We start from the raw sequence: 123,928 nt of genomic DNA, 5'->3' as shown, positions 1-123,928 counted from the left end.
AAAAAAACTTATTTTACTGTATATTTTAGATACATGTTTAAAATTAGGAGCCATTTTCTCATAGACAGCAGTTGTAATAGTAGTAGTAATAGTAATAGTAACAGTAGGAGTAACTGCAATCGTTATTTGACTGGACCCAATAAGCAAAGACTGCAATTTTCGAAGTACCATCATTTCCGCCACAAACGACAAAATGTCCTGTCTTACTCTGCATAAAAATTGCTAACCCTGCAGTTCAGAGCTGTACACACATGTTCTGAAACATGATTATTGTATTAGTCTGTCAGTTCATATTTAAGTCTGTTTGTTCATTCTTCTGGACATGTTTAAAATATTCACTTTTATTTGCTAAAATTTATATATATATGTTCATGGGACTATCTCAGGCAAACAGTGTGCATGACCAGCCAGAACCACACAAGCTTTGACAAAACTTTACAAAGATGAGTGAATCTGGAGTTGTATCCTGTCTCCCTGATTTCACAGGGTGTGATTGACAGGTCGATTAACCAATCAGAGAGACGCATGTTCCATTCACGTCAAAACCAAACATGGCTGCTTACACATAAAGCAGATTTTTTTCAGAATCAACAATCGAAGCACCAAACTATTACTTATCTCAGGTAAAAGAAGTTATATATTATGTTCTGATTGTTAGGGGAGGTTTTGAGAGGAGGTGTCTTCTGCATTTGAGAGACACGTGTTATAAATGTGCAGCTGTGGTTGAGCCGTCTCTTTCAATTCCAGAAGAAAAAGTAGAAGTAGAAGTAGAAGGAGAAGGAGAAGAAGGAGAAGAAGAAGTAGAACATGGATCTATAACAAAAACTGGATAAGGTATTCCCCTTCTGTCCCGGCTCAAGACAGACTAGTGGCCAATCCGGGTACTGCAGAGCGTGGGCCATGGACCTATTAAAATAACTGGATAGGGTATTGCTGGTTGTAGCTGCCTCCAGTTGACGTAGTGACCACTCACTGGTACTTCAGTGGAAAAAATCCCCTGGGCTGAGAAAGGATTTTTCTCATAGAGCACAGTGTAATCACAAACTGCTCGTGTTTAGCTGACAGGGCAACTACAACTTTAAAACATTTTTAGATCATAAACTTTTTTCTCAGCTCAAAATCCTTCAGTTGTCTTAAAAAATGCTTTATAATTGTTAGCTCCAGCTCCGCTCTAGCTCCTCTCGCTCTGATTGGTCAAAGCGATCACGTGAAACAAAAGACCACGCTCTGTGCGTGTGCTCGTGTGCATTCACATGAGCACACTGGAGAAAAGACAACGCTCAATTGGCCCACAGCCACTGGAAGTACCTCACCAGGCTAAAGGTAAATCTGGATTCATGCGCCACTGAGGCGTCTCGGCCCATTGAGTAGAATGGGCGGCCATTTTGAAATCCCAGGGCTTGACTTGGGCCCACAAAGAATTCTCCCATAGAAGCACAATGCATTTTTTGGGAATTCAATCTTCCCGTGTTTTGCTGACACAAAGGCTGGGTTTTGTAGGGATTTGTTTTTATTTTCACAACATAAACACATAAAAGAATGAGAAATTTGCACATAAATTACTTGAGACGGGTGCGTTGGAGGAGAGGGAGCAGCCCAAGAACATAGAGAAAAATCCCACACACCGTCTTACTTGCAAAATATGAGATTTATTAGAACATGCAGTACGTTTCATTTGCCTGATGAAGGACTAGTGTCGAAACATTGTACTGTGTGTCCTAACAAATCTCACATTTTGCAAGTAAGACGGTGTGCCTGATTTTTCTTTATACACAACATCCTTAAAGCTCCTAAAAGTTAGCTTTGTAAGAGTTATCCTCGCCCTGCTCTGAGCCCGTACTAGCTCTGCTCTAGCAGCTCTCGCTCTGATTGGTCCAAACGCTCCACGCCGTGCACATTACAGACGTCACAGGAGTGGGAGGCACTCACCCGGGTTGAGGAAGTAAATATGGAAGATAAAATTATTTTTGTGCCCGTGCGCCAATGAGCACAGGGCATTAAACAATATGACTCCATCTTGGGTTCACCTTCCAGATTTTATTATAGTTCTATGAAGTAGAAGAACAAAAAGAAGTAGAAGTAGAAGAAGAAAAATAGTATAATTGTATAGTACTAATAGCAGGATGGTTGGCTTATGGTACAAATGTAATCTATCAGTTATTGATGTATTACTGCAATAGATCCTTGACTTTTACCTGTCAAACGAGAATCCACTTTGTCATAGGTAGCTTTGTTGTCTCCTCAGTCCTTTTTGAGAACGCAACAGTTTCTGCATCTTCGATCTTTAAAATGATCCAAACGTTGTCTTTTAGTCCTTGTTTTGGGTGAAAAATCCATCAAAATGTTTACTCTTCCTCTTGGATCCCATTGCTGTGTTGCTGTTTCATAATAAAATGTGATCATGTATAATTCTTCTGTAATTTCATAGGTTTATGTCACAATTTTCAGTTGTAAGTTTTTCCACTATCTTGCTTGCGTTGCTGTTGGCATCTTCCATTGCACACTTGGGTCCTTCCTTACTCTCACTCCTTGCTTCCTAACTCCTCTCCTCTCTTGTTCCCTAAACCCTTGTGTCCTTTCCTTGTCCTCGTGGCTCCTCAGTCCTCGGTTGGCGAATGTTTACTGCAGCACAGGCTCGTGTCCATATAGGGTCGTTCCTGTCAAACAAATACAGAACAGTTAGACTCAACAGAAAAGGAGGAAGGAAAGGAGAGAAGATGAGAAAGGAGGAGAGGAGATGAGTTAAGGAAGTAATCTTACATCTTAAAGGGGCAGTATGTCATTTTTCTTTTATTGTTTGCAGATTTAATAATCTGTAATATTTAACAGTGTGGAATTAAAGTTATCTGTCTCCATGGAGACAAGCAAATGACAGTGACAGGTCAGATCTGTGGAGAAGCAATCCCACTCAGAGGAGAACTTATGTTTTTCAAGGAATTTTGAGCCATGAAAACAGGTAATAAAAAGTTAACGATATACATAAAACAAAGTACTAAAATCTTCATGGAAAAGCACGCAGCACCTCCCCCTAACCAGAAAAGTTACGAAGTGCACCTTTAACCCCTTAACGCCTGAATTTATATGGATGTATATAAAAAAAAAGTTTTGTGTTTTTTTGTCTTAAAGTAGATGGTAAATTAAGTTGAGATTATTAATTTGACTACAGCAAATAAAATAAATTGAAATTTGGGTATGTTGCAAATTTGTGACAATTAGAAACAAGTGCTTGCCAAAGGTTTCCTAGGAAGGTCCTGCCACTATCTCGGCTTATATGTAGAGCCAAATGGTTTGGTGTATATTTGTGACGGTTGGCATTAAGGGGTTAAATCTCACTAAGTCGTGTGTTTACACTTGGCCTGGTTTGGTCCTAGTTTGAGCCCAGTTTGATCCTGATATACTAGTAGACTTTGGTTTAGTTCTAATTTTGAGTGGTGAAAATGTGCCATCAATGAGTGCTCTTTCTACAATCCACAGTGCCTTCTTCAAATTAAATCTCTACTTTTTCCTGACAAACAAAGGTCCTCCTATGTTACACAAAATTGACTTGTGGGTTTTAAGCCATGTTATAATGTTATTACCTCCTCAAAAGATACCTAGAGTTGTGTTTTGTTTCATCCACACATTTGAGTAATCCTTTCTTATTAGTCCATCTACATCTCCAAAGCTCAAAATGCTCTGTTTTAACATCTACATTTTATCTTTAGTTCAGTAGAGATTGGCAATTCCAGGACTGAAATCATCCAAATGATTCTAGTGAAGGTGATTATTTTGATTTATTTTTGAGAGAAGAACTCAGCCTAAATATGCAGGGTTTGTGTGTTAAACATGTGTGAATGAAACAAAACACAAGTCCAGGTAAGTTTTTGATGAGAAAACAACATTATAATGTTGATCAGAGAATAGTGTAATAAGTTCCCTTTAAGTCACTATAGAAGCCGTTCCTATGGGCCTGAGGAGGGAGGAAGTCGAGCGGACCGTGACCTACAGAATATGGGAGAACAGGAGAGGCAGAGGTGGGAGCGTTTGGTAAATCCTCTGTAGATTGTGAATAATTTATTTCTTCTTTTCACTTGTGCCTGTGTCAGCGCCGCCATATTCTGGTCCACTCTCACTTAACGGAAAACAAACAGCCTGGAGCGGTAGTTCAGTGGGGAGGGAAGGACAGTCACTCAGGCCTGAAGGTTGGTGGTTCAATCCCTGTTACCAGCATTGCTACTTACTTATGTTACTGCATTCTTAGACAAGGCTGGGCTGCAGTGTGTAATCTGGTGACTTCTGTGACTGCTGAAAGACTTCTACAACTCATACTAGTTATATTAGTATCCCTTCATTTTTGAAGATGAACAAAAATAGAATATTGACAAAATAATGTAAAATGAGAAAACTGCAAGAAAAAGGCTGCACTTTATTTCTCACAGAAAACACAGTGAGCTGTTCTGTCATATATTTGTAATCTAGATTATTACTTTATATTTTGTTGATATTAAAACACATCATAGATCTAAAATAACAGCTGCTCCTTTATGATAAGTTACTGTAAATGTCATCACAACAAAGTGGTCTGCCCCTGTCGTCCCTGCCGAGAACCCTGTCTGTGTGTAGCTGCAGCAGGTCACAGTAGTACACAGTGGGTTTTTAAAATTGTCCCAAATGTTTATGCAATGATGTTGAACCTTACAATAATAACAAAGCATTGGTCTTTTAGACCAGACGCTCAATGTCACTTTACAGTTTGGTGCATTATTCATTTACCCCACACACTATGGTGGTAAGTTACTGCTGCCCTGAGGCAGACTAACAAAAGTGAGGCTGCCAATGTGCGTCATCCACCCCTCTGTCCATCATCATCACTCACACACACCACATTCACACTAAATGTCTTGCCTTGCCCAGCGACTGTTTTTGCCACTGATGCCCCACTCTGGCACCTGGAATTCCCAAAGGTCTCACATCCAAGTACTGATCAGGCTCAGCCCTGTTTACCTTCTGAGATCTGACAAGATCAGGCGAAATCTGGTGAGTATCAACATTTTTATGCGTACAGCGCGATTTTATACTCCATTCATATCTGTGTGAAACGTGAACTTCAACTCAGGCACCTTCAGGCACATTTGTGATAATCCTCACAAATTTGCCACTATCACCAACCTTATTTATATAATAGTAATATAAACCTGTCTTAGATCTGGTTTATTCCTGGAATGGTCCTTTTTTAGCCCAGTATAACTTTTATCCCTCCACCCAACATTCTTAATTCTCGTTAATCGTTAAAGTTTTTCATAAATAATGAGCTGAAGCCTGTGACGCTGCGCTGTGATTGGTCGGTGGGGATCCCTGCTGACATCATGTGTTTCCAGGCGGATCCTAGGTCAGCGTTTCTGTGAGTTGAGGGCTCTAATGCAGCTTTTATGGATTTATGGGGTTGATATTATTATGATGGAGGAGAGGAGCTGATCCTGAGTCAGTGCTTTCACTTCAAGACGCAGGCGGACGGCGAGCGGGTAAGGGTGGGAGCCATTTTGTATCAAATTTTGAAGTGTCAAGATTCATTCATACAACTTGTTTAAGAACGTTACGGAGTTTGTGAAAGATCTCATGTAGGCTGCATATTAGACCACAGACCTCCACCAGGAAGCACCTCCACCTACATGTCCATCACCATTATTTACTATTTACTAATTCATGAGTTAATTAGACTTTATCAGTTGTTACCTTAGTACACCTGGTTTATTAGTCTGTGTACATCTCCAAAGCTCAAAATGCTCTTTTCCACCTTGTGATGTCATGTGTGGATTTAGATGTAGATTGTCCATGTTTGTTGCCGTAGGCCCTGTGTCTGGTTACAATTAGGTACAAATCTACAATGGCTAAAGGTCCTATATTACGCTAAATTGCCTTTTGAACTTTGTCGTTGGGCTTTAAGCCATGTTATAATGCTGTTACCTCCTCAAAAAACATATCCGGAGTTGTGTTTTGTTTCATTCACATTAATAAAGAGCATTATTATTACATTACTAGATTTGAAAAGGTCAAAATGGTTTTACCTTTCATGAAACAGAGTGTTTCTGTTTGAGAAAAGAACCAAAATATCCGGAGTTTGTGTGTTAATTCAACATGTGTGAATGAAACAAAACCCAAATCCAGGTATGTTTGTGATGAGGAAACAATATTATAACAAAGATCATAAAATAGTGTAATTTGGGCCCTTTAAATTGGTGTGGTAATTTCTAACTTTGACCAGAGCTACAAACTTTTTCTATACAAAACAAACACACGTAATCTGGTTTTATCTCCCAGAGCTCTGATGGTTTTAAAGCGTTTTTAAAAATGTTTATGATTCTCAAATTTTTACTTAATTTGGTGGGATTATAACTAGTGTAAATATAAATGATAGATATACAAATTTTACATAAATCAAGAAACAATTTGCAATGAAAAGTTGAACAATATGTTGAAAATTACAGACAACACACTAGGGAGAATTCTGTACAAAAGTTCAGCCCAATTTACAATACTTTAAACATTAATTCAACAAAATAAAGGTGTTTTCATATAATTTTATTTTTCAGATAATCATTTCCGTGAATATCAGAGGAGTTTTTCTGGGTAACACTTACCACGATTTCGAACTAGGAAGAAAAATTTTAATGAGTGTGAATGTTTTTGCAAAAATCTTGAATATAATTTTAACAGATAAGCCAGATAAAGGCAGACCAACTAATTAGAAAAACACAAAAGCAAAAAGCAAAGAAAACACGGCGTCTTATTTATGAGTGAAAAAGAAAAATCATTACACCAAGGACTGAGAAAAATGGCAGACTCTTGTAGAATCAATGGGAGAAGCACTAATCTGAGGAGTCCTTAAAAGGGTGTCATATAAATATACTACTGTGAACATGAACTGCACCTTGGGGAACAATAAAGTAAATGAACGAAATATGACTGAGTTTGGTCTGAGTCACTGGGGAAGAGGCGGTGACCCAACTGACATCGTCTGTATACACTGAAAAAGTAATATCTAGGTAAGTTCAAATTACTGTAGATATGTCTTTGCTCTGCCTGGAATGTTGCACAGTATGACATTAAATAGCTCTACCTTACATTTATTCAATTACAGGTGGTTTTATAGCTGGAACCATCTAGAAAAACTGGCATTCTGACTGAGCGGGGTTGCCTCGCCACAGATCTGACCTGTAACTTGGTCTGATGTTGCGATCCTTTTCTCTGTGGAGATGTCATTGCTTGGTTTGGAATGTTTCACAGTATGGCATTAAACCGTTCTATCTTCATGGAGACCAAACCAGACCAAGTTACAGGTCAGATCTGTGGAGAGGTGAAGCTCATATTCAGAATGCCTGTTTTTCTACGTATTTTTGAGCTATAAATTAAATGTAAGTAGTAGCTGTTTAATGTCATACTCTGGAGCTTTACAGGCAGAGCAATGAAATATCCATAAAAACAAGCAAATTGTAACTATTAGGGGTGTAACGATATCCAAGTCTCGTGATACGATATCGTCACGGTGCGATATTTATTGCGATATCGTGGAAAAGCTCAGGATATGGTGGGGAGGCTCATAATTAGGGATGTAACAATATCCAAATCTCTCAGTACGATATTTTCACGATATACATCTCATGGTACGATATTTATTTCGATATTTTGTAGAGGCAAATATGCTACTTTTTCCTCTTAAAATGCCTTGACAAGACTTAATCCAAACAACTAAGACTTAAAAGTGCTTAGAACTATTATTTCTTCTTGTAATCTGGACTGAAATGGAGCAAAGGATCATGGTCTATGTAGTTCCCTCTGTCATTTTTTAACTATTGCTGCACCATAACTCTTAATTTAAGCAAAAAGACTTGTAATTTGATATTTTGTTATGGTCCACAATATTACAGTGAGAACTTTGACGATATCACAGTATTTCAGTTATTGTTACATCCCTAGTAACCATGTAATCAAGAAGTTACACAGTGCACCTTTAACTTGGCAAGATGTTAGTTTCTGTAGTGTAGGGTACACAGAGAGCAGAGTCTGGCTGCTTCACTAGGTCATTACACAGAGTTGAGACTAACCAGGAGCTCTGTGTAAATATTAGTTCCTCCGTCTCATTTCTCATTACCATAGTAGGCTTCCTAATTGAAAATCAGATCAATTAGACTTGTTTGCTCTGACGTAAACAGTTGGACTGAGGTGTTAGACTGTGTGGAGCTTAAGATTCAATAAACACTTCACAACAATATATCATTCTTCCTTTGTTACTTTCACTTCATGGAAAGCTAAACCACGTGCTGGTTTTGGAAAAAAAAACAGCTGGCAATATGATCAAATGGAGTTTCAGCTAAAAAAAAAAAAGGAAGTAGTATTCTTAGTTTGAACTTGTGACTGAGGTTAAAATCGAGCAAAAAATGTGAATGGACTGTAAAAGTAATCACAAACGTTGTATTTAGTGTTAGGGATGTAACAATAACCAAAAATCGTGATATCGTATCGTCAAAGTTGTCACAATAGTATCGTGGGCCATCACAATATATCGAATTACAAGTCTCTTTGCTTAAATTAAGAGTTATGGTGCAGAAAGAGCTAAAAAAAAAAAAAAAAAAAGACATAGAGAACTACATAGACCATGATCCTTTGCACCATTTCAGTGTAGACTACAAGAAGAAATAACAGTTCTAAGCACTTTCAAGTCTTGTCAAGGCATTTTAAGAGGAAAAAGTAGCATATTCACAGTTTTGTAGCCTCCACAAAATATCGCAGTAAATATACCATGAGATGTATATTGTGAAACATGGTGTGCTTTCCCACGATATCGCAATAAATATTGTATCGTGAGGTTTACTGTGACTACCACTACACCCCTATTTACTGTAAAATTAGTTCTTTTTGCAACCTATTATTTTATTATTTTGAAAACTATAGCTACAAACTAGTGTCGTCAAGCTACAAAAAATTCAAACGCAATTTCGATACTAAAGAATAGATCCATCACTTGACACCAATTTTGATGCCCAAATTATTTTGACAATAACGTAACATTCAACTCAAAATAATAGTAACTGTTAATGTGGTCTTGGTTCTTATAACTCAAGATTAAAGTGTTGAGAAAAGGTCCAATTTCATCCAGATGTGTTTTTTTGTTTTTTTTTCAGTATTGATACCTGCTTAAATAAGTATGTGTTTTCCATCTGATTTTCGATTCTTTTGACAACGCTCCTTTAATTGATATTATAATTTTCCATAGAGTATCTAAACCTTGACCTTCGTGACTGCTGCTGGAGTCCAAACTGAGGTTAATGCCGGAGCAGGATGAGTCTATTCTGGAGCAAGACCAGGACTGGACAGATCCTGGATCAATGTAAACCAGGGGCCAATCACTGATCAATACAACACTGGAGTTTATTCTCAGCCTCTCTTGAACCGCACACATGCAACTTTAACTACCTTTAACTAAACCAGATCTAAACCAGGTCTAAAACAAGTCTAAACTAGGTCTGAACCAAGTCTAAACCAGGTCTAAAACCAGGTCTAAATAGCTGTCAACCAGGCCTTAACCAGAACTGAAGCAGGCCTTTTTGGTAGTGTGTGTTGACACAGAGAAGTTCATAATAAAATCATGAAGACATTAGTTCTGCGTTTGTGAGGACATGGCTAAACCAATCAGACTGTAGCGCTCAGATCACATGACCAGGTTACATAAGAGACTGTTCTCCAGACTGGGACCAACAGTGTCTCAGACCTCAGACACTACTGAATTTGAGATGTTTATTTTTATTACTAGACCAAGACCAAACCAGAAATGAGGGTAAACCAGAACTAAACCAGGTCTAAATCTCACTGACAGTGGACATCTTTGGTCTGTGAAGGACCTGATGACGCTGGAGGGTTTGTTTTTTCCATTTAAAGGTACACTGTGTAACATTTCAAGTGTAGGTCCGCCACCTGCTTGTCTCCATAGAAATATTATTGCTTTGTCTACAATGTGCGATAGTATAAATTAAATTAAATTAAATCTGACCAGGGAGTCAGGAGGTTACAGCACTACACTACGCTACATTACAATTCAGATCTGTGGAGAGTCGCCCCTGTTCTCAGAAGGAATTAATGTATTTTTGAGCAATAGAAAGACCTGTAATGAAAATTCTAGATGGATAAGTTTAATGTCATATCACGGAACATTTCAGGCAAAGCAATAACATCTCCTTGGAGACAAGCAGGTAGCGGACCCTCCACCAGAAAAGTGCCCCTTTGACATTGTGATGTACTCATACTCTAACCCTAAAGTCTGCCCCAGTCCCTCCTACATTTAGTTCAAAAGCAGAAGGGCCTGGAACTAAATCATAAAGAGTTAAAAACGACTGTCCTTTACTGGAACTGTCTGATCTAATTTGTAATTTGTAGCATCATTTTTGAACTATGGCTTCAAACTGCGGTACTCCTTCTGAAGCTACAAGAGGTCCTCTGCAGATCTTGTTTTTGTTTGATTTGGAGTCAGGTTTATTCTCCTTAATTTTTTGTGTTTTAGACCTAGTTTAGACCTGGAATAGTCCTCCTTTAGACCTGGTTTAGACCTGGAATAGTCCTCCTTTAGACCTGGTTTAGACCTGGGTCCTCCTTTAGACCTAGTTTAGACCTGGAATAGTCCTCCTTTAGACTTAGTTTAGACCTGGAATAGTTCTCCTTTACACTTAGTTTAGACCTGGAATAGTCCTCCTTTACACTTAGTTTAGACCTGGAATAGTTCTCCTTTACACTTAGTTTAGACCTGGAATAGTCCCCCTTTAGACTTAGTTTAGACCTGGAATATTCCTCCTTTAGACTTAGTTTAGACCTGGAATAGTTCTCCTTTACACTTAGTTTAGACCTGGAATAGTTCTCCTTTACACTTAGTTTAGACCTGGAATAGTCCTCCTTTACACTTAGTTTAGACCTGGAATAGTCCTCCTTTTAGTTTTACCTGGAATATTCCTCCTTTAGACTTAGTTTAGACCTGGAATATTCCTCCTTAGTTTAGACCTGGAATAGTTCTCTTTACACTTAGTTTAGACCTGGAATAGACTTAGTTTAGACTGGAATAGTCCTCCTTTACCTTAGTTTACCTGGAAATATTCCTCTTTAGACTTAGTTTAGACCTGACCTTAGTTTAGACCTGGAATAGTCCTCCTTTACACTTAGTTTAGACCTGGAATATTCCTCCTTTAGACTTAGTTTAGACCTGGAATATTCCTCCTTTACACTTAGTTTAGACCTGGAATAGTCCTCCTTTAGACTTAGTTTAGACCTGGAATAGTCTCCTTTACACTTAGTTTAGACCTGGAATAGTCCTCCTTTAGACCTAGTTTAGACCTGGAATAGTTCTCCTTTACACTTAGTTTAGACCTGGAATAATCCTCCTTTACACTTAGTTTAGACCTGGAATAATCCTCCTTTACACTTAGTTTAGACCTGGAATAGTCCTCCTTTAGACCTAGTTTAGACCTGGAATAGTCCTCCTTTAGACCTAGTTTAGACCTGGAATAGTCCTCCTTTAGACTTAGTTTAGACCTGGTATAGTCCTCCTTTAGACTTGGTTTAGACCTGGTATAGTCCTCCTTTAGACTAATAAATAAGAATAATTCTCCTATAAGCAGAAGCTCAGTCGATAGTGGGCTTGTCCACTGATCTGAAGGTTGGCAGTTCGAATCTGCTCTCAACATAAAAAAAACCCATCATTGGCTGAGTGGGCAAATCCATTGACCCACAGGTTGGCGGTGTGATTCTAGCTCCCACAGATGAATGCTGTTGTTGTGTCCTTGGGCAAGACACTTAATCCACCAGTGTCTACACCAGTGTATGAATGTGTGTGTGAATGTGTGACTGGTTCCTTGATGTGTCTTTGAGTGCCTTGAAGGTGGAAAACTGCTGTATAAAAATGTGACCATTTACCATTTAGACCCGGTTTAGTCCTGGAATAGTCTCTTTTTTTTTTTTTAGACCTATTTTAGATCTAGTCATACTTGGAGAGACAAATATTTGTAGGTGTTACGTGTCAAATCACACATGGTTTAAGTTCATAACATGTAGAAATATTTAAAACACACAGAACTGGAGGAGAAACAGCACAGATCTTTTCAAATCAACAGGTGAAGCGCTGGCACAACTGAGTAATTGCCCCAAGGGGTGAAAAAGCTGCCCTCAGGTTTTGTAAAGTGGAGATACACAGACAGGACAATGCACCCCCAAAGCAAACAAGGTAGAGGGTGGGGGTGCGCTCACATTCATAAAAGGCTCTAAATTAACATGTTAAATGTGGGCCCCCATTGAAATGTCTGAAATGTCTGTATACAGCGTCAGATCTCTGAGTATTTTGTGCCTCTGTGTATTTTGTGTCCTGGTTTAGTCCTAATTTAATCCTGGTTATATGTGTGCAACCCCACTGAAGAATTTAGCACATAACTCGTCCAACCAAAATGTCTGGTGCCGCCCCTGTATACAGCTCTGGATATCTGTGTATTTTGTGTCCTGGTTTAGTCCTGGTTTAGTCCTAGTTTAGTCCTAGTTTAGTCCTGGTTATAAGTGTGCACCCCCATTGAAGAATTTAGCACCCCAACAGTTCCTCCAACCCAAAATATCTGGGGCCGCTCTGGATCTCTGAGTATTTTGTGCCTCTGGATTTGGTGTCCTGGTTTAGTCCTGCTTTAGTCCTGAATTTCACTTGGTTTAGCCCTGGTTTAGTCCTAGTTTAGTCCTGGTTATAAGTGTGCACCCCCATTGAAGAACTTAGCACCCCCATAACTCCATCAACCAAAATGTCTGGTGTTGGTGTATACAGCTCTGGGTCTTTGTGTATTTTGTGGATGGCTGTGAAGCTGCACCGTTAAACTTGTTTGGAACATAGTATTTCTGGACTCTGTTTGTGGAAGACACAGCACACACACTGTAACCTGGTGGACCTCGCACACTGCAAGTCTCTCTCTAGATTTATAAACAAGCAGACTTTGGATTTTACAGTGAAAAGAAGTTACTTTTTTGCCACTAAAATAAAAAAAAAATCAATTATGTCTTATTTCAATTATTAGTTCTTATGATTAACCGATTCATCTTTACATTTCTACCACAAACTTCGCTCCAGACCAGACAAGAATGAGCTGTTTCCAAAGTCCAGTTCCACGACTTCATGCAAAATCGTTCCAAAAACAAAAGCAAACAAAACAAAAACAAAAACAACACATTTTCACACCTGTTTCCACTCCTGTCAGCAATGGGAAAGAACATAAACTGGCCACAGGACGAATCTGGTGATGGTTTATTATGGATTTAAAACTGATCAGGAATCATCCAGATATCTACTAGACGCAACAATCTGGGCAAAATGCAAACTGATTTAGACTTGGTTTAGCCCTGGTTTGGTCCTGGTTTAGTCCTGGATTAGCCCTGGTTTGGTCCTGGTTTAGTCCTGGTTTAGCCCTGGTTTTGTCCTAGTTAAGTCCTGGTTCAGTTCTGGTTCACTCCTGGTTAAACCCTGAATTTCAATTGGTTTAACCCTGTTTTAGTCCAGATTTTGTCCTGGTTAAGTCCTGGTCTAGCCCTGGATTAGTCCTGGTTTAGTCCAGGTTCACTCCTGGTTTAGCCCTGAATTTCACTTGGTTTAGCCCTGTTTTAGTCCTGTTTTAATCATGGTTTAATCCTGGTTTAGTCCTGGTTTAGCCTTGGTTAAGTCCTGGTTTAGGCCTGGTTCACTCCTGGTTAAGCCCTGATTTTCACTTGGTTTAGCCTTGGTTTAGTCCTGGTTTACCCCTGGTTTAGTCTTGGTTTAACCCTGATTTAGTCCTGGTTTAGCCCTGGTTTAGTCCTGGTTTAACCTTGGTTAAGTCCTGGTTTAGGCCTGGTTCACTCCTGGTTTAGTCCTGAATTTCACTTGATTGAGCCTTGGTTTAGTCCTGGTTTAGCCCTGATTTAGTCCTGGTTTAGTCCTGGTTTAGTCCTGGTTTAGCCCTGATTTAGTCCTGGTTTAGTCCTGGTTTAGACCTGGTTTAGCCCTGATTTAGCCCTGGTTTAGACTTGGTTTAGTCCTGTCCTGGTTTAGCTTTGGATTAGTCGTGGTTTACTCCTGGTTTAGCCCTGAATTTCACTTGGTTTAGCCCTGTTTCTGTCCTCATTTAGTCTTGGTTCAGTCCTCATTTAGTCTTGGTTCGCTCCAGGTTTAGCCCTGAATTTCACATTGTTTAGTCCTGGTTTAGTCCTTGTTTAGTCCTGGTTTATTCCACTTGGCCCAAGCCCTGCTCCTGGTTGAATCAAAGCAGCAGCAGTAGAAGTATGAGAGCAGAGATGGGAAGTGTAATACTACATTAGAGCTCTATCTTTACACACAGCTCACACATCGGGCCTTCTATATAATCTGCACTATACTGAACTACACAGGAACTGACTATAGATACATAATACATCCATCAATATACGAGCTGAAAGAGACACCATATCCGCTCATACACAACACTACTGCAGAGCTGCTTTTTCCAGTCAGCCACAAGTTTTAGTAATAACAATGCAGGCTCAGAGTGGCTGCCATTTTGTATCTACAGCCCCTACAAACACATTAATGAAGTATTAAAGCATCCATATTACACTATTCTCTAGAGATGTAACAATAACTGAAATATCATGAAATCGTATCGTCAAAAGTCTCACAATAACATCATGGGCTGTCACAGTATAAGTTTCTTTGCTTAAATGCATGGTTTTACAGTAGCAACAGCTTATAAGCATCAAGAACTACATATCCCATGATTCATTTCAGTGCAAACCACATTAATTTATATGTTTTTTACTTGAATTCTTGGGATTATGATGGTAATAATTCATACCAAAATCTTGTCAAGGTATTTTAAAAGCAAAAAAGTGTCCCATCTACAATTATATCAGCCCCTTCAAAATATCGCCATAAATATCGTACCGGGAGATGCATATCGTGATAAAATCGTACCGTGAGATTTGGACATTGTTACATTCCTACTATTTTCTGATCTATGTTATATTTAGCACCGGGTATCAATAAGAAGTTGCCGATACGAGGCCACGATACGATACGCTTTTCGATACAGTGAGCTTTCGATTCAATATGATTCGATACGATATATTTCACATCGATTCGAGATGGTTCAGTGAAAAACAAAGGCTAAATGGCTGGCTGTGATACTAAGTTAAGTGCAAAGTTAATATAAAAATCACCCATTTTACTCAAAACAATGAAAATGTCAACACAAATTAATTTAGTAAAAGACACCAAAAAATACTCTTGATCATATATCGATACAGCAGATCATGAAATCGATACTGTATCATCACATTAAACGATACAAAATATTGATATTTCGATATTTTTGCACACCCCTAGTTATAATTAGGGCCTGGTATCAAAAAGAAGTTGCCAATACAATACATACCGCGATACATAAGCCACGATACGATATGCGGTTTTCGATACAGTGAGCTTTCGATTCAGTATGATTCGGTACAATATATTTCACACACTATAGATTCAATACGGTTCAGTGAAAAACAAAGGCTAAATGGCTGATTGTGATACTAAAAGTCCACTAAGTTTGTGCAAAGTTAATATGAAAAACACCCATTTTACTCAAAACTGTGAAAATGTCAAATATGTCGCCTAAAACAAGTTTCCTTCCTCTGAACAAGCAACAAAATTGTAGCTCTGTAACAAAATAATTTAGTAAAATGAACCAAATAAATACTCTTGACGATATATCGATACATCAGCCAATGATATCGATATTGTATAAGCACATTAAACGATACAGTATACCGATATTTTGATATTTTTGCACACCAATAGTTATAATGTTCTCACCTCATCACAAACAGACCCGGAGTTGTGTTTTGTTTCATTCACACAGTTTAACACACAAATCCTGCATATTTATCAGGCTGTACTTCTTCTCTCTAACAGAAAACACTCTGTTCCACCTTGTGATGTCATGCGGTAATACAGGAAGTGCTCCACTTTGTTTTTGAACTCCACACACCTTCACTCAGAGTCATTTGGATCATTTCAGCCCTGGAATTGCCAATTTTTACTGAACAAAAGAAGCTGTTAACTTGAAAACTACACGTAATGACATCACAAGGTGGAACAGAGCATTTTGAGCTTTGGAGATGAAGACAAACTAATAATACATGATTACTCAAACATTTGAATGAAACAAAACACAACTCCAGGTCTGTTTTTGAGGAGGTAACAACATTAAAACACAACTTAAAGCTCACAAGAGTCAATTTTGTGTAATATAGAACCTAAGTATTAAGAGACTTGTATACATTTCCTGTAAACTTATTGTAACCTTATCCATAATTACAAATCTTAACCTGATTTTTGTCTCCATAAGGAAGGCATGACAGGCACAGGAAAGGTGGGTGAAGTGTCTGGCCCAAAGACGCAACAACAGATTGAACTTGCGTGGGAAGGATTCACACTGCCTGTATTATTTAAATTATATGTAATATCTTATATGATATTCCTTCCTGAGCAGCTATGAGTCTATGGCTTCATGACATTTCTATACACATTTCTGCTTTTGTGCTTTGTTATGATTAGTAGTAGTCATCCTGATACCGATACCGATATCAATACTGCAATGCTGGTTTTAAAGGTGCGTTGTGTAACTTTTTGGTTGGGGGTCCGTCATTCTCTCTCTCTTTTTAATTTAATGATGGTTATTTATGTTTTGATTTGTTTTTAATTGTGATTTTAATGTATTTCTTATTCTGTAAAGTACTATTATTACTTTGTGTACAAATTGTGCTTTACAAATAAACTGGCCTTGCCTTCTGCCTTACATTTATTCAATTACAGGTGGTTTTATTGCTCAAAAATTCTGACTGTGAGCGGGCTCGCCTCTCCACAGATCTCCACAGATAGAAAGGCTTAATGTCATACATCTACATGGCATGTGATGGACCCTCTACCAGAAAAGTTACACAATGCACCTTTAAGTACCTGCTGATTCCTGATTTTAACTGATACCAGCGCAGGAACGAAAAGTGGGACTTATTTCCTTAAAACACAGTTAACTTATCAGACAAAAGATGCAATTGTGATGTAACAGAACAACTTTGTATGAATAAAAGTTCAAACATTATGAGAAGTTCTAGGGCAGACATGTCAAACTCTAGGCATGTCAAACTCAGGTCCGGGGGCCAAATTTCGCCCACGACATAATTATATTTAGCCCACGAGATCATGTCAAATATGCATTAGAGCTGGCCCGCCGGCTACAGATTAAAATTTTGCTGTTGTTTTATATTTTGATTGTTCTGGATAAGCAAAAGTATTATTAAACATTTATTTTAATTATGTTGTATGTTAAACCTTTTTCTATCTCGAAAGAAGAGAAAACATGCAGCTGTTGTTGATATTTTTCAATAAAGTTAAGTAAATAAAGTTTTAGTTTGGTCCACAACTTAGTCCCACTTTTTAATTTTGGCCTCTGTGAATTTGAGTTTGACACCCCTGGTCTAGAGCAAAATCTGCCTGTAAATAGACTTTATTACCTCGATTAAAGGCTGAACCATAGACTGAATAAACAAGTGGACTAAGGGCATGTGACGTTACCCATAGTGTTCAGTTCCAGTCAAATGAAACTCATGAGGCTAGCAGTTATAGGAGCAAATTTGGAGTCAGGTCCATATTAGGAAAAGGATTTGATTTAAGGACAAACCAGCTAAATAAAAACAGCGGTATCATGTAAAGCGGGTTAATGCGAACATTTTAAGACCAAAACAACGAGGCTCACATCAGCAATTAGAGAGAGGGTGACAATTTTTCAATGTAAAGTCTATTTGAAATGATATCACGATATTTTTGTTATTGTTACATCCCTAGTATTTTTAGTACAGAATGTCTTTTCTCTTTTGTCCAGATTTCCTCCTGATTTCATCCTGATCTCTGCTGAATTCGAACTGTGATTTTTGGACTGTTGTAGGAGGAGGTCAGAGTCTGATGGACGCACACGCCACAAAACACAACACAACACAACACTGCTGTTCTGATCAGATAAAAAGTCTGCATTTTAGACAAACACAAACACCAGCAGGTACTCAGAACCACACATTTAAATGAAGAAGTAAACTGACTGGCAGCAAATTAGGAGTTGAACAAAAATATGTCCTTGGGCAAGATATTTCACTCAACTTTTAAGCATGAATTTGGAGTGATTGTTCTGCTGAACCAGAACACGCACACCTTTAGATTTTTCTTTTTTAAATTTTGCAAATATATATTTTTTGTCTTTTCAGATTTCACCAACTTCCATGGTTCTCCTAATTGTGTTTTCTATAATCTATTTAAAACATCTGAAAATTAAACAACTAGTTTAAGATTTCCAGCGGTTCTTTTGTTGCTGACACTAAAATCATCTTTAATTTATGTAAAGATCTGAGTTACGTCACAAACTGCAATGATAAATACTTAAAGACGTCCACAACAGTCTGTTTACCGAGAGGATCATTCATGTCAAATATTCTCAATTTAAAATGATATGTTTTAATGGCCTGTCTAAATGTATATTGAGTGTGATATCATAACATTTAAAGGTGCACTGCGCAACTTTTCAGGTGGAGGGTCCGCTACCTTCTTGTCTCCATGGAGATGTTGTTGCTTTCACCTGAATAATGCATGGTATGACATTAAACAATAAAAAAAAAAGAACATCCAGCTACTGTTTATTCATTATGGGCGTTTCTATTGCGCAAAAATACAATAATTCCTTCTGTGAACAGGGACGACTCTCCACAGATCTGATTTGTAATGTAGCGTAGTGCTGTAATCTGCTTGTTTATCTTGATACGTAGGTTTTAATCTATACTGTGGGACATTTTAGACAAAGCAACAACATTTCTCCACTAGAAATGTTACGCAGTGCACCTTTAAAATACACATAAAACAGTTTTAAAGGTGTATCTAATATTATTAATTTATTTTTTATACATTGGCCAATTTCTCCTCCTTCCTTCTTGTTTTTGTCATAGCTAATGTAATTTCTTTATGATCTAAATCTCCCAACTATGAATAAACATTACAGGGTTCCTTCATTCACTAAATATTTCATCCTTGCTTCCTTTCCTCGTCTCCTCTCTCTGTCTCCTTTTCTCTTACATAATCCACCAAACGTTTACCACTGAAATTCCAATCCCATTTTATTAATCAGCCAAACGTTTAAGTCTAAAATGAATGCGCTTCAAGTGATTTTGGAGTCAACAAATAAAAAGCAAAATCACTGAATTGCATCTTAAACTAATATAAAAGGAACAAAAAAACAATAAAGGCGGGATTAATTGAATGAATATTTTATGGTGAAGGCTTTTTATTTAAGTTTCTACGGTATTTTCAGAGCGTTTTAGCCAAATTGAGCCTCTCGTTCTTGGTATTTTTCCCTTTGAATTTTCATTATCATGCGTTTTAGACTGGACTGAACAAGTTTGACTTTTTTTTTTTTGCTGAACAAAACGTACATTTCTTTGGATATATTTTTCTATTTCAGTTTGGGGAACAGTTTTATCGGCCATTTTCATAATCACATTCAGAGAAGAGACAATATTAAAACTGTTTCTCTGTTTTTCCTCTCTTTGATTTACGGATTTCCCGCATAACCAACCAAAACATTCGTGCGTAAGAGTTCATCATCACAGCTCCACTGCCCCTTGACGTCGCTACTGAACCCTAACTTTAACAATCTAAGCCTATATTATAATTTTGTTTACTTTTTTTTTACTTCTCTTCTTACTTTTTGATGCTTTGATAGCCCCTGTCCATTTGAAACTCCACCCTTCTCGCCTCCGTACGCGCCACACACTTTCCCGCTGCGTGCATCCTCGCTTCCTCCCTCGGCTCCTCGCTTCCTCCCTTGTCTCCTGGCTCTGGCTGTTCTATTCTCGGATAAAACTAGAGCACACTTTGCACCTACCTTCATTCTTCTGTCCTTCTTTAATCCCTCCATTTTCGTTTCTTATCTTCATCCTGAACTGTAAAAACTCCTCTGACACCCTCCCTCTAGGACAACGGGGAGGGCGCGCTGTCCCGGGCGTAGGTGGCTCGTTGCTCCCGGGAGTTGGTTTTGGAGCAGTAGAAGGAGAAGCCCGTGGTTCCGGAGCGGACACAGCGGGTTGAAGGACCACGTACAGCCGGAGGAGAGTGGCTGTGAGGCGGGCTGGAGCAGGAGCGCGCCGCGGAGAGAGCCCCAGAGCTGCGCGCTGATTGGTTTGATTCACCGCTTCACTCAGAGTGGTCTCTCTCACTGTCATTACCGTCCATCCTCATGTTAATGGGATTTAATACAACACTACAGCTCCCAGCATGCCACGGGGGGAGTGCGACGGTATAGCCTTCTTGAGCTAAACTTGAACTAAAGTTGTCAAACACTTAATTTGACATCGACTTTAACATCCTGTCCAATTCAGCCTTGTTTGTATAGCACATTTTACCAACACAACCATAAAATAAATAAGAAAACACATATACAAATATAATAAAACATAAAAAAGAAAAAAATTTGCAAATAGAAAAATAGCAAATAAGATAGGGGTGTAAGCGATATCCAAGTCTCACGATACGATATTGTCACAGTATGATATTTATTGCGATATTGTAGGAAAGCTCACGATATGGTGAGGAGGCTCACGTTTAGGGATGTAACGATATCCAAATCTCTCTGTACGATATTTTCACGATATACATCTCACCGTACAATATTTATTGCGATATTTTGTAGAGGCTGCAAACAAAACTGTTAATATGCAACTTTTTACTCTTAAAATGCCTTAACAAGAAAGAACTAAGACTTAAAAGTGATTAGAACTGTTATTTCTTCTTGTAGTCTACACTGAAATGGAGCAAAGGATCATGGTCTATGTAGTTCCTATTATTGAGAGAACTTTGACCATACGATATCACGATATTTTGGTTATTGTTACATCCCTAATAAAAGACAGCCAGAGGACCACACAATTCTCATGCTGTGTTAAAAGCCAATGAGTAAAAGTGTGTGTTTAAACGAGACTTAAAAGAATCGAGTGAAGAGGCGCTCTTAATGTGAGGGGGGAGAGCGTTCCAAAGTTTGGGGCCAACCGCAGAAAAGGCCTGGTCACCCCAACGTTTGAGTCTCGTTTTTGGGACAAAAAGCTGGAGCGGGCCCAGACACCTCAGAGTGCGTGAAGGAGTGTAGGGAACAACGAGATCTGAAATTTACATAAACAGATTCAACATAAAATCTACACAACGTGCCTCTAACACATCATTTTTTTAAATGTACTGACCAATATTTTAACCCTTTCATGTCACTAGATCAAGTAAAAACATACAAATGTTTACTACCAAAGTCACCTCACATGTCCATCAACTTTCTTATGAGGTGAATCAGATAAATTGGGCATTTTTTTAACTGAATTGTTTAATTGAAAGGAAATTAGTGACTCTTTAAGAACTAAAATGGAGGTTTACACTGATGATAAATGTGCACTGTGTAACTTTTTGACTGAGGGTCCATCACAAGCTTCATGTTACTGGTCTGCCTGGAATGTTCCACAGTATGACATTAAACAGCTCTATCTTATATAGGTCAAAAATACCTAGAAAAACAGGCTTTCTAGCTGTGAGCAGGGTCGCCTCTCCACAGATCTGACCTCTAACTTGGTCTGGTTTGGTCTCCCTGAAGATAGAAAGGTTTAATACCACACTATGAAACATTCCAGACCAGGGGTGTGCAAAAATATCAAAATATCGATGTATTGTATGGTTTAATGTGATTGAAACAGTTTTATATTGTGTTCATCCAGCCTGCTTGAGAACTCTAGTCGTGATTTTGATCAGATATTTAGCCAGTAGGTGGCCAGAAGTAAACAACTAGCTTGATGAATATCAATTAGTCCATGATGTGTTTTGCTGTTCGATCTGAAACCATCATCCCATTTCCAGCCCTTTGAGTGGCAATATGAGTATGTTTTTATGTTAAAAATTAATGTTGACAAGTGTATTTGAAGCACTTTGTTAAAGTTTGTGGCATTTTATAGGCATTATGGGAGATCTTGCAGTAGCGGTTATGAAGCGCATTTGACCGTTAATTGTCTATATAGTGTAACTTTAATGTACACAGTTGATTTTACTGCCTTCTGAATACTTCTTTGCATTTGTGTTGCAGTTTTACACTTTTTGCATTAAATCCTGGTCAACGACAACATCTGCCTGTTTACTGGAGGAAATGATGCAAGAGAGAGTTTAGCTGGCTGCTGCCAAACTCAGTTAGGACACGGGGTCACGTTGGGTGCAACAGTACAGTGATGATACGGTATCGATATCGTGGGCTGCTGTATTGATATATCGCCAAAAGTGTTTTTTGGTATATTTTACTAAATTATTTTGTGACAGTGCTACAGTTTTGTTGCTTGTTCAGTGGAAGGAAACTCGTTTATGCAACACGTTTGACATTTTCACTGTTTTGATGACTTTTAGTGCCACGGCCATGATTTAGTCTTTAGTTTGTATTGAACCGAACTGAACTGATTTAAAATATATCGTATTGATTTCATATTGAATCAAAAGCTCGCTCACTGTATCTGCATATGTAGTGTATCATAGCCTATGTATCGAGATATGTATCGTATCATGGCCTATGTATCGAGATATGTATCGTATCATGGCCTGTGTATTGAGATATGTATCTTATCGTGGCCTATGTATCAAGATATGTATTATATCGTGGCCTGTGTATTGTTTCGTGGCCTATGTATCGAGATATGTATCGTATCGTGACCCAAGTATTGAGTTATGTATCGTATAGTGGCCTATGTATCAAGATATGTATCGTATCGCAGCCTATGTATCGAGGAATGTATCGTATTGGCAACTTCTGAATGATACTGAGCCCTATTCCAGACAAAGCAATAACATTTCCAAAGAGAAAAGCATTTGGCGAGCCTTCCACCAGAAAAGTTACACAATGCGGCTTTAAAAGACTTTTTTGTGACTGTTTTAATAAGAAATGACCAAAAAGTGTCCCAATTTACTGGACAGAGAATTATAGACTCACATAGATTCACAGGCTCAAAACTGTAAATAATAAAATGCAGTTGTGCCGTTATAATTTGAAACAGCAGCCTGAGATATCGATATTGAATAAAGTATTACGATATATCGATTTTGTCACACCATGAATAGGCCTGTAAACTTGTTCTCTCCATGATAAAAGAGCTGGTGGGAGAGTTCAGTGTTTCTGTTGGACGCAACTCAAAAGTTTGACTCAGCATCTCCCCCATCACCTTTATTCCATTATCACCAACTTCCAAAAATATAACACTTAAAAAACACTACCGCGGCAGAGTGGTTAGCCTGTCTCCTGCCTCTCAGCGAGCAGGTTTTAGGTTTGAGTCCTGACCTTCCTGAGAGGAGGATTTCCTTTTATCCATGTTGTTGATGGATTAGTCATTGTTGTCTTGATGTACTGTGTGGGAGAAAGCACTTAGAAATACTAGTATAATTCTGGCCATGTAATTATAATTAGCTACATTAAAAATTAAAGAAGTTACTGAGAACACTGCTGTCTCTGCTCCTCTCTCACACACAAATAACAACACCTCTTAGCCTGCTGTGATTGGCGATATAGCACAGAAAATAAGTGGACTGCAATTTAAATCACACAACATGGTACTAAAATTGTGTAAAAGTGTTTCCTGAACAACCAGTCGCTTCCACATTCTGTTTGAATCGAGAAGTGACTGGAACTGCACCATAAAGCGAGAAAATCCTCTGTCCAAACGTGAGACGATCCAACCACAGCTGCTCATTTGTAGCATGTGTCTCTCAAATGCGGAAGAAACACTGCAAAAAACTAAATCTAACCAAGTTAAGATGATGTAAATTAAGAAGGTTTTATCATGATTTGAGTAAATTTCACTTGACAAGTAAAATTATCTGCTGGTGGAATGAGACTTTTTGTACTTAAAATATGAAAATACATCTTGCTACACTTAAAATAAGAAAAACAACAACTTTTTGCACTTAAAATAAGAAACAAAATATTGCTTGAATTAAGAAAAACACACTTATTCCATTGGTAGATCATTTTACTTTTCAAGTTGAATCCACTCAAATAAAGTAAAATGTTGTAACTTATACAGATATTGTTTTTTTTCCAGTGCATCTCCTCTCCAAATTTCTCATATCATTCAGGACAAAATATACTGTATATCTTCTTACGCCTGAAATGAATAAAAGTTTGGTGCTTTGATTGTTCCATCCATTTTCTTCCGCTTTATCCAGGACTGGGTCGCAGAGGCAGCATGTCTTTAGTTTTCCCCAGGGCCTCCTCCTGGTGGGACAAGCTCGAAACACTTCTCCAACGAGGCGTCCAGGAGGCATCTAGAACAGATGCCCGAGCTACCTCAGCTGGCTCCTCTTGAGGTGGAGGAGTAGTGGCTCTACTCCGAGCTCCTCCCATGTTTTGACTGCATTCTTGTTCTTTCAGTCATTACCCAAAGCTCATGACCATAGGTAAGGGGAGGAATGTAGATTGACGGGTAAATAGAGCGCTTTGCCTCTCGATTCAGATCCTTCTCTAGCCTGATTCATCAGACGGTTTCACTTCGTCAAAACCGTCTGACCTCGCAGTATTAGATTTTGTTCGCTCGACAGTAGGAGGGTACTTTTTTATTTAACCAGTCGCTGCTATTTGGTTTTGACGTACAGTATGTAATGCACCGCAAATGGGGCTAACCGTTATATTACGTTTTCCCAAATCCCGTAGGAAGAAGGGCAATAACGTCTTTCCCCCCGAACATTCTCTTTGTTCCAGTTTTAAATCCTTGATCTCAGAATCGTTGCCAACACAGAATGTATGGCTCTTCACTGATTCCCGCTGTGCCCAAACTCACAGTACCGGGGTTTTATCGAACCGTTTAGTGTATTATGATTCCTGACCAAGACGCTGGAGAGAAATGAAATTGAGTGGAGGCATTAGGTGGCACCAGCCTGGCTAATCCTTCTTCACCACAACAGCGCTATATCAATCTGATGTATGTTTTTTTTTTTTTTTTTTAATTAACAGACCGATACAACACCTACATCACTGCAGCTGCACTTATCCGCCTGTCAATCTCACTCTCCATCCTCCACTCACTTGTGAACAAGACCTCGAGATACTTGAACTCTTCCACTTGAGACAAGGACTCTCCACCCACCCGGAGCAGGCAAGACACCGTTTTCCTAATCAAGAACCATGGCCTCGGATTTGGAGGAGCTGATCTTCACCCAGCCACTTCACACTCCGCTCAAACCGGCCCAGTGCACGCTGCAGGTCCTGGTTTGATGAAGCATCAGAACAACATCATCTGTAAACAACAGAGATAAGATCCTGTGGTCCCCAAACTGGAGCCTTTCAATTGTTGATTCTGAAAAAAATCCATCCTTTGTGTTATATTTTTATGTGTAAACCTCCATGTTCATTTTTGATGCAAATGGAGCATGCATGTCTCTTTTACTTGAGTACAATTTGTCAGTACTCTTTCAGCACTGATGGATTGGAGACCTGTACTGTAGACTGTGAAGTGGTCTCTAGAGTCCAGACCACTCAGAACGGTTTAGTCCTGGTTTAGACGTGGTTTAGACCTGGTTTACTATGAAGAAAGTAAGAAAACACATGCAATGTTAATGTTCACTTGACAAGTTCAGGTGTTCTTAAGTTTAGTTTTAACCCAGAGTGCGGAGGATGATAATTAGTTCTGCTGCATTTTGTCAATATTTTTGAATAGATTTTTACATAAATCTTCCTAAATGAAAACAGGAAGCACTTGCAAAAACTGTGTTAAGGGAAATCTCTTTCAATAATGATTTTTTAGTGATTTTAAGACATAAAAATCTAATTGCTATAACTGTCCAATCTATAGGGAAATGTTGTACTCAGGGGCATTGTGTACATTTTCTGGTGAAGGGTCCGTCAAATGCTTTTCACCATGGAGATATTATTGCTTTGAATGTTTCACAGTATGGCATTAAAACTCTCTATCGATGTAGAGACCAAACCAGGTCAAGTTACAGGTCAGATCTGTGGAGAGGCAACCCCGTTCACAGTCAGAATGTCTGTTTTTCTAGGTATTTTTGAGTTATAAAAGCACCTGTAATTTAATAAATGTAAAGTAGAACTGTTTAAAGTCATACTGTGGAACATTTGAAGCAGATCAATGGCATATCCATAGAAACAAGAAGGTGACAGGCCCCTTGAAAAGTTACATAGTGCATCTTTAGGGAAAAAAATAAAACAATAACAGCTTTTAAAATGTTGGTAACTATGTGTTGGTAAGTAGCAATGTTGGAAAAAAGTACTCAATTTAACAAAAAAAAAAAACCTCAAGTTAAAGTAAAAGTATCACATGAAAATATCTACTTAAGTAAAAGTATAAAAGTACCCGTTTAAAAATGTAGTAAAAGTATTTTGAGCAGATTTTGATATCTAATAAAGCTTCAAATATAGTGATTTTGATAAAGATTTGTGCTGAATTTTGTTCAACAGAAACAAATCAGTAATTTTTTCGGGTTAGCGCTTTTTATTTTTATAATTTAGTTTTCTCAAAGTATGAATGTGATCAAAAAAAAAAAACCTTCAGCCTTTTCAGCAGGTCTCAAACTATAATAAAAAACACTTACTTTTCAGTTCTGTCCAAAACTGTAGTGAAGTAGAAAGTACAAATACCTGCTCTCAAATGTGTTGAAGTAAAAGTAAAAAGTATCCATTTTAAAATCTACTTAAGTAAAGTACAGATACCTATTTATTTAACTTCAGTACAGAACTTTACTACTTTTACTTAGTTACATTCCAGTACTGGTAACTTCTTCGTGCGTCTTAAAGCTTGTAGTGTCGAGGTCTTGGGTCAAACTGTGTTAACGTGAATATTTTATGACCCATCTGTGTTTCTGAACAGGACAGATGACCAGAGATTATCGCCATACATTATTCACCAGCTCAAACTAGACTTTTCACTCTCTCACCTCAAACATTCACTGAGTCACCCCAAAGACCCAGAGTAGAGCATTAAAGCGAGGTGAGTGACTGCAGCGTGGTTGTAAAAGAAATGGAACTTATACGGTATCCATGGCAGCAGGTCATTTAGAGTTTTTATTCTTGGTTTAAAGGTGCGCAGTGTAACATTTCTAGTGGAGACGCCGCCAGCTGCTTGTCTCCATGGAGATGTTATTGCTTTGCCTAGAATGGGCCGCAGTATAAGGAAGTTTTGTATTTTTGAGCAATAGAAACACCCATAATGAATAAATGATAGATGGATATGTTTAATGTTATTCAATCGGAACATTCAAGGCAAAGTAATAACATCTCCATGGAAACAAGTAGGTGGCGGACCCTCCACTAGAAAAGTTGCTCAGTGCACCTTTAAAGTGGTGGAGCTAACATCTCAGACCTTCATGTTCTGTGTGGTGTCATTTTGTGTTTACATGACCCCCCAGAACCACACACTTTGACAAAACTTTACAAAGATGAGTGGATGTCGAGCTTTGTCCTGTCTCCTTGATTTCAGACGATGTGATTGACAGGCGAATTAACCAATCAGAGAGAGGCATGGTCCAGTCGCGTCAAAACAAACATGGCAGCTTACACATCAAAAAGGGGGAAAAACTAAATAAAGGGCTGAGAAATGGCATGGATTTTTTAAGAGTCAACAATCAAAAGCGCCAAACTATTAGCCTGATTCATCAGCCGGATTCACTTTGTGGAAACCGTCTGACCTCGCAGCATTAGGATTCATTAGCTCAACGGTAGGCAGGTACTTTTTAAATTTAACCAGTCGCTGCTATTTGGTTGTGACGTATGTAATGCGCCGGAACACTCAGTTGTGTCCAAGTAATTGCCGGCTTCACAGCTCTTCACTGATTGGCCAGTGCGCAGTCTACAACTTCCAGGGTTTTTGCGAACCATCTAGTGTATTCCGATTCCTGAACTTGTCGCTGGAGAGAAATTGAATTGAGTGGAGACAGTAGGTGGCTCCAGCCTGGCTACCAAACTGTTTCTTATCTCAGGTAAAAGAAGTTATATATTATGTTCTGAATGTTACGAGACATTCACTGTTATGGCTGTGGTTGGATCTCAAGATTTTCACACTCTGTCTTTTGTCGGATCCAGACCCTTCTGGATTTGAACAGAATGTAGAAGAGACTGGATGGTCGGGCAAATTCTGGTATTGGTATTGGATATTGGTGACAATACTGAAAAATTAGCTGGATCACATATATATCGGCTTCTAAATACTACTATATATACTGTATACTCTGGTTGGACATCACTTGTTCAAGACGTCATTTTGGTGATCATCCCATTTTCCACACCACTTGCATACGTTCACTGCTCTGTACTTCATTCTCCAATTTTGTTTTCTTATTCTGTAACACACGAAGGCTCCAGCAACGTTGTGTCTTCATTTTGGTACAGATGAAAAAAAAATCTGTCCACAGGAGGGGCGACAGCTACACGGCTCTTCATTGTGATGATGTTTCCAGCAACATCAATTTTCTTATGTGAAAGTCAGCTGATTGTTTCTTTTATTAATTTGGTTTAGATGAATATTGCAGTTTAAATTGTCCAGATCATAACATCATGATCCATAGGTGTCATAGATCAGCATTCTTCAACCAGCGGTACCGATCCGTGGGTTGTTTGGTACCGAGCCACACAGAAAGAATAAATAACTTACATTATTTCTGTTTTATTTACTATCTGAGTCTGAACAATGTTTTATTTTGAAAAGTCACGCTAATATTAAATCCACATGCTGCAAAATGATTAAAAAACAGATGTCTTTGTAAACGTTTATTATTATATTTGTACAAAATACCACAGTTTTTGCCTTGGTCGTATAATTTTATTTTGTTGTATTTATCCTCCGCACCTTAAAGGCTGGTCCGTGAAAATATTGTCTGACATTAAACTGGTCTGTGATGCCAAAAAGGTTGGGGACCACAGTCATAGATTATAACTATACAGCAGACACAAGCACAAATAGGATTCCTTTAAGTAAGGCTTTTGTTTTCTGAGTCAGACCTGGTTTAGTCCCAGTCCAGACCTTGTTTGGTCTTGATTTAGGACCCGGTTTAGACCAGGTTTAGTGTTTGTTTTATCTCAGTCCTGATCCTCTGAAGCTGCAGCTGAATTATTAATGCGTTGAGTCTGTGTCGATCGATTTTCCACAAAAAGCTTTGACCTCAGTCTCCTCTCAGTCCCACCACTACAGGACCAAACCAGAACCAAACCAGGACTTAACTAGCCCCAAATCAAGGACTGAACCAGGATTTAAACTAATCTAACCTGGGTCTTTTTAACCTGTTGTAAACCAATGATACATTATGATATACCGGATTTAAACTAGAGTTACATAACATCTAAACAAGAACTAAACCAGATCTTAATCAGGACTAATCCAGGTCTAAACTAGGCCTAGTGTGGCATTCTGGGAAATTGAGTTCTCTCTGTTCTGTCAATTATCTCCAACACAAAAGCATTATCAGATCACATTATGGGGAAACATGAGCCGTGTGTGTCCGTGCGTGCGTGTGTGTGTGTGTGTGTGTGTGTGCATGTGTGGTATTTTTAGCAGTCGGGCTCGGGGCAGAGCTGAGTGGACATCGAAGAGGGAAGTCCCGGCCTCTGCAGAAGATCGTCCACAATATTAATCTCTCTCATATTTACGGGCAGGGCCAATAACACAGTAAACAAACCCTACACTGCCCCAGAGTAAACCACTGCTATGTGTTTAAAGCCAGCACTATCTTTCATTTGGACATCACTGCTGGATTACAGGTTTATAACAAGAATTATTTTTATTTTAGCAAAACAACTGTGCTGTTTAAAGGTTCTATATTACAAATAACTGACACTTGTGAGTGTTAAGTCATGTTATAATGTTGTTACCTCATCAAAAAGAGAGAAGAACTCAGCTTATATATGCAGGATTTGTATGTTTAAGATTTGTGAATGAAACAAAACACAACTCCAGGTATGTTGTATGATGACGAAACAACATTATAAACAAAGGGCCTGTTTACACGAGGGTAAAAACGACAAAATATTTTATCGGAAGTGTCTTTCGTTTAGACAGTGACAGCGTTTTGGGACTCAAAAACGCAAAAATCTGAAACCACGCTCCAGAGTGGAAAAGTTGAACACGATCCGCCAGAGGTGGGACCAAGTTGTTGTTTTGCAAGTCTCAAGTAAGTCTCAAGTCTTTGACCTCAAGTCCAAGTCAAGGCCCAAGTCAAAGACAAGCAAGTCCAAGTTGAGTTACTGGCCCATAAGTCCAACTCAACTCCGAGTTGTCTGCTTTGAGTCTCAAGTCATTTCAAGTCTTTAAAACAAAGAACCAAATATATCTTAGATTTTTGCACTTTATATAACTTTTAAGAAAAAAATTATTTAAATAAATCATAGTATATTTATATATGAGTATTTAAAGAGTATATAAGAGTTGCAGAAATGTTCGTTTTTCCTTTTTAAATCTCTTGACAAGATCTTAGTTTGAATCATTACGGTCAGAACAGAAAGAATTCAGATTTAAAAGTGCTTTTCAAGTCTTCTCAAGTTATAGGCCTCAAATCCAAGTCAAGTCCCAAGTCACAGGCTTCGAGTCCAAGTCAAGTCCCAAGTCACTGACCTTCAAGTCCAAGTCAAGTCCCAAGTCATTGACCTTCAAGTCCAAGTCAAGTCCCAAATCATTGACCTTCAAGTCCAAGTCAAGTCCCAAGTCTTTGTCCATTTTATCAAGTCAAAGTCTCAAGTCCTAAAAACACTGACTCAAATTCCACACACTTTTGTGTCACTGTATGCACGCAGATTTCCACCCAAAAACGCTTGTCTAAACGTGAAATAAAAAGTGAAGACGCAACGCCACTTTTGCCTCTTCTGTTCAGGCCGTCATCATGTAAATGCAGCCATAGATCATAGATTTGAACTCTCTCTCTGCATGATATATTTTATATTGTGTAATATTCCAGCCAAAGGAACATTTCCATGGAAACAAAGAAGAGACCAGATGAGCATAACGTTTGTGGAGATCTAAGCCCACTCAGAGTATGTCTATCTGTTTTTCAGAGCAGTAATCACAATGAAAGTGCAAAAATAAAACCAAAACAAGACACATACTTTTGTTTAATCTATTTATTATTTAATTTTTGGCAAAGTTACATACTGTGACTTTAAATGTTGTGTTGTTGGAATGCATGTGCAAATCCTGTGCTTGATATCCTACTGTATACACTTAAGACTCGTAACTGTAAACGTGCTGGCGTAGGTTTATATTTATCCCTCACAATAGAGGCTCATGTTTCTTTATTATGTGATCGGAGACTGCTTCTGTGTTGGAGACAACTGGACTATGGACACCACAGAGGACAACGTTTCCCAGAATGCACCAGGTGTGAATGACTATCTTTTAGACTTAGACAAACTTTATTGATCCACAAGGGAAATTATTTAGACACAGTAGCTCACACATCATAATATATAATAATAACAAAGAGCAAAACAATATAAATGGTAATACGTTCAATTTAAAGGTGCATTGTGTAACTTTTCTGGTGGAGGGTTTTCTTCATGGAAAAGATTATTAGGAAGAATGTTATTAGAGAAGGTTATTGCTTTGTCTGGAATGTTTCAAAGCATGGTATTAAAATTTATCTTCATAGAGACCAAACCAGACCACGTTACAGGTTAGATCTGTGGAGAGGAAACCTAGCCAGGCTGGTGCCACCTAGTGCCTCCACTCAAATTCATTTCTCTCCAGCGACTAGGTCAGGAATTGGAATTCACTAGAAGGTTTGCAAGAACCCCAGAAGTGCGAGTCCGGGCACCAGCCAATCAGCAAAGAGCCAAAAATTCTGTGTTGGCAATGATTCCTGAGATCGAGGACTTAAAGCTGGAACAAAGAGAATGTTTGGTGAATTTTATCAAGGGGAAAGACGTTCTTGCCCTTCTTCCTAAAGAATTTGGGAAAAGCTTAATATACCAGTTAGCCCCGTTAGCAGCACATTACATACGTCACAACCAAACAGCAGCAATTGATTACATTTTAAAAAGGACCCGCCTACTGTCAGGCGAATGAATCCTAATGCTGCGAGGTCAGACAGTTTCTACGAAGTGAAACCCGCCGATGAATCAGGCTAGAGGAAACCCCGCTCACTGTCAGAATACCTGTTTTTCTAGCTATTTTTGAGCAATAAAACCACCTGTAAAGTAAAGCTTTTTAATGTCATACTGTGGAATATTCCCGGTAGAGCAATGGCATATCCACAGAAACAAGCAGGTGATGGGCCCTCCACCAGAAAAGTTACACAGTGCAAGTTTAAGTAGCAAAAATAGCAAGAGTCAAATAATGTGGAAATTGAACCCAGGACTTTCTCGCTGAGAGGTGAGAGAAGTTCTGACTGTGCCACCCAAGCCGTCCGTGTGGTTGGACGCTGAATGATTGAAGAGAACAGTTACTGGTGGTTAGAGGTTTAACTTTCTCTCTTTGACCACACTCAGTTGCATCACTGCGGATTTCCATTCTGTACTGAGGTAATAGTAGTAGTACTAATGGGAGCTTTTCAAAGGGCGACTGTTTTGGGAGCCATTTGAACCACTATAAAGGGCCCATATTATGCTATTTTCTGATCTATGTTATAATGTTGTATCCTCATCACAAACATACTTTAGTTGTGTTTTCATTTACTCGGTTTAACACAGAAATCCTGCATATTTAGGCTGAGTTCTGAGTTAATGCAGGGTTACTCAAACGTGTGAATGAAACAAAACACAACTCCAGATATGTTTTTGATGATGTAATAACATGGTTTAACACTCACAAGAGTCAATATTGGACCGTTAAATTTCAAACTTATAATGAAATTGACTTGTGAATTGTTTCTGTTTATTGTGTTGCATCCAGTATTGGGATTTCAAGGTCTGCAGCAGAGGGGAGTAAACAGCAACAGAATGGTTATTTGGGCTTCAGTGATCATGTGGTCCTCAGGGTGCAGGGTTAGAGTGGTCCTTTTGGTGCAAGGTTAGTGGTCCAAATCCTTAGGGCGCAGGGTTAGAGTGCTCCTTATGGTGCAACGTTAAAGTGGTTTTAAGGGTGTTAGGGTTAGTGTTAGAGATGTATGTAACAATAACCGAAATATCATCATATCATATTGGGAACAGAGGGAACTACATAGACCATGATCCTTTGCTCCATTTCAGTGCAGACACTATGAAAAATAATTGTTATTCAGCACTTTGAATTCTTAATTTGTTGGATTAAGTCTTGTCAAGGGATTTTAAGAGGAAAAGGAAACATGCTCACAATTCTGTGAATACAATAAATTTCATAACGTTGAGATGTAGATCGTGAAAATATCATACAAAGAGATGTGGAAATATTTACAGCCCTAGTTAGAGTGGTCCTTTGGGTGTAGGATTAGAGTGGTTCATGGGGTGTTAGGGAAGTCCTTTGGGTGCAGGGTTAGGGTGATCCTTTGCGTGCAGGAGTAGAGTGGTTCTTCGGATGGGTGTAGGGTTGGAGTAGTCCTTAGGGTGTTAGGGTTAGAGTGGTCCTTAGGGTGCAGGGTTAGAGTGGTCCTTTGGGTGTTAGGAAAGTCGTTTGGGTGCAGGGTTAGGGTGATCCTTTGCATGCAGGGGTAGAGTGGTTCTTTGGGTGGGTGTAGGGTTGGAGTGGTCCTTAGGGTGCAGGATTAGAGTTGTCTATAGGGTGGCAGGGAAGTCCTTTGGGTGCAGGGTTAGAGTGGTCCTTAGGGTGCAGGGTTAGAGTGGTCCTTTGGGTGTTAGGAAAGTCCTTTGGGTGCAGGTTTAGGGTGATCCTTTGCATGCAGGGGTTAGAGTGGTTCTTTGGTGGGTTGGGTGGGTGTAGGGTTGGAGTGGTCCTTAGGGTGCAGGATTAGAGTTGTCTATAGGGTGGCAGGGAAGTCCTTTGGGTGCAGGGTTAGAGTGGTCCTTAGGGTGCAGGGTTAGAGTGGTCCTTTGGGTGTTAGGGAAGTCCTTTGGGTGCAGGGTTAGAGTGGTCCTTTGGGTGTTAGGGAAGTCCTTAGGGTGCAGGGTTAGAATGGTCCTTGGGGTGTTAGGTTAGTGGTCCTTAGGGTGCAAGGTTAGAGTGGTCCGTGGGGTATTAGGGAAGTCCTTTGGGGTGCAGGGTTAGGGTGATCCTTTGCGTGCAGGGGTAGAGTGGTTCTTTGGGTGGGTGTAGGGCTGGAGTGGTCCTTAGGGTGCTAGGATTAGAGTGGTCCTTAGGGGTGCAGGGTTAGAGTTGTCTATAGGGTGGCAGGGAAGTCCTTTGGGTCCAGGGTTAAAGAGTGGCCTTAGGGTGTTAGGGTGGTCCTTAGGGTGCAAGGTGAAAGTGGTCGTTGGGGTGTTAGGGAAGTCCTTTGGGTGCACGGTTAGAGTGGTCCTTTGGGTGCTAGGGAAGTCGTTAGGGTGCAGGATTAGAGTGGTCCTTGTGGTGTTAGGGAAGTCCTTATGGTGCAGGGTTAGAGTGGTCCTTGGGTTGTAGGGTGTCAGGGAAGTTCTTTGGGTGCAGGGTCCTTAGGGTGGAATGTTAGAGTGGTCCTTTGGGTGTTAGGGTTAGCGTGATCCGTAGGGTGCAGGGTTAGAGTGGTCCTTGGGGTGCAGGGTTAGCTTGGTCTTTGGGGTGCAGGGTTACAGTGGTCCTTGGTGTGTTAGGGAAGTCCTTTGGGTGCAGGGCTGTCAAATGTTTTGGTGCAGAGTGGAAATGGGAGGAGGACAGGGCAGAGAGAGAGCAGAGGAAGTACAGCTCTGACCCAGCCTTTATTATTTAAGACTGATTAAATATTTACTCTGCACTCACACACAAACACTGAGTCGGCTGAAGCTGCCGCACAGAGGAACCATGGGGCCAAAAAACAACCATGAAAGAGAGGGTCAGAGCTCAGCTTTAAATAACAAAATCATTACAGAATATTTACAGGTGTCAGCAGTCTTCTTTAAACTTTAAACTGCATGGAAACTCAGATCTTCTGTAAATCTAAATTGAGAATATAAATGTAAAATATATACATTTCATATTTTTTTCTTCAAAGGCCATATTTAATTCAGTAAGTTACTTTGATATGAATGCATGTAGCAAAATGTTAATAACAGCATTAGGAATTGTACTACTTATTATCTGTCTTTGGACTAAAGGAGTAATGTTAAAAAAAAAAAAAAAAAAAGAATCTTCTCCCAAAACAAAAGAAAATGTACAGCTGATCACTTGTGCTTAAAGCCTCCTCAACTTTTTAGCTAAAATCTAAACTTTTTTTGGCATTGAAAAACATAAAAACATGGTCCTTACTGTGAATGGCTTTGCATCTCTTGACCTGGAGGAGGACTCATTCTACAGTGTGGAATAAAACATCTATGTCCATGGGGAATGTTCTGAGGGAGGTTTATCTTAGCCAGGCTGGTGCCACCTAGTGCCTCCACTCAATTTCTTTTCTCTCCAGCGACTAGGTCAGGAATCAGAATACACTAGACCAGGCATGTCCAAACTATGGCCCGGGGGCCAAATGCGGCCCTCAGACAAATTTTTCTTGGCCCTTAGACTTCCAGGTGAAATGGCCCAAATTACCTTGAATCAAATAAAAATACATTTTGTACTGCAAGTTTCTTGCAAATCTACCTTGATAAAGCTAATATTTCATATTTAGTGTGTGATTTTAAGGATCTTAGCATGAATAAAGACTGATGGTTCATTCTAATGTGTTAAACATGCACATATTTCATTTATTCACTGTACTGAGCTCCAGTCTATGGCCCTCGATCGACCCTCTGCTTCATCTGTGTTTAGATATGTGGCCCTTGATGAAAAAAGTTTGGACACCCCTGCACTAGACGGTTTGCAGGAACCCTGAAAGTGCGAGTCCGGGCACCAGCCAATCAGCGAAGAGCCAAACATTCTGTTTTGGCAACGATTCCCGAGATCGAGGATTTAAAGACGGAGCAAAGAGAATGTTTGGTGAATTTGATCAAATTGAAAGACGTTACTGCTCTTCTTCCTACAGGATTTGGGAAAAGCTTAATATACATCACGACCCAATAGCAGCAATTGGTTAAATAAACAAAGTACCTGGTTACTGTCGCGTGAACGAATCCTAATGCTGCGAGGTCAGACTGTTTCCACGAAGTGAAACCGGCTTATGAGTCAGGCTAAGTTTATCTTTGTATTTTTATGGAATCATGCCATTAACATGCCACCCCCAGAAAGCTACACAGTGTTGCTTTACATACCAGTTCTGTGTTCTTTGCTGGTAGAGGGTCTGCTACCTGCTGGACTTACACAGTGCACCTTTAAAGGGCCCATAATGCACTATTTTCTGATCTATGTTATAATGTCTCCTCATCACAAACATACCTGGATCGGTTGTGTTTTGTTTCATTCTCACATGTTTAACACACAAAATCAATATATTTAGGTTGTTTCACCTTGTGATGTCATGTGATTATACAGGAAGTGCTCCACTGTGTTTTTAAACTCAATACACCTTCACTAGATTTGGATCATTTCAGTCCTGGAATTTCTACTGAACTAAATTTTAGCTATTAATGACATCACTAGGTGGAACAGAGCGTTTTTCGAGATGTAGAAAGACTAATAATCTTAGAAAGCAAAACTCCAGGTATATTTTTGATGAGGTAACAGCATTATAACACGACTTAAAGCTCACGAGAGTCATTTTTGCGCACTATCGGACCTTTAAGTTGACTTATTGGCATAATTCATCCTTTGTCAGTTCTAGATAATGAGACATTTTCACAATAATAAAGTATCAGCAGACTGTGGACTTGAACTGTGGAGAGAGTTGAGGTCAGGGCTGGAGAGCAGAGCTTTGTATCGATCTCAAGTCCAGAGATTAGCCTCAGGGGCTGATGGGAAACAGGAAACCACATCCACTCTCTCTCAGGGGTGAATCCTCTTTCTTCAAACTTGCCTCAATGGAGTGGAGTCAGATCATTTCGGTCGGAATACTAATCAATCTTGAGAAAATCGACTAATCACACGTCACGAAACAGACAACAAATCCGGTCTCTGATCAGGACTGATGTCATGTTTAGACATACCTCTTTTCTGCAGGAATCTCCTTCAGGTGTCACTGTGGATTTTTGTACTATTTTACCATATGGAATTCAAACTATAAATCACCTGCCCCCTAGTGTTCAAAATAGGTCATTACATTTACCTTCATACTATTCGTGCTTGGGACCAGTGGTGGAAGAAGTACTTGATTTTGTTACTTAAGTAAAAGTAGATACCAGGGCAAAAAAACCCTAAAAAACTAAAAGTATCAAAGTAAAAGTATCACACGAAGTACTGAAGTACCTGTTTAAAAATGTTCTTAAAGAGGAAAAAAAAGTATTTCATACAGATTTTGATACATCTTCAAATGTAGTGATTTTGATACAGATTTGTGCAAAATTTTGGTCAGCAGAAACAGTTGAGTCGATTTTTTTTTTTTTTTTTGCTCAAACTACAAATGTGTTAAAATTAAACCCTCAGCCTTTTCAGCAGGCCTATAATAAAAATACTTTTACTTGTCAGTCAAGTTCAAAAATGTAGTGGAGTAGAAAGTACAGATACCTGCTCTCAAATGTAGTGAAGTAAAAGTAAAGAGTCCAAAGATTAAAGTACAGACCTAAAATTTTGTACTTTACTAGGCTACTTTTACTTCTTTATATTCAACACTACTTGGGACTGACTCAAAGAGGACATGTGGCCATACCAACTTGTCAAAGCCTCATCCCGTCAGATTTCAGAAGCTAAGCAAGGCCAGGCCTGGTTACTACATGGATGGGAGACACTGGGAAAATCAGGTGTCACAGTGGGGCATCAGTCATAAAAACTGTCATTGTGTCCTTAGGCAAGACACTTCACCCACATGGCCTAGTATAAAAGTGATGTGTGAGTGAGTGATAGTGGTGGTTGGAGGGGCCAATGGTGCAGAATGGCACCCTTACTTCCATCAGTATGCCCCAGGGCAGCCGTGGCTACAATAATAGTTTACCACCACTGGGTATGGAGTGAATAAATAATGCTCTGTAAAGCGTCTTTGAGTGTCCAAAAATGCACTATATAAAACTAATGCATAATTATTATTATTATTATTATTATAAGTCAGACAGTTTGTACTTAAAAATTCATGCTCTCGAAGGATGGTGTCAAAAATCGTACTTTTGTAATTGATTCTGTGCAGTGACGACACACTGGGGGCCTATCAATTTCTATGTACAAAATTAATAACATATTTTCTGGAGCCTGTGATCAATACGAGCATTCATTGTTCTGTTTAGGTCAACAATAAACATTTTCACAAATATTTTCAACAAAAATGTGAGAGTGACCAACCTAAAAACTGTTGGCTAATGATTGTAATTTAAGATCTGAGAGACACGTTTAACGGCACAAATCATCTCACTCTTTCTCTCTTGCTCTTTCTGGTCAGATTGTGTTAAAACAAAGCTCAGACTAAAGTTTAACTTGAGCTTCAGACAGAGCAGAGCCTACAGTTAGCATCACACCCCCAGGTAATGTTGATGATATCAGCTGCAAACAAATCACCGATAGATGGTTAAATTCTATTAAAATATACTTGCCTCTCAACTTGATTAAAATAGCCAAGGTCGTGTCCAGTTTCTTCTTCTAATTCGTGTGTCTCAGCTGTTGAATAGTCACCATGGCAACGGTCAGGTGTGATTGGTTTGCAGATACACCGGTAGATACAGGCCAGCGGTGACAGGTGAACAATAGAAAAACATGAAACACGAGGTGCACCTGAATGCCTCGTGACACAAAGAGGAAACACAGGAGCATATTGTGTATACGCAAATTAAATAAATTATGTTCAAGCTTAAAGTTAATTTAAAGAGCCCGTATCACACTGTTTTATGATGTTATAATGTTATTTCCTCATCACAAACACACCTGAGTCGTGTTTTGTTTCATTCACACATGTTTAACTCATAAACTCTGCATATTTAAGCTTCTCTCAATCTGAAAACACTCTCTTCCACCTTGTGATGTCATGTGGTAATACAGGAAGTGCTCCACGGTGTTTTTAAACTCCAAACGCCTTCACTAGAATTATTTGGTCAATTTAACCTGGAATATTGAAGGTAAAAAGAGCTGTTATCTTGAAAACTGCCACTTCATGACATCACAAGGTGGACCAGAGCATTTTGAGCTTTGGAGATGTAGACAGAATAATAATGCACTTACTCAAACATGTGTGAATGAAACAAAACACAACTCCAGGTATATTTTTGATTAGGTAACAACTTTCTAAAATAGCTTTAATACATCTGAAGATCTGAATTCTGGACCCTGAGTCTGTAGATAAAGTTATATATTTGCAATTCTTAAAAGCAGATTTATATGTCATTAATTACGGGTAAAGAGTAGCTGTGAATCAACATATTAATAGGCCAATATTTATTATGTTTTTTCTTAACTTAAATAATGAGCTGCAGATCAGATGAGAGCAGGACCTACCATTCCTGTATTGATGATGTGGTGTTTCCATAGTCAATATCTCCTATAGGAAAATCTATAATTGTTGAGCTTAATTATTTATATTAGTAACAAGGTTTATTCTACCCTCTGTTAACTCAGCCACACCATATATAATGTATCTTAACCAAAATTATATTTAAATTATTTCATGCACGGTTGACTAATCCTGTATTGTCCTGAATTCAAGGCTTGAATGCTCTGAAAATGTCTATCTAAATGTTTATCACCTATTTTAACTCCATTATCCACCTCTGTATTTGTGTGCAAGGTTAAAATCTCACTTTCCAATTTTAATCATAAATCATGTAAATTAAAGCCACAGTCTGTAACATTTAGCCAAAAAATAGACTAAGGGCCTGTTTACATGAGAACACTTGTGGGTAAAAATGACAAAATATTTTATCGGAAGTGTCTTTCGTTTAGAAGGTGACGGCTTTTTTGGGGCTTAAAAACCACCGTCCAGAGTGGTAAAGTTGAATACGCTCCGTTATAGCATTTACGTCTACATTGCTCAAGATGCAAAAGTCTGGTCAGATCTGCTCACGTCGCGTACGCGTTTACGTTACATACATCACCACCGAGCATCACCACCGAGCCGTCTGGCATGCATACCCAGTCAAATTCCACACAGTTTTGCGTCACCGTATGCACGCAGATTTCCTCCCAAAAATGTTCGTCTAAACGTAGAATAAAAAGTGAAGACGCGACGCCACTTTTGCGTCTTCTGTTCAGACGTCATCATATAAACGTAGACTAAAATAATGGTTAGTTCGAATGCACTGAATAACATGCACCATACTCTGAACGGGCTTGCATCTCCATAAACCTGACATGGCATAAAACGTATCAAGAATATTTTAATGCATGGTTTTAACTGTATTTCAATGGAATCTCCAGAAAGTTCCACACTGCAGCTTTAAAATCCGTTGCGTGCTCCAGAGGAATGTTTGTATGAAGAGTCTCTTGCTCATCAGTTCTGCCCTTCTGAGCAGGAAGTCAATGGTCCCATTTCTATGATTACAGTAAACTGTATGAGATCAATATGTGGTTTACATGATGTATGTTAGAACGTCCAACAATATTTCAACAACACTGACATATGGCCAGACTGTTTGCAATTATACCAGGCAAAAGTACAATAATTATCTACATATCTTTCTTTCTTTTTTAAAAAAAAATCTATCTACAGTATCTATCTTTCTTTCTATCTATTAATAACTCAGTGGTGGAAGTGGAGTATTCAGTTTTGTTACTTAAGTAAAAGTACAGATACAGAGGTAAAAAGTTTGTCAAGTAAAAAATATTAGTTAATATTGTTACGTCATCAAAAACATACCTGGGGTTGTATTTTGTTTCATTCACACTTCCGATAATTTATGTTATTAGGGTTTGGGGTTTTTTTTTTCAGACTAAGAGTTTGTTTTCATACATGACAGTTTCGACTGTTCACTAATGGTCATGGTCTTCCTTAGAGTGGTCACGTGATGTTGCTGTGACCATCTGCAGTCCGAATTCCTCAGGACAATATCTCACGTGTGTGAGAGTAAAAAGCCCCCTTGTCCCGGTTTATAGTCTTGATCTGTAAAAATAACATTAAATGCTCTGTTCCAGCTTGATGTCATGAAGCAGTAGTTTTCAAGTTACCAGCTCCTATTACACCAAAGATATTCTTGTTGTCTTCTTATGTACTTCAAATTCTTAGGTTATTTTTAAAAACAATGTAGTGAAGTGTATTTACCTTGTTGACATGTTTTGGCTGCTAGCTTTAAGCCATCTTCAGAACTGTCGTCAGTGTTGTTGGGAACACTATGTACAAAATCCAATGCAAATCATGTAATAAATCATACATAGAGGAAAAGGAACACCAAAAGGAATGTGAAAAGGAAACATCAGGGAGACTCACCAGAATGCAAAAAGACAAAGTAGATAAACCTAAAATCTGCAATATGGGACCTCTGTAAAAGAAATAACCACATTCTGGATTGGGACGGGCCTCGAGTCACTGAATCGGAACACAACAAGTTCAAACGTTGGATCAGGGAAGCCAGTGAAATCAAGAAACGAGGCACAGACAGCAGTAACCCTGTTGACAGAGCGTTCCTCCTTTCACACACCTGGGACACCCTCCTCCAGAGAACACCAGGCAAGACGAGGCGTGGTCAGTCTGAGCGACCTGCCAGGTGAATCAGATTGACCACGCCTACAGGAAGTAACAACAGCTGATATACCACATGTCACCAACAACATTGAGGACAGTTCTGATGATGGCTTGCAGCCGAAACATGTCAACAAGGTAAATACACTTTACTACAAAAAGAGCCCAAGAAGTTGCAGCTCCTTTTACCTTTAGTTCAGTAGAGATTGGCAGTTCCAAGACTTAAATTATCCAAATGATTCAAGTGAAGGTGTATGGAGTTTAAAAACACAGTAGAGCACTTCCTGTATTACCACATGACATCACAAGGTGGAACAGAGTGTTTTCAGTTTGAGAAAATAACTCAGCCTAAATATTTGTGTGTAAAATGTGTGAATGAAACAAAACACAACTTCAGGTCTGTTTGTGATGAAGAAACAACATTATAACAAATACCTAAATATTCTACTTAAGTGCAGTACTTTTCTACTTCATTATACTTCATTACCTTCCACAATTGCCCTAAATCTAACAAAGCAACACAAAATTGAGCTCAGACTTGACTTCACCTTGAACTCGAGTGTAGTGACTCAGACTCACCTCTCTCCTAACCGGCCTAAAGCTGGAGTTCAGAGCTCGTACATTAGTGATGAGGCTTTCACAGACGCAGGTTAGGTTTCTCTCAGACAGGTGAGACAGGTGAGGGTCAGGTGATGAGAGCAGGGCAGGTGCCACACACAGGTGAGGACGAGCGGATCCTCACACATGCTCTGGTTGGACAGTTCGGGAGCACACGAGCAGAACTGAAAGGAAAGACAAGAGTTTCCGCGATTCTCAAAGATGATGGAGTTGTGTATCACAGAGCAACATGAGCCCACATTTAGATATTCATGGGTGTCAGCTTCCAGTTATTACACAACATTTTATAGATTTTGTATTAAACAGCGGCAGAAGAAGTACTTGGTTGTGTTACTTAAGTAAAAGTACAGATATTAAAGCAAAAAAAATTCTCAAGTAAAAGTAAAAGTTAAAAAAAAAAGTTTATAAAGCAATGTAAGTTTTTTGGGCTCACACAATAATAAAAAATACTTGTAGTGAATGTAAATGTAAATGAGTAGAAAGTACAGATACCTTCTCTCAAATATGGTAAAAGTAAAGTATCTATCCAAAATTTATACTTAAGAACAGTACTACTTATACTACTTTTACTTTGTTACATTCAACTACTGATTTTAAACAGTTAAACAGTTAATCAAACGGCAACAGGTATATATATATATATATATATATATATATATATATATATATATATATATATATATATATATATATATATATATATATATTTTTTTTTATAATTTTAAATCCATGGATAGAAATGTGTGCTTTGCATTTGAAACTGTGAGGACCAGACTGTGTGTCCCTGTCCTACAATCTCACAACATCTACAGTATTTAAAGGTACAGTGTGTAACTTTCTGGAGGAGGCCTGTCTACTGCATGATTCCCTGGAAATACAAAGAGAACATCATGAAGATAAATACATTTTACACCGTACTGAAGCTCTTCTCCAGGCCACATACGAGTCAGGTTAGTGGATATGCAAGAAAACATCCAGAAAACATTTATTTTTGTCTATTTTTGGCACAAAAAGTTGCGTACACTACCCGTCAAAAGTTTTAGAACACCACACTTTTACTGTTGACCAAACTAAACTTTCTAAACTTTTGATTCATGAAAGTGTCCACCTTTGGCAGATATAACAGCTAAACACACTTGTGGCTCGTTCTTTTTACATTAGAAATCAAATATTCTTCAGAAAGTTCTTCCCAAGTCTGTTGCAGAAGTTCCATAAATGTGTGGCACTTGTAAGTTGTTTGGCTTTCACTCTTCTGTTCATTTCATCCCAAACCAGCTTGACGGGGTTTAAGTCTGGAGACTGTGCTGGACACTCCATGTTTTTATGTTTACCATCTTGTTCTGTTTTCCTGAGGTAATTTTGGCAGAGCTTGGACTTGTGTTGACGTTATCTTTTATCTTTTCTTTATATATATATATATATATATATATATATATATATATATATATATATATATATATATATATATATATATATATATATATATATATATATATATATATATATATAATATATATATATATATATACACCTCTGTCTGTTCAGTATTTACCTTTGTACCATTTCAAGCTCTTCATGGGATTTCCACGACTTGAATTGCATTGAATTGGAAAAATTAGGATGTTCTAAAACTTTTGACCCATAGTGTACTACTGTACTGTAGCTTCTGTTGTGTCCCATGATGTTCAGGATTCTTATAATTATTGAATTAGTCTTGGTGTAGTCTTGATTAGGTCTGATGCGAGTTCCCAGAAAACATTTTACACTTTCACACAACTTATCAGAAGTGTATCAGATGTGTTTCTGGCACCAGTTTAAAGGAGACATTTTGAGGACTTTTGACAAATGATTTTGAATTGTCAGTTGTGATGGTAGAATTTCTTAGCCTGATTCATCAGACAGTTTCACTTCGTGGAAACCGTCTGACCTCGCAGCATTAGGATGTGTTTGCTCGACGGTAGGCAGGTACTTTTTTTATTTAACCAATCACTGCTATTTGATTGTGACATATGTAATGTAAAAAAAAATCCTGTAAAAAGAAGGGCAATAACATCTTTCTCCTTGATAAAATTCACCAAACATTCTCTTTGTTCCGGCTTTAAATCCTCGATATTGGGAATCGTTGCCAACACAGAATGTATATCTTCGTCTACATCCATCTCAACCGCTTTGTTTACTGTTGTGCTGTACCACAAAAGGGACCCAGACAGGCGATTGAGTTTGACGTCATGGCTTCACAGCTCTTCACTGATTGGCCGGTGCGTGATCCACAACTTCTGGGGTTCTTGCAAACCGTCTAGAGTATTCTGATTCCTGACCTAGTCGCTGGAGAGAAATGAAATTGAGCGGAGGCAGCGGAGGCTAATAATTTCTCTCAAAACTCTCAAAACATCTACAACTCCATTTATATATTTTTTTTACCTAGAACACCATTTTGTAAAATATTTTGTCACGTCAGAGAGGGCGCAGAGGTCAGAGCACACAGGACTTCGCACAGCCCTCAGTGTATTGATAACAGTATAGTGTGTTATGTAAGATCTCGTGACAGACTGAGCCCGTTGTGTGGTTTTAAATAAGCGTCAGAAATTAGCTCTGATCAATAATAAATGAGTATAGAAGGTACAGTATATACCAGGTCATTAAATATTAAGCCTGCTGCCCTGCCTCCCTGACCTGTTAACTCCGAGTCGAGTGAGGTGAAGAGACAAGAGCTGCGTAAGCTAAACTTCATCAAGAGTTCAAGATCCAGCGACAGAGGGCCTGACATTTCCCCCACAGCAAGAACCGAGAGAGGGTATCTGACTTCTGTGGGGCCACATAACATATTTAGACCACCATGTTAACTTTTGCTGTTTTGAAAAATGCTTATTAACATGTTTCAACAAGATTCGCTAAGTTGTTGTGTACAGTTTTGTATCATGTTTTTGAATATTTATGGAGATTTATTGTCATGTGGGATGGGGGAATGAGTGAGGCAGACTTGTGAGCAGAGAATAGGACCAAATCTTACAGCTAACCGTGAGGAGGGCTCAAAAAGGGCCCTGGAGAGATCCCTAAATTACTCAAACATGCATGGATGGCATATAAAATCTCTTCAGACATGTTTTTGATGAGGGAACAAGGTTATAACATGGCAGAAAGCAAATAAATTAAGGCTCTGCAATTAATTGAATTTTAATTGCGATTTTGATTTGTGTGTCAAACGATCTCCAAACACATAATCGAGTTGAAACGCTTTTATTTTTACATAGAGAGATTGTAGAATAGCTGGGTATAGTTTATTTTGGATACACTTATGTTTTTCTCTGCTTTATTTCATGTTCAAAGTATATTTTATTCGTTTTATGTTTTACACATCGTAAAACTGTTCATATTTGTAGCTTATATTTATTTTTAATTTGAAAGTTTTGCATACTTTTTTTTTTTTTTTTTTGAGAGAGAGAAATTCTGAATAAATGCATTGTGTAACTGAAAAATAACTAAATAATTCAATATTGACCAAAATAAGTGTGATAATGATTTTTTCCATAATCACCATACAGATCAGATATGTTTTGTTTTTGTCCAAGAGTCAAAAAACAAACAGGAAAACACTCATTTAATTATAAAGCTTCATTTGATTGAATCAATCTTCCTTCATCAATCCAGGCATTCACTTTTGTCCCTTCATTTAAAAATGCTCTGGTTCAGTATTTACAGGACCCGTGTAATTGTTTTTGATTATTTTGTTGTTCATCTTGTTATATTATGTGACTATATTTGAACTCTGTCTTAGATGGCGAAACATCTCAAGGGGCTTATCCTTCAAACAAATACATTTAAATCAAGCAGCCTTAAAAGAAAGAAAGAAAGAAAGAATTTTTGCATACAATCCCCCCCTCTTTAAATAAAAGTAAGAGAGCAGAGAAGTTGGCAGATTTGGGTGTGGGTGAAAACTGAAGATTTCTGAGCAGCCCAGCCTCGACAACATGATTACTCAGATATGTTTGAATCGATGGAAATACAACTGTGAGTACATTAACGGTGAGGAACACTGTTAAAACACGGTTAAAAGCTCATAAAAGTCGATTTGACATAATACACCCCCATTTTTAAATTTCTTGCACAGCCTTCTACACAGAGTTTACAGGTTTTCCAAAAAATCATCAGTCAGACAAATGTTATGCTCAAGGACACAACAGCAGAAAGAAATGGGGAGGGTGGGATTTGAACTACCAGCTCATTAAACAAATACATCCAGGTCAAAGTGTTTCAATAAAGGTGCACTGTGTAACTTCTAAGGTGTTTTTATAGCTCAAAAATACCTTAAAAACTTGAATTCTTACCATGTGAGGGCTTGCTTCTCCATAGATCTGAATATTAACCCGTCTCCATTGTGATTAACCAAAATATCGTGATATCAAATCGTCAAAAGTCTCTCAATAATATCATGGGCCATCACAACATATCGAATTACAAGTTTCTTTGCTTAAATTAAGAGATTTGGAGCAGCAATAGCTAAAAAAAAAAAAAAAACAGAGGGAACTACATAGACCATGATCCTTTGCTCCATTTTGGTGCAAATTACATGAAGAAATAACAGTTTCTAAGCACTTTTAAATCTTTGTTCTTTCATTTTAAGGCATTTTAAGAGGAAAAAGTAGAATATTCACAATTTTATCGTAAAAGTATCGTACCGTGAAATTTGGATATCGTTACATCCCTACAAAACAATAATATCTCCATGGAAATGAGTAGGTGACGGACCCTCCACTAGAAAAACTACACAGCACACCTTTAAAAATCGCCTTATAACATGATTAAAAGCTTCTTTAACCAAATATTTGAGTTTAAAATAAAGTTGAGGCCATTGTTTCTCTCGGCGCAGAGGGAGGTTGCTGAGGTCTTCTTCCTGCAGGTCCTCAGAGGGGCCGGACTGACTCCAGGTCTAAAGCAGATTTAACGAGTTGGACCTGATTAAAGCAGGGTTAATGGGAGAAACGGCACAGAGCAAAAGATTAATTAAAGCTGGAAAGATTAAAACACAACGTAAAATTATCTCTCAAACCGAGGCGGTGGTTTTGAATGGAGCTTTAAAGACGTTTTGACAGCGAACACAATGATGCTTCGAATTGGTGGATTCCAGTGGTTCTAGTCGTCCCGGATATGGAGACTAGAGACACATTTGCCTTTTGATACTTTGCGGTGAAATAATGCTGGGGGTGTTCTACATGTATCCCTAATGGCAGAATGTTTAGGAGGTGACACAATTAGGGTGACCACATTTTCACAATTCAAAACTGGGACACACCCGGGTTGGGATGGTTGATATAAATAAAATTGTGAAAAAAGTGCGTAACACTGTGTATTCTCCACTCAGTTTGGGCCATAAACTGAGGGACTTCTATTGGTGCATTTTTTCCCCCTCATGGTCATTTTCAACCTCGGTTTTCGGTATTTTCGCAAAAACAAGTGACAATTTATGCCTCTCATTACTGTTGGCGGGTATCAGATTGAACAAAAATAGGGACACCTGGGACATTTCTTGTATAAAACTGGGACAAATCAGTGGTTTTGGATAAATCTGATGGGACAGGGGACACACGGCTCAAAACTGGGTCTAGTCACCCTAGATCAGGCATGTCCAAACTATGACCCGGAGGCTAAATGAGGCCCTCAGATCAATTTTTGAGGCTCATGTTTACTCAACCCAAATGACCAAAGGTAGTTATTTTTACTGCTGATTAACTTAATTTTTTTTTTTTGACGTGGTACAGACTTAACTCAAGCCTTATTAAAGGTGTGCATGCTCAGACAAACCTACATCAAATGCAGCATTTTGAAAAATTCACTAGTCTGTGGGCTTAAGTTTCAATATGTGGCCCTCAGTGAAAAAAGTTTGGACACCCCCACCCTAGACACAACGCACACATCAGCAAAAACTGTCAAAAAAGTTTTAGGACTGCATGAAAAGTCAAGAAAAAACACAAAATGGATTTAAACAGCACATTTTCAGGAGCCTGTGATCAATACGAGTTTTCATAATCCTGTTTAGGTGTTTGATTTTCAACAAAACGGTGAGAGAGTCTAACTGAAAAACTGTTGGCTGATGTACTTCCAGCTAACTCAGGTCTTTCTGGTCAGATTCTCCTAAAATAAAGTATAGGTTAAAATCCAATAAAGCCTCAGACAGAGCAGTGCCTACAGTCAGCGTCACACCTCCAGAGAATGTTAATGATTTCAGCTGCAAAGTAACTTTGCCATGAAATATCCAAATGGTGAATTCACAAAAGTTGAACCTGCTCATTTATGGTAAGAACTCAATATTTCATGTACTAGTATTTTAACTATATTAATTTGAAAACCTATATTAAATATTATAGATCTGTCGAATGTTACAATGTCATCTGAAACAAATTATCCCAAATTAAAATAATAGTTAAAGGTGCAATGTGTAACTTTTCCTTTGGGGGATCCGCTGATATGACGATGTTGCGTTGTCTGGAGTTTCCATGGGTGATATTAAACTTCTCTAACATATATTTCTTTTATCATGGGAGTTTGTAGTTCTCAAACATACCTTTAAAACATGCACTCCTTTGTGAGCGAGGCCACTTCTCCACAGATATGACCTGTAAATTGGTCTAGCGGCATTTGTTTAACATCATACACTGAAATATTCAAGACAAAGCAATAAAATCTCTAAAAAAATAAAAGCAGGTGACAGGCCCTCCTCTGGAAAAGTTCCACAGTGGACCTTTAAAATAATAAAAGCTAGATAGTTAAATTATAAAGGGGTAGTTACAATTATAAACTCAGAAACTGTTGACTCAGACTGTCGCCATGGTAACAGCCAGGCTTCGTGTGATTGGTCCATTATGCACGAGAAAATGAGCAAAACATCAAACTTATTTTTTGTGTATTTGTAATTAAAGGTGCATTGTGTAACTTTTCCGTCAAAAACTTTTCTCTGTGGAGTGTTACAAGATTTCTATCTTCATGGAGACCAAACCAGACCAAGTTACAGGTCAGATCTGTGGAGAGGCGACCCCGCTCACAGTCAGAATGCCTGTTTTTGTATTTATTTTTGAGCTATAAAACCACCTGTAATTGAATAAATGTAAGTTAGAGCTGTTTAATGTCATACTGTGGAACATTCCAGGCAGACCAATGACATCTCCATAGAAACAAACAGGTGACGGACCCCCATCCAAAAAGTTACGTAGCACACCTTTAACAGAAATTTTAAAAAAGAGAGAAAAACAGATGAAGTTTGTGACAGATTTAATTTCAGTTCCAATAATTAGCGTCATAATCGTATTCATAAATAATAATAATAATCAGATGATTCTTCACACAGATACAGTCATGTGACCCGTCATGTGACAGCGTTATATACAAATCAACAGGCCTCAAATAAAACACTTTAAAAACAAACAGACAAACAGCAGGAAGAGCCGCCTGCAGCAAGTAGACAGAGCCCAGTCCATAGGGTTTGATACAGTCTCCAACACGTAGACTGTGACAATTTCATAAGGCTTTACAAGAGGCAGAGAAGAATGGATAAAACCAGACTTTATCAACAATTTAATATGAATAACGTAATAATTTAGTCTTTAGGTTTAGTTTTGTGTTTTGAAATTATTAGACTTTACCATTGTGTGAAATATAACAGCATTTTCCCTTGTGAATCCAGGTCTTAAAGGGCTCATATTATTACTATCATATTTTCTGATCTCTTATAAAGTCGTTTCTTCATCAAAAACATTCCTGGAGTTGCGTTTTGGGAGTTGAATTCTTCTCTCAAAGGGAAAACTCTGTTCCACCTTGTGATGTCATGTGTTAATACAGGAAGTGCTCCACTCCACACACCTTCAAAAGAATAATTTTAGAGAATTTCATCACCAGAATTGCCCATTTCTACTGAACAAAAGGTAAAAAGGAGCTGTTAATTTGAAAACTACCGCTATATGACATCACAAGGTGGAACAAAGCATTTTTTTTAGCTTTGGAGACGTAGGATACATTTACACTGAAATGAACCACCGTATCGGAAACAATTTACATCGTTTCTGTGTCCACAAGCCTGCCCTATCCACAGCTTTGAGCATATTTGTTTACATTTTACAGAACTGAGCGCTCAAAAAAACATCTCGCTCCTTGTGCGCTGATGCGGTTCAGCTTCTGTCGGTCTAAAAGACACGACTCAGTGGATTATGAGTGTTCTTTCTGTGACAGAGGGGTGTTCTGCTGATGGTGAGTCTGTTCTGTGCTTCTGTCGCGTTGGAGATGGTTCATGTTAAACTTTTCAGAGATTATGCACAGACCGTATATATGAATGGACATATATTCTAGCCTCTTAGCGTTTTGGCGGTGAATTACTTAGACCTACATTAGCGTATCAGTGTTTTCAGGCGTCCACACAGTGATGGATCAGATCTGTACTCATTTGTGGGAGCTGGCGGCACCAAATCGTTCTGTCACTGGAGCCGTTTTCCATCGAATTAGTACGGACGAACACTGTATCCGCAACAAAAACGTCTCAAATACGTACTAGGGTGGATGGGGCCATAGACAGACAAATAATAAAGAGTTACTCAAACATGTGTGAGTAAAACAAAACACAACTCCTGAGGTAACAACATTAAACGAGATTAAAAGTTCAAGTCAGTTTTGTGTAATATAGGACGTTTAAGCATTGCGAGATAGGGACAGTTTCTTGGTTTGTTCTTGTTAATAAATCCTGGTTTGGTCCACAGATTCCTTTATAAACCTCTTGAGTTTTTGCTGCAGTGAAACCGTTGGTGAAGCAGATTAAGACAAAAAGCAGCAGCGAAAAAATACAGACTTTTACCATAAACATTTGACAAAACACACACACACACATTTTGAATCAGTTCACACCAAATCATCGACAAAAAGTGTTTACAGCTGATATAAAAATATTAACGGTAAAACAGCTGGGGTGTGACGGACTGCGTGACTACCTGCAATCCATTTTCACATTTGTCAAACTTTGTCAAGGCTCGGATGGGTAGAATACTTTGTGTATTTAGTAGAAAAAAGATAAAATGTTCAAATTGAGATGGTTTGGACGTGTGGAAACGAGGAGTAGTGAATATTTGAGTAAAAGGCGGCAGAGGCCATGAAAGACGAGGCCCCCTAGAGGAAGACCAAAGAAGCACGTAGTGAAAAAGGACAAAGTAAGTAGGAGTGGCGTTTGGTGTGAACTGGTTTAAAACAGTACATTCAGATACAGGCTCCGTTCACACTTTAAAGTCGCACTGTGTAACTTTTCTGGAAGAGGGTCCAAAACCAGCTTGAGTCCATGTAGGATGATGTTTTTTTTTTTTTTTTCCCCAGGAATGTTCAACTGTATGGCATTTAACTTAACTATCTCCATGGAGACAAACAGGCCAGGTTCAGGGTTCCCACTCTTTTTCACTGACAATATTTCAAACCTAAAGTGACCTAAAGTGAATTTTCCATGACTTTACAGCACCTATATGTGTAGAATTGATCAGACTTTAGGGCTAAATATGAAATGTTAACTATTTTCACTCACCTTATGGTTTGGTATTATAGTTTTTTAACATTCAAAACACTGTCAGTGCATTTATTGTCGTCTCTTTTAAACAAAAGGCGCAGACGTTTGGAAATAATCATAATATCCTATTGATAACTTAACAGAATGCTGTAGTTGCGTGAAAGATACTAAAATTCCATGACTTTTCCAAAACGTTCATCGAATTTTTGAACTTCTATGACTTTTCCAGGCCTGAAAAATTAGATTTTCAATTTCCATGACTTTTCCAGGATTTACATTTCCATCATGGGAACCCTGCAAGTTACAGGTCAGATCTGTGGAGATGTGAGCCCACTCATGTTAATAATGTATGTTTTTGGGGTAGTTGAAAGATAAAAACACTTCTGATTGAATAAATACAAGATATATTTAATCTTTTCAATGCCGTACAGTGGAACACCCCAGGCAAAGCAATAACTTCACCATGGAGACGTGCAAATGGCAAACCCTCCACCACAAAGGTTGCGCAGTGCACCTTTTAATTGTTGTCATAGTGTTTTATAAAGAGCCAATGCCACAATCCACTACTATGGGAGTTGAGTGGTGCACAATGCAGACTCTCATAAACATTCGCTTTCATATTTGGGACTTTCTCTGACTGCCTCACCTGTACGTGCGTGTGTTTGGACAGAGGGAGGCAGAGGAATGGACCTAAGGAAAGACGGGGAGCACATGCAAACTCCACTCAGAGATCAGGAGTCTAACCCACAACCTCGAAACTAAGCGGCAGGAGACAGATTAAAGGTCATATATGATGCAAAATTGACTCTTGTGAGGTTTAAGTCATGTTATAATGTTGTTACCTCGCCAAAAACGGACCTGGAGTTGTGTTTTGTTACCATTCACACATGTTTGAGGTGGGGGCTACATCTCCAAAGCTCAAAATACTCAGTTCCACCTTGTGATGTCATGAAGCAGAAGTTTTAACAGCTTAAGTTCACAGCTATTTTTTACCTTTTGTTCAGCAGAGGTCTGAAATTATCCAAATGATTCTAGTGAAGGTGTATAAAGTTTAAAAACACAGTGGAGCATTTCCTGTATTACCACATGACATCACAAGGTGGAAAAGGTTTGAAAGAAGAACTCAGCCTAAATATGCAGGGTTTGAGTGTTAAACATGTAAATAAAACAAAACACAACTCCAGGTTTGTTTGTGATGAAGAAACATTATAACATAGATCAGAAAATAGTGTAATATGGGCTCTTTAATCACTCTGCAGCAGGAACGGAGGGAGGACTGAGGGGCAAGAGACAGGCTAACCACTCTGCCATTGTGCACCACATGTGAAACATGTTAGTGTAGAACTCACATATATTAATATTTTCTTATTTACATCTCTTTCTGTAACCTCTGGGAAAGTGTTGTGTGGACGGAGCCTGAGTTTAGTCCAAATAAAATCCAGTCCGTTCCAGTTTGTAAGAAAAAAAACATGGAAGGAAGAATCAGCTTCATCCTGAGGCGGAACTGGAGCCGTCTTTACTGACCCGGACCAGCTCCTGGGACAGAACCTCCAGATCCTAAAAGAGAGAAGGAATGTGTTAGATTTACACCAAACTCATCAGATCCCTCTAGACCTGAAATTCAACCTTAAAGGCACTCTATTACACAAAATTGACTATTGTGAGTTTTTACTTGTGTTAGAATCATAGACTGTATAAATAAATGGACATAGGCTCCTACTGAATCTGGCTCATATTGACTTACATTGGAATATTGTCACCCCTCTCTCTGTAACTGCTGCAGTAGGCCTCATAATTTTGGTCTTAAAACGTTCGTATTAACCCATTCTATGTGATTCTGTTTTTTTTTTTTTTTGTTTTTTTACGTTTTGCCTGTCAAAAAAATCCTATTCATAACATAGAGCCCATCTCCAAATTCTTTTTTATACAGTCTATGGTTACGATGTTGTTACCTCCTCCAAAAACAGACCTGGAGTTGTGTTTTGTTTCATTCACACATGTTTGAGTATTGTATTTTTCGCACTATTGGGCACGCTTCATAAGATTCCAACCCCATCAAAAAACAACTGTGTGCCCCACAATCCAGAGCGCCCTATACACGAATCCACTCGGGTGTCCCAGCACGACTTCAGTAAACTACAAAGCCGCACCACCCACAGCCCACGCAAACACGCATGGAGCAGACAGCGACCACGGCGCGAAAAACACCCACAGCCACACTCATCACTCCACGCGGACGAGGAGTGGAACGGAGGAACGAACCGAAAAAGCAAGTGCAATGTGCCACTTCTAGCCACAACTGAGTCACTGCGAATACGCCAACAATCCAGCGGTACCAGACAGCACCCTCCCTACGCGCCACAATTGAACAAAGCCGAGCGTCACCGTGAACGCGACAAAAAAAGTCCCACTGAGCCATCCAACTATTGTGTTTCGTTTAAAGTCCGGTGCGGTTTATATGTGAAAAAAGTTCGGAAAAAGACCATTCTATGACAGTGCGCCTTATAATCCAGAGCTCCTAATAGTGCGGAAAATATGGTAATCCTGGTTTATTAGTCTGTCTACATCTCCAAAAAAGCTCTGCTCCACCTTGCAATGTCATGAAGCGGGATTTTTCATGTTTTTATTTTATTTCAGTAAATATTGGCAATTCAGAATGATTTTAGTGAAGGTGTATGGAGTTTAAAAGCACAGTGGAGCACTTCCTGTATTACCACATGACATCACAAGGTGGAACAGAGCCTTTGTGTGTTAAACATGTGTGAATGAAACAAAACACAACTCCAGGTATGTTTGTGATGAGGAAACATTATAACAGAGATCAGAAAATAATAAAAGCGGGCCTTTAAATGGGCTGTACCTGATTTTTTTTTCATGGTCCGATATGGTAAAATAGTATATTTGTTATTTTGTAAAAGCAACCACAGTCTGCATCAAATTATAGAGTCTTTAATCCTCCGCAAACCAAGAAGTGAGTTGTTAAAAATTGCTAATTGTTATTAGTATTACCGTGATGGCAAAACTCCACTCTTGCCTCTGAAAATTGTGAAAAGTGCTTAAAAGGTATGAATAATTAGGATGCTTGAAATGAGCTAAAAACTGGGAAATAAAGTGAACTGAAATTAACTAAAACTAAATTTGCAATGGCTTTAAAGGCCCTTTGAACTAGTCTGAACCCAAACAAACTTGTGTAAACCGGTTGAGATCCTGCTCATACCTTCTGTAGATGCATGTTCTTGGTCAGCTGCTCCTCTAACATGTGCTGGAGCTTCTTGTTCATCTCTCGGAGGTTGTCGTCTCCAGGTTTGACCAGGTCTCTCAGCACGGAGCCCAGTTTGCCTCGGTCTGTGTGGGGCGCACTGTGAGCCCCGCCGACCCCCGCGCCGGACACGTCTGAGGAGCAAACGGCAAAAACGTAAACAGAAAATCAAGAAGAAAACATATAATGGTGCGGTGTTCAAAAGAGTCTGGAATGGCAGTGGTGCAGGGGATTAAGCGTCTGCCATAGAACTGGAGGGTTGCCAGTTCTTATCCCGTCTGAGCACATGTTGTGATGTGGCAACAAGACGTGATTCTGGCATAAAAATTCAGTCCTGGCATTTGAGTTTAGTCCTGGTTTAGTCCTGGTTTAGTAGTGGTTTAGTAGAGGTTTAGTCCTGGTTTAGTCCTGGTTTAGTCCTGGTTTAGACCTAGTTTAGTCCTGGTTTAGACCTAGTTTAGTCCTGGTTTGGACCTGGTTTAAAGCTAGTTTGATCAATTAAGGAGCATCTTTTCCAGTGAAGGATCTGCCACTTGTTTGTCTCCATGGAGATGTTATTGCTTGCCTTTTATGTTCCACAGTGCAGTTTTAATACTATATCTTACTTTTGTTCAATTACAAGTGTTTATGTAGCTAAAAAATGATGAATGGATGAATGGCGAGTAAAAAATTAAAGCTCCACTGTGTAACGTTTCCAGTATTTGCCTTAATTGACTAAATATTTCTTTGTCCAGAAGTTTCCACAGTGAAGCATTCAATGTATATCTTGAATTTAATGAATTATAGGTGACCTTATTGCAAATAAATACAAATTCTTAAAAAAAAATTGAGTATTCTTACTATGATTTGAGCTGTGACTTTGCCTCATCACATCAACTGCGTGTTTAATGCCATACTGTTGAACATTCTAGCAATAACATCTCCATGGTGACAAGAAGGTGGCAGACTCTCGTTCAAAAAACTAAAAATATTCTTAGTAATAATAATTTCTTTGGCACAAAATCCCTACTGAACAAATATTATAATCCAGCCCAATACTGTTGCCCGATCCTTTGTGGCTGAGAAGGACGAGTAAAAGTAAAAAAAATATCACAAATATTCAGAGTACAGTGGTCTTAGAGCCAGTGAATTTCCTTTAAAGACGGACCTTAAGCCGAGACAATATGGATCTGAGAGGCTTAGGAAAATTAGAATATTCCAGAGCGAGTTATAGAAATCATAAAGGTTTAAATCCTGGGCTTTTCTATGAGAGAGTGAGAGCATTAAAGTGAGAGAGAGAGGCACTATGATGGAAATGTAAAGATTTAACACGGAGCTGGGCCCATGACGCAGAGAGGCACAAGAAGAGAGAGGAAACCAGCGAATCGTGAAATTAAGAACAGACTAAGACACATATGCAGTGGACACATGTAACTTTTTACACACAGATAGGCTGGTTCAATTTCGGAGCAATGTCACAGTTAAAGTGTTGTGTGTTTTCTGTCGTGGACGTCAATGTGATGGTCAGTCGCATTAATATGTTAAGAAAAGTCATGTTTGGTGCAGTGAAGGCTCATTCTGCTAAAAATAAACTTAAGAGGTCACCCGTCACCTGCTTGTTTCTATGGAGATGTCAATGTCATACTGTGGAACATTCCAGGCAGAGCAATAAGGTCCTGTTTACACGAGAACACTTGTGGGTAAAAACGACAAAATATTTTATTGGGAGTGCCTTTTGTTTACACTGTGACTGCATTTTTGGGGCTTAAAATTGCAAACATCTGAAACCACCCTCCAGAGTAGAAAAGTTGAATACGCTCCGCTGTGGCGTTTCCGACTACACTGCCCAAGACGCAAAACTCTGGTCAGATCTGCTCACATCGCGTCCGTGTTTATGTTACATACATACAGCACACAGAGACAAACATGTGTACACTGTTGGGTAACCGTATGCACGCCGATTTCCTCCCGAAAACGCTTGTCTAAACGTAGAATAAAAAGTGAAGACGTGACGCCACTTTTGCATCTTCTGTTCAGAACCGTCATCATATAAACGTAGCCTAAACAGCTCTACCTTACATTTATTAAATTACAGGTGGTTTTATAGCTCAAAAGTATCTCAAAAATCAAGCATTCTGACTGTGAGTGGCGTCGCCTCTCCACCGATCTGACCTGTAACTTGGTCTGGTTTGGTCTCCATGGAGATACAAAGGATTAATACCATACTGTGAAACATTCCAGACGAAGCAATTACATCTCCATTGAGCATTTGATGGAGCTTCCACCAGAAAAGTAACACAATGCACCTTTAAAATAAAAGCAACATTGAAGGATGACATGTATCTGACAAAAACTGTTCAAGCTGCGTCTAAAAAGTCCAAAAATTACAAAGATTTGTTTGCAGCCAGATCCACCCATATCATAAGACTGGATCAGGAGTGTGGAGAGTATTTCAGTGTTGGAAAGAAAACTATATAATCTTAAACTGAAAAGATACAAATACGATGAGCGATGGGAAAAGTGGAATGTGTTCATAAATGACACCAGTAAAATAACATAGTACATTAAAGTGTCATTACCAAATGTAGGTTTAAATAAGAACCTGTTACTCCAGACTTTTGTTACATTGTTTTGATCAGGCTATCCCCAGGTTTGACTACCCCAGATTTAAGACTTTAAAACCTTTTTAAGACCACTTAAATGAAAATTAAAACCAACACTGCACCTATTATGCGGCCGAAAAACACCCGATCCAATTCTAATAATGACCAACCAAATACTATATCCAGAATCTAAGAGCCACTGTGGATTAAACCTGCACTTCCCCATGATCCATCCAACGTCTTCCTCCACTCTACTGATTGTTTACTCATTGCCGCCGGAGTCAGAAACCAAAGTATTGTTTGCGCAGACTCCAAATTAGACATTCATTCATGTTACCTGATTTCACGTTGTTGTTTTTTTCCCCTCTCTCCATTTAACATTGCACTACAGCCCGGTTGAGTAAACAAAAAATAGGCTAATGAAATTTAAGACCTTTGTGAAAAAAATGAGACTTGGACAACATAATTTAAGACATAATTTAGGAACATGCAATTTAAGACCTTTTTAAGACTTTTAAGATCCAGCGGCTACCCTGTTGATCTCTTTTGTTTTTTGTATGTTCTGAAATGGTTTTTTAAAAATCAATAAAACTAAGTTACAAAAAAAAAATTTAACAAAAGCAAGATTGGAGATGAATTAAAAGATTGTCTTGCTTCGGTGTGTTTATCAGTCCAACATTTCCAGAATAAAGTCCATAAAAACAGGTCGTTTACTTCAATTTTACAGATCTTCCTATGTTTTACAGATAATCCCGTTAGAATACGGCTAAAGTTTGTGGTTTTAACGTGACATTTTCTCAAGACTGGGGAGGTCATATTATCACATTTTTGTTTGGAACTTGTTTAACAGCCCAAATCAGGTCACCAGTGGTAGGTCCAGCTAAACGAGTTCTTTATAGAGATGTAACAATATCCAAATCTATCGGTACGATATTATCACGGTATGAATCTCATGGTATGATATTTATTAAGATATTTTGGAGAGGCTAATATAATTGTAGATAGGACACTTTTTTGCTTTTAAAATACCTTGAAAAGATTTTGGTGTGCATTATTACTGTCGTAATCCCAAGAACTCAAGTAAGAAACAAATCTCTTCTTGTTGTCTGCACTGAAATGAATCATGGGATATGTAGTTCTTACTATAAAACCATGCATTTAAGCAGAGGAACTTGTGATTCGATATATTGTGACAGCCCATGATATTACTGTTAGGCTTTTGACAATATCACGATATTTCGATTATTGTTACATCCCTAGTTCTTTATGATCAGATTGTGTTAAAACAAAGTTCAGATTAAGTCTTAACTCGAGTAACAGAGCTTCAGACAGAGCAAATCCTACAGTTAGCATCAAACTATCTGGGAATGTTGATGCCATCAGCTGCAAAGTGTCGATAAAACGAGTAAAATGTCACATATTGTCTCTTTAAGTTGCATTTTCCCCTTTACACGTTCCTTTGTAGATTTACGGTGACGTTTCTCATTACGCTGGTGCAGACAGCAGCCGGGCACAGCTCAGAGGATTCTGCTTGTCTCATGTTATATTTATCTCTGTGTTTCTGTCCTGTTTTTAATAATAGCTGTGGATTATTGCCTCCCACTCGCCTTCCTCTTCGGCTCGTTTTGAAATGAGCCTCTTCTGTCAGAGCGTAATCACAGCGAGGAACAGAGGATCACGTGGACCACATCGACTGTCTAATGTGACTCCATGTTTTCTAATGAGTAAATGTGTTTGTTCCCAGTCCAATGCTAACTGCCAGAAGTGAGACTGCCAATTTATGTCTATGGCCTCTCTGACTACCCCCACACAATAGATGAAATTACAGTTACAAGTGAGCTAGCTTTAGAGAACAGTTTGTCAGTAAGTCGCTCTCACCTTTTTGCTGAAACTCCTAAAGAAGACTGTGAACACTTATACTGATCACAGGGTCCTGAAAATGTGTGTGATCCTCAATTAACTTTATTGTTATAGACTGGCTCCACAAACTTGACATTATTTTTGTATGGCTTAAACCCTTTTACACCCTTAAACACTGAAGCTACTGTGAAAAAAATATAAAACAATTATTTTATATATTGGTTTTACAGGCCAAGATGTTGGTATTTGATAGATATTACCAATAAACCATTTCACCAAATCTGTAATATGAAAACTAAACAACAAATGACCTGAGATTATATATTTTATTTTCTTATTTTTCTATTTTATTTTGACTTGTACACATACATTTATATAATTATGCCTTATTTGACACCTGCCTCTTGCTATTTTTGCTGCTTATTTAGAGTTTATATTACCATTTACATTTTTTGCTCTTTGTTATTATATTATATTGTGATCTGTGAGCTACTGTGTAGAAATAATTTCCCTTGTGGATCAGTAAAGTTTGTTAAGGTCCGTTCAGTTAGTCCTGGTCTGGTCCTGGTCTGGTCCTTGTTCAGTCCTGGTTTAGTCCTGGTTCAGTCCTGGTTTTAGGCCTGGTCTGGTCCTGGTCTGGTCCTGGTCTGGTCCTGGTTCAGTCAGAGTGGTTCGGTCCTGGTTTTAGTTCTGGTCTAATCCTTGTGTAGTCCTGGTCTGGTCCTGGTCTAGTCCTGGTTCAGTCCTGGTTTAGTCCTGGTTCGGTCCTGCTTTTAGTCCTGGTCTAGTCCTGGTTTAGTCCTGGTTTAGTCCTGGTTTACTCCTTGTTTAGTCCTGGTTTAGTCCTGGTTTAGTCCTGGTTTAGTCCTGGTTTAGTCCTGGTTTAGTCCTGGTTTTAGTCCTGGTTTAGTCCTGGTTTAGTCCTGGTTTAGTCCTGGTTTAGTCCTGGTTTAGTCCTGGTTTAGTCCTGGTTTAGTCCAGTCCTGGTCCGGTCCTGGTTCGGTGCTGTTTTAGTCCTGGTCCGGTCCTGGTACGGTCCCGGTCCGGTCCTGGTCTTAGTCCTGGTCTTAGTCCTGGTCTCAGTCTGGTTTCAGTCTGGTCTTAGTCCTGGTCTTAGTCCTGGTCTTAGTCTGGTCCTGGTTAGTTTCACTCCTGGTCTTAGTCCTGGTTTCACTCCTGGTCTTAGTCCTGGTTTCACTCCTGGTCTTAGTCCTGGTCTTAGTCCTGGTCTTAGTCCTGGTTTCACTCCTGGTTTCACTCCTGGTTTCACTCCTGGTCTTAGTCCTGGTCTTAGTCCTGGTCTTAGTCCTGGTCTTAGTCCTGGTTTCAGTCCTGGTTTAGTCCTGGTCTTAGTCCTGGTCTTAGTCCTGGTCTTAGTCCTGGTTTCAGTCCTGGTTTCAGTCCTGGTCTTAGTCCTGGTCTTAGTCCTGGTCTTAGTCCTGGTCTTAGTCCTGGTCTTAGTCCTGGTCTTAGTCCTGACGATCAGTTTGGCGGTCTTCTGGATAATAACTTTGCTTTGTCTCTGGATAGTCGTCCCTGATTGATTGACTGGTTCAACGTGAAAAGTTCAACACTTTCAACTTCTGGCTCTGGAGCGTCAATGCCAGAAGCTGAAAATGCTAGAATGCTCAAGACGCGCCATGTTAACGCTGCGCTGACGCCTGAAGTCGCACCGCAAAAACGCAGGACGCCCTAGATGCGCCTTCACATGGACTTTGCATATAAACTGGACGCCTTGATGCTCTGGTCTGTCAAATATCACTATAGATTTCTGACTTGTCCTCCAGCTCAGTTTTAAATGATATGGACTCTAAAATGTTGTAATGTGACATGAACACAACCCTTTTTCCAATATAAATATATCCAATTTCAAAGGGAAAAAGTATTTTAAAATGAAAGACAAGACAAGATGCAAGATGATTAAATACTCAACAAATCGAAGAGTCTGACCTCTGCGACTGTCCATGACGTATGTCTCAATAATCGCACTCTTTTTACAGATGTCCTCAGCCATCGACGAGCAGCTCACTTCCAGATGTTTCACCTTAAAAAAAAAAAAAAAAACATAACATAACACATCTTTTATACTTGTTTATTGTTGTAAAGAGAGCTTGAGTGTCCAGAAAGGTGCATAATAAAGCTCATAATAAATCAAATGTTTTTCTTTTTCATTATCATCTCTCAAAACGTTTGCCCAACTCACTGTATTATTGGTGGTATTTACAAATGTGTTAAAAGTGGTACCTTCTCCTCGAGCATCCACTTCTCCTGCTGCACCTCGGCTAGTCTCTGAAACAGCTCTCCCACCTCGTCATCTGAAAGGTCGGCCGGACGCTGGGACTGAGGGCTGCCTCCTCCAGACTGAAACACATTTACACAAATACTAGTGTTGTTATTGCACATTTTTTTTTAACCGACACTCCCAGATGTCAGCACATCACCCCAGTCCTTTTCTCACTCCATTGGCTTCCAGTTTCTTTTAGAGTTGATTTAAAAATGTTACTGTTTGTTTTTAAAGCTCTTCGCGCCCTTGCTCCTCCCTATTTGGCTGAACTCCTGTCTGTCCACAGTTCAAACAGGGCATAAAGGTCAAACAACCAACTTCTCGACACTGGGGTGACTTCTCACTTTGGTCACCTTGAGTGTTGTAACGGGTCTATAAATAAAGTTTTATTGATTGATTACATATTAGACCAATTTTTTCATATATTATTATTTTTTATTCCAGATATGTCTCCTAACATCATGAATTGTCTTGAGTCGATTTCCATGCTGATCTTGGTTTTAGGTTAGGTTTAGGTTACAACAGAACTTGTCTCGTTCACGTGGAACTAAATAAAGTTTAAAAACAGCTTTTGACGAAGGTGCTCTGATCTATTCACAGAGCCTCTATCAATAGAACAACAAAAGACTGGAGTAAATTTAGACTGTTCTAAATATAAACGCCACACGTCCTGAAGGAGGCGAAAGTGTGAGACACGTGGACAAAAACTACAGCACTTTTCATTCCAAACAGAACTAATCGCTTCCATCAAATACTGAAAAGAATCAAGTCATCATCACAGAAAAACATTCAAAGATTTCCTTGATTGTCAGGTGGACTCCAGAATAGAAAGACGCTGCAATTTTGATTAATCCAGTAACTTTTGAGTTTACGCTGACAAGGAAAAATTAAGAACATGAAATAAAAAAAAATGTAATAAAAAGGTGCTAGTGGCTTTATAAGTTTGTAGACAATCCAAGCAAAACAGGTTGGGTTACCGGTATTTATTAGAAAAATTTTATGACCCAATAGCCTTCATAACTTAAAGAAAGTATTAAGTGTTGAAACTTACTAAACTTAGTATTTAGTTATTTGGGCATTTGAGTAGATTTTATTTGCTGAATGTAAAGTAAAACAGTTGTAAAAAAAAAAAAAAACTAATTAAGCAAAAATGTAATGAAATTATCATTCAATCAATATATGAAAGCTGAAACAACATATTTTTTGCAATAGTGAAGACATTTCTTTATATTGTAAAATTTGAGCTGCAGAGCGTAGAATAAATAACTTTTCGCTAATTATCGGTTCATTCTACTATTCATTTGTTGCAGCTCAGGCCTTTTAATGCTACTGTTTAAAAAAAGGTTTAGTGGGATTATTTTGCATTATTATTTTTCATTAGTTGCATAAAGTAGTTCCAGTATTATCGTTTATCGCAATATTTCTCTGTAGCGATGTATCGTACTTCAACATCTGTCCTCTGTTCTGTGAAAACACCATACCTTGCTCTGATTGGCCGGCTGCTCCTTCATCATGTCTTTGAAGGAGAAGGAGGACACAGAGGAGGAGTCTCCGGTTTGTTGGGTTCGACTGGGACTGTGGATCTCGGACAGGTTCAGCTCTTCCAAACCTGGAGAATTATACGCAAATATTCAATCTGTACACTACGAGCCTGAGCCTGACAGCCAGACTGGAGTACCATCTACATTCTAATATACACACGGTCTCAATCTGGTCACACCACTCCCTCCCTTCCTCTCAGGCAAAACTGTTTATTTCAGTGCCGCTGTTGATACTTTGCAACTGATGTCATTAACTTTCCCTGGGCGTGGGACACTAACTGAAACACTACTGTCAGAAGCTCTAATGGACTTTAATCTGAGTCTTATTTTAACACAGTCTGATGAGAAAGATCTGATTTAGCCAAAACTACAAAAGGTGAAATGATTTGTGCTCTTAACATGTCGCTCACTAGCCTGATTCATCAGCCTCACAGCATTAGGATTCGTTCGCTCGACGGTAAGTGGGTACTTTTTCATTTAACCAATCGCTGCTATTTGGTCGTGACGTATTTAATGCGCTGCTAACGGGGCTAACTGGTAGATTAAGCTTTTCCCAAATCCTGTAGGAAAAAAGGACAATAACGTTTTTCCCCTTGATAAAATTCACCAAACATTCTCTTTGTTCCAGCTTTAAATCCTCGGTCTCGGGAATCGTTGCCAACACAGAATGTATGGCTCTTCTCTGATTGGCTGGTGCCCAAACTCGCACTTCAGGGTTCGCAGTAGGTGGCGTCAGCCTGGCTAGTCTCTCACAACCAAGACTATAAACCCTAGTACTGACCACAGGCTCCGGAAAATCTGTTGTTTAAATCCATTTTGTATTTTTTCTTGAGATTTCAGACCATCTTAATACATTTTGTCAGTGTTTGCTAATGTGTACATTGTGTCTCCACGTTAACGGCCATAGAGATACGTGCAGAGGACCCCCAGCGTGACGTCTCTGCAAAGTATCAATGGAAACGAAGTTCATTGGTCATCTGAAATTCTCTCTCACTTTCTCAGTATAGACTAGGAGAGGACTGTCTGCCACAATCCTTTCTACAGTATATTCTGTATAGCCAACATTTAATTGTACTCTTTATTTCTTTATTAGAGCAGAGTAAATGTCGTACGTATCATAAAGTGAATTAAAACATTACCTGCTGTTCTGGTTTTGGTGAGGATGTCTTGTAGTCTCTCTTGGAGTTTGTCTGCTCGTTTCCTCTCCAGTTGCAGCTGTCTCTTCAGGTCCTTTAACTACAGACACATGATAAAGGTTTATTTAATAGTCTGCTCTTTTCTCTTATCACTGTAAAGTATAGGAGGAGTACAGTTTGACAATTACATCAGAGCACACTTCAGAGACTCTGCTGACACAAGGAATACTGCGCGCGTTCGTATAACACACTGCAGTGGTGCAGACGTCTTTGAGGACTTAACTGCTTGGATTTAAGTTACGTACTAATAGAAGATTCTAAAAATAAATGTGAATTTGGGGGCTTATATTATACTATATATACTCTGATCTATCTTATAATGTTGTGTCCTCATCAGAAACAATATATATGTTTTTTTTGTTTCATTCATCCATGTTTAACACACCAATCTTGCATATTTAGGCTGAGTTCTTCTCTTCTGCTCCATTGTGTTTTTAATCTCAGTACAATCATTTCGATGATTTTATTGAACTGACAATTGCTACTGAACAAAAGATAAAAGGTGGCTGTTAACATAAACACTACCAGAGCATTTTGGGCTTTAGGGATCTAGACAGACTAATAATAAACATGAAAACATGAAATGAATGAAAATACAAAAATATGTTTAGTGTAACAGAGGACCTTAAACAGTGGTTTGAGTCATTAATGTGGTCCATAGTAACTCACCGCAGCACTTCCCTTCTTCTCCAGAATCCTCTGTCCATCCACCGTGTCTTTGATTTCCTGAAAAAAACAAACAAAAAAAACATACAAAAAGATTTAGTGCGGTGTTTTGGTCTCACTATGGAGAAAGACTAATACAGTGAAGTATAATCTATCACCTGTCGGAGTTTGTCAATGGTCTGGTTGAGTTCGTCCCCTTGTTTCTCCTTTTCCAGAAGCTGCTGCTGCACCTGCTCCAGCTCTGACTGTTTCACCTAAAACACAAAGAAAGAAACAAATATCACATTTATTATAATTTAGAATGAATTTACATGAAATAAGGAAGAACTGGACATTTCTGCCAAAACATTAGAAGGATGTCTGGACTAGGAGCACATGTCAAACAGAGTGATTTTGATATACATTAAAAAAGGGATTAAAATCTTGATTGTTAGAAACTTCTGTCAAAAACAGGTCTAATCCAGGTCTAAACCAGGTGTATAACAGGATTCAGTTAGAACCAAACCTAATGAAAAAACAGTACTACAATAGATCTTAATCAGGCTTAAACAGGGATTAAAGCAGGTCTAAACAAGGGCTAAATTCTGGATTTATTAGCTCCATTTTCCTTGTGCAGTTTGTACATTGTTCTGCACGAGGCCCCTCTTCTCCTCTGTGTCTCTCTAATCTCTCTGTGTTAAATGATTATTAAATTAGCGCTGGTCTGTATTAATCCTTGAGCTGATTAATTATAGACTGTGGTGTTCCCCTTAGACTCAGATAAGCCCAGAACAGACACGACTGCACCACAACTCATCTATTCAAAACAATAGTTTGAACTGGCTTTTAATGGTTTGATTTTGTCCCCCAGAAAATGCTAAACTGCAACCACAAAAATAAATGTGATTGCCAACCTCTATAACTTCTTTTTTGTAATAAGCAGATATATTTCTTTTCATACAGATGGGCCATGTGTATAATCAGGAACAACTCTCAAAAAGTGGGCTGACTATTATCTGAATCAAAGTTTCACAACATTAAATCAAACTTTTGTTGCTGAGACAAAAGTACAGACATCTTCCCTGTTCACAAATCCACAAAGTGCTGACCTTCTGCTCATTTTTCACAAACAAAATAGTCTGTATTGATGCAAAAATAGGCTGAAGTTTGTCTGTTGGCGTTGCCATGTTTGTTTTGCCGCATTTGAGAGCTTCACCTTTGGCTTCCACACAAACCTCAATGCTGAGATGTGATAGGTCCACCCACTGCTCGAAGAATTTGAACCGTACAGCAAGTATCTCAAGAAGGATTCTCCTAAGTTTGTGAATTCGTAAATATCATGAGAATCCACCTTGCTGTGCAGTGTTATATGCATTTCACCGATTAGCTAATCCACCTGTCAATCACACCCTTCTGAATTTAGAGTGACCAGACTCACATCTTTGTAAAGTATTGGAGAAGTGTGTATTATGAATCTCAGGAATGTAACTTTACTCATTTAGGCAGTAAACCCTCAGGGTTACATAATGACTGAACAAAATGTCAAATAGAAATCCATAAAGAGGAAGGAAAAGTCTGCATAAATATGTCTTATTTGGATGGTTAAAAGGATTAATTGGGCATTGAGAGAGTCTGGTCTTGTGAGGAGCCTGCTCTGTCCTCTGTTTATTAAATGGACATAATCTTGTTCAGGAGGAAGTGAGTGTGAAAAGTTAATTAAACTCTGACTCTCATTAACGTCAGGTCACCAGTTTAACAAGGGTCTCTCTCCACAGTCGTCAGACACGCCCAAATGTTTTACACACTGTGGGTTGTAATTGCACACTTAAGACTCAGGTTTTGAGCTGGTTTAGTCCTGGTTCACGTTTTGGACATAGTTTGGGCTTCATGATCAAAAATCAATCTCTGTCAATCGCTATGGAAACTCACTCCCACATGTACCGCAACAATCATCTCCTCTACTTTTTATAGCTGTGGTGCCCGACTTTTTTCTCCCAATATGAATATTTTTTAACAGTGGATATGATGGCAACCTGAACAACCCCATTTTAATCTAATAAGGAAAAATAACATGGGTTTGCTGTCAATAAAATGTTAATGTGGAGCTTTAGGGACCCACAGTTTGGCCCTGATCCCTCAGTTGGGAATTGCTTCTTTAAAGAAATATCAAAATTAATCAGTTAATATTAAATGATGTTCTCGTGGTCACTGTGGGGGAGTTACCTGCATCTGCTCAGAGTGCTCCTTCTGCAGTTTCTCGACCTGCTCCTGATGCTCCAGAATCTTCTGTTCCAAGTTCTCCTGTGAAAAAAAGGAAACAATGGTGTAGAATGTTCACATTAAAACTATAAATATAGAAGGATTGAGTTGTTACTAAAAGAATCTGGTTTGCACTAAAACCACTAAATAAGGCATATACGATTCCTCTGGGACAGACTACACTTTCCATCACATCACTTCCCTTCATTTCTCCATTACACTCTGGTGGAGGTGAGCTACACTTCAGTATCAGATTGTTGATCTATCAAGATGATGATACTGCCGAGTTTCAGAGAGCTTCACAACATTATACTGATACTGTGTAGTGACAACTAAGTCAATTCATTTTGGTCAGGTTGTGTTAAAAAAAAACTCAGATTAAAGGGAATGTTGATGGCAGTAATAATAGGCCAATCACATTTAATACAGATGATGAGGTAGATAAAATTCATGTTGTTAAAATTCAGTGTTATCAGAGTCAAAGTTTGGGTATTTCTTACAACGTTATCAATCGGGAACAGAGTCTCTTGCGCCCTCATCTGGGAGCATGACATTATGACATTGTCGACTCTGAACCACTAAGTGTTTTATTTGTATTTTTGTTATACCTCTGCTTCCTTGAGTCTCCTCTCAAACCAGCCTTTGGTCCCCTCCATGGACTGGACCTGGTTCTGCAGCTCCTCCACCTTCAGCACCAGCCCCTCCAGTTCTTTGGTTTTAGCCTGGAGGACAGAGAAATATTTAATCCCAAAGATGGTACATAAAGGACAAAAATGGACAAATAAACTCCAAATATCCACAAAAGGAGTAATTTACAAATAAAATCTCCATGTTTTCAGTGGTCCTAGTACCTTCTCCTCCCTGAGTTGCTGCCGTATCTCCTCCTCAGACCTGTTCTTGTCTTCATGGAGTCCTCTGAGTTCTTTTTCATAACGAGCTCGTACCGCCAAAACCTGACAGACAAATATTACACCTCCTCATGAGTACATAAAAGTACCAAAACATATGACCATAACTTTAACAATTTCAACAGCTAAATATTCATTCATAAACACTGTAGTCCTGTATCTCACCTCCTTCTCATGCTGCAGTTTGAGGTCCGACAGCGCCTCCTTGTGGTCAGACTTCTCCTGGTTCAGCTGAATGGCCATGTCATCCAGCATCGATTTCCTTTTCTCGGCCGTCTGAATGTTCAAATAATCAATTCAAATTGTTTAAATAGAAAGGAAATTGAGTTAAACTAAACGCTCTGGTTTATGTTCTGGTTTTCGCTGTTGTACCTTTTTGGCCTCGTCGAGTTCCCGTAACAGCTTGTCCTTCTCATGTCCCTCGTCTGTGAGCTGCTCCAGAAGTTTCCTATTTGCAAAACTAGATTCCTACAGATAGAAAAGCATTCACTGTATTGAGTATATGTTATTAAATACTGAATACTCAAGTTGTTTTGGCCCATTTGTTTCATTGGACTTTTTTTATACCTGTAACTGTGACTGCAGGTCGTCTTTCTGAGCCAGCAAACTCTCATTCTCCACTCGTTTCTGCTGCAGCTCATTCGTCAGCGCCTCCTGCTGTTCACGGAGCAGGTTCATCTCCTGAGTTTTTGCTGTCTGGATCTGAATAAGGCAAAATACAAATACATTTAACCATTTTATATTGACTTTTCTAGCTTGTACATTATAGTAGTGGAGGTTTACACGCAGTCTACTGAAGACTTTGAAAAAAGCAGAACAAACAAGGCAAGGCAAGGAGAAGCTGGTACTTTCAGATTTAGTGTGTAGGAAATCTAAAAAGCTAAACTTCTCTGTGACTAAGATTATGTTTTATTATAAATGCGGGTTTGACAAGTTATGATTCACTCAAACTTCAATGTACCTGTTCAAGAGCGCACAGGTGACTCCTCAGTGCACAGTATTCCTGAAACAGTCACTACAGCTTAATAATACTTATATAATAATATTACGGTAATGCTATAAACACTGTGCTGTATAATTCACTGTATCATATTGTGAATTCCCACTGGAACAATATTGCAGTCACTTCACCTGATATTATCTTTGTCCATCTGCCATTAGCCATTTATCAGTTTCAGTTTTATAGCTTTATAGTTTTACAGTAATGAGTAAGGTAATTCAGCTCTACAGCGCACAGTTGCATCTGATTATTTTTTTCTTATCTTAACCCCATTATATTCTAGTAAATGGTTAGAAATCCAATTTTTAATATCACTTTCTGTATTCCTTTTGAATTAAAACTTGTATATTGTCCTGCATATTCGGTTTTACCTGTTCTAGTGCTGCCAGGTTGGTTCTCAGAGCATCGTTCTCCTGAAGCATGTGATCCACCTGCTCCTGACTCACTGCGCTCTGATTGGCCGCCTGGGCCACAGGTAACAAGAGAAACAGAGGGACCACAGAAACAGGGGAAAGAAGAAACACAGGACCAAAAGCAGACAAGAGAGAGAGAAAGAGGAGGAAGAGAAGGGCAGTTTAACAAAACACAGTAGAACACACCAAAGACATGAGTTGGAAGCAAGAATGGGTTGGCCAGAGGGATGCTGTGAGTACGGAGGATGTGTACGGTTTTGGTTACTGGTTGTGACACAGGTATTTTCATAAAAAGCATCCCTCTCAGCCAAGCCATTCTAACACGCAGCACAAAAGTAAGATTGTACATAGAGCAGAGAAATTGAAATCCTACTAAATGATGTTTGAACTGGAGCTGTGCAATTAATTGAATTATAATCTAATGAAAATCCAGTTATTTGAGCAGTTTTTTTTAGAGCAGAGTTCAGACTTATAAATAAATACATTTACCATTATTTTGTGTAAACAGCACGGATCGAAAGTCCCTCAGTTCATGAAATTAATAGTCAATATCAAAATTATGATTGATCAATGAGGGAAAAGCCCTCACTGAACCCAGATAAATGGATAAACAAGCATAACCTTTTATTTCAGTTGTGATTGATGTGTTTATAGTAAATATCTTCCGTTCTGCGGTGTATAATGTTGTGATGAGTCAGTTAGGGTTACCTGATCTCTGATTGGTGGTTACATACCTGATCTCTGAGCGTGTGCAGAGCGAGTTCGTGCTCCTTGTCTTTACTTTGGATCTGCTCTCTCAGCTCTGACACCAACTGGAGAAAACAAACAAAGTCAAGTTACAAAATAAGAACACAGAAGATGCTCAGTGGCTATAAGACGTTATGCAGATAAAATTACATCAGTATGTAGTATGAAGGTATATAGTGTGTCAGTAGTGAGTAATGACATTTTCTCCTGTAAGAGCTCAAAACACTTCTAAAATGTGAAAGGGCTGTTACACTAAAATAACAAATACAGAAGTCTACAACTCTGCTAAATATTTTGCTTGTATCTAAACTAAAACGAGAGACTCAAGTAAACAGTAGTAATCAGGAGCTAAACAAAAGGGACATTGCAGACTACACACACTTATCACGCACACAGACTTTGGAATCGGACGCAGTTAAACTGAACTTTTCTCTTTCTGAGTCCGTGTGTTGAGGAAATAATTATTGTCACAATCAACAAAAATATGGCGATAAAAAGCAAAGAAACACATTTTGTCTGTTGTGCTGCCCATATTTCTGAGACTGTTGAGTGTTGCATGTTGAGGGGTATTTTTCAACTTCAGATCATTAATTCAAAAGTACAGCTACAAAACCGGAAAAAGGACTAAATATATAAAAATGCTTTAAAAATTTGTAACTTTTCTGGGCCTGCCATCAGCTTTTCTCCATGTAGATGTTATTGCTTTGTCTGAAATATTTCACAGTATGGTGTTTAAAATTTCTATCTTCATGGAGACCAAATCAGACCAGGTCAGATCTGTGGAGAGACAACCCCGCTCACCATCATAAAGCCTGTTTGTGCAAGTATTTAAAAGCAATAAACACACCTGTAATTGATTATAAGGCAGATCTGTTTAAAGTCATATGACCGGAATTATTTTTAAGAAGAATAAACATTTACATGATCAAGGAATAAATTAATTCGCCTTTAAAATCTGAAAAAAAAACATCCACTTAATTTGGAATTAAGTTTAAGTCTGTATAATCATTTTCATTAGGAATTACCAGTAAGTCTTTATATGGTCTTTTTAAACCTCAATTAATTTCTACTCAGAATTAAATCATTTTTATTCTGATTTAAAGCTCTCATGCAAACATCGCAATTGCGGAACACTGGAAGCAGAGCAATGACATACCCTTAGAAACAAGAAGGTGGAAGGTGACTAACTCCTAACCGAAAAGCTACATAGTGCACTGTCTCAAAGGACCTGACAGCAAAAATAACAGACAACGCAGCTTTTTGTCCTACTGCTCTGGAACACGTGTAATTTAAGTTCAATAACAAACATTAGCGCATCTGTGTCAATCAGGCTACTGAAAGCCCGTGAAATAAGCTGACGAAACACATAAGAGTTTTTCAGGCGTACAGGGCGATGCTAACACTTATAATCAAGAAGTCCATCTGGTGCCGGTCTCTTGTTGATCTCACCTGATTGGCTGAGAGGAGGTCAGTCTGTATCTTATGTAACCTGGAGTTTAGAGCTTTGAGTTCTTCTTCTTTCCTCTGATTTATCTCATCAATCTTTGTCCTGAAAAATATATTATATTTAAACAAGAAGAAAACAGAAACATAAAACTCTTTAACTTAAATAAAAAGACTTAAAGCTTTTCATATGAGTCAAATTTGCCTAGGAAATGAAAGTGTAAATGTGTTTCTAACCTGCTGTCATTGTACAGAGCCTCCTTCTCTCCTTGCAAACGCTGGAAACTGCATAAAGCATATTAATCAAATATTTTTCTTCCCCAAAATTTAACAAACAAATGACAGCACATGGTTCATTACGGTTTGATCAGTTCAGCCGGTTATAATGAAAATATAAAATGTGTATTACCTCTCCTGTTTCTTTTTTAGTTTATCTGTAAGCTATAAAAAAAAGGTTTCAATATTATTAAAAAAGGTTTCAAGGTCAGTCAAACCATAACATGAACTCATTTACCTTCGCGACTTCCTCTTGTAGTTTTGAGGTTTCTGTATGTTTGGACGACTGTGGAGCAAGCATGATACAAAACAGAAAAGAAAACCATATTATTACTAAAATATATATAATCACATGTATTCTTTAAATGATAAATTTATGAAAGTGTTACCTCAACAGATTTGAGCTGTTCCCTGAGCAGCCTCTGAGCCTCTTTTTCTGTGTTTAGGGACAGCTCCAGCTCTGGAACAGGACATTTGATTAGCTACAGTTACTACTATATTACCCTGTATTTATATTTGCCTCCAAGCTACCTCATATAAACTACGGTATATTTCAAATAAAGGCATACAGATAAAACACAATTTAAAAACCTACCACTAAGCCGTTTGTCAGTCTGTTCAGAATGATCTGAAGTCTGAAAAATAAAACATACATTACTTAGCAACAGGGTTTTTTCTGTTTCTAAATTAAATTAGATAAACAAGACATTACACAAAGATATACACTAAAGAAACTAAAAGTACAAAGTATACAAATTATATACGTAAAAAAAAATAACGCAAAGAAATAAAATAGCAATAAAATAGACCTGACGGGGGAGAGAGAGGTAACAGGTTTGATTCTTTCTTCTAACCTGTTCTCTTTTGCGATCTCACCTGTTCTTGTCTGTGATTAGCTGTTGGCTCTTTCTCTTTAGTGACATCACTGACTCCATTAGTGTTTGAGGTCTCTCCGTCTCCTGCAGTGCGTCCCTGGTCTCTGTCAAGCTGCTCCTGTAGAGCTACAGGGATATCACAGAATGAGTTCAAATGTTAATAGCTTTCAAAAAATATAATTATCATTAAAAAAAACAATACTATGCACTAATACGCACAGCTAAATAGGTTTTAAATTAATGGATTAATTTGGATTAGTTCACCTTTGATTTTCTTGTGCAGGGAGGTATTCTCAGCCTGTAGCTGTAAAAGCTCATCATTGACTGTAGGTGGTGCTGTAGAGGAAGCAGAACTTGATGCTGTAGTTTCTCCCCCTTCTTTGAGAGCTTTGTTTTCTTGCTCTAGCTGCTCAATCTGTGTACACAGCTGCAACGATGAAAAAAAGATACATAAGAAAACCAATACAATATGCACTTCAGTTTGAGACACGCTTATGCCAGGAAAAGTGTGGTCAACTTTTCATCATTCAATTTTCAGTCAGGACAATTACAGGTCTTAAATTAGTCAAATTGGACAAACACAAATTAAGTTGTTAGTAGTGCAGAGTAGAGATGTACTGTACAGCACCTTGGACAGTTCTGTCATCAGAGTGGAGTTCTGGAGTCTGAAGTCCTCCTCCTGACTGTGGAGTTTGGATTGGAGCATCTCATTCTCCCCCAAAAGAGCCTCTACTTCCTACAATATCATACACACAAAAATGATCAGTTTTATAACACAGAAGAACTTCATCCTCTACACATGATCATAATAATCTAAAATGAATTTTAAATCTATTAAAAGTCAGTGTGTTTGCAATCTTGTGGGTCACGCTCATGTCTCACCTGAGCCTTTTTACTTTTGGTCACCGCCTGGAACAGATAATTTGAAGAAAATGTCAGAAGAACAAAATATTACAAATTATAATATTATGTGTAACTGTTATTTTCATTACCTTCTGAGCTTTAACAAAGTCTTTCTCCAGAACCACATTTTTCTGGCGGAGACTATTCAGCTCTGAAACAACAAACAATTTAGCTTATTATTTTAACTACCCAAATACTAGTCATCGGATGCAAATGTGAAAACACCAAAACAGCCTCATTCAGTTCAAATGCTCAACAATAAAAGGTTTAATTTACAATGTATCGTAACAGAGTAATGGTGGTATAATCTGCACACACACTCGGAAGATTTAAAATTATGTTGGAAGGTGGACTACATATTTAAAAATGTGTAATATTGTGGTTGTTGTTTTGGAGACCTGTAAAATTGCCTTTATCAGTTATATTATTCATTTAAAACAGGGTTGCAGTGTATTCTTTCAAAATGATGACTAATTTTTAGCACAATATTTGAACTTTAACCAAGACATTTACAGGAACACTCCTCCAGTTGATACAGAATTGGTAGTTGCAAAATCCAAAGTGGCATATTTTCTTAAACTATCCCAGCTAATGATGATATTCAAATTACACTTTGGTAAGCCATCACAAATGTAATAAGAAGTGTTACCTGCAGAGTTTTTCCTTAGTTCATCTGAGAGCTGATAATTCTGAGTCCTCAGTTCCAGCAGCTGTGCCTTGGAGAGAAAAGGGCAGTGTAAAATATTAATGAATAAACGGGTAAATACAGGAAGTCAGAGCTAAACACTGAGGTGAGCTGAAAAATGCAAAACATGCTTTATGGCTCGGCAGCCGTCATAATTAAAGTTTAATTAAAGGTGCAGTGTCTGTCAAATGCTTTTCTCCATGGAGATATTATTGTTTCGTTTGGAATGTTTCACAGTATGGCATTAAACCTTTATATCATCATGGAGACCAAACCAGACCCAGTCACAGGTCAGATCTGTGGAGGTGAAGGCCCCTCAACCAAAAAGATTGACTAAACCACAAATGTTCATCCCTGTGTTGATGAACATCTAATTCACTGTCTAATCAATTTCAAGTGTGATATTTAGTAAATCTCAAACTCATGTCCAGCTCCTACTTTCAGCTGAGTTAAAAATCATAACACATTGTAGGAAAAATGCCCAGAAACTTAAAATTAAATAATGAATATAATTTGAAGTTTTGACAGAGTGAGCTTTTGGTTTACATAAACTAAGCCACTATGCACTTCCATTACACTGGAAAATTACTGTTTAAACACACAGACTTCTTATCTGTCACTTGGTTGGGTAATGCAAATTAAAATTTGATTTAAGATTATACAATTTGTAGTAAGACCAAAGGGCACGTTTGCTACTATGTTACTATAAAGAAACTATAAACACAATAGAAATAAGAGGAACAGTATCAAAATGTTTAACTGAGAAATGTTGGTTTATTATAAAAAAAGCTATAACCCAAAACCTGGTACCACTAAAAGTCATATATTATGCAAAATTTACCCTTGTGAGCTTTAGCCTCACTGACAAAAACATAACTGGAGTTATGCTTTGTTTCATTCACTCAAGTCTGAGCAAATTTGCTTTTTTTCCCACTTCTCCATTTGTTACTTTCGTTGTAACTGAAGTACTGTGATATGGTGTCCTCAAATGTACCACAGTAATATAAAGTACAACACAGTAAAATGGAAGAAACTACAGAGAACATGATCCTTCCATTTCAGCGCAGACTACACGATAAAATAACTGCACTTATCAATCTGAATTCTTTCAATTCTAACCGCAATGATTCACACCAAGACATTTATAAAGGAAAAAGTAGCATTCCTACAACTCTTACTCTATACATACTCATATAATAGTACCATGACTTTTTAAGTACAGTTTAGTTTAAAAGTCATATAAATTGTAAAAATTTAAGATATATATGGTATTTTTGTTTAAAGACTTGAAATGACTTGAAGCTCAAAGCAGACGACTTGGACTTGACTTGGACTTATGGGACAATGACTCAAGACTCGTCTTGGACTTGCCCGTCTTTGACTTCGGACTTCAGGTCAAAGACTTGAGACGTACTTGAGACTTGCAAAACAACAAGTTGATCCCATCTCTGCCACTTTGTGATGTCAGCTAGTGGTAGTTTTTAGGTTAACAGCTCCTATTATCTTTAGTTCAGTAGAGATTGGCAATTCCAGGTCTGAAATCATCTAAATCAGGGGTCTCTAACCTGTAGCTCAGGAGCTATCAGTAGCTCTCCACCCTCTTCCAAACAGCTTGCCAAGGGATTTCTGAATTATACATATTGTGCTGAATAACTCAGTTTGATGAATTAAATGCTTATTACCATTATAAATGTATAATTCTGATGCCTAACGTGCATTAATAACTGGGTAAAGGTTTATGTGTTATAGACATCTAGCTGTACCTCATCTAAAGCTTGTTGCGGCTGTTATAAACACTCAATTTCTTGTGCCTGCTAACATCAGTAGCTCTCCGGCATTTTCATTCATTTTGAAAAGGTAGCTCACGAGAGAAAAAAGGTTGGAGACTCCTGATCTAAATGATTCTAGTGAAGGTGTATGGAGATTAAAAACACAGTGGAGCACTTCCTGTATTGCCACGTGACATCACAAGGTGGAACAGAGTGTTTAAGAGAAGAAAACATGCAGGGTTTGTGTGTTTAACATGCATGAATGAAACAAAACACAACTCCAGGTCTGACTGTGATGAGGAAACAACATGATAACATGGTGTAGATCAGACAAAAAACATAATATAGCACCTTTAAATGCTAAATCGTGGTTTATTGTTAAGTAAAACCCAAACCCTGGCAACATTAAGAGTATGAGCCAGAACCGGACGCTGTAATTAGCTGAAGTCAATGGAAAATATGATGGTTTAATGACAGTATGCAAATAGCAGCTAGCAGCGCGTTAGCACCCAGATCACAAGACTTATCAATCATTGCAAGATAAACATGTCAATCTGAATTTCACGTTATTCACGAGGCCATAAAAGACGCGGTTGATGCTGTAATGGAGCAGAGCAGCAAACCCCGTGACTCTCATCTGGGCAGAACCTAGAGCTAGTGCTAGCCCTGGGGACATACAAAATACGGGTTAGCACCGGACTGCTAAAGGAAGAGGGCGGCGTTTATAACCATTTATTTCACTGAATTAGAAAGCAAAACAGTAAAACAATAAATTAACAGCGTGTCCATGAATGATTTATGTGTTAAAACCCTTAAATGAGTGATAGGATTTTAAGTTAAATAATCCGAGAGGTTTGAAATGAGCCAATCCCTGTAGCGGTTAACACTGAAGGGTTAGCACGGAGCTAACGAGCGTCGCATCTGATTTCCCCCCCTGACAACAGTGTCTATAAAAGTGACAGTGACATGAGCGGTGCGTCCAGGTACAGGGGTCTCAGGTGAGTGTGTTACCTGCATCCGGTGGAACTCCTCCTCGGATAAAGCCTGCGACAGAGCCATGTTTGTGTGCGGAGCCGGAGCTAGCTCGCAGGCTAAAGCTAGCAGCAGCAGCGGAGACGGAGCGCAGAGAGCAGAGCGCGCAGAGGTCTCACTCCGAGCGAGAGGCAGGGACCGAGGGAGGAACACTGATTAAACATTGAAGATGCAAGGTGTAAGGTTTCTAAACAGCGAGGGTATGTCACTTTCAAGAGATAACAAACCCAAACTCATTTTAGGTACAAACATGACTAAATTAAATACTGTTAATGGTGGCCTTAAAGTTTTCAACATTAAAAACTGGGACACACTCGATTTGTTGGGATGGTTGGTATACAGTAAATAAAATTGTGAAAAAGCACAGTGTTCAGTATTTTTGGCTAAACAAATGCAATTTATGCTCCTCTGGTTTAGACCTGATTTAGACCTGATATAGTCCTAGTTTAGACCTGGTTTAGACCTGACATAGTTCTAGTTTATATCTGGTTTAGACTTGATTTACAGTTCTATTTTAGCCCTAGTTTAGTCCTGGTTTAGTCCTGGTTTAGTGCTGGTTTAGTTCTGGTTTAGACCTGCTTTTGTCCTAATATAGTCCCAGTTAGTCCTGATTTAATCCTGGTTTAGACCTGGATTAGACATGATATAGTCCTGATATAGTCCTAGTCCTGATTTAGTCCTAGTTTAGACCTAGTTTAGACCTGATATAGACTTGATATAGTCTTGATATAGCCCTAGTTTAATCCTGGTTTAGACTTGATATACAGTAGACCTAATATAGTCTTAGTTTAGACCTGATCTAGACTTAATATAGTCCTGATATAGCCCTAGTTTAGTCCTGGTTTAGACCTGATATAGTCCTAGTTTAGTCCTGATTTAATGCTAGTTTAGACCTAGTTTAGACCTGATATAGACTTAATATAGTCCTGATATAGTCCTAGTTTAGTCCTGGTTTAGACCTGGTATAGATCTAATATAGTCCTGCTTTAGACCTGATGCAGACCTGATATAGTCCTAGTTTAGACCTGATCTAGACTTAATATAGTCCTGATATAGCCCTAGTTTAGTCCTGGTTTAGACCTGATATAGTCCTAGTTTAGACCTGGTTTCGACCTCAAATAGACCTGATATTGTCCTGGTTTAGATCAGATTGGTCCATAATAGGGACACTTTGGACATTTCTTGTGTAAAACTGGGCTAAATCATTGGTTTTATATAACATTTGTTGGGACTGGGGACACAGGGCTCAAAAATGGAATTGTCTCGGGTAAATAGGAACGTCTGCTCACCCTACCTTAAAGGTGCATTGTGTAACTTTTCTGGTGGAGGTCCAGAAAATGCTTTTCTCTGCAGAGAAATGTATTGGAATGTTTCAGAGTATGGTATTAACTTTAGGGTGACCAGACATCTCTATTTACCCGGGACAGTCCCAGTTTTGAGCTGTGTGTTCTCTGTCCCATCAGATTTACACAAAGCCAGAGATTTGTCCCAGTTTTATATAAAAAAAAATGTACCAAGTGTCCCTATTTTTGACCAATCTGATCCCTGCTAACAATAAAGAGATGCATAAACTGTCATGTGCAGAAAAAAACTGCTTACAAATGAGCAAAACACAAAGAAAATGTGACTATACTGACTCACATTAGTGCCGAGTGTTTAACAATTTTCCTTAATTATGCACTTGTTTCACAGTTTTATTATTACCAACCAACACAAACCAGGAATGTCCCACTTTTTTATTTTGAAAATCTGGTCACCCTATATTAATTGTGGCCTTAAAGGAGCATTGCGTAACTTTTCTGGTTTAGGGTCCATCAAAAGCTTTTATCTTTACAGATGTTATTATACTTTGTCTGGAATGTTTCACAATATCGTATTAACTTAAGTCTTTCATTCTTTCTTCATGGAGACCAAACCAGACCAAGTTACAGGTCAGATCTGTGGAGAGGCGACCCTGCTCATAGTCAGAATGTCTGTTTTTCTAGGTATTTTTGAGCTGTAAAGAGCTGTAGTTGAGTAAATGTAGGTAGAGCTGATAAATGTCATACTGTGGAACATTTCAAGCACAGCAAAAACATCTCTATAGAAACAAACAGGTGACGGACCCCCAACCAAAAGTTATATAATGCAGCTTTAAATAAATAATATAGGTAACAAGTAAGTACAAATAATCAGATATTAACATTAACATAGATCAGGAATTAGCCTAATTTTAAGTAAAATGTCCTCTATTTCTTCTTCTATTTATTTATTTAAATGTTATTTGTTAACATTTTATTAAACCTTTGAAACAACTGGGAAACCTACCAGGACTGAACCACACCTGCAGGTCAACATAGTTTTATCTGGAATGAGTGAACAAAACAAATAAATATGTATTTAAGTCCATTCTCTATTTGATTTATACGAAAGTTCTGACGAGCAGAGTATCTTAAGTTTGCAGGTTAAAAGTCTCCTGTTTCCTCATGAGCTCTTCTGTGAGTGGACAGTTACTTCCTGATGAGAGTGAATTATTAACAGAACTGAAGCTGCATCTCACCGGCTTCAACAGACTGGAGCTTTCACTTCTACTACCACTTCTGGATCTGTCCTGTCGAGATATCTGGAAACATCTCTATAGGGTTAGGGTGGATCTATGCAACAGATTGGACATCGAAACAAATACTATTACTACAACTACTGCTTCTGAAAATAATACTACTGCTGCGTGTAATCATGTGGACACTGTAACTGAAGACAACTCTATGAAGTTGGTTTGTGGATAGCCTAACTGGAGACTACGACACGGGTATGTAAAAATAAAAAGTTGTATTTTATAGATTGATTGAGACATATATGATGTTATATGATGTTACAGGGGGAAGTCACACATGTCATGTCACCTACAGTATGTGTTGCAAGACTTAACACCACTAAAGACAAAGAGCACTGTAACACTAAAGAAATAAGAAATACTTCAAACCTTTTGCATGAAGTTAAAATTGAGTTGCTCCTTCACAGGATTTATTGGCACAGAAATGAGCTACATCACATTTGAATAGACTTTATAGTATATAAGTATATTTTAAGTATAAGTATCCTGAGCATGCATACATGTTACATTTGTAATTATCAACTTGCTCCTCTTAGTAATATTCAAATTTAGTATTTCTATGAAATGAGATGCAGTGAGACCATATGCAAATAAATATTTTCATATAGATATTTTGATAGACGTGAAATACTGTGTAAGGCTGAAAGTGCGACTATACATATTTGTGTCAGATCAGGGGTCGGCAATAATTCTTTTATGGGACCACATAAGAAACAGAAAATATTCTTCATAATGTTAATTGTATTTCTTTATAAAAAGCGGTAAATAGCATTGTTTTGATGAGCTGGTGAGATTGGTAAGAGTAAATGTTATGACTAAGCAATGAAAAAGTGAGTTGCCTTACAAAAAAACCCTCTAAAATTAAAACAATGCAGCTTTAGTCGATGCATGAGGTAAAATGATAAAATATGTTTATTTTGTAATTTCAAATGAGCTTAAACGGGCCAGTCAGAGTCAACCAAAGTGCTGTATGTGGCTCTGGAGCTGGACAATGCCCAGATCTGTGTTAGATAGGTAGATAAATACAGTCATTGACAAAAGTCTTGTCGCTTATCCATTTTGTAGAAACAAAAGCTTATAACCTGACTTTAAATTAATCGATTGGTTTTAGAAATGTCTCATATGAAAGCTAAAACCCTCCCAAATTATGCTCAATATACTAAAATAAATTTGCTTCACTGAAGAAAGATTGATAATTTAATGAACACAGAAATGTCAGATTTTGGCAAGACAAAAGTTTTGTCACCTACAGAAAATTTAACAAATAAGTTACTTCAAATACAAAAATATGTTGCATAACGTCAGTGAATTAAGTAGTGGTGCTGTGAGATCCATATTTAATATCTTGTATGACTTCCATGAGCTTGAAGGACTGCATCCATGCGGTTCGACAATGATTCATACAATTTGTTCATGAAGTCATCAGGAATAGCAAAGAAAGCGTCTTACATGCCTCCCAGAGTTCATCAAGATTCTTTGGTTTTGCCTTTCATGCTTCCTCTTTCATTCTACCCCAGACATGCTCAATGATGTTCATGTCTGGTGACTGGGCTGGCCAGTCCTGGAGCACCTTGATCTTCTTCGCCTTGAGAAACTTTGATGTAAAGATAGAAGTATGCGATGGAGCACCATCCTGCTGCAAAATTAGACCCCTTTTATGGTTGGGAATGTAAGCGGTAGCTAATACTTCTTGATATTTTAGGCTATTGATATTGCCTTTCACCTTGCAAATGTCTCGCACACCCCCATACTGGATGTAACCCCAGACCATGATTTTTCCGCCACCAAACTTAACTGTTTTCTGGGTGAATCTTGGATCCATGCGGGCTCCAATAGGTCTCCTGCAATATTTGGGGTGGCTGTGATGTAATTCAACTGAGGATTCATCTGAGAAATCCACCTTCTGCCACTTTTCCAGTGTCCATCCTTTTAGCAGGCTGTGGGACTTGGCAAGTGCCACACGATTTTTTAATTACCTTTTGTTTAGTGCTGGTTTCTGTGCACTGATTCGACCATCGAGGCCATTTCGAGACAGAATTCTACAAACTGTTGTGGTTGACACAGGGATTTGAGGTGACCAGGCCTGGAGTCTGCTGCAGTGGAAAAGGGGCTGGCCTTGGATTTTCAAATCAACAAACGGTCCTCCCGAGCAGTTGTCTTGCGGGTCTGCCAGACCTGGGCTTGTCAAAAACATCTCCAGTCATTTCAGATCTTTTTCTTATTCTTTGTACTTGACGCTGAGACACATTGAAGGTGTCAGCCACCTCAGCAGTGGATCTGGTCTTCAGCCTCTTGATAATTAACACTTTGGTCTCAGGGTGGATCTTAGGCATGTTGTCAGAGGTCAAGTTGCAGTTGATGTGAAGGTCTGGTGTGCTGGGGTTCTTTTTATACACAAACACTAATTGATTGATCAGTAACTGATCACAGGTGAGGCTGTAATCTAGGATTGGGTGCATCATATGACAAGGCAACAAGACTTTTGTCTTGCCAAAATCTGACCTTTCTGTGTTCATTAAATTATCAATCTTTCTTCAGTGAAGCAAATTTATTTTAGTATATTGAGCATAATTTGGGAGGGTTTTAGCTTTCATATGAGACATTTCTAAAACCAATCGATTAATTTAAAGTCAGGTTATAAGCTTTTGTTTCTACAAAATGGATAAGCGACAAGACTTTTGTCAATGACTGTACATAGATAAATAGATACAGATTGTTGTGATTGTTTGTGATCTCGTGTCCTGAATATTCCAGGTGAATGTTTTGAACCATGTCGAACCTGGAGCTGCTCTCGTCCATGATTCAGTCTTTGGACAACGTGGACCAGCACACCATAGAGCAGGAGTTTAATGTGAGTACTAAATACTTATGTTTGTGTTTATTTATTATATATGGGACAGTTTAAAAAGCCCAATATTCTGACCTACTTTATAATGTGGTTTCCTCATCACAGACATAGTTATGTTTAGTTTAATTCACGTTGGCAGGTTGATGGCAAGACAAAAAATGGCATACGATATTCACAAAAATTCAGTCCATACACTTGACATGGACGTTAAAGATCAGTGAATACAAAACGCAGTAGTATATGTAAAATTAGAAAATGATACTACTGCTACAAACAGACCTACTGCTTACTGTTGCTACTGCTACTAGGGATGGGAAAATAAATAATAATAATATTGTGATTAAAAGGGTAGAAAATAATCATTTGTGGGACATTTTACAGAATCGTGATGAATACCAACAAAGACACCAGAATGTGCAGTTTTTTAACAGTTGTTTAAAGGTGCAATGTGTAACTTTTCTGGTGGAGGGTCCATCAAATGCTTTTTTTCCATGAAGATGTTATTGCTTTGTCTGGAAAGTTTTACAGTATGGAGACCAAACCAGATCAAGTTACAGATCAGCTCTGTGGAGAGGCAACCATGCTCACAGTCAGAATACCTCTAGATATTTTTCCAGGTATTTTTGAGCAATAAAAGCATCTGTAATTGAATAAATGTAAGGTAGAGCTGTTTAATGTCACACTGTGGAACATTCCAGGCAGAGCAATGACATGTCCATAGAAACAAGCAGGTGATGGATTCCCCTCCCAAAAAGTTACACAGTGCAACTTTAAATAAGGAACCTACTCATAATATAAAAATTATGATATTTATATTATATACAAATAAATAATTATTCATATTCATATTTTTTCTGTATTTTTAAGTTTATTGTTGTTGGACATTGTATGTAACTGAGTATAGTAGTAGTAGTACCAGCGTCAGCAGCAGTAGTAGTAGTAGTAGCAGTAGTAGTAGTAGTAGTAATAGTAGTAGTAGTAGTAGTAGTAGTAGTAGTAGTAGTAGTAGCACCAGCACCAGCAGTAGTAGTAGTTGTAGTTGTAGTAGTAGTTGTACTAGCAGTAGCAGCAGTAGTAGTAGTAGCAGCAGCAGCAGCAGCAGCAGTAGTAGTAGTTGCAGTAATAGCAGTAGCGGCAGCAGTAGTAGTAGTAATAGTTGCAGTAGTAGCAGCAGCAACAACAGTAGTAGTAGTAGTAGTAGTATTTGCAGTAGTAACAGCAGCAGTAGTAGTAGTAGTATTTGCAGTAGTAACAGCAGCAGTAGTAGTAGTAGTATTTGCTGTTGTAGCAGCAGCAGCAGTAGTAGTAGTAGTTGCCGTAGTAACAGTTGCACAAATAAGAAGCTGTGAATGAGGAAATATTTGAATATATTCTGGATATCCTCATGTCCACACTGAGCTCTGTGTTACAGTAATGTGCTAATCAGACCAAAATGAAAGTCACCATTCGCTTAGTAACAACCGAGTGTGTTTGTGTCAAAATACAAACTCACACCGGCACTGACTCAGGTCAAAGATCTCCGCTGTGCGTGTCAGTGCATAAGAATTTATAATATCAAATATGTCGTTAACAGGAAAGATGTCACTCTGTGGTTGGCAGCATATAGTATACGAGTCACTGTTTAAAGGATTAGACTTTCTCAAGTGTCTCAGAACTAACTCTGTGCTGAGTTGTTTTTGGTCACTCAGTTTCATTTTCAAGTATAATCTGGAACATCTTTAAGATACTTCTTGAAATTAGAACAGGAAAACCACATAAAAGTTTCATCAAGCTGAATCGTGAGAAGCACAAGGAGAAGGAAGACATAAATTAATTTGGGTATTAGTTATTACATATTATAAGGTTGCCTAAGGTTGGCTCAAGTGTCAAATGTGGCCCTTGGACCATTTTTCTAGGCCCTGAAGGCTTCCATATTAAATGACCCATTCAATCTTAAAATTTATTTTTTACTCAAAGATTTGGAAAGTCTTTATTGATAAAGCCAATATCAGATATTGTGTTGAGCATCTAAACATAATTAAAGGTCCAGTGACTCATTCTAACCTGTTATAAATGCTAATATTTAAATTATTCACAGTTTGGTTTGGTTTATTTGTGTTTTGAAAGCTTGGTCACTGCTGCCTTAGCCCATGTAATTATCCTTTAAATTGATTTTATTTCATCTTTATTCGAATAGGTCAGGGAACAACATTCACAAAATAGGAACTAGGATTCTGATAATTGCTGTAGTTACAGAGAGGGTAAGGTGTATAATTAAATTTGAACTTATTTATCAGGGACAATGCCCACAAAACATTGAAATAAAAAAAAAAAAAAGGAAATATTTTTGTACCAGGTTACAGTTGTGGTAATGTTAATTTACATCAGGTTGATATTCAAAACCATCTGTACATCCTGGTTTCTTCTGTTCACTGCTCTGGCTCAGATGTGTGGCTCAAATCCTGGGCTATAAGTTTATACAGTCTACGGGTTAAGTGTGTATGTTTTTATCCTTAATAGACAAGATGCAATAAAGGCTCTTTAACTTTTCTCAACAGACGGAGTGCCTTGGTGGTGTATTATGTAGTGTCTGATACACATTTTTGCGGTTTTACCCTGCAGACTACTTCAGTATTTTCAACATGGTTGAACATGGTTTAAACCATGGTTACAACATCCTGTTTGTTTTTACTATATTTAAACTTTGAGCACTATTGCACTTTTTGTGGCACACACGGGCACGCTACCGGTCAAAAGTTTTAGATCACCCTGAATTTTACAGTTATTTATTGCAATTCAAGTCGTGCAAGTCCAATGAAGCACTTGAAATTGTACAAAGGTAAAAACTGAACAGCCAGAGGTAAAAAAAAAAAAAAAAAAAGATAACAAAAGACAAGTTCAAACTCTGCCAAAAATACCTCAGGAAAAAAGAACAAGATGGTGAGCTTGAAAACATGAAGTGTCCAGCACAGTCTCCAGACTTAAGCCTCATCGAGCTAGTTTTGGGATGAACTGGATAGAAAAGTAAAAGCCAAACAACCTACAAGTGCCACACTTTTATGGGAATGAAAACAGGTTTGGGAAGAACTTTCTGAAGAATATTTGATTTCTTTTGTAAAAAGATCAAGCCATGAGTGTGTTCAGCTGTTATATCTGCCAAAGGTGCACACTTTCATGAATCAAAAGTTTAGAAAGTTTAGTTTGCTCAACAGTAAACAGTAAAAACCTGGAAAAAATGTGGTTTTCTAAAACTTTTGACTGGTAGTGTACACACATATACACACACGCTGTCTAATCTTCTGCATTGTATTGTTTCTCTAGTTGCCCAATCAAGAAGTTGAACTTGGCTTTTATTATCTCATGAACATTTATTAACTGCATTTCTGGGATAACCCGTCAGACACTTCTGTTTACACTTTGTGGGCACTGCCAATATTGTGGGCATGAGTAAAACTGGCAGGTCATGTAATCAGTTGGTTAATTTCCTGTTTCTCCAAAGCTTTCGTCATCTGAGACCATAACAGTAAACCATTGTGCCATTCAAGAAACAGTTATACTTTAACCAGATGTGAAATTGAACTTCAGATTGAGGGTTTACAGGAAAAGCAAACAAGTAATCATGTAAATTGTTATAGCTGCCAACTGCGTAATACTGTTGATTTGATTTAATAGTATAAAGGCCCTATATTATGCAATTATTGACTCTTGTGGCTTTAGGCAATCTTACAATGCTGTTACCTTTAGTTCAGTAGAAATTGATGATTCTAGTGAAGGTGTATGCAGTTTAAAAACACAGTGGAGCACTTCCTATATTACTGCATGACATTACAAGGTGGAACAGAGGGTTTTCTGTTTGAGAGATGAAATAAGAGAAGCTTAAATAAATATGCAGGATTTATGTTAAACATGTGTAAACAAAACACAACTCCAGGTATGTTTGTGATGAGGAAACAACATTATAACACAGATCAGAAAATAGCGCAAAATGGGCCGTTTAAAATGTAAATAAATAACTATCGCTGTTGTGGAAACACATTTATGAGCTGTGAGAATAAACTTAAATTTCGTTTGTTGTGATTTCCAGGCGTTGCGTACTCAGTCGGTGGCATGGAAAAAATCCCAGTCCTCAGAAACTGGAGCTCTGAAAGAAAACATCAAGAAGAACAGATACAAGGATATACTACCCTGTAAGAAGTATTTGTACTGTATTTTAATTTGTACTTTATTCTATACTATCTTATTTTTCAGCCCTATATATTGTTGTCTACAAGTTCAGCCTGACTCGCCTGATTTAATACTTGGTTTTAATTTGTTTTAGATGATGATTCCAGAGTAGTCTTGTCTCTCCAAACCTCAGAATCTGACAGAGACTATATCAATGCCAGCTTCATTCAGGTTCACTCATATGTTATTAAACAGCTGATGAAAATAGCATTTATTCTCATTTATATAGTTCTCATTGTTAGTAGTTGTAATATCTTTGTCTTTCCTGTAGGGAGCGCTGTCTGGTGGTTATATTGCAGCTCAGGCTCCTCTCAGCTCCACCCTCAGAGACTTCTGGAGGATGATCTGGGAATATCAGGTTAAGGTACGACTTTGGGTCTATTAAAAAGGGATCATATGAATCAAATACAATATATTCTATGTCAAATTTCTCGTTGCAGGTGATCGTGATGGCATGCAGAGAGTTTGAAATGGCCAAGGTAAATATTGTCGGGCAAAAGTGAGTAGAGTAATGTGCAATATAAATATGTGTTCATGCAAAACAAAAAATAACAAAAACAGTGAGGTGTCGCATTAACAAAATGAACATTGAAACACATAAAAACTGTGCTATTTATTTATTTAGCATATATTTAACATATAACAATAAAAAAAGCACACTAGATAAAAAAAATTGGTTCTGGAAGAGGCAAAAAACCCAAAAAGGGCTTATATTAAAACCTCCACCTTATGAATACATTAACATTGAATTAAGTAAGTAAGTTCATTTTTATATAGTGCTTTTCACAGACATATGTCACGAAAAGATGCTTTACAGATAATTATTCATTCTCTCTATACCCGGTGGAGATCAGCGGCTGCCAGTCTGCGCCATCAGCCCCTCCGACCACCACCAACACTCATGCACACACCGCTTTCATACTGTGCAATGTGGGTGAAATGTCTTGCCTAAGGACACAATGAGCCCCTCTGTGTGAATATTATCGCTGTGCATTACTAAAAGATGACATTTACACACCTTAGATTAAATACATTTGATTAAAACATGGATTAAAATACAATGAAACATCCGCAACTGAATATTATCAAACATTATCATGAAATATCAAACATTTCCTCCAACTCTTTTTAAACAACTTTTCTGATGCCGTCACAAACCAGATGTGAAAATTGGCTCCAGGATTTACAGCCTCTGTATTGTGGGCAAAACCGAGCTCTTGATGTAACACATGAGAATACGATTTGGACAAGTTTTGTATCTATGTATCTCTGTGTTGGTTTGAAAGTAAAATGTGAAATGTTTAGGCCATTGCACCATTGTCCATCTGTGAAGTAGCAAGTCAAAGTATATATGACAGGTTAGAGTATTTTTTCACTAAAACATAGCAAACATCATTATATTTTAGGTTTTACAAAAAAAAAAAAATAGCTTTGTTTGTTTTATTTTGGTGATGTTTGTTATTTTCCTTCCTGTGACATACATAGAGGTAATTCCAGTTATTTTACCTAGCAACCATAATGTTAACAAGGGTCTACATTAAAGTTGTAGTTTAGAAATAGTTGTGATTAGAAAAATAAACATAAATGACAACACCTTTATTTCATTAAACCAGTATTTGATCTGTCAGAAAAATGCCTTCCTTGTGCGTAAGTTGTAAGTCTGCATTTTAGGTGGAATTTTCAGTGTAGGTTGATTGATTCTGTTTTAGAATTCAGTGCCAAGTCCTGTGTTTTTGTACTTTTCTTGTAATCTTTTTTCCACTTAACTGATGTAAAACTATGATAAATAATGACCACAGGTACTACCTCATCAAATTAAGAAATAATTAGAAAAACATGAAAACCTGTCACATGTACTTAAAATATGCAGTTACTTAACTTAACGTGAAAGCAAGATGCAATAAGAGAACTGTATCAAATGTTACTGTGGTAGGTTAATGTCAACTTCTGAAAGGCTAGGTAAAGTATTATCTGTGTTTTCTATTTATGTATCTTTTTGTCTTGCAGAAAAAATGTGAGGTTTACTGGTCTCAACTGAACCAAACCACATCCTTTGGACCATTCTCTGTTCACTGTGTGAGAATATTTACTATTATTAGTAGAAATACTTATACTTATACTTATATACAGCATCTTTAAAATCTGGAGAAATAATGTGTTGAAGTTGGATTCTGAGTGCAGTATATGTTTGTGTGTGTCCAGCAGGGGGAGTCCAGTCCCACTCAAGACATCATAGTCAGAGAACTGCAGGTCTCATTTCAGAGGGTAAAAATACACTGAGGAAGTACTTTACTGTCATTGTTTGTTAGTTTTTGTTTGACGTGTTTGTGAAGCTAAAGGGCATCGTGTAGTACCAGCCGGGCCATTTTTGTGATTTAACTCGTAACAAAAGCAAACAAGGCGAAAGACCTTAAACCTCAAATATAGTTAAAATGTCAAGACACATTTACAAGCACAATACAACAATGTAAATGAATAATCTTTTATTACATTGGAGTTTGCACAATATTTTTCTGAGCTAGAAGAAAATTCAGGTTCAGCAATGTGAGATATTCGAGTTATGGGGGGAACTTTTGGAATCCGTCTTGAATTACACTTGGATTAAATCAAATATCTAACACTTTCCAAACTATTCCCAACATGAACTTGTACTTTATAATACCACCATACTATAGTCAGTCCTATAGTTCAACAGTGCATACTCCCCTGTGTCTCTTGCTCTTGTGTCTCTTACTCTTGTGTCTCTTATTCTTTTGTCTCTTATTCTTTTGTCTCTTACTCTTGTGTCTCTTACTTGTGTCTCTCTTGTGTCTCTTACTCTTGTGTCTCTTATTCTTGTGTCTCTTACTCTTGTGTCTCTTATTCTTGTGTCTCTTACTCTTGTGTCTCTTACTCTTGTGTCTCTTTACTCTTGTGTCTCTTACTCTTGTGTCTCTTACTTTTGTGTCTCTTACACTTGTGTCTCTTACACTTGTGTCTCTTACTCTTGTGTCTCTTACTCTTGTGTCTCTTACTTACTTGTGTCTCTTACACTTGTGTCTCTTACTCTTGTGTCTCTTACTTCTTGTGTCTCTTACTCTTGTGTCTCTTACTCTTGTGTCTCTTACTTGTGTCTTGTGTCTCTTACTCTTGTGTCTCTTTACTCTCTTACTTGTGTCTCTTACTCTTGTGTGTCTCTTACTCTTTTGTGTCTCTTACTCTTGTGTCTTGTGTCTCTTACTCTTGTGTCTCTTACTCTTGTGTCTCTTACTCTTGTGTCTCTTACTCTTGTGTCTCTTACTCTTGTGTCTCTTACTCTTGTGTCTCTTACTCTTGTGTCTCTTACACTTGTGTCTCTTACACTTGTGTCTCTTTACTCTTGTGTCTCTTACACTTGTGTCTCTTACTCTTTGTGTCTCTTACTCTTGTGTCTCTTACACTTGTGTCTCTTACACTTGTGTCTCTTACACTTGTGTCTCTTTACTCTTGTGTCTCTTACTCTTGTGTCTCTTACACTTGTGTCTTGTACAGTGTGTACGTGTTAGAGTGTACAGAGCATAGTGGGCTGGGTTTATCACACTCTGGGGACTAAAATCTGAATTCACACTCTCATATCATGTGGACCTGACTTCCTCACAAAATCATCTCCTCTTGATGCAAATGGTTTAAAGTTTACATATGAGTTAAAATAGGTTAAGATTTGGGTTAAGATTAGGCAAGATGTAATTTAGGTTTAGATAAAAAGTCAATGTAATGTCCCCCAAGAAGCATGGAAAACCCAATGTGGCACTGCATTTGTGTGTGTGTACATGTGTGTGGGCTGTATGTGTGCCTGGTGTCATATGTACCATGTAGTGTACGTGTTAAATGCGTGTGAGTATGCAGTGATATGTGGAGGCTGGCCGTGCCCTGGCCATGATCAGACTTGTGTAGGATGGCCGTGTTGTGACCCAGCTGTCCTTGTGTTATTTCGCTGGTATTTTTGTGTTTCATGTGCCTGAATGCTTATGAACATTGGTGGGATTCAGGTGGCAGAGGCAAAATGAAGTAGACCATAATACAGTTTCAATACTTTACTGACATAAGATCTAGATACTAATGATTTTAAATCTTTAGAACAAAAAATAAACCACAATTTTGAATCAGTCAGCTCTTTAATCTCACCTGTTCTCTTCATTTTTATGTGTCTGTATTTTTGCAATCTCTGTCTTTGTTATTGCCTTTTATAATTATTGTTGTGTATTGAACTTTGATCAACTGCTTTGTTTTTAAAGTGCATTAGAAATAAAGTTGGTTTGGATTTGCTATATGTGTAGTTGAAATGAAAAACTATTTTAGGGTCAACATTTCTGTAAACATTTGTCTCCCAATCCCAAATTCCCACTTTTAAAGAGTCCATAGACCTTTATTTATACATTTTTTTGTGTTGGGATAAATGTAGTGGGACATTTTCACAAAAATACACCATGAGGTTTGGAATTTGCAGATTTTACTGATTTTCACTCATTACTTTTAGGATGTGCGTGTGGTCATCCAGCTGCAGTTCCTCTCATGGCCAGATCACGATGTTCCTTACGAGGCTTCAGGAGTCTTAGACCTGCTCCACAGAGTCCAAGACCTTCAGAAGTCAAGTCTGGACCTGGTCCAGAGAGTCCAAAATCCCCTAAACCGCAATCTGAAACTGGTGCACTGCAGGTGAGACTTATGGATTTATAACCTGGTTTAGTCCTAATCAAGACCTTGGCGTTGGTTAAGATTTATTTCAGATGACCTCACAACATTATACCGGCCAAAAATACAAAACAATGTAATACAGATGGAGGCAGCTAAAACTAATATTATTAAAGTGACGTATGCCAGCTACATCATTCCATGGAAATAGAAACTTAAATTCATAGACTGTATAAAGAAGTGGACTAAGGAAGTGTGACGTCACCCATAGCGTCAGCTCCAGTCAAATGAAACTCACAAGGTTAGCAGTTACGGGACAAATATGGAGCCAAAATCCAAAATAGCAAAATAAAAACACCATGATCATGTAGAGTGGGTTAATACGAACATTTTAAGACCAAAACGAGGAGACTCACTGCAGCAGTTACAGAAAGAGGGGTGACAATTTTTCCATGTAAAGTTAATTGGAGCCAGAGCCAGTGGAGCCGAAAATGCCTCCATGTTCCCTTCCTATTTGGAACAAAAACTATGAACCATATTTGGAGAATGGAGAGTTCAGTGCGCAAAAAAGCCATAATAAGCAACATTCTTTTACTGAGCTTTGTTTTTATAATATATTGTGATGTGTGAGCTACTCTGTCCACATATTTTTTCTTCTGGATCAGTAAAGTTTGTCTAAATCTAAGTCTAAATGTGACATATTATGGCTTTAAAATGCAGATTTTTTGTAATACAGTGAGTTCTTGGGTCTAGACAAAAACAGAAATTATCAGGTTGATCACAGTGAGTATGTTATACTCCCTAACTGGGAGTAAAGCATCATAACTTTCTCATATCTGAAAACCACAAATTGACACTTTGAGCTGACATCATGAAGGGGGATTTCTATAAAGCATTACCTACTGCCAGAAGTAGTTGCCAGCAGTTTCCATGGTGACACAATACAAACATTAGGAAACAGAGACAAAAAGTTAGAAAGTAAGAAAAAAATACTAAATGGATTTAATACACATTTATTACACATTTTCAGGAACTTGTGATCAATACGAGTGTTCATGGTCCTGTTTAGGTGTTTGATTTTCTACTAAAACGCGAGAGTGACAAACTGAAAAACTGAGTAACAGAGCTTCTAACAGAGCAGTGCTTTCAGTTAGCTTTATAGGGTCAGATCTTCTGCACTCTCTGATATTGTGGTGAGGTTGTGCAGACAGACGGGTCGCTGACAGAAGGAGGTGAATATGGATCAGTTCTCGCTGTTTGTAGAACAGTCACATCTGCTCCGTCTCAAACGTTCACGCATTTACATATTTATGCATTTAGAACATATTACACCACCTATACTCTCTCTGTGCTAAAACTCCAGTCTAGACAGATATTTTGTTCTGGTTAGTCTGCTGCCTAAAAAAACACACACACACAAAAGCTTTACATTTACACTTTAAAGGTCCTGTATTACACAAAAGTGACTCTTGTGACCTTTTTGTTTTTGTTATAATGCTGTTATCTCATCAAAAACATATCTAGAGTTGTTTTTGTTTCATTCTCACTTGCTTGACTAATCCTCTGTCTGTCTACTTCTCCAAGGCTCAAAATGCTCTGTTCCTCCTTGTGATGTCATGTGAACAGCTGCCTTTTACCTTTAGTTCAGTAAGTTTTGGATTGGAAATTCCAGGACTGAAATTGAAATGTGTATGAAATTGTATGAAGTTTAAAAACACAGGGGAGCACTTCCCGTATTACCACATGGCATGAGTGTTTTCTGTTTGAGAGAAGAACTCAGCCTAAATATCCAGGAGTTGTGTTTTAAACATGTGAATAAAACAAAACAAAACACAACTCCACAACATTATAACATAGATCAGAAAATAGCTCTTTTGTATTGTTGTTATGACTCAGTTCTGCTAGAGACAGGGGAAGTAACAAAAGAACCAAGACGTAAAATGGTAAAACTAAAGTTGTAATTTATTCAAAAAGGAAGGTAAAGGTAGAGCTATTTACAATGTTTAACAAAAAGAGACTCTAAACCAGGGGTCTCCAACCTTTTTCCTCCGGTGAGCTCCATTTACAAAACTCAATTGCCAGAGAGCTACTAATTTTAGGGGCTGCAAGAAATTGAGACGATTATAAGAAAGAGAGCAAGTCTTTGGGTACAGATGCCTACAAAACAAACCATTGTCCATTTATTAGTGCACAAAGTTCGAAATTACACATTTACAATGGTAATAGGGATGTAATTAACCAATTTTTTGTTATTCAGCACAATAGTATAATTCCAAAATCCCTTGGCGAGCTACTTTGAAGGGGGTGGAGAACTACTGGTGGCTCCCGAACTACAGGTTGGAGATCCCTGCTCTAAACAGAGTAGCTAAATGTATAACTAAAAGCAGGGTAACAAAAACAGAGTATATGCAGTAAATGACAATAACAGAAAAACAAGCCAGTCTCAAAACAAAGCCACAAAGGACTACTAGTGTCGCAATCAAAGTTAACAAAAGCAACACAAGAAACACAGCAGCAGGCAGAACAGTAGCCATGAGTGGCAGGGGGCGGGTCCTTTTATAGGCGTGGCGCTGCAGGTGTTGGCCCAGCATTGGTCAGGAGTTAGGGCGATACACCAAACATGCCAGCTTGAATTGAATCCACCAATCACAGCAGGGGTCTGGAAGATGGAGGCTTGCACACACACACACACACACACACACACACACACACACAGGGATCAGCAGCAGGGACTTAAACATATAGAAGGCTTGTGGCTGTATCAATTGTAGGTTTGTGGCAAAAAGGGGGGAGTTTGTAATGAATTTAAATAACATAATTTGAAGAAAATAATCTAAATTGGGCCCAAAATATTGGTAGAGCTTATTGGCCACCTCTAGTACAGACATAACACATAGAACAAGGTCAAATTACTATGTACTCCCATTCATACATTTTCATAGTTTTAGAATACAGTAGAGATCTTATCACTTTTATTCTTCTGTTTCTCTCTCTAAATATCATTTGTCTTTTTACAGAGAAAACGTGGAGATGTTATCAGTCCACACTCTACTTTGTCCTACAAAACATCAAAAACACAAAATACAACAACTAGAACACAAATTAATTCTATAAATATGTTTTAATATCCATACAAGATTTACAAATCATAATTTTTCCTTTACATTTTTCTTATTTTCAAAGCAATCATCTTAATAATAAATGTCAAAAGCAGATATTATCAAAACGAAATGAAGGAACAATAAAAATAAATAAATAAAGACAGAGGAGGAGAAAAGAAGAGAAGAAAAAAGTAAGGAAAAAATTGTTGATTTGCAGTTTTCCATAAAGGGACCCCATTTCACTAATGAGTTCTAATGCGATCCAAATGAATGTAAATATAAACATGCTTAGATAATAATGTATGCAGATGTATGTAGAGTTATAACAGGTCATAATATGGTCTGTCTGATACAAAACTGTGTCAATAAATGTCTCCCAGAGCACACAGAACAGATCTCAGCCCTAGTCTAAAGCTTTGTGGATACTAGAATTGTCAGAAGTATCAAAAAATCAGATACTAATCGATAGGGGTGTGCAAAAATATCAAAATGTTGATATATCGTGTCATTTAATGTGATGATATAGTATCGATATCAGGGGCTGCTGTATCAATATATCGCCAAGAGTTTTTTTTTTTTGGTATATTTTACTAAATTATATTGTTTCCACGCTGCAGTTTTGTTTCTTGTTCAGAGGAAGGAAACTCTTTCATGCGACACATTTGACATTTTCACTGTTTTGATGATTAAAATAGGTGTGTTTCATATGAACTTTACACAAGAAGTGGTTTAACAAAGACTTTTAGTATCACAGCCATGGTTTAGCCTTTATTTTTATTAAACCGTATCAAATCAATTTAAAATATATCGTACTGAATCGAAAGTGCACTGTATCGAGATATATATCATATTGTGGCCTATGTATCGAGGTATGTATCATATCAGCAACTTTTTAATGATATCCAGCCCTACTAATCGATACTAAAACTAGGATCGAAACTACTAATTTGAGCAGGTATCGATACTAAATAAAGTCACATTTGGACCACTGAGGCATTACGCAAATATAACACCACATGGTAAAAGAAAAGAAAATACTATGATTTAATCGAGTGTTTTTCATTATTATTGTGGTATCGAGTTTTTAAATTTTAGTATCGTGTCAACAATAGTAGATACACAACATAAATATATGAGATTATGACTTTATGTTGGAGAATTGTTTTGGTTCATTCTTAATTTTTTAAAACTTTTTTTTACTTTACTTAATGGTACAGTGTGACCTATTTGTCTCCACAAACATTTCAGGCAAAGCAATAACATCCCCATGGACTCACAGAAGAAAATTTACACAGTGCATCTTTAGGTTTTATGATTTCGTAGCTTCAAAACACAGATTAATCTTGATATATCCTGTGTCTTAGTGCTGGCTGTGGAAGAACTGGAGTTATCTGTGCTTTGGACCAGATCTATCAGCTACTCCTACACCAGGTGAGAGTGTGATGAAGTATTTATTCTATCTGCCTCTCAGTGAAGAGGTTGTGGGTTCCAGTCTTTCCAATCTTTGTGAATATATTTTGTGTTTTTACAGAAGCTCACCTCAGACTTTAACATTATGAGGCTTGTTATGGAGCTGAGGAGACAGAGGCCCAGTGCAGTGCAAACCAAAGTAAGAAATAACACATTATTCATCAAGTACATATTTAGCCATGTTTTAAAAAAGGAAGAGTAGTTATAGAAGTATCAGAGAATCAGGAAGTTTCACTCCCACACTTCAAAATTTTCACTAAACTAAAAATAAAAGCATCTATAGCAAACTGGAAATCCTTAGTAATGAATCAAGTAACAACAGTGGAGGAGTATGCTGTATTAAGAATATTATATTTATTTTATTTCTGTCAAGGCCATGTACAACACAGTTTTGGTGCTAACAAGAGATAAAATATGTAAAAGAAGATAAAAAATAGAGTGGCTTGACAAGACATGATAGTCAAAATGGACAAGATTTGAAGAGATCTATGCCAAGGCACAGTCCCTATCTCGCAATCGTACAGATTTAGAGCCCAGAGCACTTACAGATGTTCTTGACTTTGATCTAGATAAACCGAAAAGATTAAATATAAAAAAAATAAACCTAAATCAGATTTATTTACACTAATACATCTTCTTGTTTTGCCTTATTTTGAAAGGAACAGTACCGCTTCATCTACACAGCTACTTCCTGTTTGTTCAAATGGTTCCTCGAGAAGAACAGCTCTGATTCAGTGTACTACAACCTGCCCAGGGTACTGCATAATGTCCTACTACTACTGCTGCTGCTGCTGCTGCTGCTGCTGCTGCTGCTGCTGCTGCTTCTATTACTAGTACTTATAACTGCTATTTCACCAAATACAAATGTGACTGCAGTACTCACAGTAACAGACCAGAGCAGTGAGGGTTTGCGCTTGAATCTGGATTTGTAAAATTGTGACCAAGGTTATTTTTAGATAATCTGGCAAATATTCTTACACCTGATGCTCTGTTCATGTCATACTGGTCTGGGACTGGTCAAATCTCACCCAGATTAGAATGCCAATCTTAAAGGTGCAGTATGTAACTTTGTTTGGTTGTCCGTCATCTGCTTGTTTCTATGGAGATGTCATTGCTCTAGCTCAGTCATGTCCAAACTATGACTCGTGGGCCAAATTCGGCCCTCAGACAAATTTTTCCAGGTGAATTGGCCCAAATTACCTTACATCAATTAAAAATTAGCTTTTTACTACAAGTTTTTTGAAAATCTACCTTAATAAAGCTAATATTTAATATTTAGTGTGTGGTTTTAAAGATCTTAGCATGATTAAAAACTGATGGCTCATTCTAACACATTAAACATGCACATATTTCAATTGTTGACTGTATTGAGCACCAGTCTATGGCCCTCGATCAGCTCTCTGCTTCGTCTGTGTTTATATATGTGGCCCTTGATGAAAAAAGTTTGAACACCCCTGCTCTAGCTGGAATGTTCCACAGTATGACATTAAACAGCTTTACCTTATATTTATTCAATTGCGGGTGGTTTTATAGCTCAAAAATACATCGAAAAACAGTCAGTCTGTGAGCGCTATTGCCTCTTCACAGATCTGACCTGTAACTTGGTCTGGTTTGGTCTCCGTGATGATAGAACGGTTTAATGCCATGCGGAGAAACATTCCAGATAAAGCAATAACATCTCCACAGAGAAAAGTGTTTGATGAATCATTCACCAGAAAAGTTACACAGTGCAAATTTCTCTGATGATGTAATTTAATTTGCAATCTATATCAAACAAGCACACATTTAGTTACGTAACTGACACTTTGCAGTGACCTCTCGCTGGGGGTGTCCTACAATGGACAATGAGCATTCATGGTTCTACAAAATGGACTTAACTTTAGACTTCAGACAGACATCAGTTGCAAAGTGTCAATACTCTATAGAAATTGTGCTCTCAAGAATTGTAATTTTAGATTTTTACAAGCAACAACATGCAAACTAAACATTATGTACTCCTTTAAGAAATACAATTTTACCTCTCAACACAACAAAAAGGAAAAGCGTTTTGTTGTTTCGTTATGGTGTTATAAACAGTGAACTTCTTCTTCTTTTTCTTACTGTAAGTATAGTTCTGATCTTTGTAAAATAATACTTTGCATAAAAAGGAGGTGAACCTGCTGCAGCTGGACACAGAGCAGCTCACAAATATATTCAGATGTGACAGATCATAAGAGGAAGGCTAGCCCACAGAGAAGTGACACTTCCTGTTTTCAGAAACCGTTTAACACAATACCAGAACAGTGTTGTACCAGGGCTGAACCAGAACCAAACCAGAAACAAACCATAGCCTAACCAGGACTAAACCATGACCAACAAAGGAATAAACCAGGGAAAAGTAGAACACTGAGGTGAGTTTTTCTTGGTTTATCTTCTGTGAGATCTTATACTATGTTTTACTTTTCATGGTGGTATTTTGGTCACGTTAAAGCCCCACTGCATAAACATATTAACAAAATAATATAAAACTTAAATTGCTTAGATATTTTTTTCATTTCGGATATTTTATTGTACTGAAAAACTTGCATCCTTACTGTGAGCTGGCTTGGATCTCTTGATTTCGTTCTTGCCTTGGGGAGGGCGTCCACCTGCTTGTCTCCACGGAAACGTGTGGCTTTGGCTGTAATATTCCACAGTATGGCATTAAACTAACCTCCGTGTCTATCTCTATGATGTGTACTTTTAAATTTCTGCTTCCATGGACTCATGTAGGTGACGTGCCGCAAGATGTTGCTTTATATGACACTTCTGTTCTTTTATTTCTATTTTAAAGGCCTATATTACACAAAATGGACTCTTTTGCGAGCTTAAAGTCATGTTATAATGTTGTTACCTCCTCAAAAACATACCCAGAGTTGTGTTTTGTTTCATTTACACGTGTTTGAGTAATATTTATTATTAGTCTGAGTGCATCTCCAAAGCTCAAAATGCTCTATTCCACCTTGGGATGTCATGTTGTGGTAGTTATCAAGTTAACAGCTACCTTTTTTACATTTTTTTCCCGCAGAGATTGGCAATTCCAGCGCAGAAATCATCCAAATTATTATAATGAATGTGTATGGAGTATAAAAACATAGCAGAGCACTTCCTATACTACCACATGACATCACAAAGGTGGAACTCAGCCTAAATATGCAGGGTTTGTGTGTTAAACGTGTGAATGAAGCAAAACACAACTCCAGGTCTGTTTGTGACGAGGAAACATTAGAAATTGAATCATAACATAATGTGATATGAACATTTTAATATATAAGCAGCAGAAAGCTTTCTCACTGTTTACAGTAGTTTTGAAAATTTTGGGTCCCCACCCTCCAATGTAGACATAGTAGACAAAGAACCTGCTAAATGGTAGTTATTAGTTTGATTATAGTGTGTCAGATCTGCAGCAGTTGGCGTGTCTGTGTTGAGGATTCTGGTTACATTTTTGTGAGTGGATTTTCATACTTCTTTACATTTGAAATGGAACTTTTTAGAGAAAGGAAAGATATTAATGGACCTTTATTTAAAAGGGGATTATTGGTAAGATATTATAAACCTGTGTGTTTGTAATGTGCATGTGGTTTGTTTTGTTTTAGTTTTTAATGTAATTTCTTTCATGTTTATAAGGAGAAACTATGGTGAAGGTTTAAATGTGCATTGTGTAACTTTTCTGGTGGAGGGTCCATCAAAAGCTTTTCTCCACGGGGATGTTATTGCTTTGTCTATAATGTTTCACAGTATGGTATTAAACCTTTCTATTATCATGGAGATTAAACCAGACCAATTTACAGGTGAGATCTCTGGAGAGGCGACCCCGATCACAGTCAGAATGCCTGTTTTGTTTTTCTAGGTATTTTTCAGCTATAAAACCACCTGTAATTGAATAAATGTAAGATTTCATACTGTGGATCATATTCATAGAAAAAAGCAGGTGATGATAGCCTGATTCATCAGTCGGTTTCACTTCATGGTTTCAGTTCACAGCATTAGGGTTCGTTTGCTTGACCGTAGGCGGGTACTTTTTTATTTAACCAATCGCTGCTATTTGGTCATGATGTATCTAATGTGCCACTAATGGGACTAACTGGTATATTAAGCTTTTCCCAAATCCTGTAGGAAAAAGGGCAATAACGTCTTTCTCCTTGATAAAATTCACCAAACATTCTCTTTGTTCTGGCTTTAAATGCTCGATCTCGGGAATCGTTGCCAACACAGAATGTATGACTCTTCACTGATTGGCTGGTGCCCGGACTCGCACTTCCGGGGTTTTTGCGAACCGTCTAGTGTATTCTGATTCCTGATCTAGTCGCTGGAGAGAAATGAAATTGAAAGCTAACATACATGAACATTCGCACAGACAGTGGCTCCCTCTTTTCTGCTTCACTCAAAGAAAAACTAAAACTAAAACACAACATTACCCACGCCAGTCCATCTTTCCCACAATCAGGGAATAATTTAGCTCCATAAAATGCTTCTTTATAAAAGAAAAATATATATATATAACTAGGTGGCATCAGCCTGACTAGGTGATGGACCCCCAGCCAAAAAGTTACATAGTGCACCTTTGAATTTTAAATGTTCAAAATAAAGTAACTCTAACTCTGTTTTATCTGTTTTCAGTTGAACAATTCTCAGAGTGTCCAAGCAGCTGTAACAAACAACAGGTTAGTCCTTGTTCAATCTTGATTTGGTTTAGTTGTGTTTAAGGTCCTATATTACACAAAAAATGTCTCTTGTGATCTTTAAGTCATATTATAATGTTGTTACCTCATCAAAAACAGGCCTGGAGTTGTGTTTTGTTTCATTCACACATGTCTGAGTAACACTTTATTATTAATCTGTTTACTCCAGGTATGTTTGTGATGAGGAAACAACATTATAACTAATATAAATCAGAGAATAGTGTAATATGGGCCCTTTAAGCTGAAAGAATAGAGGAGAACAGAGCGGGAGGAGCAGAGCGGCCGATATTGGCTCGGTTTAATGAGAATGTGGTGAGAGATGGCCCATATGGAGGTGTGACCAGTTCAGAGTGAGATTCTCAGTCTCCTCAGTGTCACCCCCCCTCACACACACACACACACACACACAGACGCACACATACACGCACGCACGCACTAACACAGTAACACATACCCCCTCCATCATGCTGACCCCCCATCAGCATCATGTTCACCGTCTCCATGGAAACGCTCAAACCAGGAAGCAAGCGAAAGGCTTCATCATATTCTGAGCATGGAGCCTTTAGATTTGCACCATGCAGGAGTGTCCCTATCTCGCAATGATAACATTATAGATACAGAATTATACCACATAGATCAGCTAGTTCAAGAGTAAATGCTCTGAACCCCTCACAAGAGTAAAGAAACAACTACATTTAATGATTTGTTAAAAAACCCATATTAAAAATTTACTCTTGTGTAGGGCTGAGTATCATTAAGAAGTTGCTAATATCATACATATCTCGATACATAGGCCACGATACAATAGATACCTTATTACATAGGCCATGATTCGATACAACCTCGATACATAGGCCACGATATGATACAGGCCTCGATACATAGGCCACGATTCGATACAGCCCGATACATAGGTCACGATTCGATACAGCCCGATACATAGGTCACGATTCGATACAGCCCGATACATAGGTCACGATTCGATACAGCCCGATACATATACGATTCGATACAGCCCGATACATAGTCACGATTCGATACATACCTCGATACATAAGCCATGATTCGATACATACATCAATACATAGGCCACGATACGATACATACCTTGATACACAGGCCACTATTTAAGATATACCTCGATACATAGGCCACGATACGATACATACCTCGATACATAGGCCACGATATGATACATACCTCGATACATAAGCCATGATGCAATACATATCTTGATACACAGTACACGATACAATACATACCTCGATACACAGGCCACGATTCGATGCAGTGTGATTTTTGATTCGAAGGCTATATCATGGCTGTGATTCTAAAAGTCTTTGCTAAACCACTTCTTGTGCAAAGTTAGTATGAAACACGCCCATTTTAATCATCAAAACTGTGAAAATGTCAAATGTGTCTCATAAACAGGTTTCCTTCCACTTTTTTAGTTTAGTAAAATATGCCAAAAAATACTCTTGGCAATATATCGATAAAACAGCCCACGATATCGATGCTGTAACATCGCATTAAACGACATTTTGATATTTTTGCATACCCCTACTCTTTTGAGCTTCAAGCCATGTTATAATGTTGTTACCTCATCAAAAAAAGACCTGGAGTTGTGTTTTGTTTCATTCACATATGTTTGAGTAATCATTTATTATTAGTCAAGTTAACAGCTTCTTTTACCTTTAATTCAGTAAAGATTGGCGATTCCAGAGCTGAAATTATCCAAATGATTCTCATGAAGGTCTATGGAGTTTTAAAACATAGTAGAGCACTCAATGTATTATCACATGACATCACAAAGTGGAACATCACAAAGTGTTTGAGAGAAGAACTCAGCCTAAATATGCAGGATTTTTGTGTTAAACATGAGTGAATGAAACAAAACACAACTCCAGGTCTGTTTGTGATGAGGAAACATTATAACATAGATCAGAAAATAGCAAAACATGGGCCCTTTAAGAAATAGGGATTGAGCCAAAAGTGAGTTTTTTTGACCACACAACACAACGATACTGTCACTTCCACCACATTTGGGAAGTAATCAAAGTGTACAGATTTGTGCAATTTGAAATATTCAAGAAACACAGAAGTATTCCTCATGCCGAAACTCATGCTGTTTACAATTTTCTATTCATTGGTTTAAAGGTCACTGTGCACTGTGTTCTGATGAAGGGTCCCTAGCTGCTTGTCTCCATGGAGATGTTATTGCTTTGGAATGTTCCATGGTGTGACATTAAACATCCATCTAGCATTTTTTCATTACGGGTGTTTCTGTTTCTCAAAAATACAATGTAGTGTAGTGCTATTACCTGCTTGTCTCCCTCGTGATAGATTTAATAGGTTTAATCTATACTGTGGAACATTCTAGACAAAGAAATAACATGTACATGGAGATAGGCAGGTGGTGGACCCTCGACTAGAAATGTTACACAGTGCAGCTTTATAATTATCTGAATTTGGAGCAGGTCCAAGGAGCAGAGCATGGAGGCGACGTACGCTGTGGTCAACAGGAAGGGGTGTGCACCTTCGACCTCCACCCTCCCCAGGTAGGTCTACAATAAACACTTAAAGTCCTATATTACACAAAATGGACTCTTGTGAGCTTTAAGTCATGTTATTATGTTGTTACCGGCTCAAAAACACTTGGAGTTGTGTTTTGTTGATGTCATGTATTGGTAGTTTTCAAGTTAACAGCTCCTTTTACCTTTAGTTCAGTGAAGAGCAGCAATTCTAGTGCTGGAATCATCCACATTATTCTAGTGAAGGTGTATGGAGTTTAAAAATACAGTAGAGCACAAAACATCACAAGGTGGAGCAGAGTGTTTTCATTCTGAGAGAAGAACTCAGCCTAAATATTCACGGTTTGTCTGTTAAACATGTGAGAATGAAACAAAACACAACTCCAGGTCTGTTTATAATGAGGAAACAACATTATACTTACTACTTACTTGGATCGATCCTGGTTTTAGTTTTACATCAGTTAAATGCCAGTTTGTGTAAAGAAGCTGAGAAAGAAAGTGCAAAAAAACAGGAAGTAGCACTTAGTTCTAAAACAGAGCCCCACTACTAGTATTATCAACACGGAAATTTCCCTTCAAAATGCAATTTCCATTTCCAAGCACGGACGGCTTTTTTTGATAGTGTAAATATTCATTTACCTAAATAAAGGTGTTGATATCTATTTATATTAGTCTAATCATAACTATAGTGCAGTTTAGGCGTGTTTTGGTTAATGTTATGGTTTCCAGGTAACAGAGCTGGCATAGACACTTTGCTGTGCGGAGTTCTACGTGTATCTCTATTGGTGAAATGTTTGGCAGTTACCGTGGTCACACAATGCAATACAAGCATTCGTGGTCTTGTTTAGGTGTTTGATTTTCAACAAAAACTTGTTTAACAACACAAATCAGCTCTCCTGTTGTAGTTTCAGCTCAGTCAGCTCTTTCTGCTCAGACTGTGTTAAAATAAAGCACAGATTAAAGTCTAATAAAGCTTCAGACAGAGCTGTGCCTACAGTTAGCGTCACACACCCTGGGAATATTGATAACATCAGCTGCAGAGTGTAAGTTATGTTTACGTATGTCGCATCTGCTGCCCGTGTCCAACCAGAAAGCAAAATAATAAACATCACCAGAATAAAAAAAAAAGACAAAATACAAACGCAATGGTGTCCAAAAAGCATGAATAAAACAGAATATGTGAACTCTAAAGGCTCTGAATCTTTTTTCCAGGAACACAGACCCTCACTATGACAACATCCAGCTGCCGTCATCCACCCCTGTGTACGGCGTGGTCCGCCCCCGAGCCAAGCCCATCCCCACGGACACTAACCTGTATGACATGGCCTCGCCCACAAACTCTGACATCACGCCGCAGTATCACCTCCTCTCAGGTCTCTCACTCTCTCTTACAATGATCTGTTTTCATAGGGTGTAGGGAGTAGTAGGTTCATAGACTTAAACTTAGACAAACGTTATTGATCCACAAGGAAATTATCTGGACACAGTAGCTCACACATCACAATATAATATAATAACAAAGAGAAAAAATATATAAATGGTAATAACAAATTGTAAATAAGTAGCAAAAAAAGATAGCAAGGAAAAGAAAAGTAGGTAAAAGGTAAATCTAACAGCAGTGCAAAAATTAAGATTGGTAGTGACATAAGGGACTATAGACACATAATACTAAAGGTAGTAATTCGAGGTGTGCAAAAATATTGAAATATTGATGTATCGTATCATTTAATGTGATGATACAGTATCAATATCGTGGGCTGCAGTATTTTTTGGTATCTTTTACAAAATTATTTTGTTACTGTGCTGCAGTTTTGTTGCTTGTTCAGTGGAAGGAAACTCGTTCATGCGACACATTTGACATTTTCACTTTTGATGATTAAAATGTTTGTGTTTCATATTCACTTTGCACAAGAAGTGGTTTAACAAAGACTTTTAGCCTTTATTTTTTTATTAAATCATATCGAATCAATTTGAAATATATATCGTATCGAATTGAAAGTGCACTGTATCGAGATTTGTATCGTATCGTGGCCTATGTATTGTATCGGCAATTTCTTAATGATACTCAGCCCTAGTAGTAATGTCATTAGCAGTATTAATACTTTCATCAACTCTTATAGCTCTTTCCACAATAACTACTGTTTTGGGAAGTGAGTTACTGAATACCGAGAATACGTGTTCTGAATACTAATTTTGAGTAACTGTGTTCTGGTACTTTGTCATTTGGTGGTATTCAGAATACAGTTACTTCTCTAAAATCAAAGGAACATTATGGTGTTCGGTCGTGTAATATAAGCTTCAACCTAAACATAACTAGAGCAAAATAGAAGCTGTGGTGAGCCCTGTGTGGTTTAATGACTGGAAATGCTGTTTTTAATACTATGTTTTGTCTTTGCACTATCATTTAAATGCAACTTGATGTTACAGTTTTCTAAGAGTTCAGAATACATTTCTCTGATTGGACCATTTATCATAATACACTACAAAATACATTTTAATGCAGGTATTCAGTATTCTCTAACTAAAAACATGTTCAAAGTATTCTTCCCATCACTGCTATTGCACCTTACAGTATAAATTGAAACAGAAAATTAACAAAAGTTGTGTGTTATTTTCAGAGGCCCCAAGACGGGTGACAGACGTAGATGACGACTATGAGGATGTAACCCCCACAAGCCCAGACAGCAGTTTACCCCACGTAGACGGGATTGGTACGATCCATTTCCACTCACTACACTACTACAGACTACAGATCCCCCCAACAAAACCTCTGAAAAGTAAAACTAATTAAATAATGCACATTACTACAAAGAGGTTCATTTTGGTCTTTTAATATTATTTTGAAATAAATCCAATCCACTTTATTTCTTTCAATCTTCAAAGATGAGAATTTTTTTTTAAAAAAAAATCTACACTTTAATGCAAAAAAAAAAAAAATCATAATAAAAATTTAAAAATATATATATATAATAAATGTTGTAAAATAAATAAATACATTTTCTTTTTAAAGGTGGACTGCGTAACATTTCTATCGGAGGGTCCACTACTTGCTTGTCTCCATGGAAATATAGTATAGAACACAGGTGTCAAACATAAGGCCCGGGGGCCAGATCCGGCCCTCCAAGACCTTTAATCGGCACAGTGGCTGAGTGGCTAGCACTCATGCCTCACAGCAAGAAGGTTCTGGGTTCGATCCCCAGGTCGCCCGGGCCTTTCTGTGTGGAGTTTGCATGTTTCTCCCCGTGTCTGGATGGGTTTCCTCCGGGTGCTCTGGTTTCCCCCATCAACACAAAACATGCTCCAGGTCTCCAGAACAGTTGATAGTCATGGTCAGTTAAATACAATCAATTCAATCATTGGCAAGACACTTCACCCACATTGCCTAGTATCAAAGTGGTGTGTGTGTGTGTGGTGTGTTCGGAGGGACCGATGGCGCCGAGTGGCATGGCAGCCGCGCCTCTGTCAGTGTGCCCCAGGGCAGCTGTGGCTACAATAGTAGCTTACCACCAGGGTATAGAGTGAATGAATGCTGAATGAATAATGCTGAATAATGCTGTAAAGCGTCTTTGGGGACAGAAAATGTCTGTGAAAGCACTATATAAATAAAGACTTACTTACTTACTAATCTGGCCCTCAGCTGACTTTCTACTAAAATAATAATTATAATTTCTTTTTACAGGAAGTGTTGGTATGGTTCCTTCAAAAAAATGATTATAACAAAGGCCAACAGTTATACCAAAATATTTAAATTAAGTTCCTCTCAGACTTCAGAAATAACCAAATATGTTGTTATTTTATTTATATTTTTATTTTCCTCCAGGTTTTAATAAGCGTTTGCCCAAACCCAGAGGACCTAGGGACCCTCCATCCGAGTGGCGACGCCTCGAGAGATGAAACATGAAACTAAGTTATTTTTTAATATTATGAATACTTTTTTGGCTTGTGACTGTTGGATTATGCTATGCACTGTTTTGTGAATTAAAAATACAAAACTAAAGCTGGTTTTGTTGTGAAATACTTTTACCTCAATTATAACTTTAACAGCCGTCCTCTTAAACGGCGATTATGGTTCTGTCCAGAAGGGGGCAGCACTTTCACACTTTTACCACATCTGGATTTAAATAAAACCTGCCTCATTCTGGTAGTTTTATAAGTAGGCCTACAAAATCATTGTTTTGTTTTATTTTTTCCTGAGTTTACACCAGGTTTAAACCTAACTCACTCAACACAAAATCAAAACAATGTCAATTATTGTCTTTTCAATCTAACTATTTCTTACTGAGATGAACACAAAGTGATATTACATCCACGTAGGAGACCACAGTGGACTGACAAACACAATTTATTTATCTTTGACTCAACCTTGTCCGGTGACGTGTTCTTATAGAGCTATAATTAGTCTTTGTTGTTTTCGTTTTTACTTTTACCGAGTTTAAAAAAAAAAAAAAAAAAAGACTAAACAGTGACGTCACCAGGTCACTGTGACTTGGTGTATTATTGAGATCAGCAGAGACGGGCTTCAGCTGGTCCAATCAAGTGAATCCTGCAAAGACTGAACACATAAAAACATGCTGTGTCACAACGGAAGGGCATCTGGTGTAACTCTTGGGCAAATATGAAAAAATATGACAATATAGTGGGTTCATTCATCAGATTATGTATGTTAGACTACTTTTAGTATGGATGGAAAATATTCAGATTTGATATTTTACTTTAAACGCCCCAATATCTATCTATATATTTATTTTCTGATTCATGTTTTAAGGTTGTTTCCTCGTCACATACAAACCTGGAGTTGTGTTTTGTTTCATTCGCACACAAATCCTGCATATTTAAGCTGAGTTCTTCTCTCAAATTGAAAACACTCGCTTTCAGGAAGTGCTCCACTGCATTTTTAAACTCCGTACACCTTTAACATAGTAATTGGGATCATTTCAGCTCAGGTATTGCCAGTCTCTTCCAAACAAAAGGTAAAATGTTGCTGTTAACTTGAAAACTTTGAGCATTTTGAGCTTTGGAGATGAAACAGACTAATAAAAAAGCGCTGCTCAAACGTGTGAATGAAACAAAACACGACTCCAGATGTGTTTTTGGTGAGATAACAGCAGGATAACACGGTGTAAAGCTCACAGGAGTCAGTTTTTTGAAACATGAGACCTTTAAGCTTGTGTATGTAGTGTATGTGCATTTATAAACCCGTGTTACTAACATTTGACACTGAAATATGAACAGATAAACAAATATAAGAACCCCTTTTCACCACAGGGTTAGCAGGTTTTCATTAATTACAACATGGAGCCTTTTGTTGTTTGTAGGACATTGTTTTACCAAAAATAATTGTGGATTTTTTCATATTCGACCCTTCAAATTTGAGATTATATTTGTAACCCAATGAGCAACTGCGGCTTTGAGGCTGTAGAGATGTAGTCCGTCTTTAGTCCAGGTTTAGTTCTGTTTTAGACCTGGTTCAGTACTGGTTTAGTCTTGCCTCAGACCTGGCTCAGTCTAGTTCTGGTTTGGTTCAGGTTTGGTCCCGGTTCTCTCTCCTGTTGCTAGGCGACAGAGGATGAAGCCTTTGAAGTCCCGGTGATTTTTTCTGATGAATCAGGTCACAGTCTGAGTTTCCACGGCAACAGCAAAGAGGGGCGGGGCAAGGACAGAGGAGACAAGAAGGGAGGAGAGAAGGAGACAAGAGGAGGGAAGGATAGGGGAGAGGAGAGAAGACACGGAGGTGAGAGAGGTGATGGAGGAGAGGAGTCCTGCGATGGGACTAGTGGTGGTTTGTGGTATTACAGGTTTTGACACTGGGAGAATCTAAAATGAAAACAGAACCATCGCTAACATATTTAAAGGTCATATGTTACACAAAAATGACTCTTGTGAGCTTTAAGCCATGTTACATTGCTGTAACCTCGTCAAAAACATACCCAGAGTTGTGTTATGTCTCATTCACACATGTTTGGGTAACACTTTATTATCAGTTTGTCTTCATCTTTTAAGCTCAGAATGCTCTGTTCCACCTTGTGATGTCATGTCGTGATAGTTTTCATGTTAACAGCTACGTTTTATCTTTAGTTGAGTAGAGACACATGGCAGGAATTGAGTGTTTTCAATTTGAGAGAAGAACTCAATTCCAGGTCTGTTTGTAATGATAAAACAACATTATAACAGATAAGAAAATAATGTAGAGCAGGATTTGTCTGACTATATACTGTAGATTATTTGAGTGGTTATATTCACTCCTTATACAGTATTTTATGTTCTGTGCTTATTTGAAGGTTGACACTTAGTCAGCTTAGCCGTAGTGTCCTTGGGCAAGACATTTCACCCAACTTGCCATTTAAATGTTGTGTGCGAGTGAGTTTTCAGAGAGACTGATATTGAGATGGTCAGTCTTGTTTGCCCCAGTCTCCTCCTTCTGAAAACTGTACAAGACTTTTGCATGTGTTTCTGATTTTTGTCTTCTGTGCAATGACTAAAACTTATTTCACATTCTCTGAAAACCTCACAAATTTCTACAATTTGTGCATGACATTTTAAACTTTCCTTCCTCTTTCTTAATGGTTTTAATCCATGTTATAATGTTCTTTTCTCATCACAGACAGACCTGAAGTTGTGTTTTGTTTTATTCACACGTGATTGAGTAACGCTTTAATATCAGTTTGTCTTCATCTCTTAAGCTCAAAATGATCTGTTCCACCTTGTGATGTCATGTAGTGGTAGTTTTCATATTAACAGCCAGATTTTACCTTTAGTTCAGTAGAGATTAGCGATTCCAGAGCTGAAATCATTCAAATAACTCCAGTGAAGATGTATGGAGCATTTCCTGTATTACAACATGACATCACAAGGTGGAACAGAGCGTTTTCAGTTTGAGAGAAGAACTCATAAATATGCAGGATGTGCGTGTTAAATATGTGTGAATGAAACAAAACACAAGTCCAGGTGTATTATCTTCACTCCTTATATTTTATGTTCTGTGCTTATTTGGAGATTATTGGTGCTTCGATCCCAGCTCAGAGTTGCCGTAGTGTCCTTGAGCAAGACATTTCACCCAACTTGCCATTTAAATGAGAGAGGCTAATATTGAGATGGTCAGTCTTGCTTGCCCCAGTCTCCTCCAGGGCACTTCTGTCGCTTGGGCAATCACCCTTGAGTGTCTTGAAATCCACTGTATAAGACTTTTTCTTTGTTATTTTTTTCCCTTTGTTAGTTTGACTCAAGTTCAAATCTGATTCAAAGCTATAGCAATTTTTGTCTTCTGTGCAATGTTTTAAACTTATTTCACATTCTCTGAAAACCTCACAAATTTCTACAATTTGTGCATGACATTTTGAACTTTCCTTCCTCTTTCTTAATGGTTTTAATCCATGTTATAATGTTCTTTTCTCATCACAGACAGACCTGAAGTTGTGTTTTGTTTCATTCACACATGTTGAAAATGCTTTGTTGTCATGTAGTGGTAGTTTTCCTGTTAACAGCCACATTTTACCTTTAGTTCAGTAGAAATTGGCGATTTCAGAGCTGAAATCATTCAAATAACTCTGCTGAAGATGTATGGAGTTTAAAAACACAGTGGAGAGAAGAACTCATAAATAAACAGAATGTGTGTGTTAAACATTTGTGAATGAAACAAAACACAAGTCCAGGTGTGATATCTTCACTTCTTATAGTTTATGTTCTGTGCTTTTGAAGGTTGACGCTTCGATTCTAGCTCAGAGTTCACATTGCCGTAATGTCCTCGAGCAAGACATTTCACCCAACTTGCCATTTAAATGTTGTGTGCGAGTGAGTTTTCAGAGAGGCTGATATTGAGATGGTCAGTCTTGTTTGCCCCAGTCTCCTCCAGGGCAGATGTGGCGCCTGAAAACTGTACAAGACTTTTGCGTTGTTATTTTTTTCACTTTGTTAATTAACATGGATTGGCTCAAGTTCAAATCTGTTTCAAATGTGTTTCTGATTTTTGTCTTCTGTGGCAATGACTTAAACTTATTTCACATTCACGGAAAACTTCACTAACTTCTGCAATTTGTGCATGACATTTTGACCTTCCTCTTTATTTTCTGATCCATGTTATAATGTTGTTTCCTCATTACAAACAGACCTGGAGTTGTGTTTTGTTTGTTGCTTTATTCGTACCTGTAGGTAAGTTTGTTTTGCAGATTTGAGAGGCAGGTCCCACATTTCACATTTCATTCATCCACATTATGTACAAAAAACACACATAAAAAACACAATTACAACATAAAGTCTTACAGAATGGTTTGTCCCATAAATAATTAGTTAAATTTATTCATCACGCGTGACTAAAATCACAATAAAGACCTGGTCCATTCATTTGTGTCCTCTATAGTGGACATTGAGTTAACCAGTGAGTCTATCTTTCAAGTGTTTTGAGATAGACTCTTAATGGGGGCGACTAAGTTCCTCTGCCTAAATAGGGTTAGGGTTAGAAACTGGAAAACAGAAATTAAAAGGGAGTCTAAAAACTTTTTGAGGTGCCTGTAGAAGCTTGTCAGAGATGTTGGCCATCAAAAAAGTTGTTATTGTTTGGTTGTCAACTGGGTCTGGTCAAGCTGTAATGGAGGGAAACAGGGGCAGATTTTTTTACATTCAAATAACTCTTATTCAGAAACTAGAGGGACTATTGAAATAAGTGAAGTATCAGAATGTAGGAAAGAGTTACACTCCAACAGGGTAAAGTTAAACCTGCGATATTCTTTCAAGTTGTTGACAAAAAAATTAAAAACTCATGTCGGTAACGGAGGGAATGAAATATGCAGCACTTTTTGGGCAATAAATACAAACAGTGATAACTAGCGGTTCTCACTTACATATCCTTAACAAACTGGTTTGAATATTTGCTTCATATAGTTTAAGAAAGGTCATGGTAACGGAGGGAAAATTGTGCAAGCAAGTAGAAGGTGCATGATTTTGCATAATTTGTCAGCTTTTTTCTTCCAAATACTTTAATATTACTTCAAAATGAAAGGAAACTATTTCTATAAAATATGTCAGTCCTTCCAAGCAAATTTTTATCTTTTTAAATACTTTTTTTTTTTTTGAAAAATCATGTACCTTCATCAACAGTTCAAAGATCGAATAACACAAGATATGATGAAATACATCGATTTATTTACATGATTTGCAGGTCTTTGAAATTTGGGAAATAATTTTTGTTCCATGTTTCATACATGGTCTGTTTAAAATGTATGTAACTTTAGAACCAACAATGGTACAGAAAAAAGGTAAACAGTTTCATAAACTAGAGTACATATGTATCTGTTGAATACATGTTTATATCAGATGCATTAACTTGAATTTTTGGCCTTGCTGTTTACTTCTGCTTGACCAGGCCCAACTTCACATGGATTTAACACTAAAATGTCCCTGGCGTCCATTACAGAGGACATGTTACAAAATTATAAATAAACATAAAATGAACAAATGCTAAGGTGTTAATTTACCTCCAAATAGAGAGAAAATCACAAAAAATATATATTGCAATACACTTTTTTTTCTTCGGGTCCCAGGAGGATATAAAAACAGATGATTTTTCCAAAACAAACATATTAAAATTGATAGCCTAAATATGCAGGATTTGACACTCTGTTCCACCTTGTGATGTCGTGTGGTGATACAGGAAGTTCTCCACTGTGTTTTAAACTTAATCCAATTTTGCTACAAGTTTGGATGATTTGAGCACCAGAATTGCCAATCTTTACTAAACGCAAATGGTAAAACTACCTCTTCATGACATCGCAAGGTGGAACAGAGCATTCTGAGCTTTGGAGATGTGACAGATTGATAATAAAGGGCTATTCAAACATGTGGAAATGAAACAAAACACAACTCCACGTCTGTTTTTGATGAAGTAACAACATTATAACTTGACTTTAATCGCACAAGAGTCCATTTGGTGTAATATAAGACCTTTAAAGACAATAAACTCTTGTGTTCGTTTTATTTCGGAGGTTGTGGATTGGACAGTTTGGACTCCTGGTGTCTCTGAGCCGTGTACAGATGTTTACAGATGTTTGAAGCAAGGGCCACATGCAGACTCCCTTTCATTTATTTATCCTCTCCAGAAGTTTACCCATGCAGCTCGTGTTTGTATCTCTGTGCGCACTTGTGAGTACACTCCCCATGCGCATGTGTGTGTGTGTGTGTGTGTTTAATCTGGAGGTTCATAAAACAAACGGCGCAAAAAGATCAGGCATTCATTAAGCGCTGGAAGATTATTTATTTTTGTGTTACGCACTTCAGCTAACATCCCGAAAAGTGAAGAATTAGTATATTATTTTTTCTTTCCTTGGATATTTTTAAGGCATGCTGAAGGAGTTAGTGTGCAGTCATGTCAACATTATTTAATTAAAGGTGCACTGCGTAACTTTTCTGGTGGAGGGTCAGTCACGTGCTTGTTTCTATGGATACACCATCACTCTGCCTGGAATGTTCCACAGTATGACATTAATTTAAACAGCTTTACCTTATGTTTATTCAATTACAAGTGGTTTTATAGATCAAAAAATTCTCGAAAAACAAGCATTCTGACTGTGAGTGGGGTCGCCTCTCCCCAGATCTGACCTGTAACTCCATGACGATAGAAAGATTTAATGCCGTACTGTGAAACATTCCAGACAAAGCAATAACATCTCCACAGAGAAAAGCGTTTGACGGACCTTTCACCAGAAAGTTACACACTGAACCTTGAAGAAAAAAAAAAAAAAGGCATTCTAACTGTGAGCGGTGTCGCCTTTCCACAGATCTGACCTGTAACTTGGTCTGGTTTGGTCTTGCTGAAGATAGAAAGGTTTAATGCCATACTGTGAAACATTCCCGACAAAGTAATAACAAGAGAAAAGCGTCTGACGGAAACTTTAACCATAAAAAACTGTTTAATTGATCATAAACTTTGTCTGTGTTTTTGTGATTTCAAGTTTCTCGGGGTCTTGTTCACGAACGAGGGGAGGACGGAGTATGAGATTGACAAATGTCTGCAGGAGGAAGATTTATCGATTAATTTACTTTCCTACTCTCACGTTTGGTCATGAGCTTTGGGCAGTGTCTGGGGAGAGGGAAGTCTGGAAGTCCCAGCTCAAACTCAGAGTGTCAATGCTTATAATGATGTCTTAAATAAATTACACTTATTTTACAGTTTTATTTATTTGTATATGTTCATTTCATTTTTTTTTTTTTTTTGTGAAAGCTTGGAAAACTCCAGTTGTGTCCAGATGTGAGTTAGGCTTTTATTGTGAAAATCTGCTTCATTTCCTCTTTCTGTGATGAGGTCGATCTGAAAAACCACACTGTTTTATCAGACACTTCAGACTGGATTTACAGGAGTCTGAGAGGAAGGGGACACTTTACTGCTGCGTTTAAAAGGACAAAAAATATTAAGAAAACATCAAACAACAGAACAGGAGACACTTTTGACTAGACAGACTAGACTTAGACTAGACTTAGAGACTAGACTTAGACTTTAGACTTAGACTAGACGACTTAGACTTAGACTTAGACTTAGACTTAGACTTAGACTTAGACTTAGACTTACTTAGACTTAGACTTAGACTTAGACTTACTTAGACTTAGACTTACTTAGACTTAGACTTAGACTTAGACACTTAGACTTAGACTTACTTAGACTTACTTAGACTTAGACTTACTTAGACTTAGACTTAGACTTAGACTTAGACTTAGACTTAGACTTAGACTTAGACTTAGACTTAGACTTAGACTTAGACTTAGACTTAGACTTACTTAGACTTACTTAGACTTAGACTTAGACTTAGACTTAGACTTAGACTTAGACTTAGACTTAGACTTAGACTTAGACTTAGACTTACTTAGACTTAGACTTAGACTTAGACTTAGACTTAGACTTAGACTTAGACTTAGACTTAGACTTAGACTTAGACTTAGACTTAGACTTAGACTTAGACTTAGACTTAGACTTAGACTTAGACTTAGACTTAGACTTAGACTTAGACTTAGACTTAGACTTAGACTTACTTAGACTTAGACTTAGACTTAGACTTAGACTTAGACTTAGACTTAGACTTAGACTTAGACTTAGACTTAGACTTAGACTTACTTAGACTTAGACTTAGACTTACTTAGACTTACTTAGACTTAGACTTAGACTTAGACTTAGACTTAGACTTAGACTTAGACTTAGACTTACTTAGACTTACTTAGACTTAGACTTACTTAGACTTAGACTTAGACTTAGACTTAGACTTACTTAGACTTAGACTTAGACTTACTTAGACTTACTTAGACTTACTTAGACTTAGACTTACTTAGACTTACTTAGACTTACTTAGACTTACTTAGACTTACTTAGACTTAGACTTAGACTTACTTAGACTTACTTAGACTTACTTAGACTTAGACTTACTTAGACTTACTTAGACTTACTTAGACTTAGACTTAGACTTACTTAGACTTACTTAGACTTACTTAGACTTATTTAGACTTAGAGTTAGACTTAAACTTAGACTTAGACTTACTTAGACAAACTTTATTGATCCACAAGGAAATTATTTGGACACAGTAGCTCACACATCAATAAATATAATAACAAAGAGCGAAAATATAAATGGTAAAATAAATTCTAACAACTTACTCAGGTCTAATAAAGCTTTTTTCCTGATAACCACTGTAAGCTTGATTGGACATGATGGTCAAGATGTTTATGTTATAATTTGGTGTTATGGTTTTCAACACAATTGTCCAATCAGAAACGCAGAGTGAGCCTCACGTGACTCTTTCATTTGGGTTTCTAGTTTCAGTGCTCAAATCCATTTGGCTTAAACCTAAAAGGACTCTCTCTGTTCTGAATCCTCACTACCTAAACCCCAGCACCTGCACACAATCATAAACTCATCACGCATCAAATATGAATTTTTAAAAAGTCATACGCAGAGAGAAAAGAATCTGATTAGTATTTTTATCCAACTACACAGAACAGCACATTTTCTGATCTATGTTATAATGTTTTTCCTCATCACAAACAGACCTGGAGTTGTGTTTTGTTTCATTCACACACGTTTAACACACAAACCCTGCGTATTTAAGATAAGTTCTCTTAAAAATAAAACACTTCCATACACCTTCCCTAGAATCATTTGGATCATTTCAGCTCTTAAACTTCGGACCTCCGTTGAACTAAAGGTAAAAGGTTGAGCAGAGCATTTTGAGTTTTGGAGACGTACACTGCAATAAAGTGTGGCCAAAATGTAAGATATCAACACTTAAATCTATCAGAAAATGACTTAAAAGTAGTGAAATGATCTGCCTTTGTTAACATTATTATTAGTTTGTACGACCATAAACGAAAAAAAACAAACAAATCAAAACCAGTGTCTTAAAAAAAAAAAAAAAATGAAGATAAGAACTATGAAAAGAAGTGATTGTGTTTCTGTTGGAGGGGTTGGTTTGTGGAGCAACCTGAGTGATGATTTTAAGGTCCAACACTGTAGAAGCCTTAAAAAAAATGAGTATAAAGCGTTATGTTTTGAAAGATATGGAGCTCTGGAATGGATGAATTATGCATTGGGTTTTGTTTGTTTTGATTTATATTTTATCTCTTGTATGTGCAGTGAGTCGTAAGTGAAATTATAAATGCAAACGTGTTGTTCATGCGCTGCTTTCTTTCTTGGAATTCTGTTTTTGTTTAAGGGTTTAGGTACCCTTTCTGTCATGATCCATTTAGTTGTGGTCTGTTTTGTTTTTGTTTTGTAGTGCTGCAAAATGACTCAACAACAAAAAAAAAAAGAAAAAGAAAAAAGTAGTGAAATCATCTGTCCATGCAGCAAGATAATTTTATTTGACAAGTTATCTTAAAATAAACAACCTCTAGACTAGAATGAAGCAGTCTCAGTAGAAGTAAGTAGATAATAAACCTGAAAACAAGATGAATAACTTGATTTAAGTCTTAAAATTTTGGCCAGATTAAAGGTAAAAGGTGGAACTGAGCATTTTGAGCTTTGGAAAGGTACAGTGCAATAAAACTTGTCCAAAATGAAGATGTAAACACTTAAATCTATCAGAAAATTACTTAAAAGTCGTGAAATTATCTGTCCATGCAGCAAGATAAATAAATTACAAAACTATTTCTAGATTAGAATGAAGCACTCTCAGAACCAGTAAGAAGATAATAAACCTGAAAACAAGATGAATAACCTGATATACACTTTAAAATCTTAGTCAGATCAGAGAAATTTTAGACTAATTATAAAGATTATTCAAAGACGTGAGAATAAAACAAAACAGAATAATATAGAATAACACTCCAGGTTTGTTTTTCATGAGGTAACGACATTATAACATGATTTAAAGCTTACGAGCGTCAGTTTTGCGTCATATAAGACCTTTAACTAAATGTACTTCCCCTGCCCCCATCCATAGACCGTGTGCCCACATCTCTCTGTCAGAAACTCATTTAGGCATAACAAGATCTGATGTTCGGTCTAGACGAGGAATTAGTCCAGGTTTAGGTTCAGTTGAGTTTAGTCTTGAGCTAGTTAAACCCTGGCTCAATTTAGCGGGTAAATGTGAAGGCGGTGATGTATGACTTTTGAAAAAACAAGATGGAGTCACATTCTCGTTCCCTCAGGTCATCGTAGGAATCAGGACGGTGAAGAAGAGACCATCTGGACTCGGTTTGGGTCTGGTCCTGGTCCAGGGTTGGGTTCAGGGTTTGGGTTTGGTCCTGGTTTTGATCAGGTAAATTACAGAGGGCCTTAAACACATCAGGATAATTACAGACTTCCACAAATACAGTGAACGCACCACACTCTATTCTGAGATCTGGACCAGGGGCTTCTGCAGGGACCAGAGCGCGGATGGACTAGACCTGGTTTGGTTCTGGTGCTTTTTTCCTCTGGACTGTGCAGCTAGAGTTTGTAGCAACAGCTGCTGAAAGGTATTTTTGAAGTTAATTTAATGTAAACATTTATTTTCAGAATGACAGATACCACTTTTCTTTCATTTTCTTTCTTTTTTAAACATGTCAAATGAATGTTTCTGATTATTCATAGCTCATACATTCTTAGATCCAGTGAGTGCTTGTCTTTTTCCATCAGATAAATCGGAGTACACTTACTTTGACAGGATTTGCAATTAAAAAAAAACAATGGAATTAGTCACGTCCTGAGTGTGAAACAGACAGGTGAGTCACAGAGACACAGGTAGCCTTCAATCTGACTAAAACAGCACGCAACAATGAATACTACTCCAAAAAAACCAAAACACAGGACTAAACCAGGTCTAAACTTCTAATAAACCAGACCACAGACTTAAACCTGCACTAAATCAGGGTTAAACTATGACTAAAGTAATCAGGGGAAGGATCAGGTCTGAGCTTGGTCGGAACCAAACCCGGTTCTAGACCATCCATCAGTCTGGTCCGATCCACATCTGGCTGTGGAGCAGAAAAACAGCAGATTAGGACCGGACTCCTCCATTAGACCGCTCTCACAGGGACTCGGTGAATAATTCCACGTTAGGAGCGATATTTGTTTATATTTGTGTCTAAATCAAGGGTTTCAAACTAACTTTACTACACTGGCATCACGTGCGTAATCGTATATCGCTGCAAAACCGTGCACAAAGACAGGGATTGTGTTACTATACAGTTTTTTGGAGACCCCTCCCCCCGTTTTGGCCCTGCAGTGGTTTGCTCCACGCTGGGGGGCTGTGCGTCGCGGAGCAGGGGCAAAGCGAGCCGAAGCAGCCTGTGCGTGAGTGGGCCACCGCGCCGCTCTCTAAACCGCTTCTTTTCCACTGGATTTACCTCCACTTTCCGCCCCTAAACCTGGACCTAACCCGCCTGCTCCCGGCTTTGTCCGACACGGATCCAAACTCCCGGGATTTACGCTCAAAAGAAACAGAAAACGACCCCAGGACAGAGAAAGCGCCGTGGATTTAAAGCACTGGTTCTTCACTTCTCGCTCCAGGTGGGTTGTGGTTCGGAGGTGGTTCGGGTGATTTGGTGGATTTGGGTGCGTTTAACGGGGCTATGGCGCGTGCTCGGTGTGCGCGAGGACCTGCTGGATGTGGGGGTGTCGGTGCGTGAGGTGGGGTGCCTGTGTGGATGTGAAATGGGGGAGAAAAACGCCGCCCCTGCCGTAAACCTAACCCACCGCTCCTTTTACCGCATCTGCCCGTTTAATAAGAGCGCGTTTGGACCCCGGGTTGGACGCTCCGGTGTTGTTTTGGGTGGGTTTTCCTGCGCGTGCACGCGAGAGTGGTGTTTGTGCGTGTGATGGTTGATACCCCAGGTGGAGCTACGTGCACGCGCGTAGTTCACATCAGCCTGAATGTATGGGTTTGCTGTGGAGGTCCATTTTGAGGGAAACGTAAAAAGGGGCACACACGACAACACGATTCCCACCGCGTGCGGTTTCGCTTTTACGCGGAACCGCAGGCGATACGCCGCGTTTATCCGTCTGTGCACGCGTGTGAGAGCCTGTGCGTGAGGGGAGAGTGCTAATGGGGGAGGAAGGAGGGGGTAGTACATCCATTAAAGAAGAACAAAGGGGGAGGCTGCAGGGAGAGGCGTCAAAACCAGGCGAAAACAGGCGGAAAAAGGCGATAAACGGGGTAAATGAGCGAATGTCAGCCAGGCCTTTGGACCGGGCCAGAACCGGGATCCACCGCGAGGTGAACGGAGCTGATTCAGAGGGAGGACTGGGGCACATGCAACAGTGTCGAGCCCAAAGCAGCTCTATCCTGGGCTAAAACATCTTAACCCGTGCTAACTTAGGCAAAGAGCCTGGACCATGGTTCAGTCCATGATCCATGCGGGCTGAGGTGTGAACCAGGTCTAGCCTGGCCAATGTGGGCTGGATGTGTTTGGATCAGAACGAAGCCAGGTACAAACGCGTTAGATGTTTTTAATTCCAGTCAGGTCTGTTCCAGTCAGGTCTGCTCCAGGTAGTCCGTTCTACAAGGTCTAAACCAGGTCTGACCAGGGTCTAACTGGACCAAAGCAGTCCCAGGTCTGAGCGTGTTGTGAGGGAAGTGTGAGCTGGAGCAGCCTGTCGGTTATGTGAGATTGATGGACAGATGTATTGATTCTTCTCAGAGATGTTGGTGATATCTCAGATCACTCATCAATCACTCTAATGGTTAATCATGACACTGGCTCTGGTTTAGAGCACAACACGACCTGGATCCTGTGGTGTTATCCGTAACAAAACGCCCATGAAAAATAAAGAAAGTTATAAATTTCACTCGCTGATTCCAGTAATGAATTTATTCAGAAACCTGCCAGTCTCTAAAGCACGGGTCCAAACCTCTCTCAAAAATCAGATACTTGATCCTGATGGATGTATTTGTAGTGTATCGAACTGAAGCGGCTCATGTGTCTGCGATCATGAATCATTCACAAAATGATAAATCAAACCCTACATCTGGGAGCGGCCACAGTTTAGGTTTCAACATTTAAATTCACCTAAATCTGTGTTCGCTTTGGGACCGAGTTAAATGTGACCAGAGCTTGATAAGTTATAACTAATTCAGAGAGATTTTTTTTTTTTTTAAATGTCAGAGAATTAGGCAATCTTGTCAGCATTTTCTAAACTTAGCATCCTGAAAGTGAAATTAGTTTAGTATCTATTCCTCTTACTTACATTGCAGGAGACTTTTTACTTTGAGCATAGGCCTGTCATGGAAACACATTTTTTTACGATATAATACTGAAGAAATATAGATATAAACGATAATTTTGCAACTAATTTATGGCACTGAGCAGATTTAAACCACAAAATTAAAATGTGCAATATTATGAAAAAACAAACCAACATGAGAAACACTTTAGTTCTTAGTTTGCACATGTATTGACTCATAGACCTTTTACGTCTTAAAGCTGCACTGCGTAACATTTCTAGTTGGAGAAATGCTTCCTTGTCTCCATGGAAATATCACTGCTTTGTCTACACTACGCTACATTACAGTTCAGATCTGTGGAGAGTCGGTTCTATTCACAGAAGGAACTATTATTGTATTTTTGAGCAACAAAAACACCCGTAATCTAGGAATGCTAGATGGATTTAAAGTCATACTATGGAACATTCCAGGCAAAACAATCCCATCTCCATGGAGACAAGCAGGTAATGGACCCTCCCCCAGAAAAGTTATGCAGTGCACCTTTAAAAATTTTGTAGTATAGTCAAAAAATAACCAAAAACTCCCAGTTGTGCAAAGGAAAGTTTGGTCTTGGTTTGGTCTTGGTTTGGTCTTTAGTTTGTTCCTGGTTTGGTCCTGGTTTGGTCCTGGTTTGGTCCTGGTTTGGTTCTGGTTTGGTTCTGGTCTAACTCTCGTCTAACCCTGGTTTAGTCCTGATCTAGCCCTGGTTTTCGTCCTGATCTAGTCCTGGTGTAGTCCTGGTGTAGTCCTGGTGTAGTCCTGGTGTAGTCCTAGTTTAGTCCTAGTTTGGTACTGGTTTGGTCCTGGTCTAGTACTGACCTAGCACTGGCCTAGCCCTGGTCTAACCCTGGTCTAACCCTACTCTAGACCTGGTCTAGTCCTGATAAAACTGAACCCCAAAAAATATTGTTCCAGGTTTCATTTCTCAAACGAAAAGTCGATATAATATTTATCGTGACCCAAATCGAGATCTAAATTCACAATAAAATGAGCTGCTGAAAACTGTTAGAATAATAAGATTTGCCCGTCTCTGCTTTCTCTGCCTCAGTCCGACTCTTCTGAAGCTTTTAATTCTGTTTTTGTTGAATGTGCTGCTCACAGTCTGAGGTCGGACTCTGTTAAAGGAGCCATATGTCACACACTAATGGGATTTCCTCCTGCAGGCCTGCGCTGGTACTAGGGTAGTCCTGCTCTAGTACTGGGTTAGTCCTGCTCGAGTGCTGTGTTAGTCCGGTTCTGGTTCATTATGTAGTCCTGGTTTAGTACTGGATTAGTCCTGGTGTAGTACTGGGTAAGTACTGGTTTGGTTTATTATGTAGTCCTGGTGTAGTACTGGGTTAGTCCTATTCTACGCCATCTTGTAGTCCTGGTCTTGTCCTGGTTTAGTCCTGGTCTAGTCCTGGTTTAGTCCTGGTCTAGTCCTGGTTTAGGCCTGGCCTAATACTGGGTTAGTCCTGGTCTGTTGTATTTCTTAGTCCTGGTTTAGTCCTGGGTTAATCTTGGTGTAGTACTGGGTATGTCTGGTTTATTTTACTATGTAGTCCTGGTGTAGTACTGGGTTAGTCCTGGTTTTGTCCTGATCTGGTTCATTATGTAGTCCTGGTTTAGTACTGAGTTAGTCCTGGTCTGGTTTATTATGTAGTACTGGTTTAGTCCTGGTTTAGTCTTGATTTGGGTTATTTAGTCCTGATTTAGTACTCTGTGTTGGCTGTTCTGTAGTCCTGGTTTAGTACTGGGTTAGTCCTGGTCTGGTTTATTGTGTAGTCCTGGTTTAGTACTGGGTTTGTCCTGGTCTGGTTTATTGTGTAGTCCTGGTTTAGTACTGGGTTAGTCCTGGTGTGCGTTATTTAGTCCCGGTTTAGTCTCGATCTGGATTATGTAGTCCTGATTAATACTGGGTTATTCTTGGTCTGGATTATTTAGTCCTAGTTTAGTACTGGGTTAGTCCTGGTCTGGTTTTAAATGTAGTCCTGGTTTAGTCTTTGTTTAGTCCAGATTTCACCACTCTCCAACCATAAATTGGAGAATGAAATATGTAATAAATTTGTCCAAATGTAAACCAGGACTAAACCAGGTCTAACCCAAGAATAAACCAGGTCTAATCCAGGTTTAAATCATGTCTAAACTGGGACTAAACTAGGTCTAAACCAGGTCCAGACCAGGCTAAGACCAAGGTCCACACCCAGGGGTTCTAATGTAATTGAGTGGTTGGTTATGGGAGAGGGTCCTGCATTAATATTTATGTTGTGTCATTCTCCATTTGTGAAACCGTACGTCACACTGACTAATGGATCCTTTAATACCAGCTTTAGTCCACTTTTAGGCCTGGCACACAACTGGTCTAGTCTGGTAGACTGGTTTAGTCCTGGTTTAAGACCATTTTTAAGGTCTGGTTTAGGTCTGGTCCTGGTTTAGCCTGGGTTTAGCCCTGTTTGCTCTTGTTTGGCCCAGGTTTGGTCCTTGTTTAGCCCTGATCTAGCCCTGATCTAGCCCTGATCTAGCCCTGGTCTAGTCTTGGTCTAGTCTTGGTCTAATCTTGGTCTTGTCTTGCTCTAGTCTTGCTCTAGTCCTGATTTAGCCCTGGCCTAGCTCTGGTCTAGCCCTGGTCTAATCTTGGTCTAA

General features: G+C 38.2%; 3 protein-coding genes across 5 annotated transcripts in view; 2 read left to right on the top strand and 1 right to left on the bottom strand.

The window, feature by feature from the left end:
• Positions 1-49,598: 49,598 nt before the first annotated feature.
• gripap1 (GRIP1 associated protein 1) lies at positions 49,599-77,690 on the bottom strand. Of its 2 annotated transcripts, XM_020922399.2 has the most exons (29): positions 77,535-77,690; positions 74,719-74,785; positions 74,159-74,220; positions 74,049-74,075; positions 73,795-73,902; positions 73,431-73,593; positions 73,168-73,292; positions 72,887-72,926; positions 72,681-72,751; positions 72,530-72,577; positions 72,425-72,456; positions 72,253-72,300; positions 72,022-72,121; positions 70,560-70,637; positions 69,784-69,876; positions 68,980-69,114; positions 68,785-68,880; positions 68,578-68,688; positions 68,356-68,457; positions 68,113-68,226; positions 67,469-67,546; positions 65,425-65,520; positions 65,270-65,326; positions 64,544-64,640; positions 63,345-63,472; positions 61,824-61,940; positions 61,530-61,623; positions 55,096-55,271; positions 49,599-53,435 (listed from the first exon to the last, which is right to left on the bottom strand). In XM_020922399.2, exons 1-29 carry the CDS (start codon positions 77,580-77,582, stop codon positions 53,367-53,369), a joined length of 2,580 nt encoding a protein of 859 aa, XP_020778058.1. In that variant the 5' UTR covers positions 77,583-77,690; the 3' UTR covers positions 49,599-53,366. The 2 variants fall into 2 exon arrangements, with proteins under 2 accessions (XP_020778058.1, XP_020778059.1); XM_020922400.2 differs by lacking the exon at positions 69,784-69,876.
• A 2,398-nt stretch (positions 77,691-80,088) lies between these two features.
• ptpn18 (protein tyrosine phosphatase non-receptor type 18) lies at positions 80,089-107,648 on the top strand. Of its 2 annotated transcripts, XM_020922428.2 has the most exons (17): positions 80,091-80,343; positions 82,903-82,999; positions 87,060-87,162; positions 87,294-87,370; positions 87,471-87,563; positions 87,640-87,678; positions 89,207-89,275; positions 89,402-89,464; positions 91,695-91,873; positions 96,315-96,381; positions 96,482-96,559; positions 97,080-97,175; positions 101,059-101,102; positions 103,598-103,678; positions 104,864-105,024; positions 106,270-106,362; positions 107,472-107,648. In XM_020922428.2, the coding sequence occupies exons 2-17, from the start codon at positions 82,919-82,921 to the stop codon at positions 107,543-107,545; spliced, it is 1,398 nt and encodes a 465-aa protein (XP_020778087.2). In that variant the 5' UTR covers positions 80,091-80,343; positions 82,903-82,918; the 3' UTR covers positions 107,546-107,648. The 2 variants fall into 2 exon arrangements, with proteins under 2 accessions (XP_055021736.1, XP_020778087.2); XM_055165761.1 differs by lacking the exon at positions 107,472-107,648 and having other exon boundaries at positions 80,089-80,343; positions 106,270-106,545.
• Positions 107,649-119,394: 11,746 nt separating this feature from the next.
• The window catches only part of plxna3 (plexin A3), a 134,673-nt gene continuing 130,139 nt past the window's right edge, over positions 119,395-123,928 (top strand). Inside the window, 1 exon segment of the mRNA XM_055166100.1 lies at positions 119,395-119,613. The gene's annotated coding sequence lies outside the window, so the exon portion shown is untranslated.

This window comes from Boleophthalmus pectinirostris, unplaced genomic scaffold, assembly GCF_026225935.1.
Source record: "Boleophthalmus pectinirostris isolate CB_2022bp ecotype Guang Dong unplaced genomic scaffold, ASM2622593v1 HiC_scaffold_8, whole genome shotgun sequence".
NCBI classification, from domain to species: domain Eukaryota; kingdom Metazoa; phylum Chordata; class Actinopteri; order Gobiiformes; family Gobiidae; genus Boleophthalmus; species Boleophthalmus pectinirostris.
Note: the sequence above shows the minus strand (reverse complement) of the source record. Positions and strands in the feature narration are given on the sequence as shown.

Excerpts from the sequence above, each read along its gene's own strand:
- ptpn18 (XM_055165761.1), top strand. The coding sequence starts at position 82,919 with ATGTCGAACCTGGAGCTGCTCTCGTCCATGATTCAGTCTTTGGACAAC. Across the intron at positions 83,000-87,059 it reads CCATAGAGCAGGAGTTTAAT|GCGTTGCGTACTCAGTCGGT; the intron begins GTGAGTACTAAA and ends TGTGATTTCCAG. Across the intron at positions 105,025-106,269 it reads GCAGTATCACCTCCTCTCAG|AGGCCCCAAGACGGGTGACA; the intron begins GTCTCTCACTCT and ends TGTTATTTTCAG.
- gripap1 (XM_020922399.2), bottom strand. The coding sequence starts at position 77,582 with ATGGCTCTGTCGCAGGCTTTATCCGAGGAGGAGTTCCACCGGATGCAG. Across the intron at positions 74,076-74,158 it reads ACTTTGTTAAAGCTCAGAAG|GCGGTGACCAAAAGTAAAAA; the intron begins GTAATGAAAATA and ends TATCTGTTCCAG. Across the intron at positions 67,547-68,112 it reads GGAGACTCAAGGAAGCAGAG|GAGAACTTGGAACAGAAGAT; the intron begins GTATAACAAAAA and ends TTTTTTTCACAG.